This window comes from Anser cygnoides, chromosome 1 (genome assembly GCF_040182565.1).
Source record: "Anser cygnoides isolate HZ-2024a breed goose chromosome 1, Taihu_goose_T2T_genome, whole genome shotgun sequence".
In the NCBI taxonomy this organism is placed as follows: Eukaryota; Metazoa; Chordata; class Aves; order Anseriformes; family Anatidae; genus Anser; species Anser cygnoides.
Window position 1 is genome coordinate 126,784,490 of NC_089873.1, and position 141,416 is coordinate 126,925,905.

Below are 141,416 nucleotides of genomic sequence, written 5' to 3' on the forward strand. Positions count from 1 at the left end.
AGATCAGAAGCAAAGTTTACCATCTTGGCACTTAATTGCTTCTATTCACACACTAGTTCCCATCAGCTCCTGTGCGCACGATCGAACAAACAAGGTATTGCTTAATGTTGCAGAGGGAACAATACAAAATTTCATAAAGCATTCTTTTATTACTGATAACGTATACCTAATGTATAAATTTGATATTAACTACAGCAGTATCAAACCACATTTTAGACCCAAGCTAAGTAATGACCTATGGATATTTGGATGGAATGATGTAGTTACGGCTACTGATCTAGCACTAGGACAATACTAGTACTTGCATTTATTACCTACCTAAATGAAGGAATACATCAAGTGTTTTGGAAAGATTATAGCACTTCTTTTGAATTTCAGGTCAAGACATTAAGGCCTAATCTCCAAAATACATGGATGACTAGAAACGCCTGTGGGTGCTTAACCAATATATCAGAAGCATTTTGGCTTGGCATTTCTTTAGTATTAGACCCACACACTGAGGACATCCAGAAAGAACTCTTTGGAGTAGATTTCAACTTTGTGGCAGAGTTGTTCTGGCACTCTGTGGTGGCTTACTTTCTCTTCTGTGCCCTCATGCAACCAAACTAGGTAAGATTTTAGGTCATCTAAGTCTTCGGAATTCAGAGTTACATAAGTGAGCTTCCAAAGCATTGAAGATGCAGTCTTTGAAATATCCATGTTCATTGTACACTGGTCAAGTACTAGGAGAATCAGGAAGAACTGTATCTGACACTTTTTAAAAGGAGAAGCACTATACAAAAATCAACGCATTTAGTCCCAACACTGTGTGAGGTAGAAGTACTTTACAAATGGAGAAACTGAGTACAGGAATGTAGATGGAATAAGGCAACAGAAAATACAGTGTGAAATCATTAACAGAACCAATCTGCTCCACTGAAGTCCGTTTTGATGAGTGAAACAATATTTACCCTCAGAATGCCCTTGGCCATCCTAAACACAGTAGCTCAAACCAGATTTTGAAAATGAACACAGTACTTTGTGTAAAAATATGGGAAGCAGCATGACTTGCTAAATAGTCTACTATATAAAATACCTACAACTAATTACACTAATACAAATGAAAAGAAGTTAAATCTAAAAGAATGAGTGTTAGCACCCTACAGTAAGTTTATTACATTGTTTTCTTCTAAGGAGTATGTGATCCAGGAAAGCAAAAGTGGTTTTTATACCTCTCATCTCATTGTGATTTTTTCCTTCAAAATCATTCCCTTAACTGCCTTTTCCAGCTATTTTATAGTTCAAGATCACAGCTAATAATTGCTCAATAGCTTAATTTAAAATATGCCAGGTTGCTCACAAGCTCCACAAGGATAAACAGCTATGCTTCAAGTTAATCCCGTTCTTTTTGTAAACCCATTCTAAAGCAAGTTCAAAAAAAAGTACTGCCAATTCAGATCCAGTTTGTGGTTTTCCTTTGGGGGTTTATCCAAAGCTCCTTGTAATACTGAAAGTGACAAATATAAGTCAGTCAACACTGCCATCTTAATTATAAAGTGTACTACAATCACAATCCTAAAGTCAGAACCATACAGACTTCAGAAGAAAGTTTCTGCTGTAAACAGCTGACTAAATAAACCAAGACGTTGTGGAGAAAGGGTACTAGTCTTCCAGGAGAGCATGGTATTTGCTTGTTTAATTCTTGTACTGGTTGAGCAATCACTGCTCTCTTTTGTTATTCAAAACGTTTTAGGAATTAATGAAAATAAGTGATATTATTTTATTTCAATACCAGATTTATGGTTTGTGTGTTACACTGGGGCCAGCTTGACTGATATTAAACAGATATGTCTGAAAGAGCAAACATAAATTAGACATGCCATGAGACATGTACAATTAACTTCTACTAAAACGTGGATAATGAAACCCACTTCTACAACATTTCTTTTACACTTTTAATGGTGATAATGACTAGTATTTTAGTAAGAGGGTAAAATTCAATAAGATGTACAAGGAGAGCCATACAACTCAAAGATAATGTTTGCACAGCTTCCGATTCCATTGTGAAAATACACCCCCTCCAAAGTAGATAGAAATAGGCACTTCATCTTTAAAAATGAAGCACTCTTTTTCGTTCTTCAGTCATCATCGACAGTTGGCTTGATTGTCACTCCTCTTCTGATTTGACCCCAACCAATTAAACTGTAAAAAGAAAAACAGTTTATATTATTTTAATAGCAGTTAGAAAAATCCAGAATAAATCAACGTACTTCTATTATGCTTAAGCCTTCAATTCACACATTTTGAATTTTTTCCCCACTTGCCTTCCTCACAAAACATCCTGCAAGATCTACGGATGAGAGACAAAGAACATCTGCATGACTGTAATCAATTAAGAATGCACCTCGCACAGCGAACTAAAAATCTGAAGGTTTTGTAACATAAGTTGCAATAGCTGACCGTAAATATACTTACAGCTAAATGTCTTTCTACCCATATGAAAGTGCTGCATTACCTCCAGAGAGAAATAAAAATGTAAGGATTCAGACAAGATTGCAGTAAGATTATAAACATTATAAAGATTATAAACAAATCTAACTCTTAATGAAACTATAACCTAAAAAGGTAAATCAATTTTCAGGAAAGTTCAGTACTCTTAAGGCCCATTTTATAGGCCACTGCCACCCCAGAAAAACATACTTAAAAGAATTTATGATTAAGTTCATTTACAGAGTCAGCAGGCAGACCGTATTATTAACACAACTATCTTTAATACATTCTGGATTTTCAGCAAGGAGATGCACAGGAACCACGTGCATTTCAGTTTCATTTGCTAACAGTAGGGGGTCTCTCTGGACATCAGCAAATTACCGAATAAAGTAACCACATTCACTTAACATTGGATTTCCTACTTTTTGGGACCATATTTATAGCTTATAACTAATCCACATTTGGAATCAGTGTTCCCTGGAATCACGAGTGCATCTTGTTTGCTTTGCCATTTGCTGCTTAACTTCTATGCCTTTATGTATTTATTTTCTATTTTTTCTCCTCTTCTTTTCTTGCTTTCTTACCACCTTTTGAGTACTCCATTCCCTCAGGAAACAAGTTCCTTCCCACAATACCAACTGTATAGAGACAAGTGCCCTTTTGGCAAACTTTGCTTATGTTTTATGAGTGGGAAGTACGAAAGACAGATGCCTTTGAACAAAACTTGCATTAAAATTTGCATAAGTTGACAGTCGCTGGCTTTAAAAAAAAAAAAGCACTGTTTCCAATACATTCTCCTCTTCCTTTCTGCTTTTGCTATCTTAATTTAGGTTCTCTATTTCTTTTCCCTTCTTCTTTCTCCTGTTCAAGAACTTATCTTTTTCTTTTCTTCTGCTCACCCTGCGCAGGGTTTCCTGATTCCTCTTTCCGATTTATCAGCTATCTTCAAGACAGCAAGCACCAAATTCTTGTCTATGCTTTCTTGTTGAACCAAAACACCCATCCACGGATATTAAAGCCTCAGTTCTTTTTCATACAGTAAGAAATTCTTGGGTGAATGCTCCTGTTCCCTTATACTTTCCCCTCATACTGCAAGAGCTGTGCAGGGTCAAGGAATATAAATACCCTTATGTTCTTACGGAATAAATACATAACAGTTACAGTACGCATAATCATCTAAAGAGCAGTACAGCACTAAGCTTAAAATTAATCATCAATTGAATCCACTCATCATTTTTTGCCTCCAGATACTTCTGTACATTCAGCCATTTTACACTGTAAATTAAACAGATCAAACCAGCTGATATATATTTTTTCTCTCTGCCCAGAGCACATGAAATACTGGAACCTTAGTATGTCCCTCCTCCACTCCCCTGCTGTTACTTTAAGGTCACACTACAAGTCACATTCAGCTCCACAGGCTGAACACCACTGACTTGTGTGTGCATAATGACAAGCTTTGGCTTAAGGTTACTTGAGTTTTCAAACCACTCCACCAAGATTGCCTGCTGTTAGCTCAATTACAGCATGGTTGTTTTGGCAGTGCCACGAAACCTCACGATGTTTCCTCGTCTGTTAAGGGGAGATATCTACCCATCTACAATGCTTCTTTTAAAAGAGGATTGGAGAATAAAAGGAAGCATCCCACAATTACGGTGTCAGTGTGTTAGGAGAATCCATATCCATTTTTAAAATTCCTATTCTAGAGCAAAATCAGATCCACTCATTTTTTGTGTTTAGATCATAACAGCCAGATATTCTACCAATTTCCTGTCAGCTTACCGCCAGTGCTTCTCAACTCGTCGACTCAGGGCAATTTTTTCTCCCACTTCTGTGCATACTGGGTTGGTTAACACAATCTTCCCCAAATCAGCCTTTACTGCACTGACTCTCCCTCCAGTAGATAAGGATCCTATGTTTACCATTAAAACTTCATTCTTTGATAATTTTTGCACCTGAAACAAGACATACAAAACTCTGAAAAATAAGTTTTAGTATTTAAAATAGCCTGCTCACACTAAGCCAGCATTATTTAGCAACACAATTCCTCAAATGAAGAAAAATACCACAGACAGTATTGAACATTATTACCTAACTGCCACAAAAACGATACAGCTGAGAAACGCAAAAACCATACATATCCCCCACAAAATATGTATGGGATGTGCATATGTATTTTATGCATATGTATATTATTTTATAGTACTTTAAGCTACTCTGACATGAACTCCTATTCCTCTGAAGAGCTTTATTCTGTAAAATTAGAGGTAACACTTTTGCAACAACCGTATACAAACAGGGAAACAAAATTACTACATCAAAAATGTAGGTATTAATAAAACTTAGCACAAGATATTAAAACAGAAATCAGAAAAAAATACATGAAATACCTTTTATTTTTTTTAAAAAAGGGTACAGACCTTTGCAGCTTTCTTGTCCCCTTCAGTGCGCACACCTAATAGTCGTCTCAGCAGGAAATAGGAAATTTCTAGCTCTGTAAATATTTCAGGCAGTGCTCCAACTGCACCAAGAACTTGCCCTACCATTCGGTCAGCCCGACACAAAGTTGGATCGATCTTAGTTCCAACACCTACAACATAACAAGGAAAGTCCCAAGGAGTAATCGAAAGGTAGGTGTCACATTTACGTATTAAAACATTTGAATGAAACCTGAAAACAGTAAACTGAGAATGTACTGTGAATTCCCTGTGAACTTGGACAGCCCTTTCAGAATGCCAGCAAGACTGATCTGTCTAAACACATGAAGAGATATTCTACCGTTATAGCTGATACAATTAACAGTTCAAGTTGATATAAGTTGGCTAGTGACAGTCAGGGAAATTATTTCCTAAATATCTAATTGTCACACACATTGTCTCCTTCTACATCTAAGTATTTGAAATTGCTCATAACCCTTTTGGTTTCACTTAGCAATGAATTTCAGTAACCAAGTGTTTTCAACAAGCATTAAACAGGAAGATCTTTCTGTAAGAGAATATCCTTACCTATAAGACCTCCTGGAGCAGCATACTGTAGATCATTGTGTTCTGCAAAGAGTGACACTATTTTGGAAAAGATTGGCTTACACATGAGTTTCCCTTCACTGTCCTTGGACACAATACCAGGCCTGACCTCAATTTCCTGACCAACCTAATTACAAAAGTGAAAAAGTAGTTAACAGGTTGTTTCACAGGAACATGAAGAAACTACTAGTCGTAGGTAAGACAACTTATTCCAAGGCCTACTGTTAATACAAATCCTTTGTTTTGGGCTACTGTAGAACTTCTAAGACTTCGGCACTGCTTAATGCAAGCCAGAAAATACCTAAAGCTCTGTATCTTACAGCCATTCAAACAATTGCTTTTCCTTCCAATTAAATAACTGCTTTTGCAAAGGATATTTATCAGCTTTAATTCCAACATATAAATTTTAAGTTTTTTTGAATGACATTTCATTTAGAAGTGTTACAGCACCAATAAAAATTGAGTTAATTCGATCTGTGTAACTGATCATTGATAAACAAGACAAAGAAAATACAAGTCAGTCAAATAAATGTTCAAAGACAGTTTGCTCTCCAGCCTAATATAGTAACTTTTAAAGTTCCCACCCACTGACAGTATTCCACAAGAAAAAAATATTTACAGAATACTTAAGTAGGGAAGTGAGACCTGTGGGAACCCACATACACTTCAGAAGTACCTTTAAAGTTTCTCCCCTTCCTCCACAGAATAATTGAGAAAGTAAGAGTAGTGGGACAGAGAAAAAGTAATTAGATCCCTCAACTTTTGTTAAGCAATGAAAACAGTATCATTAGTAATAAAAGTTAATATAGAAATATATTTTAAATATAATTTTTAAAAAATCAGTGTTTCTTGTTACAGTATTTTAAAACAGGAAAGTGGCAATGAGGATAGGTGCCACCTGACTGTATTCTTGTTCAAGAGAAAATCAACTACATAGATTAATTTTGTACTAAAAATGTACAAAAACTACTCATTATCACTAAAAATCTCCAAAAAGAGAGAAAAGGTTACCTTTAAAACACCCTTTAGAATACTGCCACCAGCTACTCCCCCCTTAAGGTCATCCACTTCACAGCCAGGCTTGTTGACATCAAAAGATCTAATTACTGAAAAGGACAATAAACAAGTTTATATTTAAGAGCCAGTTTTCAAAGAATGCGTGTTTTTTCAACAACAATTTTGATTGCTTCCTTATCCTTATGAAGGTATACAACTATTTATGAAAACATAATTCAGAGAGAATAAAACATGAATATTTAGCTGATTCATTCTCAATCCATTTAAGCAGCTCATATGTATAACAGTATTTTAAAAATCTATTTCTGCATAACACACATTAAGTTAAATATCAATACCTGAAAAAGAAAGCAATGATCAGCTATTTAGAAAACTTCAATATTCACAACGTCAACTTCTTTGTAACCTTGTTTTAATGTACTCCATTCATATGCACTATGAACATGTTCTGTGGGTTTGGGGGGGAAGAGGCAAAAGTGTGGTTTTATTGTAGTGGAACTGGATTTCAAAATATGCTGTACAAGAACAGAGGTTTTTTAATACAGAAAATTTAACCAGGCTACCCTAACTATAGGATTTTCATGTAAATTATTCTTCAAATGAAACAGCCTGTCAATACTTTGTTAAATCAAACTTAAATTCACAGCAATTAATGTGTAAGATACTGACAAATTTATCATCTTTATTGCATTTTACTACTGTTGGACACACAGAATATATACAAAAGAACAATTACCTTGGATAGATTTAACTGGATTAATTTAGCTATCAATAAATTATACAGCTCTCATAAAAGAGTTTTAAAGAGCAAACTGAATGCTCCTTTTAAGCCCACCCCTTTTCAGAGCATTCTGCAACATGCTATTCTGAGTGTAGGTAAAGGTAGGAAACATTTAATCACAAAAGCCCAAAGATAAGCATTTACATACCAATAAGCCTTGGTTCGGATGTGAAGTCTCGCAAAGGGACTGGGATTTTCTTCACTATATACTCACAGACTACCTCAATGTTGTATTTCAGCTGTGCTGAGATTGGAATTATTGGAGCTCCTTCTGCAACTGTACCTAGAACAAGTTCCACATCAAGTCTTAATATAGTATTTATACAAGCACGACCAAGTGTTCTGTCGTTGTTAAAAGCACAAATGAAGTTTGAAGCACACTTTACACATATTTCCCAAAGCAGTATCACAACATACACCCTTCCCTTCAACATCTTAGCTCAAGCCAGCCAGACCTACTTTTCAAGGCAGTCTGAAACAACCTTCATGTTGCGACTGGATAACTCCATACAGAGAAGTTTTACAGTTGTTCTATGAAAATTGTGAAAGGTAATCTGCTTCTTGGTGAGCAGAAAAAGTCTTGAGAGAATTTCCTCAGAGAGATCAGATATCTAAACATTTGATACATTGGTATTCATTTTACAGTCAGTTTTTGTGAACCAAAACATGAAGCACAACTCCAGTGGCTTTTTTTTTTTTTTTTAGATTAACAGACCATGTACACCAGTAACGTCTAAGTAAAGGGATTTTCTACATGTTTATAAAAAAACATCTCTATGTCCCAGCACTGAATAACTTCCACCACCGACTGGATTTCTGCTGGTGAAAACTTACCTTGTACAAATGCAAGAATCTGTTCATACTGTTCTTTAGCCTGGCTCTCTTTCACCAAATCAATCTTATTCTGCAGAATCAAAATATGTTTCAGTTTCATGATTTCTATAGCAGCTAGATGTTCTGAGGTCTGGGGTTGAGGGCATGACTCATTGCCAGCTGAAAGAAGAAAAGGGACTGTGATAAAGAAACTAGAGAGACAGACAAAACTCCTGCACTTAAGACATCTTTCTGTTGTGCCTTTATAAAAAAAGTCATCCCCCAGTAAGCTACATGTGAAGTACCCACACTTTCCCAGAACTGCTGGCTTCAGCATCCACACAGTATGACAGATGAGTGGTTGCAAGAACAGTCTGCCGTTCTACTTGCTCCCAACAGAAACAGATTTAAAGTTTCCCAAGGTGCTGACAGCTAACTCACATCTACTTGAATCATGCCATCCTCTAGGTCTCTAGACATCTCAGTACTGACTGTACTGGACCTTTCAAGAAAGGTCTTAAAATTCTTTAATGTTTTCTTATCACTAACAATAAAACCAGCAACATCCCCAAACTGTATGACAGACAGCAAAAATATTAAGTTCGTGAAAAGGGCAGTTATCAGTACAGTTGGCCACCCAAGAAACCAACGTTGACCCAACGCGCCATTATGATGGTTAATCTCACTTAAGTTTGGTCTATCACACTTTCTAGACTTAAACTGTCATTCATCTGTTTATCAGTTATCTCAGACTATTTAAACTTCAGTATCTGAAGTTGCCCTTCTTGTTTGTTGACATGCCCTGTCCAGATAATGTAATTGCTATGTATCCCTGTAGAGCATTACATTGTTTCACAGGCATATAAAAATGAGTTTTACTCACTTCTGATCAGTGGCAAATCAGAGCAATTGTTTTAATCAAGCTATATCTCCTGTATCCTGGATTTTGCCCATATTCACCTGGATTCACTGTTCATACTGATGTCTGTGTACTCTCCTATATGACTAAGACTACGTATTTAAAGCAAACTGAAGCTTCAGAGAAAAGTCAAAAGTAACTGTAGCCAATGCATTTCCATAAAATATAAATGTTACAGTAGTATTCTACTACAGAGATTCATCTTGGCCAACTGATGGCTACCAGGCTATTGAGTATGTATAGCTGTAGTTTAAAAAAAAGACAGCTTGTTGGAGAGTATTTTCACTGTAACATCACTTAAGTTTCTTATACACATCTCAAAAGCATTCTCTTGTTTTATCCACTCGCCCCACCCCGCTGGATTTCAAAACCCATATAAAGCTGCCTTACGGTATTAGAAAAATAGAGCCCTGCTTTCGTGTAACAGTTATTACCTATCAACAGTAAAGCTGCATCCATTACTGCCGCACCGTTCAACATAGTAGCCATCAAAATATCATGGCCAGGACAATCCACAAAAGAGACATGCCTGTTGTAGAAGAAAGGAAGAAAAATCCAAAAGCCAATTATCAACAACTTCTCCAATTTATGTGAATGGTTAAGCAGATACACAAGTTAAAATAAATAAATAAAAACGAAGAGAACAAGTTTAAGTAAATAAAGAAGCAAACAAAATTTCAAGACAGTTGCTGAGAAGTAATATATTAAAAGTATACACAGAAGAACACAAAGACTATGGAAAGGCTACAGAAAAGCTTTCTGAGTTCTAAGGTTCAATACCACATATTCATACTAGTTATTGCTTTAATATTTCAAAAAGTTACATGGAAATTAGACTAGATTTAAATGCACCAGAACAAAAAACCACAGGATATAGCACATTATATGCCATTTCTCTTATCTCTTTTAAGATGTCTCACACTCCAATTTTAGAAAATTATGCATCTTTACATGGTTACAATTCACTTTAAAGATTTATCCAGAGACAGCACTGCAGTTGCTAGCTCCAATCTTATGGATTTGTTGTGCAGCTGATAACAGTCAATGCACTACATTCTTGTGTGAACCTGTTTAATGAAGAAACCTTGCAGCATGCCACCAAAAAGCAAAAGACTAATTTTCCGCTTCGCCAACAACATTAAAAATCTACAATAAGTAAATAAACAGCAAGATAAAGAACCTAAAGCTTTAAAGCAATAGCTTAACAATGGCTGCACAACAATCACACTCCGACAGAAGCTATTGTTAGAACTAGTGCTCTACCGGGAATCTGAGGAAAAGGAGGAAATACATGACTACAGCAGAATGCGTATTTTATACGTAAGCATGAGCCAGGAATCCTGTCATACAACTGCCTTTGTGACTACTCTCATTTGAACAATCATTGTACAGACTCACACAACCACGGCTGTGATTATGATGCTTGCATAATGACCATGCTATGCTTGTGAAGTAAATCAAGGACACCTGTCCTCCAGTACAAAGAATCAGACTTTAACAGATTCATTTTTAGAACCAGGAAAACTTTTCTGGCTCTATGGGAAAAAAAGGGTTTAAAAGGTCACACATCAGAAATGAATTTTAACGATGAGTTTGCAAAGTCTACATTAATTCTTACTCTAGTGGCTTGAAAAATGCACTTATGGTAAGAGTAGAACAAAGCATCATTTCACTTCAGAGTCCTGCAAACACCCAATGACAGAGAACACAGTTGTGCTCTGTGCTGGATGGTGCACCACAACTAATAAAACCAACGCAAGTTAAATGATGCCTTAGATCAGGGGTGCCCAATCTCAGCATCTATGAGCATGCGGTCTGTTATCATTCAGCTCACAGCTCAATCCTGACTATTTTCACTTCTGTAAAGGAAATGCAAATAAAGAAAATACAATTTGTACCGCTCATTTTACAGCAGTTACCTGACTAGTTTGAAATTCCCTTTGGTGCCAGGAATATCTGTAGGGAACTCATCTGGGGTGCTACTTCCACAGGATCGGTAACACTCTGGTCGGGAACAGCTTGGGTCATCCAGCTTGTAAATCTGGAAGTAATTTTTAAAAATTGAGAAGTTTAATTAACCTATAATTATTTATAAGCTTACCTCCACCCTGAAATATATCAGCAACATTTTTCCTCTATCTCTACCAATAACTCACCTTTGCATTAGCATAGCCCAGCTTGATTGTGATATTTCTTTCCAGTTCATTTTTAAATCTGACAGTATGAACTCCAGATATAGCTTTGACTACTGTCGACTTTCCATGGGCTACGTGGCCAATTGTACCTATGGTTTAAAAGCAAATATTTGTCAATAAGCCATTGTTTAATTTGCACAGTATTCAATTACGCTCAACACCTAATTACCCCAAACTCTCTGGAGCCAGTAAGCCCAGTGGTACCACCACAATAACTATGGGTTTCTTAAAGGCTTTTGTTTAAACAAACGACATCCTAGAACTGTCTCTCGATGCACAGATCTTTGCATTGTTGTGATTTGCATTTTCATGAAAGTAATTTCAACATGTAATCTTGAGGTATAATAAACTTTATTTTAGCAACTACACCCCACATCATTCAAAGTGGTGTTCTTGAAGTAAAATCACTGTGCTTTTCAAGTTAAAATGATCTGACAAGTCTCTTCCTGCATCTTGACAAAATTTATAATAAGAATACCTTATCTACATTACTGTGCTTCAGTAAGAATTTCTTAATTTTTTTCAACATGGGTACCATACGCTAACACATGAGCACCACAAAGACTTACATTACTATGCCCCCGGCCCCTCTTTTTTTTTTTTTTTTTAGGAATTTGTTGTTACCTATATTAATTGTGGCTTGTCTGCTGATGACTTCTGGTGACAGAGGCGTCAGCTTGGTAACATCCTGTATGAAGGAGATTTTACAATTTATTCATCTTAGATTTAAATGTTTAGAGTGCTATATGTATTGGCTTAAAATTTATCCAGTAGCTCCATTAAGCAAAATCCAGCCAAGCTCATTAAAACATCTCTAGTTATGCATTTCATTTTTAAAGTATACAAAATAGGACAAAAAGGAAACAAAAGCGTACAGTCAGAAGAGATTGTAAAGTGTTAAAGAAAGAAGGAAGAAAAGTAAACAAAACAAAAAGATTCAAAGGAAGCTCTAAAACCAAAAATACCCTGCACCCATCCCCAAATTGAACTGGGCGCAACATGCAAATGCAAATTAACTTTCCATGGGTTACACAGCCAACTGTACTTATGTTTTTAAAAAATGTCTGTCAATAGACACTTGTTAAATTTTCTTCAAGATTAAGGTTCCATTATAGTAAATACATAATTATGTGTATATTTGCAGCTTTGGAGTAAGTAGGTCCAGAGACGTCATTAACACCACGGTTTTGTTCTGATTTTTTGAATGAGAACTTTTTCCTCAAATACTGTTATTCCCATCAGAAAAAAAAAAAATTGTCGTCCTCAGCAGAATGCTGCTGGAACCTACTGGTAGCACCTGGCCAAATACATTCAGTATAGCGACTGCACTGAATTTATATGGAGGAGCTGCTGGCTTCAAGGGAAGATTCCACAAAGCCAGGAAGCCTTCACTGCAAGCCAGGATGTAAGTATTTGTGAAATCCCGTAGTGTTTACAGGGCTATGCAGGCAGGTTCTCTACATAACAACCAAATAAAGTTAACCGTAACCTTGTAATATCACCCACTATATTCTCGAGTACTACACGAATAAAACGTTCGGGCGCAAAGCAAGTTCTGCCCACCTACCGCGGTCACATTTGTATTTCTCGTTCGCCTGCCTTAGGGCGGCCAGGCTGGCCGAGGCCAGCGGCGGGACGGCGACCTGCAGATGGCACTGCGCCGCAGGACCACGGGCACGCACGGCTCGGTGCGAACCCTGTCACCGCCGAACTCGTTCCGCAAGCAGGCAATGAGGCGCGCACGCGATTTCTTCTTCGAGACCGGCATGACGCTAAGCTCAACTACGAGCTCCGGCCAGCTTGTGGGGCCGCACTGGAGGGCCGAGTGAAAAAAGGGCAGGAAAGGAGTGAAAAAAGGGCCGAAGAGGGCCAGCAGCGACACCCCAGCAGCGAGGGGAGGAGGCTCAGAAGCCTTTTGAAACGATCAACAAACTCCACTGACGGAATTAACGTACTTAAGCATGAGACTAAGACGGCCAAGTTTCACTGGCAGAGACTAACAGGCTTAGTTACGGCACAAAAAGGTTAAATTACGCTGAGGAAGATCCACGTATTTGGGTGTGAGGCTAAAAAGAAGGCCCGCACGGCCACGGGAGGAGACCGGGGAAGAGCCCGAGCCCCGGCCCCGGCCCCGGCCCCGGCCCCGGCCCCGGCCCCCGGCCCCCGGCCCCGGCCCCGGCCCCCGGCCCCCGGCCCCGGCCCCGGCCCCCGGCCCCCGGCCCCGGCCCCCGGCCCCCGGCCCCCGGCCCCCGGCCCCCGGCCCCGGCCCCCGCCCGTCCCGCCCCGTTCCCTCACCAAGGTGCCGAGGTCCTGCCGGGAGAGGTGCGGCTGCCCCAGCGTCACCCCCGCCTCGTCCCCCGCCATCTTGGCCGCCAGAGGAAGCCGGGGCTGCCCGCGCGGCCGCCTGACCCCCGGCTCCGCTCCGCGCCGCCGCCGCCCTCACCGAGCCCCGCGGCGCTCCCCAACCCAGCGGGCAGGGCCCGGCGCGGGGCCGCCCCGCAGTGGGCGCAGTGGGCGCAGCGGGGCGCCCGGCAGCACCGCCGCGGGGAGGGGGCGGCTCAGGCGCGGCGCGGGGCAGCCCCGGGAAGGCCCCCGCCGCCCTGCCGCCGGGTGATGCAACCCGGCCCCGCGTGCGGCAGCGCCGCCGGGGCGCCGAGGGCTTCGCGCATGCGCGGGGCGGGCGGGGCGGGAGCGGCGCGCGTGCGCCGGGCGCCCGCCGCCGGATAACGGTCGCGGGCTGAGGGGAAGGGGAAGGGGGAGGGGCGGCGCGTGGGGCGCTGAGGTAACGGCCGCTCTAACGGCCGCTCTAACGGCCGCCGCGGGGACCGGGCATCGCCGTGGACGGGGGGGGGGTGAAGACGTCAACGTCTGTCACTGCGCGCCTAGCGGCTTGGACATGGAGGTGTGTTGGGGGCGGTGAGGGGCGCGACGTGACGGGCAGGTGGGCTGCCTCCCCCGCGACGGAGCCACGCGTGCGCTGCAAGTGAGCGCACCCGGTTCGGCGGCTGATCAGCTCGCCGGCTTTAACGGCAAGATGTCGCTGTGCATGTGTTGGTAATCTCCGCTGGCCATCAGCCTAATGCGATTTTGAATGTCAGCCTTTCCCTTGTTACTGGCTTCTGGAGGCTGAGTCCTGTAGAGAACTGATATAAGGCCCTGCTCCAAGACATGAGCTTTTTTTACACCAAACAGCCCAAAACCCCCACCAAATGCATGCTGTGTTCAGCAACGTAACGTGTTAAAACGTGTTTACAAAGTAAACGTGTTAAAAATGGAATAAAATCCCTGATCAGTGCTGACATCCATTTTAGAGACTTAACAGAGACTAAACGCCAAATTCACAACCCTCCCCCATGGGGAGTTGAATTGACTTCTTCTCCATGGGAACTTCTTAAAGGCCTAGGGGATATTGCTACTGTAATAGGATTTCTTCAATGACCAGAGCAACTGGTTTCACAATAAGTAACCACTGTCAAATGCATCCACATTCATCAACAGCGGTTTTGCTTACTGGAAAATGTGGAGGTTCCCAGATTTTGCCTGGCTAACTGCTTGGGTGAAAACAATAGGTCTCGGGCACACAGTACACGTGTGATTGAAACGCGATGATGGAAATCTGTACAAAACTGGTATGCCTGGTTTAACAACGCGCGTAACCTCCCACTTTCACAAATACTATTTCCATACTTTCCTGATACAAGATCCAGGAGTGACTTCTGCTCTATATACCAATAGTAAATACATTGCCAGCAGTCTTGTTTTGAAGAAAAGAATACAAGAGTGTGGTAAGAAACCGTACAGTAATGATGTTGCCAGTGACAAAATGTATTATGTCTTGCAACCCAGTAATTCTGCACAAAAATAAAACACATTTTAATTTCTAGTCTTCCATCAGGCCGCATGATGTTTTACATAAGAATTGTAAATATCTTGCTTTTGGGAAAAACAATATATGCTTATGACAGATATACAAATTATAGTGAGAACACGATGTAGTACTTGAATTTGGTTGCCTCGACATCAGGCATGAAAATGAGCTGAAAATACTAGACTCTATAGTTACTTAGCTGTATACTTATGCAGTAATGCAGTGCAATATAAAATTACAGAAACAGCTTTTGTCACGTTTGCAGCAATCTTTAGAAATGATTTAATCCCTGCCAAGAATTCTGCCAGGAATCTGAAAAAATACACAAACGGTTGCTCCTATTTTAAACAATGAAATGCTACATTTTGCATATTCTGATGTTTTATTACTAGGGTTCACTGTATTTGGGAATATGTGTAGTATGAAGAAAAATGAAAGTCTAAAGACTGCAAATGTCAAGTCAAAACAAGGTAAAAATGTTTCTAGGAACTGTCAAGTATATGATACACGCATGCATGAATTTAATGTCTAAATTATAGAAATGAAATAGTAAACTGCACACTAATATAACTCAAAAACTTATGTCCCGAATTTTATTAATTTCAATAGTCTCACTTAAGCCAATGGTGACTACTTAATAACCGAGGTTGTACAGATACCTAAATGAGAGGAGACAACCTAAATCTCTATGTAAATTAGTATTAGTTAAGGTGGTATTGACCCTACTGGTTGCTGACTAGGGCCCAAATTTAACAATCTTACATTTTTAATTAGGAGATTGCAACATTATTAACAAGTTTTGTCTTTTACACTAGAGGCAAATTGTCCGACGTGGAGGAGGAGTGTTTTTTTGTCAATACTCTTTAATACGTTAATACATGTTTTAATAATGATGAGAATAAGAATGTAAAAACTGCTGGCTTGCTTTGTTTTTTTGCCAGGTTTGAGGTCCATTTCTATGGCAGTGTATAGGAGAGACCTGAAGATCATCTTACACCTCAGCTTGCCACAAACTGCAAACAGCAAAATGACAGTCAGGTAAAACCAAAACAGCCCGGCTAGCTTTTTCTGCCTTCCCTGACCTGTGAAGGTCAAAAGTCTGAAGAGGGCAGAGGGATGCGTGATGTTTCAGTTGTATGGTTTCTGCACGTGTGAAACGTGTTCTGTAGTGATTCTCCTTGTCGAAGCATGAGATAGGAGCGGTGTGGTATGTGCTTGATACAGCAGAAGACATATCCTGTGAATAAGGGAGAGCCTGTCTTTTTGGGGCTGAGGAGGCAGGAATGGTAGCTGCTTCGGGATAGCGGGTGCATAAAGGTCAGTTGTTTCACTGTAACTGCGCAAGTAACAGGTTTTGAAATGGTGACCGGGGAAATGGGGCAAATTTACTGCGTGAGTAAGCGCATGAGGTGGAACGGTATGAAGTTGGCTGAGCAGAGAGAGGTCAGGTCACTGGTATGAGGGAGTGAATGGGAGCAGGGTGTTTGTAACGTGGAGTAAGTAGGCCATGAGGGAGCAGCAGGAGGTCAGTTGAACAGAGCGGGAATAGCAGTGGGAAGTCTTTTGTGAAGCTGAGCACGGAGTAACTAGTTGATTGTGCGAAGCTGTGAAAGGTCGGGTAGACGTTCAGATTGGGGGTGGCAGTTCTAGAGGAGTTGTGCTGTTGTTTTATTAATCGAGAGTGGGGTGGGGGTGGTAACGAATGGCTGAAAATTGACAGCGAAGGGGATGGGAACAGCAGTATACACGGGGAGGATGGCAGCGTGCGTGCAGCCTGTTACTTAAAGCAGAGAGGGACGTAGCAGGTAGCACAGGGTTTGAGGGTGGCAGGGCCAGACCAAAGGTCCAACGGTGCCCGTGTGGTGTCGTTAGACAGGTGGGAAGGTCGGGTTTTCTTTTGACCTCGTACAGTAAAGCAAGGAGGTGAAGTCTGGGCTACGGCAAAGCCCCGTGCAGTCAGTCCGCAGGGAGCCGCGTGCAGGTCGTTGCTCGGGGCTGTGCTGTGCAGACGGGGCTGGCGGCCCTGACCCGCTGGGCTTCGGTGACCTGGTTCCCACAGCGGCCGCCGGGGCTGCCCGCGACGGGCGAGGCGGCTCGGATCAGGCTGCAGCTCCCGCAGCCGGCCAGCTGCGAGGGGGAGGAGTTGCGCCAGCTCCGGCGAGGGCTCGCTGCCGCTCGGAGCGCGTTCCGGTACAACATCCCCGCCGCGCCGCTGCCCCCGCGGTGCCCGAGGGGGCCGCTGCAAAGCCGCGGCGAGGCTGGCGGGCCGCGGGGCGAAACCCAGCCCCGGAGCCCCCACAGGTGGATGCTGGCGGGCGAGGAGCCAAGCAGATGACGCTCCTCGGCACGGCTCTCCCGATCCCCAGCGGCCGCCGGCCGCTGCTAGCCCCCGGTAAGAGACCTGCCTCCCAGGGGCCCGCCGGGCTCCGGGCCGGCTCCGGGCGGGGTAGGCGTGCGGGGCCGGGCCGGGCCGGGCCGGGCCGGGCCGCGGGCGGGGGAGCGGCGGCCGCCTCGTGCCGCCCGGGGCGCGGCCCCTCCCGCGGGCTGCCGGCCGCTCGGCGGGCCCGCAGGTGGCGGCGGAAGTGACGGGCGGCGCGGGGCGCCTGCGGCGGGGGGACATGGCGCCTGCGGCCGCGCCGGGCAGCGCAGGAGGTACGCGGGGGGCGGGCGGCGAGGCCCGGCCGGGAGCGCCCCTGGCCGGGCGGAGCGGAGCGTGGCGCGGCGGGGAGCGGCTCCCCGGCTCCCCCCGGGCGCGGACCGCGGGGAGGAGGGAGCTCAGGGTCCCCCCTTCTTCCTCCTCCTCCGCCTCTTCTCCTCCTCCCGGCTTTGCCTCAGCCCTCGCCCCTCTCCCCAGCCCCGCGGCGCGTCCCGCCGCTGCCGCCGCCTCCGGCTGTATGTTACACGGAGGGCACCCTCTCCGCCGGTTCTGCGGGAGGAGCCGCGTCTCCAGCGCCGCTGCCGCCGAGAGGTAGGCGAAGCCGACAGCCTTGCCGCTGCCGTCAGCTCCGCCGAGGGCGGCCCGGGCCCCCTCGCCTCCACCGGTCTCCGGGGCCCTCCTCCTCCGCTCCGCCCGCAGAACCCGGCGGGGGTAGCGAGCTCCGTGCCTACGGCCGCCGGGGAGGGGGCGGCGGGCACGGCTGGGCCGCGGCGGGCTGCCGGGAGAGCTGGGGCCCCCAGCGCGGCCCCGCGGGCCCCGGCGGCCCGTCCGGACCTGCCGGTCCTCCTGCCCCGTTGGTCGGGGCTGCTCAGCCGTGTGGGACGTGTCGGTAGGAGAGCTGAAGTAGGTCAGCCGAGCGCCTGCCGCAGGAAGGGCTACTTTGCGATCGGCAGCGTTAGAAAATATAGTGGTTACTGGTAGCGGGAGTAGCCTACCACTCAGGATTGGTACTGAGGCTTCTACCTGTTTTGGTAAATGCATAAACGTCACTTAAAAACTTAAAGTCTTTTTCATTCCTTTAAATGAAGAATAGGGGAACTATAAAGCTGTTACCCGATAAAAAGGCAGAACTGCTGAGGTGTGGCGTCCTGTTGACTTCTTTGTTGTGTCATATACCTGTTCCTAAGATGTAACCCAGCTCTTTCACTGCCATCACCCCAGTTCACTCTCGGATCCCCTTGGCATACCACCATGTGTCAACATCCTTTCTGTGTTTTTTCCTTCCAACACCTAGCCAATGTGTTTAATTTCTACCACATGTCCTATAAACTTTCCCACCGTCACTCATCTCCTTTCACTTTCCTTAATTATATCCTGTAGCTGGTTTGGATCTACACGTGCTGATTTGCCTTTCAGCAGGCAAAGCAGAACAGATAAGTTGAGCTCACGCTGGAGGTAGTACTGGGTCTTTTTGTTTGGGTAGCTGCCAATTTGGTGCAGATTTGTAGAAGTTTCAGACTTCTGTCCTGACAAATGAAGTTGGCACTTGACAGTGGAGTCAAAAGCTGTGCATCTTGGACAAAGGGCACAATCTCATCATTCTTATTTTCTCAGAGGACTACTAAAAAGGCATGTCTGAGTTAGCAGTAAATTTACTGATGATAACAAAAAAGTCAATGAGTTTTAAGAAGTAGTTAAAATATCCTAAGTTGTATTAAAATAATTTTTACTGAAGTAGTAACATACAGCTCATTACCTTTTATTATGCTAAAATTGTATGTGCTAAAAGCCTAAACACTTTGCTGTAAACATGTAGGATTAGATTTTTTGTTATTGAGTAGGAAATACTTAATTTGATACTCCTCTGTATAAAATACACTGTGATGTTCTTAGTGTCTTAACAATGAGAAAATCACTGGTCATAATAATTCTGACATTTGATAAAATTAATCATTACATACATTACAAACACATAAATAATGTTGACGCTTAAGGTAGGGTGGTCGTTCTTCTTTGAGAGCAGTGGCAAATTCATAGTTTTCATCCCTGCCATCATGTAACTCTTACATATTAGTGTTACAAGTTTTTCTTGTTAGAGACGATTCTCATTCTTATGGCTCTGTTAGAAATATTTTAGACTGCGTGGTCTGACATCAGTAGATGTAGCTGGAACAGCATTGGGCTGCGCTTGTTCTTAGCTCTGGTGCATGTTTTTTATAAAGGCGTAGCTGCAGTGATAGTTTAGCCAAATGGTTTAAAAATCTCTCGGTGTCTGCGAGGTGCAATTACGTCATCCACTTAATGTTAATTCATGGGACAGAAACTGAGTTTAGATTCAGTCAGGTGAGGTTAAACTGGTCAAGCAACTACAGCAGCTTAATATGTCTAGCAGTCTTAAAAGGCTTGTCAAGCATCCACTTTCATCAGACACCTTTTGATTATCGTCCTAAAGCTTGATTTAAGGGCTCATCTGGGGAGCATATTATTATTCTCTGGTTGCTAGCATTGTAAAATGCGGAGTTTCTGACAAAATCTGTTAGTATTCATCTAAATTGACTGTATGTGATACTTAAACTCTTCAGTAGTCTCTTGAAACGAAATGGTTCTATTTTTTGTGTGTGCTTATAACATTTGGATTCTTCAGTGCAGAAAGACTAAATTGGGTTGTAATGCCGTTTTTTAGGAACAGAAAGCAATATGAGTTGAGAACCTCATCCATTATGAATACATATATCTAAGAGCAGCGACACATCTGCTTTGGGTTAGAGGTTTTTCCAAAACAAAACACTCCTAGTACTGTACACTATCGTTGAAGCAGACTTCCAGTGTGACGTGTAAGCATGCAGAGCTGAGACGATCCGTATGTCATTTAAGTATGTTGGTTATAACTAGCTCTGATAACGCTTCTAGCATAACCATGATGACCTCACAGGCAACTGATGTGCTACAAAAATGCTGCTGCTGCTGTTAAGAGCTGCTGTGGATTGCTTGGAGATAGCGACACAGGTAGAGGCTGTCAGTGTCTGATGTATGCCCCTAAAAGAAATGCCTCGTGCAGTGGCTGGTTTTCAAGAGTACCCAAGGTGTTAGCTTCTGCAGTTCTGGCAGCATCGTTTCTTTGGCTCTGTGACTGTTAAGCTCACAACTCTTCGCTTCTGAAGTAACTGGATGCTTTTGGAATTCTCACCTCGGGCTGGGTGAAGTCCTCAACGTGAACTACCAGATAATGCTGAGAGGTTTAAGAAAAGTTGTTTCCAAAATTTAGGATTAAAAAGGATTTTACACATGCAGAAACTTGATATGTTTCTTTGTTTCCTGCATCTCCAATTATTCTAGCAATGGAAAGTTTTGATATCCACTCTTACTGATCCTTTTCATTTCTATATAATTCCTTCCAGTGCTGTTAGTGGGGAGCTGTGAGGAAAAATGGTGGTTCAGACAAAGTTTGGTGGGTTTAGTGTCAAACCATGTAAATAGAGGCCTAATTTGGGGGATAAATTATCTATACCATATAAGCATGCTTATACACTCATTGTCTATCTGCATTCAAAGGCCCGTTTTTCAGTGACCAGTTCGTGCAATTGTGAATGCTTTGCCTGTATGTTGTGTATTTGCACATACATGTATAAAATCTGAGTATGGAGAAATGTTGCGTTCGTGCAGGACAGTGTTAGTTTAAAGTTAGTGTGAAAGAGTGCTCCTCAAAGCAGCTTTTGCTATGTGCTTTGCTATGTAAAGCGTACGTACTGCCTTTAAAATTTACATTTAAATGCATGCATTTGACAGATGAAAGGAATGGCATAGATGGAAGAGATTTGTTTTTTAAGCTCTATTTTAGTACTTTATGTTACCAAAACACGGCTATATATGCCTTGTGAAATATCTTTTTTGTAACCTGGAGATAGCGTTGTATTATGTGAAAAATTGTGGTTCAGCTGTGTTCACATAGATGCTTTCTTAGAATTTCTATGAGGTAGGTGGTAGAATGAACAAGTAGTTCATACGAAGCTTGCTAGTTCTGTCTCAGCATCACAGATGAGTTATTAAGGAACAGCAGGAAAGGAAAGCAGAAATTTGCCTTTCAGATGCTGTGCTTGATCATGTCAGTGCTTTGCTAGGACAATACATTTCTATCCCTAGAAAGTGCACACAAGCTTCCATATTAAATACAGATGCTTCTTTTTAGGGCACTTTTTTCAGGAAATACTGCTTTTGGATAGATTTTGAAATCAAGAGGGGCATGAGCCACAAGTAAGTATTCCATAACTTCCTTCTCAGTAGCCTGTGCATTTAGCCTCCATTTCTTCTACTTGTGACTAAAAGCCTCAGACCCTGAGGAAAGACGGTTCTCCTTGTTTGGCAAGAAAAAGCAGTCTGGAGCAGGCTTTTCAGACATTTATTACAACTGCAGAATAAAGATGAGAAATCAATGTTCCAAGAAAGAGCTTTTACAGTCGCAGCAGAGTAGACTCTGTAATGCATTATGTGCTGAAAGAAGAAGAAATGTCAGGAAAAGCTAACAAGGTTGAGCGTATTTCCCTTTTTTTTTTCAGCAGAGAATCTTACTTCCTGTGCTGCATTACACTGATCAGCTCTAGTATGCGCAGGACAATGCAGAACGGCAGCTTTAGGTTTTTTCCCTTTATTGTTTATACATTGGAATTTTTTGTTCCATTTTTCTTGCGGATCACTGTAGGCTACATGTCTTCTGTCAAATCAAGTGTGCTATTGTGACTTGCATGGGTGGAAAAAAATCTAACTCTGAATTTTGCATTTTTATTGAAAGTAAGAAAAAATTGTTACATTATTGTCTTCTGGGAAATAAGCTGCAGCATTTGAATAGTGCATAGAATTACATCGAAGATTGCAAGTGTCTGCGTGGGAGGAATAGGATAGCTGTGCTTTAGAAAAATGACTTCCATTGAGAGTATTTTGTATTGCTTTTTTAATATTTGAGCTACCATGTTGCTGTTTGCTTTTGACTTGGAATACTAGCTATAGAAATAAAGATTTTTGCTGGTTGGTCATAATATGCATTTAACTTTTACTCTTTCAGTCTCTGTTGAAGACTCTATAGAAAACTATTTTAACCCCTTGTTAAAGTATATGCACTGGCCAATACAATTTTGAGTTTTAACGAAAATTGTAACTTCTGATATTGTGTATGGCTTTATACTAGAAAAAAGAGTATTTACTCCTTTTGTTTAATAGAGGAGTAGTAGTAATTTAAACGAGTAGTCTTCCCCTTGTTACTTGTAAAATTCTGAGGAGTCTTTAGATGGGGTTTTGGTGAAGTCTTATTTGTGTGTCTTCCTAAGAAATCCATTAAATGCAGTGTGATGTTTGGGAGGAAGCATTCTGAGCTTGAAAATTGTAGACTTACTAAAAATAATATAAGCAGAGATGTGAAAAGAAGGATTAAGTGACTTAAAACATCCATTCTCTGAAACATTCTGAAATAATAATTTCAGAGTGTTGACTAGCTTGTTACTGTTGAGCTTTGTGGCTGACTTCTTGTTTTAATACTTTTTTTTTTTTTTAACCAAATAACCACCTCTAGGGAGATATGAAAATTGGAACCTAGTAGGATTCCCTCTGTGCAGTTTTTTTTTAATGCCTTTTGGTGATTCCTACCACCTTACTTTTTCGATAGATTTGAATTTGAATGGTAATAGTGTGTTTTTTTTTTTTTAACTACTGTTTAATCAAATTTAAGAAAAAAAAAAAAAGCAGTTGCTATACAAGCAGCTTGATCACAGAATCATGGGATGGCTGAAGTTGGAAGAGACCTCTGGAGAGGTCGTCTGATCCAAGCCCCCTGCTCAAGCAGGGCCATCCACAGTCAGTTGCCTAGATCACTGTCTGATGCTGGTTTTTGGATATCGTGACTTTATTTATCTAGATCATTAGAAAAACACCCGACTCGCTCCTCTCGAGTTGGTGCATTTACCTTCTGGGATTTGTCTCTGTTTATCTTCACTTGCTGACTTCTCCTTTTTGTTGCTTTGAGGGTGGTGAAGAGTACCCTTTTAAAGCCCTGAGTTCCTCTCATTTGCAGAGTATGCATAATGTAATTAACTTTCTCAAATTAAAGGCAAAGGCCCCCAACATGTCGTACTGGTATTGTTCCTGTGTGGTCTTTATGTATACAGTAACATATGTACTGTTTTGAAGAAATCCCTCCCATGAGATTGTTGCCTTTGTGATGGGAAATCCCATTATTTTCAGTTTATTATATGTTGCTTCAGTCATCTGGGGAATGTTCCTTCTCTTGTGACTTTTTTCTTTTTTTTTTTTTATAATATTTATTCTTCTGTTGTTCTGTTCATGTCTCACATTAGCAGATGTCAACTGTCCTTCTGTCCTGTCATCTCCATTCACCTTGGAGTTGAAGCTGAGGCGTATGCCGTAGTTATCTCCTAAAGAAATGTAGCTAACCCAGCTTTGCTGTCTTAAAATCCTACTAACCTTTGAACCCCTTGGCCAGTTTCAAACCAAATGGAGAGGTAGTTGTATATAGAAGTTGTTCTATATTTTATGAAAATGGGGAGCCCATTTAAAGCCCGTTTAAAGTAACCATTAAGTTTCATAAAGAGAAAAGAATTTAGTGTGAGCTCAGCTACTGTTAGACATCAGGGAACTGGAGGTGGAAGGGGAGGTGTTAGAAGTGCTCTAGTGAAAGAAAAAAAATCTAATATTAGTGCTTGTCTTTTATTTAATATCGCAGTTCCTATTGGAAAGCAAATTCCTGAAGCCAGGCTTTATGTTTCCTCTTCAGTTTGTTGCTTCTTCTTGAGATGGTAAGAGTTAGAAAAGTAATTTTATCCTTTCCTGCTTTTATACAAGAATTATCAACGGCTAAGAGGAAAATATTTGATGATGATTTACCTTTCTGGTAGGGATGTGGTTTATTCAGGAACAAGGGATTCACAATGGGAAGCTCCAGAGCAGTTTGCATTTTCTCTCTTACCTTCAGTTGCATTGAAAGGAGTGTGCTATCATGGATACTGGGTCACTGGAAAGTGTTTGGGTTGTCAGCTTTGTTCCCTTGTTGCTGCTCTTACTTTGAGGAATTTGAATTTTGTTTTGAGGCCTTAATTTGCCTGAATTGCTCCTGGCCTTAACTCTATTCTGTGATTGTCAGCAGGCTTCAACGGTGTGGGAGTGGTGCCAATTCCACAAGGCGCGGCTACAAACACCCACACACCACTGTAGTTTTGTGTAGACAAAGAAAATCTCAGGTTTTGTTTTCCAGAATGGGTGTGGATGAGTTAAGGAGAGGAGGTGATTATCTGTTCATGGAGACTCATAAAATACATTGCCGACAGAATGGCAGCAGTCAGGATGCGGTGCTTGGGGTGCAACATGGTAGCTGCTCTCTGAAGTTGTGAAACCTCGGCCAACCTGGTCACTCTCTGGTTGTTTTTCCCCGTGGCTTATTTTCTGCTAGGCTTAAGAGCTGAATGGGTTTTCCAGAGCAGTCCGATGAGCAGCAGAAATGGCACAAAGTAGGCAGCAGAAGCTTAGACTCCAGGATGAGGACAGAGGGAGAATGAGGTGCACCGTTGCCCTGCGAATAGTGATAAATAGTTAGGTTGGTTCAAGCTGTTTAATGGAACTGCACCCTAGCTAGCCCCCAGGAAGGTGAGCAAGATTTTGACAAATTCTTGGATTTTGAGTACTTTTTTTATACTGCTTTTTACCGATTATTGATCTTCCTTAACTTTTACAGGGCAAGATGGTGCTGGTCTTTATTTTCTTTTTAACTTAATTGTGGTTGACCCTAGCTTGCACAGAAGTAGCGTTTAAAAAGCAGTTAAGCTTCACTAAACCCAGTAGATAAAATATAGTAGATAGAATATTATTTATTGTGACCTAATCCTGTCAGTGCTTCCTGTGGCCTTTAGTATTTTGTAGTTTATAAATCTCATTATGTAAATAATTCTGAGAATAAGAAACAAGAGGAAAAGTTGAACTATATCTTTATGGGAGAAATGAGACGCAAAAAACTTAAATAGTATCTTCGAATTGCAAAATGTTTCATTTCCTAGAAATAACTTTTGAGTAAATTGATGTACGTTTTTTAAGGAGGGTGTTTTTTATTGTTACACCTCGTACAGTTCTTCTACAGCTTGGTTCTGAAGTTAAGGAAGTTCCACTTCCTTTCTGAAACCTTTGATATTCAAGAGTGGGTGTTTTATTGCTCTCTTGAGATACCTCCTTTAGAAAGATTGGGGGGGAGGGGAAGGAGGGAGAACAATGGTGAGCTTTTTGGCATTGTATATTCATTATCTGACCACTAGGTAGTGTGGAGTGAGGAATTACTTTGGTATTACTGCATAGTTATTCTTGTTCGTCAACCGATCTTTAAAAGGAGAATATTTGAGGGTGAAAAGTATTTGAATTCCGAGTCTTAAGTTGTTTCTTCAGTTAATTTTTCAGCTGAAGATAAAACCAAAAGGATGGGGAAGACTTTTAAGTCTCAGTGAAAGCAACTTCAGTTAGGATTTATCTGGTCAGGAAGAGTTTGTGATATGTTCGTTACTAGAAATAAAAATTTATTTTTATTTTTATGTTTATTTTTTTCCCCCAGGTGATTCATGGCAGGGGACGTGGAAGGGTTTAGCTCCTCCATCCATGACACCAGTGTCTCTGCTGGATTCAGAGCACTGTATGAGGAGGGATTGCTTCTTGATGTCACACTTGTCATTGAAGACCACCAATTTCAGGCCCATAAAGCACTGCTTGCCACCCAGAGTGATTACTTCAGGATTATGTTCACAGCTGACATGCGGGAACGAGATCAGGACAAAATCCATTTGAAAGGTCTGACAGCTACAGGCTTCAGTCATGTCCTCCAGTTCATGTACTATGGAACTATTGAACTGAGTATGAACACTGTTCATGAAATCCTTCAGGCTGCCATGTATGTCCAGCTTATAGAGGTGGTAAAATTTTGCTGCTCTTTTCTCTTAGCTAAGATCTGCTTAGAAAACTGTGCAGAAATTATGAGACTTCTGGATGATTTTGGTGTAAACATCGAAGGAGTCAGGGAAAAATTGGACTCCTTTCTGCTAGAGAATTTTGTGCCGCTCATGTCCAGACCTGACTTCCTTTCATATCTGAGCTTTGAGAAGCTCATGTCTTACTTGGATAATGACCATCTGAGCAGGTTTCCAGAGATAGAGCTGTATGAAGCTGTTCAGGCCTGGCTGCGCCATGATAGAAGACGCTGGAGGCATACGGACACCATCATTCAGAACATCAGGTTTTGTTTGATGACACCATCCAGTGTTTTTGAGAAGGTTGGTGCATTTGAAAAGCAATAGACAGGATTCATCATTTAGCTAGGGCAGCATGCCATTAAATAGGTAAGATTCCCAGTCCTGTTAGGAGGAACAAAAAGATACCATCTATTTTTCTAGTATACCTGTAGAAGATAAACATCTTAAAGTATTGTCATCTGATTATTAGACAGTAGTATGTACAGTGGCTGGAGAACAGGTAGGTTTACAGTACATGTGTTCTAAGTGATTTCATATGGAAAGGATGTTTTTAAAATAAGGTCACCTGTATCAAGTTTTACTTTAATCATTCTTGTTTTCTACAAGTTGCTTCTTGCTTTCCAGAGATTTTGGGACTGCATGTGTTATGTAGGGCATATGTCATGACAAATGTTACCAATATAATCAAAACATACTGACTGTGGAGTTTGTGTGTTTTAAGTACTTTTTTTTAAAAATTATAATTGTTTACAAATGAAAACTGTCATCTGCTGTTAAATCTGCAGGCCGTTTTTGTTATTGTATCTTCAGTACTTGTGCTGTTACACAGCGGTTGGAAGTAGGTCCTGATCCCTCAAAGATACACGTACATTTGATTTTACACAAGGCAAACAATGCAATCAAAAGTGATTGACAGTGTGAAACATAATGACTTCGAATATCAGAGGAATCTTTGTAATAGGTTATCTAAAATTTATCTGATGATTATGTATGTTGAGAGGTTAAAAGAAAACTTGCTTTTTCCACTGTTCTGTTGAAGAATAAACAAAAAATGTTGTTCGTTAGCTCCTGAGAATCTCAGGAATATTTGTCAACAGAGAGCTAGAAAGCTCATAAGCAGCTCTCTCACAGGCTAGTAGCAGTGAAGGTATTCAAGTTAGGAGTTACTTAATTTGTGCTATTTTGTTTTAACAATGTTATTAATTTTGTGTGATCAGACAAACTTTAACTTGTACGTTTTTCACCACCTAATGAATTAATAGGATTTAAGGCCCTGTGTTGGGCCTTAAATGGGTTGGTTTTTTATGTGTGAATTGAGTAGACAACTTAATGCATAAAATATATTGGTGATCCTGTATTAGCCTGTGGACATAAAATAAATCTAATTACCTAGAATTGTTTCAGAACACCAATGGAATGTTTATATTGGGTTAAAACATTTCCAGCTAGTAAGAGCTGGATTCCGCAAGATACCGTGTAGTGCCTTGTTTTTTATAAAGCTTTTACCTTTTTATGTAATTTAAGCCTTTTAGTAGGAAAACTTGTAGGATTCACTAGGTATTCTTAAAATTGATTTAATAGGCTAAGGTTCATGTGAAAGAGGCATCAGCTCTTTGAGTTTTTGGGATAGAAGCTCAAGTATCAAGCTGTCTCCCGTCAAATTTCTGTAAGCGCAAGTGAAAAGTGCGTGTTGATTTTTAGGATTATACTTAGGTGTAACTTCTGAAGTTGGTTTTGATATCACTGATATCTGTCCTGCATACACTCCTTTTCATGGTTTCTCTTGGCAGCTGCCAAACAGATAGAACTTAAGGAGAGATGTTGTTTTCAGTGTCCTGGGTTATATACCCACATGTAAAAGACTTATATGTGAATGCCCTACCCATAACTGTAAGTGGCAACGGAGAGACTCCAGTGCACTTTCTAAAAGGGGGACAGTGCTATGTTCAGTACAGGGAAGCACAGCTAAATATGCATGTCGTTCGTCACAGCAGCTAGAAATGTATTTGTCTTTTGACCTGCTAGAGAGCACTGAGTAATCCAACGTGACAAGTGACAAAGGACATCTGCAGTTGAAGCCAATGTGAAAAAAAAATACAAACCACTTTTTTTTCCTAATAAAAGAACATGTCTGTTAACTGTTCTGTCAGTAACTTGAGGAAAACCTGCTACTGCGTGTCGAAGGGGGAAGATATTGATTACTCTGCTTTCCTGGAGATCAAAAATCAGACAAGAATTCCTCCTTCTGAAGCCAGCGCATGGTAAACTCCTGCATAAATGTACCAAATACAGTCTGAGGCTGACTCTTACGGTTCAGCAAGCTCAGTATTCGCAATACACTCACTGACATGTCATATGTACTCTTATGTAACCTTTCTAACAGGCATTTCTGAGATGCCTGTCATTATAGTACATAAATAACTTACATAACGTAATTTTGCAAGTCGCAGTAAGGATACTTTTTGCCTCTTAGGCCATTTTGTTTCTTACAGCGTTTTAAAAAGAGATCTACAGTCTGAGTGGTATGGCTTGTCTTTTTAAAAAGGAATTGATGAGTGACTGAGTTAATACCTCAAGACTGACATGCATTTGGGATGCACAAGAGAAGGTGTAGCCTGTTTGCTTGTTCTAAATGGTCCTGGAAAAGCTGCCCCTGAAGTAGGAATAGGTGCTTCTGTTGTTGTTTGGCTCTTAAAATAGATATATGAGGAAAATGGAAGGATAGATATAAGGATTCGGGGAAATTGTTTGAAAATAAAGGAAAGGTTCATGACTGAGAAGCACAAGTTCCACTAGACATTACATTTACCTTTATTTTAAACCTTCCTGTAACTCTTTTAAGTCTTGAGGAAAGTTGAGTTTTTCTCTGTTATTGTATGCAACCATGTTATGCTTTCCCTTCATATTTTGATTTTGATCTGTGTACTGCTCAGATGTAAATGTTTCAAAAATCTGTCCTTAAAACTTGGAAATTTTTTCAAATAACCATACTTTAGGGTGTGTTATGACTAGTCCGTGCTGATTTATAAATTCTGAGTCTAAATCAGAAGCTTACTAATCACTAGGTACATCAATTTGTACTTTAGAGCTATGATGAAAAGCACATTAATTAGTCCATCTTTGAGTATGTGCTTTTCTGTATCTAGCAAATCATTGCTTTTGAGAAGATGGCATTATAATTTTGTCATTGTGATTTTGTCCTTGATAAATGTATCTAATTTTTCTTCTCACCTCCATATCTAGTAAATTACGTATCAATATTTTCTACATATTTCATATGCTGAGGTTTAGAATAAGCGTCTAGTGGATCAGGTTAGTGGTCCCCACTTCTCTTACATAGGTGCTGCACGTGATATTTTTCTGTCTGAAGGTTATCACTGACTTGGATAGACTTGCTAGCAGTATTTATTATGTGCTGAGCACCTCAATTCTGGCATATAGGTTTCTGGTTCTATCCTAATAGGAGAGTTCTTTGCAATTAGATTCCAGCTTCCCTGTGATTTCTCTTGCTGTTCCCCCTCCCCCCCCCCTTTTTTTTTTTAACTGGGGTGACACTCTGAGGGCATTGTTCTTGCTGTAGTCTTTTTCTCTTTTTATAGCTAGGCTGAAAAACACTACGTGATTTGTAGCACTTGCAGAATAGCCCTTCAAAGTCCTATGCAGGTACTGACCAGTTTTCACACTGGTCGTGGGCTGTAACTAAGTAATCACCCATGCTAGAGAAAGGAAAAGTGAAGTACAGCAGTTTACCTAGTGTCATGTATACTGATACTTGGTTGCAAAGCAATTTTGGTTGCTGCCCTTTCAGAGACATACATGTAACTTTTCAAATTTGACTGAATTTTGACTTGGAGTAAGCGTGTCAGAAATTTAATCATGTTTGTTGACAGGCTTGTAATCGTGTTTAGAATATGGCCAGAGATAAGTAGATGTGAAAATAATATGGATTGTAGCAGGGTTGATGGATCTTTTGTTTTGAGTCAGCTTAATCTCTAGTCAAATCTCAATTATTTATTATTTATTATTATTATTTTGCAGGCAAGGTAGAGTTAGCTCTAGAAATCTGATATATACATCTTCTTTGAAAAGACATAGCATAGCTTCTGTGTTCCTGGTAGTTGAGTTTGAGCTGCTTCACTTAGACATTCAGAATTAGCAGTTTTAGAAAACTCATGTACAATTTTATGACCTTTGAAATAGTTTTCTGCTTATGTGGCTAGAAATAGTACAGTTGTATTATGAGCCATCCAAATCTTTCTGTGTTTTTACCAGTTCTACATAAGGAGCTATGCTAATATCTACCTCAGATAATAACGTGTTAAGAATTAGTTACTGAGTTTACAAATAATAGATGTTTATTTTGGCCACTTCAAAAGTAGCCTTTCTATATTTTTTGTTAGCTTTTTACTAAAAGACCGAGTAACAAAAATACAAATAGAGCGAGAGTGGTAAATGGCTGCTGGAAAAAAAAAAAAAAGCTATGCTCTGAAGACAATCTTTTGTTAAAGAAAATTTACCCTGCACTTCATTATCTTTCCTTCTGCTTATTAATTTCCTTAATTGTTAAAGGGGAAAAATAAGACTGACATAGCATGGGGTATTTTTGATCCTTTATAGGGCTCGCTTTTCAGACTAGATACTCTGATGTAAAGGCTTATATTTTGGGTTTATTCTTAGAATATAGTTGGAAAAATTCTTTAACTTGCATGCATTGCAGTTCTGCAGGAAAATAGTCATGAATAGTTGCTTTATTTTGGAGAATGAGAAGTCTTTACTGAGTGTCTCATGGATTCAAACTGAAGAAGAGAAAATGCGTTCCAGCTCCAATTTACTATGCCTGGAAGGATGATGGTAATTTTGGTAAAGTTTTGGTATTGGCTACCTGTAGGATGGCTGTGGAGGTGAATGGCTTTTAATTATTTTCTTCACCTTTTTTATGGAATGACACACGTCATTTTGTTCATGCTGTTTTCTGACTGTGTGCCTAGAAGGCTGACTGTGAACCACTGTAACTAGTAGATGGTGCAATGAGATATTTCTCCTGTGGTTCTTTAGGTAGCTATGTCCCTACGTTAATCCTGTGTCCTAGCAGACCCTCTAGGAAGGTTTTGTCCAGAAAACTGAAGAGTAATACTGGAAAGAACGCAAAAAAATGACAGGAGGGAGGATTTATCACTTGGATTAAATTTAATTTTTACAATAAGACTGGTGTTGGTAAGGAAGTCTGAATCAAAGTTTCTGTGAGGCCCTTCGGCAAGAGAACAGAAGGTCTCTCTAAACTCTGGGATTACTGTGAAGCACTTCACATTTTTATTATCACTACAGAGTTGATGTACTTTTTACCATGCACGTTTGTTTTACTTCAGATTCATCACAGTTGGCGTACATTTCCATCTATCAGATGTTCTACACAAGCTTGTGAACATTCTCTTTAATTTTATATTATATGTTGGTAATTAGGTGCATGTTCTTTCTAGATCTTCTCCATTTGAACTTAACAGAAAAATATGGTCTGTTATTAAGCACTTAGATAATTTTTGGACAACTACTTTTTCTACTTACAGGTAATGGCAGAAGCCTACTCCTGAACACTGAGGGATTTCCTTCAGCATATTTTGGGTATCAGACAGCAGTTCTCACAAAAGGCTTGTTGTGAGCCATGCTTTTAATTTACCGAAACTAAAGCATATACAACTTTCTGTTGTATTTTAACCACTAAACACATAAATTTTAATGCTTGCTTCCCTTTTTTGATTATACACTCAAGTAACTAAAAGTATTATAAAATTATTCAAAAGTGTAGGTGTATAGGAAGTTTTCTTTACTGTGATCTGGATAGGACTTTCAAGTAATTCTAGAATATCTCACACAGGTGAGATGAACACAGGTGAATGTGAAAGTGGGCAAACTGTTCTACAGTTGCCTTGCCTTTGTTCATATCAAGCAAGTGTAAACAGTCTCTGCTTGTTCCTGTAGACACATACCAGCATTCATCTCAGACCATCATTTGAGCCTCAGGAGAAGTATTGCTCCTATATGGCAGAGGTGGTGCTGGTGGAAGGCTAGCAACACTGTTTTTCCTCAACAGCAAAGTCTAGGAAGCCTCCAAGTACCTTTTCTTATTGGAGTATAGATAAACAGCGTATCACCCTGTTTTTTGTTTCTGAATATTGTAAGAATTCCCAGTGCCTACATATTTTCATCTGTTTAAGATTGTGTGTGTAGCTAATCAGACGTAGGTCAGTCTGAGAGGGTTGTTTATAATTGGTGGTTGCATTTGCTTCTTGATGTCTTTCTTACTGGTTTAAGGTGAGAGATTGAAGCTTTGCTTTGATGTTAATGCCCTTGTCAAGAAAAGTAGTGGTAAACTACTAATAGATGAGCTCCTTGGCCTTGAGAGGCTGTCTCTGAAATAAGATAGATCCCTCGTTTCTTTTCGTGTACTCTCACGGTGTGAGGTTTAGGCTGTCTAAATAAAGGAGTAGAGTGATGAGGATATATGAAGCTTATGCCAGTTTCCAGCTGGCATTTCCATTTCTAGGTCTAAAGACAGCGTTGTAAAGACAGACTGATGAGGAAAGAAACAACACCTCCTGTCTCAGCCAGCCTTTGATGGCATCCTTGTTTTATGCATGTTAATCTTCCATAATCTTCTAAGAAAACTTCAGAGGCATATAGGTAGAACAAAAATTGTCTGTCTTTTTGTTTAATTCCAGAAATGATAGCTTCAGTTTGGGTGCAAACAGTGTGAAATTGTAGTGCTGTATTAGAATTTGAAAGTAACTTTTGAGGATACCCACCTTAATTGTCATTTTTGTTTTACTTATTTTTATTTAACTTACTGTTTATTTTATTTTGTTTGAATCTTTAAGTCTTTCTATGTTTTACCTGTGGTGGGATGTGGCTTGAAAGGATCTTTTTAAATGTTTATCTGATAGCAGAACATCATGGTTACTATACAAGGAAGAGAAGCGATTAACAGAAAGCTAACATAATTTGCATAGTCCTTGTTTATGGAGCTATTTTATTCACAAGGTATAAACAATATTTGTTTCAAAACTGCTTTTCATATATGTGAAAACTCATTCACACCATAACCACTTACTTAAGTGGTGGTCTGGGCTTTTGTCCCCTGGGAAAGGGAATAGGAGGAAGTGGGGGAACAGATGTTGAAATACGGTAGTTTCTGATATTATTGTGTGGCTGCCTTGAAATTTTGGAGTTACCTGACACTATTTCAGAGCATTGCTCCTCTTTTTGGAGCTGGTAGGAACTAAAGGTGTTGAGAATGTTTGAAAGCAATCCATTTTATTTGCGGAAGATATTGAGAGATAGGATTAAATCTGATAGAGGATTTGTGGATTAGGCAACATTTGGGAGTGGTGGTTTTTTTTGTTTGTTTTTTAATTTGTTTTAGAGGTGTAATTCAGAATGTTGCACAGAAAGAGTGAAGCCTCTTTGAAGAGAGTCACATGGTAACTGAGCGCTTCTTGGAGTTACATAAATGAAAATGTTCAAATCAGATATGTTTTGGAATCATCTCCAGACCAGTTTCAGGAACTTGAATTAGCTTAGATACGAGGTAGAGTCCTGGGAAGGTAAATTACAATCATTCTTTCAAAAAAACTGAGCAGAGATAGCTCTTTTCAAATTGAGAGATGGCAGCGGGAAGGAGCACTTCATGACTAGGCATTGACAGAAAAGTTGTAACGCTCACCGGGGAAGTGGAAGTTCAAACCTACATCTGCAATTTACCAATAAAATGCGCAAGCAAAGGAATATTTGTTGATATGTTTTCCTCTTGTGTTGAAGGTGTGTGTTAACCTGTGGAGATGCACAGAGGGGGAACCATAAGGTAACCATGATGAAAAGTGGTTAGTGTGATCACATGCTCTGAAGGAAGGGGTTTGTGTTCCTTCCCTTTCTACCACGATTAAATGGCCCTCTGAGCAGAGCCTAGTGTTTGGGAATACCTGCTTGGGCTCTGTTGTGAGAATTCATCAGAAGTTAGTCTAGAGTAGGCACAGAATGGGTGTGTAGAATATTTTTCAAAATCAGGGCAATAGTGCGCTTTTAATTTTGGCACTTCATTGATTAAGCAGAAGATGAACGAGCTTTTAGGGAGAAGGGATAATGATTTTTAAACTAGGGGACTTGAGTTGTGCATAATCCCTGCTTAAATTTTGCATGCGAGTATTCCACTGAAAATGTTAGCCACTGCTGTTAATTTCTAAACTGCCTTCTGGATTTTGGATAACAGTGCATTAGCTTAACCTTCCGTACACAAATGCAATTGCTGTCAAGAATACCCGAATGAAACTAAGTAAAATAATCTTTTAATGACACCTAGTCATTTAGATTTTCTGGATTGTTTCTCTCGGTCAGAATTTTAATATCTTTTAAATGTATTCATAGGTAAAAACATCAGAGTTTTATCGATACTCCCGGCAGCTGCGACATGAGGTTGACCAAGCCATGAATTACTTTCATAGCGTTCACCAACAGCCTTTGATGGAAATGAAATCGAACAAAATTCGTTCTGCCAAACCCCAGACTGCTGTATTTAGAGGAATGATAGGACACAGTATGGTAAACAGTAAAATTCTTCTCTTGCACAAACCAAGGGTCTGGTGGGAACTCGAGGGTCCTCAAGTACCTTTGCGACCAGACTGCCTTGCCATTGTGAATAACTTTGTGTTCCTATTAGGTGGGGAAGAACTGGGGCCAGACGGTGAGTTTCATGCTTCATCCAAAGTGTTTAGATATGACCCAAGACAGAACACTTGGTTACGAATGGCAGACATGTCTGTCCCACGGTCTGAGTTTGCTGTTGGAGTTATTGGGAGGTATGTGTACGCAGTGGCTGGGAGAACCAGGGACGAAACGTTTTACTCAACCGAACGGTATGATATTACTGAAGATAAATGGGAGTTTGTGGATCCCTATCCAGTCAATAAGTACGGACATGAAGGGACTGTGCTTGGTAACAAGCTGTATATCACTGGTGGAATTACATCATCTTCAACCTCTAAGCAAGTGTGTGTATTTGATCCCAGTAAAGAAGGGACAGTAGAGCAGCGAACAAGGAGAACTCAAGTGGTCACTAATTGTTGGGAGAACAAGTGCAAAATGAATTACGCGAGATGCTTTCACAAAATGATTTCTTATAATGGTAAGCTGTATGTCTTTGGTGGTGTCTGCGTGATTCTAAGGGCCTCCTTTGAATCTCAAGGATGTCCGTCTACAGAGGTTTACGACCCAGATACTGATCAGTGGACTATACTGGCTTCTATGCCGATTGGTAGGAGTGGTCATGGTGTAGCTGTTCTGGACAAACAGATAATGGTTCTTGGAGGCCTTTGTTACAATGGTCATTACAGTGATTCGATTCTCACCTTTGATCCAGAGGAAAACAAATGGAAAGAAGATGAATACCCGAGGATGCCATGTAAGCTGGATGGCTTACAAGTCTGCAGCTTGCACTTTCCTGAATATGTTTTGGAGCATGTTAGACGTTGCAGCTAAAAACGAATGAACAACCCAGTGAAATTTGAAAAGCTGAACTCCTTTGTCAGAAAACAAACCAGTTGAATTCCTTCAGAGACATTAGCTTGTCTGTATGAAGAACTGCTAAATGCTTCAGAGAAACGGGATGTACAGGGAGAGTACTTACCAAGTTTATTAGGAAAGTGAATAGTTGGTCTGATATTGTAAAAGCTTTGTTTTTTTTTTAACAAACATAATTGTAAGTAGGAGAAAGAAAAATATATTTTTGGGTGTGTTTACTTTTTTTGATAGCATTTCATGTCCATAATACATTATTTTTTTCTTCTATGGCCATGATACCACACTGCATCTGAAATCAATTGAATTTAACAAAATATTTGTGGACAGAAGAGAAAAAAGACTTTATTCTCATTTTTTATTGAGCATCAAAGTAAAACTCATTAGCTATACTAGGCTACAACCAGGTTTAAAAGAAGAAAACTAAACCATTTTTGTGTTTTATGTTGTCTTTGGATGCTTTTCCCATTAATTGCAAAGTATTCTCAAATCTGCTAGGTGTTTCTGTTTTCCCTTAAATACTTTCAAGAATAATCCTGACCCCTTTGCATGGCTTTTTTCCTGGTTTTGTATAGTAGTACCAGTGAGTCTGCCAAAACGCAATTTACACATTTTCTACAAAATTGAAAATGGAACTTTTTTTATTCAAAACACTACTTCTGTGCTGCTTTCTATTGTCTGCATTGTGTTTGTTGGTGAGTAAGGTATTTACACACACATGCATACACTGTAAAAAAAAAAAAATCTTTTCACGTGCAGCTATAATATATTTTAACTAGTGCACAGAGTCAGCCATATCTGTTGAATTTAACGTGTAGTATTTTCAATTCGTGAACTACATAATTCAGAGTTCTTAAGTAACTGGAGGCCTCATCTGTTCTCTTCAAATTCTCATTAGCATATACTATTGAGTCAGTAACTTCAAAATCTTTACATTGATTCTACGTAATGAACTGTTAATAATTTGTTATTTTATAAATTATTTTTTAAAAGTAAACATATCTTACCTGAGTTTCTTTTATGTTTGAATGTGCTGCCCAGTCATCATTTTTATGAAAATGGAAAATGTAAGTAAGCAAATGCTCATCAGCACGGCTTTGACCCACAGTTATTTTTGGAACTGGATGTACTATAGTTTATTCTCAGCAGTGACTTCACTTGTACTCATATTGGAGTGGTATAATCTTTTATTATTAATAATTTTTTAATTATCAGCTGCTGTGAACTACTGTGTTTTAAAAATGTGGAGCCTTGGTGGTTGGATGGTTGGTACCATTTATGTTTCTTTTACAAAAAACAACAAAACAACCTTCAGACCTATAGCTACTGACCTCAGAGTGCCTGAACTGAGTGAGATGTGTGGTCTAAGCGGGCTTTTAAAAACTCCATTGTGTTAACTTGCAGATATTCTAACACTGCATTGGTAAGAATTATCTGCCAAGGCATAAATAATAATGAGTAATTTAATCCTCATTTTCTTTAATTATATGAAAGTAGTCACTTCTAGAATCCGAATGAGAAATGTGTGGAAGTCAGAGGCTTAGTTCAGACATGTAGGGGCAAAATGCTGAAACGTGCACCTGCATATTTTGTAAAATCTTATGCTACTGTGTTTTTCTTTAAGCAAGAGACTCTACTTCATATGCAGCAATGCAAGTCCACTTTATTCAGCATCTTCCAGTCAGAGATCACTGTAGAAAAGGAATGTACCGTACTCAGGGAGTTCAAAAGAATGCACTTACAGAGGGACCAAAATCGCACAAAATGTCCTGTGTTAAAAATAACACCTACTTGCCTAAACTAAATTTGAAATCATCAACAGAAGTTAAAACAATGTGTAAAACTCCTCATCCGTATATTTAGCTATACCATTGTAGCAATTATGTTGGTTTCAGGTGTGAGGATCTGGAGCTACGTGACAAGTCAGCAGGATCTTTTCCGTAACAATGATTTATTGATAGAGTATTTCCTTTCCATAAATTTTAACAGAAAGAGAGAATGTATGCCATCGTAGCTGTGGTGATAAGTTGTCTATGCCAGCAGTGACTGGACCAAATATTGATATTCAGCCTTCTGATGCAGACTGAGGTTTGCAGTTATATTTAATTCTTTACTGAGTAAGAAATATAATTTAATTAATAGTTTAACTTAAAGCCAACTTGGTTTACACTAAAACCTCAGTTTCACTGAGAGACGTCTGTGTACATCGCCCTGAGTGGGTGCAGAGATACCTGATTCCAGGAGGTGCTGGCTGTGTGCAAGTTCTGCTGTACCTATCTCATAGGATATTAGGGCACAAGAAAAAAATACTTGTTTCTTTTTTTTTACTGTTCATCTTCTTTTTGCTACCAGCTCGTTTCTTAAGTGTATGGGGCAGCAAAAACCTAATCCTGCTCAAGTAAGCTTTAATGGGCATAATGGGCACGGAGTACTTTACCTGTCAGTCTGGGGAATGGATGTGGTTCTGGAAACCTGGTCTTCCATGTTTCAGGTGTAGTAAATGCACATGGCTAAGACTCGATTAAAAATAAGGATGGAGGTGTCCCAAATAAAGTTTTCAGCTCTACATTTAAGTACCTTCTTAGTTTTGTGGGCTAAGCAACTGCCAGTGAAGTCATTGGTGAGTATCGACACTGACATGAACAACCAGATCATTTTTAGGCGCTCTGCTTTGAAGCAGATACAGTCTTCAGATGCCCAGTTCTGGAAGACCATGTTCAGGACTGTAACAGTAATTATTCCATGAAGTTTCAACTTGCACTGTTGGTTTCAGCTTCCCTGAAGTTGTGTCTTTGTTGAGAAGCTGGCTGTAATCTTTGAGCATTAGGAATGACTGGAATTTGCTTGGGTTTAGAACGTGTGGGGGTATGTGAGAATGTTATGTTAATTTTGTTAACATTTCTGCCATGCTTTTATTGTTTCAAACACAAAATATAAAATTAGCTTACATTCTCTTTTTCCACTGCAGTGGGAACTTTTGAGCCAGTTGTTTTTGTTACGTCCTGTCTCAGAGAGATACTTTATTGAAAGTTTCTGTTTGTATTTTCTTTTAGTATTTAGCTCCAGATCATTTAGTGTTTAAATAAAAACGAAATTAGTTTGGCTAAAAAGAATTGCTTATTACTATCAAATTTTAAGTGTTATGAGTAGGTTAAGATAAGGAGGGTTTTAAGACCATCTAAATGCCTCCCTTTCATCAAGGGAAAGGTAAGTTACTATGTTTGATTTGTAAGTTTGGGAGGTTCTTCTATTTCCACCCCACCCTTAAAAGAATACCAGCAAATCTGATCTTACCTACATACTTAAAACTTAATGTATCACCTGCTTTTAAATAGCAAGTGTACTTGCCTTTAATTGAAAAGGTGGACATAGTGAGTTACAGTCTAGTTGATTCACATTTATACCAAAATGTATCAGCTTCTTGTCTCAATGTAGCACCTAGCTCCAGAAAGGAGGTTTGTTTCCAAATGAGCCAGAATGGACAAAACGTGTAGTGCTTCTGTAAGTTGGTTAAACACTGCCAGTTGCCATTCAGCATCCTGCTGTATCTGTTTTTATGGGACAGATAACTCTTTTCAAAGTACCACATGAGGAGGAAATAGCTCATTTTTTCCCCACAGAGTGTTGGCAGTAGTTTCATAGTGGGAGGTATGAGGTGGGGAAAAAATCCTTTAGAAATTCTTTCCTCATTGATTCAACCGGAGGAAGGCAGTACTTGATTTTACAAAGGGTCAATGCTATTTCAGAAAGCAGCGCTAGCACGAAGGGCCAGCAGCAGCGTATCAGGTACCTGACAACCTGCTTTTGTGTTTCCTTCTTTTGAAACATGTGGATGCCCTACTTTCTGCAGTATGACGGCAGTCCTGCTGTACCTAGTTCTAAGGGGTTGCGACTTTAATATTGTGCTGCTCTCTGAGGCTTGCAGCCATTTTTTCTTACGGACCTCCTGCCTTACAAACACAAGTGCTGCCTTTTTTCCTGCTGATAATACAATATTTGCATCAGGGATGAAGCACTGACACTCAGGAAGCAAAGGATAAAATTAAGCAGGCACAAATTATAGGAAGCTTAAAAAGAAAAACATTGCTTAACTCATTATGTCCATTCTTTTGCAAAATGAAGGCAAGCATTATGAGGAGATGCTAATGGCTCTTTAAACTTCAAGCTTAAGTCAGTTTTGTAAGTGGCAGTCTTTTTAGAAATAATCACATTTGTAGGGGTGCTTAGCCTTTTTAATGAATTTTTTCCATACGAAACTAAAGTAGTGAATTGGGCCCCTCATTCTTTCAACACTTCAAATGTGTTCTTCGCATATGTGAACAGTCCAATGTAAAGAAAACAGAACTGTAAGGTACTTAAAACATAAAGACACAAATGTTATAAGCTGTGCTTAAGTATTTACAAGGTTGGGTCATCAAAGAAAACATCCGTGTTGTTCTTCATTTAATAGAAAAAACAACTGGTGAGGTTAACTTGAGTAAGCGTGGTCCATCACATGCGGCAGGGCTCACTGAAGGAACGTGGGAAAGACATAACTGAGAAGTACGTGTAACTCATTTAAAACAAAGCTTGCCAGTGTCCTGTAGCTAACTTGTTGAGGTTTTAATGTTTGTAAAACAATCTGAAGCTGCTTAAAATAAATACTAATGACTACTTTTGCATCTGTATTCTATTTTTGGAAGTTGATAAGCAACTTAGAATTTCCCTTTGTATGGATGAACTTCATAAAAGCATAGTCAGTGTGGCAGGTGGCAGAAAAACTGATGGTTTTTTTGTGTACAGCTTTCCTGGATTTCTCTCTGCTATTTTTTTTCCCACTTCCCAGATTTCAATTAATGTTTATATAGTCTTTTAAAATAACTCTCAACGATCAAATATCTTTGGATTAATGTTAAGTTGGTAGCTAGGGGAAAACCACTTCTATTTGCAGACAGTAGTTTTTATTTATGGCTCTGGTAGAAAGCATTGGTGTAAGTCCAGGAAATACAGTGTTACGTAGGACTGTAAGGCTATACTTAGGGGGCTTTTATTACCTCAGTGGAACCCACCTAACCTTCGTGTCAGTTATGGGAACAGGTGGAGGGAAGAGTGAGCTATGTTTTTTATTTTAAATATTTTTCCCTATATATTGTTATTTTTTTAGATCTTTTAAAAATATATTATTATATGCTGAAGAATGCAATTCTGCTATAGTATCCCACTTGTTTCCAGTGTACAATATCAGATTGTTTGTATCGAAAGGAATGTATTTGATAAGTTAATAGGAAAAGTTATTTTCAGAGTCTGCCGCGTTTATGTCTAGCAATTGGAAATACTTTTCCTACATAAAATTAAAATTATATATATATATGACCTCATGTACATTTGGATTAACTGTCTAATGACTACCCCAGGGCTGCTATAAACTCTGAATAATTTAAGAATTGCCTCTTTTAAACTGTTTAAAAAAAAAAGAAAAAAAAAAACTTTTTTCTTGTATCTTTTTGGCAGAAGGTAATTTTCCCTAGCTATGGATACAGTATGCTCAGACTTGCATATGCGCTGTGTTTGGTTTTTAAACTGAAAAAAAAAATGTATAAAATGTGTATAAAGAAAAGTGTAAATAAAATATTTTTAAGCTTTAAACGCTCTTGTGTATACTTTGTAATACTTAGTGTAGTGTACCTGGATTGCAGGACTTTACTAAATTTATATTTAAACAACAAAAATGGGAACCGAGGCCAGCCTTTGGTGTTCCTCAGAGGCTGGGAGAAGAGAAGGTCCAACCAAATCTGTCAAATACATGGAATCGGGGGCTCTGAGACAACGTGCATTTATTACACGCTTGGAGCCTGAAAGCTAAGTCATACCACTTTGAGTTTCCCATAATGAGGTATTAATTTCAGGATTGGTGTGTCAGATTAGGACAACATTTGATACCAAGAAGGGAGGTAATACAGGAAGGAGGTTGCTTTCTCAAGCAGGCTGATGTAAGCCTTCCTTGTCAGTCCCTTGACGCGTCTTTCCTTTTCTCTGCAAGCGTTCTTCAGCAACTCTCTTGCTGTCAAACTCCCTGGTTTAAAAGGCTATTACGAAAAATGTTTGAAAATAACCGTGATGGTCTCGTCACAGTCCAAAAATAGTACTCTAATGTTATTTTGGTACACAGGATGACTTAAGACTTTTTGCACGAAGTGGCTTCTTTTCCTCCCTCTTCGGTGAACTGACTTCGTGGCACACTAAGCAGCACAATTTAACGGAGAACAGCGCAGATCCGCTGGCCCCAGGGAGCGGGCCACAAGAAAAGGGGCCTCTTTGAACTGCGGTGTGTCCCCCATTTTTGGTTCAGACCAAACGTAGTAGACAGATACAGCGGAACAGAAGATGACAGCAATCTTTGCATGTCACAAATTTGTTATTTACAATTATTTTTGTTCATCTTTTAGCTTCCTTTCTTTGTGAGCGAGGTCACATTTCTGGCAGTACCTTTCTACCACGATGCGACACTTGGCTGCCTTTAGTACCTGCTTAGTTGATTAGGAACCTCAAATAATGCTTCCATTGTTTCACTATGGAGACTCGGATTAACTGGCTCATAGTTGTTCCTATCAAATTCTTTACTTTTTGGAGTATGCGGCTTTATTTTTCAGTGGTAGTTCACTCATCTGTGTTCACTTGCTTTGTGTGATATTAAATTAACATTAGTTTGGCAAAGGTAGTTTTGTTAATTCCTTCTAGATTTTTGGTATGTTATCCACCCCCGTTGACTTGAAATTCTTAATTTTAACAGATGTTCCCTGTTAGTTATAGACTTTTTTTTTCTTATTCCATCAGCTTCATAATATTAAAACAAAAACTGTTGATTTGAGTGTTCCACAGATGCTGTATTTCTTTGGTACCTTTTGAGTTCATAATGTACTTGTTGATGTATCCCCTCCCTGCCCCCAGGGTATCAAGCCTTCGGCGTAGTAAGTCTTGTTGATGTTTCAGTGTCATCTTTTGATCATAGCACCACCTTGGCCAATGCAACTTTCTTGGCATGTGCAAAATTTTTGCTCGTTCAAGTGAGACGGTAAGGGAGTATATGTAAAGATGGTCCTAATTTCTTTTCATTAACATTTTTTACGTCTACGTTTGCTGCTTTGGTTGAAAAGTTAGCTTTTGGCAATGCTTACAGGTAAAAATAAATCTCGTGGTGATCTCTGTTTAAATAACCAGTCTTCTGTGGATGACATTCATTCCAGCGATTAAGTGCCTCACGCTGAGCACCCAGCCTTCTAGATTAGTGCTATGTATTACTTGAGAGAATAAGAAAAAACTCTGCCACGTATCTGGTATCCGTCAAATGTGTCTCACGGTGATGTCGCCCTTGGTAACAGTTCTGTAACGGATAAAAGTTCAATAAATTGTGCTGAATAAAATACTTGTTTTCTAAGGAGATAGATGGCTTTAGTGGTTAACCCTTTTGTTGCAGTATTTAGTTTTACCAGACAGATACGTCTTTGACCTAAACTGGCACCTTTCTTTCCCCCACCCATTTTCAGTATGTCCTCAGGCACAGCGCAGGCGTTGTTTCTTTTACTCTTTGTTGCCGTGTTGCTCATCTCACAAGCTTGAGTTAAACCGACCATAGAATTCTTTATTCTCTGTGACAATCTACTCTCTCCTGTGGTCAATCGTGTATGTTATGGGTGTGTTTACATGTTTTTGAGAACTACTGATGAGAATTTCACTTCACCATCCCTTCTTTGTCAAAAGAATTGCCTGATGCTAACTGAAAACAAGTATTTCACCCACGTGCTGCTTTTTTAACTTCCATAATCTCAAGGGAGGAGTTCCAAGGTGGTCAGTATATTCCTCTCGTGTTTACCTTCCCAGATTCCTGAAGTCATACAAAATCCACAGGATGGTATTTGTGGTGGTGACACTGCTAGCAATATAAGGGACGACCAAAGCGCTCTCCCCTATTGGGGGGAAATTCAGTTCAATCCTAGAAAGCAAGAAATTGCTCTGCTACCTTCTTGTGCCTCTTGGAAAGCTTTCTTGGCTAATTTGTGCTTGGGGTGGAGTCCTAATCACTTGAGCCTTCCTCACCAGCTGTGGATGTTCTGTGGGATGTGCCTTGTGTAACAGCTCTTCTGGCTTCCTTTGCTGGCTCTTGCAGGTCATTCTCCTCACATTTCTTATCTAACACGGGTGGCAACTTAATACCAGGAATATATTTTAGCTTCCAGCAGTAATTTTTAATATGATAATAAAACCCCAAACGTGAAAAAATTTAAGTTTCAGAAGGCATTTTACAGTGCAAAACCTCCCCATCCCTGATCCTCAGTTCATTTATTGCAACCTGGAAGTGTTACTGTCATGTGATATTTTTCCTTCACTGTTTCTCCTGACAAATTATCCAAAACACTTGGATAATAAAAATATCCAAATTATTCTATGAAAAGAATCTTGTAGTCAAGAAAAAATAGGTAATGGTAATTAACCAAACTAAAGATTTTATTTTAATGAAACTTCATGTCCTTAAAGATAGGAGCTGATCCAATTATTACCAAACGTATTAGAAATTTTTAGCTGAAAGAGCTGGATTTTGGCTCAGTACTGTTCTGTGAAACCAAGGTGAGTAAGTGAAATAACCTAAATAATGTAGCCAGAGGAATCTCCATACAAGCTTATTAACACTCAATCAACCAACTGCTCTTCATAGAAGTTCTGAATCTAAGCAAGTATAATAATTGTTTGAGTTATATCCTAGGTTTGCAGTACAGAGTTGTTTTTTATTTCATATTTTAAAAATAATTACAATGAGTATATCAGTTCTTCTAAACTTAATACGTGTAGGAAGCCATGTTTTCATATTTGCAGTCTGTTCACAAAGCGGGAGAGAATGTGTTAAAGCGACTACATGGGTTAGCAATTTTCTAGTGCTTTAACTGCTGAAGACTTGTGCTGAGGATCAGCTGAGGATGCAAAGCATTGAGTGTCCTCAAGAGATAATGCCTGTGACCAGGCATACAATTTAGCTGCTTCGTATTCCTGTTCTGCTGCAACAGTAGACTGATCCTCAGGCTTTTCGGTTTGTGAAATTGCCTTTTCTTGATGTTCAGCAAAGTCATTCCTATTCGTAACGTTCAGTTTCGGTACCTGTGTAGTACCAAACATTGTTACAAAAATATAGGAATAAGAATCTGTTAAATCGCACTTGAGAAACATGACATTTTCCTCATCTATAAAACTGCTAAAGCATTGTTTTCTTAGCTGCACTGGGACCTTGTTGTACTACGCAAGACTGATGCAGCTGACAAGTTGAAGAGGTGGTTCCAAATGCTGTACTAGAGAAAAACAGTTAAAAGTGAAGCCTGTCCGTCTGTATACCACTACTCTATGCCTCTTTAGGTCCTACAAAAGAAACTATGATCTTAGCCTTGCTCCATAGGGTGTAGGGGCAAAAATGTAACTTGCTTCCCATCAGAAGTACTAGGTGATAACACGGTAAAGATATAAGGTTGCCAATGATTGCTCTGAAAGAAAAAGCTGCAGCAAACTATGCGGATGAAGGTTTCCTTTAATGCTTTTGAAAGACCCCTGAAACATGTCTTAGAGCTTCCTAAATGCGCTTCAGGATTAAATATGTGTGAAGCTGATTATTGCTCTTCCTTGGAAAATGTTACGCTTTTGTGGAAAAGAGAAACAGAATGCTCCCAGAACGGAAACAGTAGTTGAAGGTAGCAGATGTGATCTTTTTTGATGAATGTAAGGCAAAGAAAGCAAAGGAAATGCGAAGGTACAAAACAAGCCTGAACAACCATGATTTGCCACAGTACTAAAGAGCAAGAAACTGTAGTGGGACTTCCTGGCTAATGACTTCTCTACAAAAATGCTGGATTATATCCTGAAAAATGTATCGTGCTTCCAGTTTTGCCTCATACCATTCATTCTTTTTCAAACACACCCTCTTATTTTTTGCTATTTTCTGTCAAGCTTGAGAACAACAACATTTGACTGCGTGGACACCATAGTGGGCCAATAAGAGTGAAGTGAAGAGGTGACTAATGAATTATATGGAAATGAAGATCTAGAAAAGAAAACCTTTTAATAACCAAATACATTTTTTGTCCTCCCAAAAAGGGTGTTACTCCAGACTGAACAAATAAAACCAAGAAACTAAATTTTACCTTCTAGCAACAGAATAATACAGGGTTTTTGTTATGTTATTTTTCCTGTTACATCAAATAATGGTGGCAGCATCAGGGGAAAAGAAATACATGCTGTTCTTAATATGCTACTCAGCTCTGTCTCACCCCTCATTTACGCTGTACAACAAACCTCTAGAGAATGATCCTCTTCTCTTATGATCCCTAGGATCCTCCAAGGTTTCAAGCCCTACCCTAGGGGCTTAATAGGAAAGCAAATCAAAGTTTAAACCAAGAGTTAACTAACAGCGTAAGTATAGGCTTTACTATTTAATATATACAAACCTATTTCTCAAGGAACAGCTAACTTGTATCATGCAAGATGTAGCACAGCATATAGTAGTTTACCTTGCATTCTCCAGGAGCTGTTTTTGTGTATGAGTTGGTAAGTCCCATGGACTTCATGTAACTCCTCCTGCCCTAGAAGTGTGAGTGGATACCGTTAGAATATATCTAGATACCAATAACAATGTATTTATAGGCAAATAAAGTAAAGATATCCCATTTTCTTGTTAAGAAATGAAGCATTACTGTGAGAATAACATACTGATGAAGTTAAAAGATGTGATGTAGTAAATAACCTAGAGACTGGCAACAGTTGCAACATCTGTTACATTTTAGCCTCAGTTAATGTGCAAAATGTATCCAGATCTACTGAAATATGAGATGTAGTTAAATTTTGAAAAGAAGTTGGCCTTTGTTGTGATGGGTGCCAAAAAATACCAAAAAAAAAAAAAGTTTGTTAATTTATATGTTCTCACTGCTGTTAGTAGTGTTACATCTGTGTACTTGAAGATGATTGTTACACCACACTCTTAGCTGACATCTCTGTTGGTAACATCAAGAACTTGTTAACAGAACAATTATTCATCACTGCTGGAAGGGTGTAATACAAAAACGTGGAACTAGAGCTACTGATTGCTGCAGTAAGAAGACAAGGATCTGAATTACAGAAGGAACATCGGGGTGTTTAACCATAGCAATATCAAAAGTGAAATTATATTCAGTTGTATTACTTTTTTTTTAGGATACATTTATTTCTTTTGCCTGGCATCTCTAAGGATTTAGAAACCACTGAGTATATTTTGGATGCTGTCAGTATGTGACAAAGTTGATGACACAGCACATACTAAAATGCAGTAGTGCCTTTCATGCAGTTAAAGGTAGGTCAGTAGGAAAGCAAGAAGAAATCTGCAATGGTATCTCTATCCTTCAATTTACTTATGCAGTGTATTATTTCAGACCTTTTAGCTTCCAAAAGAGCAACTCTGACAAGCATTAAGTTCAAAATACTTTAAGAACTACTCATGTTTAAGAATGAAAAGCAAAAGCACAAGGTAAGTTTCACTTCAGATAAAACAGTACAATTATTAATAATAATAATTAATAATAATAAACGTATTTAACACGTGTTTTTTGCTGTTGTTGTTTTTTCAAAATAAGGAACAAATAAAACAGAATTAAATAGGATGCTTGTGAATACACAAATTACCCTTCCTTCAGAAAGGAACTTGGAAAAGGTCCATCATCAGACACCCCTATAAAAGGCAGTTCAATTAGCTGTTTAACAAATATGTGCTAAAAGTGACAGGAACATGAGAAAAGTGTTGTGTGCTTTGGAGGCCTACCTAGTAAAGCTGTATACCTGATGTGTCACATCCGACTGCGCTTTGTGCAGAATATCTAGAAAGCCCACCAAAATATACAATCACTTTCAGTTCAGTTTATTGGAGCCCTTGTGGTTATATATTTTCTATTAACTACATAGTTTCACAGTAACTTGAAAGGAAAAGAGACCTGCCAAACAGCATTCCTTTAACTTAAAGCACACAAAAAAAAAGCAGTGAGAGGCAGAAAAGCAGCTTATTTTATAAAGATTTTAAAAATAAGCTTTAAACAGGCTGGCAGAACAGTAGTGGCAAGTCCTGGCATTAGTGAAAAATGAGTGAAGAATATAATTTCATTTTAGTGAAGAAAAAGTGCATGAAAAAAAATATTAAATACATACAAGATTTATCATGAAGGAGGACTGCAAAATAAGCCAGCGTTTTCATATATATAATGTTTTCCAATGATCAGTGTCAGTAGGTAATGACACTGATATTTAATGGAAAGATGTTACGACCTCATATTTTAACAGGAATGTGCAGCAAATCCATTTTTTTCTACCGTAACTATAAATGTGTGGCAAATAGCTGTCATGTTGCTAGAGAAAGGATTGTTCTTATTTTACTGACAAAAAAAATTGAACTGTAAATAATTAATCTAATACAACATTATGAAAAATCAGACCCTAATAGCTAAGGCAAAGGGTTAGCATCTTAAATTTTATTTCTGCCTGGACTGAAATAATTTTTGAATTGTGACAACGTTTTCAAAATTCTTTGAGCTGCAGCTTTCTAAAGGAAATATTTATTTCACAAGTATTTAGAAAAGCTAATTACCAATGAAAGGGAAGAATACTCCTTGCAAATTAAAACTCAAGCTTGGTATAGGTTCTTACCTAACATTAGAAGCAGTCAGGAGTTGATCATTCCAAAGGTCTTTATTCTGCGGCCTCAGCAGCAGAAACTTCAGCTCCTTTTTAAGTTTGTCTTACAGTGTTTTGGAACGTGCACAATCCATTATGTCATATATTATCACTGTCCTAGAGAAATTTTGCAGAGACAACCTTTTTCAGCAGTTATTTGGGCCACCATAGTATGCGGGGATCTCATCCAGATTACTGTAAAAGAATAATACACCTACATGAAAACTAATACATTTCCATTGGTCTTTATAAAGTTTTTCCCATTTTTAATCAATCATATTAATCACTTAAAAGATGAACTTTCACAAAACAAAAAAAATGAACTCAAGATAAAATTGGAGCCAATAAAATTGTCTGCATTAGAAAATTTTATAAAACAATTATCTATTCTTCAAATATTTATATCTGCATTATCAATAATTGCTGTGTAGTTACTGCATATAAACAGGTCGCAAAAATGTGTATTTGTAACACACACACCACTGATGAATAAAACACATCAAGAAATGTGCTTGCTTTGCAACCTACCCTGTCACTCTCCACACTCACAAAGCTGCCATAAAACACTGGAGAAACATTTTTCCACAAATGTTTGCTACACCCTGACTGCTTATTTTCTACAGATTTAACTGACGGCACAAAGTACAATTCAGTGGTGAAAGAGGCCCATTCTTTAACCAAAGGTCACTTGTATACATACATTTTAGATACAACTCTTCATTGCTAAAGAGAGAATGTTTGTAATCAAACCTGTAATAAAATATCTGAAAACATTTCCTTCATGAATGTAATCTTTCACTGTAGCAATATGTGTTTCATCTGTTATCATATGTTTTGGTACCAAATCTCATCTTGTACCGTTTGTTCGAAATATTTCCGATATCCCATTAACTTGCAAGCATCAGCTGCCACCTGTAAAATATAGCAGAAAAAATACAATAAAGCTTTAAAAAGAAAAGGCAGGCACAAACTGCAGTCTTCTTACTTTACTTCAGATTGCTTCCGACAATAGTTCAATCTATCAATCTAACAAATAAGAAGGACCGTCTGCTATTTTTGTAAACATCTCATTGAGAAGCATTGCCCCGTTCTATAATATGATGGCTAAACTTCCCCATTAGTCTGGAAAATATTTATTTCTGCTACACCTGGTTTCAACAAGTCTGCGAAGAGACTACAATAAACAAATGGAGGAATTTTCTTTAAGATGGAACTATGAAAATTGTCATCACAAAGAAAATCTAAGATTACAACAGAGTACTTCATCTATCTTTCCACAATGAATTTCCTGATGAAATTCATTTGATTTGATTTGATTCATTTGATTTTGATTTGACTTCCTGATGAAATTCATTTCCTTGCTGCCATGTTCTTTGTGTGCTTTAACTTTTTTAGGTAAAAAATCTTTTTGATGTATTTTTTCCAGAACTAATAGGACACTAGTTTTTGTATTCTAAAAGCAATATTAACTATTTTAAATTACTGTAATTTTTGGACTTGACAAAACTCGTGAAGAGAGGATCAACGTTATTTTCTTGGTGTTCTTATCTGAGCGTCTAAATTAGGAGCGCAGGCTTCTCTTCCAGTCCCAGGAGAAAGGCCCAGAGGAGAGAGCAGGTTTCAAAGCAGAAAAGCGGTGCTCTTAACACCCTCTGCTGGAGTCTGCCTTGAACCCACACCCGGGCAGCAAAGGTTCCTGTTGGGTTGCAGGAGTCAGGCGCTCTGAATCGCCCCTTGAAGGCAAGTTGTGACAGAACGGCATCACGGCAGAACTGCGACGGCCGCTGTACGGGGAGCCTGCCTCTTCCAGGCGTAACAGTTACCCTGAGCGAAGAGTGCAGAGAAATGATTTAAAATGTCTTTCCGTGTTAACCTTAAAAAGAGTTTTTCATCGCCACTGAAAATTAAGATTATTCAGTAAAAGCAAGTCACTCGTTTGCATTCGAAATGTTTTACTGCTGTATGAGCAAAATAAAACCAGAGGGTAAATATCTAACCAGTTGTTAAAAATAACGAGCACCAAGATGCTGGTAACTGATCAGAAAATGATGACACACGAAAAAGAGCTAAATAACCTCATTTGTTTGTCCATTTTCCACTAGTGCATTTGCTGCCTTGGTCTTGAGTGGTGCAAAAAAAAAAAATCAGTGAAAGGTGGAAACTCACGATCAGCAAATCTGAAGAACCAACGTGTTTTATTACCTGATGATAGATTTCCCATTACTCAGATCAGAACGTGGGATTGTTTTGGCTTGTCTTAACTGAAGGGAGTTTATTGCTCGTTAGTTCTGATACTCTCCTGCGGCTGAGTAAGAAGCCAGACGGAGTATCACAGAGAGGAGACCCTCCCTCGTAGCAGACGTGAGCTTCCTCCACATTAGCGTGCCCAGATGGCCGGCGATCCCCCGCCCCGGGCTGGAGGAGCCAAGGCACGCTCAGGGGCAGCGGGGGGGCAGCTTTATCCCACTGCCCCATTTCCCGGCCCGCAGCGCCGAGGCCCGGACCCCCAACATGGCGCCGGGGGCGCGCACGCGTCTCCGGGACACCCGGGCGGGGCCACGCGCGGCGCGTGACGTCACGGCGGGGCTCCCCCCCCCTCCCCCGCCCCCGTTCCGCCGCTCGGCGGCTCCCGTAGCGGCGCGCGGGCTGGTGACGTCACAGCGCGGCGACGCCATGCTCAAGGTGAGGCGGCCGGTAGCGGCCGGTAACGGTCGCGGGGGACCGTTGGTGGCCGTTGGCGGCCCGGTGGGGGGAGGGGGCTGAGGCCGGCAGGGGGCGCCTCGGGAGGGAGCCCGCTTCAGGCTGGGTCGGCCCCGCGACAAGCGGGATACGGGGTCCTGGTGTACGCTGGGCTGCTCCGCCCTGACAGGCTGCGGTAACCGTGCCGAGGGAGCGGGGAAGCCGCGGGGACAGGGGAAGGCAGGGCAGGAGTTCTGTCTAATCCGACAGCCCCTGCCCCCATGCTTGCTCCCAGGGCTGGCGCGGGGTCTGTTTATCCCCCCCGTGGGCCGCGTGCGGTTAGGGACTGGAGAGAGGCTGTAAGGGACGCCGGTGGCGGGTGGAACATTCAGGTTTCAGGGATGGTTTCCTTAGGAGTCGTCCCCTGCCTACACGTAGAGGTGAATTCTTCAGTTTGAAAAAAAAAAAAACACGCACAACACCACTCTGTTTCTTTTTAACTAATGTAAATCCAGAGCACTGCCTAGGCAGAATCCTTCTGGTTTTGTTTTTTATCTGCGGAGCAGCTGTAAGGCAAACAGAAGGCACAGCGCCACCAAAATGTTTTACTGAGCCACTTGGCTTAGTAACATGTGGTTAATATCGAATTAAGAGATGAGATCCTAAAGGTTTTATTGTGTGCGTGTGTATATACACCGCTTCAGTGCTGGTCCTATCTGTCCCATAAACTTAGCTGATCTAGAGGACCACTGCAGGATAGCTTGAACACTGCGTTTAAGGAGACATTAATCTTGCACTTCTACAGGTTAATTTCTTTTTTTTTTTTGTTTAAAATGTAAACGTGAAACCTTTGGTAACTACCTGCACTTCCATATTTTGATTAATGTGAACAGTGGAAGTTTCTTTTTGAGTAGTCGCTTTGGGAAACCAAGGTGGTTGCGTTCTTCTGCCCTGCTGTTTGCATACATATTAATATAAAAAGCACAATTACTTAAAAGCATTTGAACTTGCTACTTCTGGTGACATTTAGATAAATTTCAAATAATGTAAATGTTGCTAAGTAACAGAAAACCCCACACCTGCTGTTTAACACAGTAGACTGGATTTGTTTTTCCTAAACAGAGGCTTTCAACAATGAATTATACTTTTAATTAAAGTTTTATTTTGGGATGTTGCTGTGTGTTGTTGTTTTTAATACAGGAAACACTCATCGTAGCATTACCCTCAAGAAGATGTAAAAACTGTTCCTGTGTATTCACATAACAAGCTTCTGCCATATTCAGGAATTATATTTTATATACTTAGATTTTTGAGTGGCTCTCTTTGAAGTTGTATTTTTCAAGGCTCATTCCAAAAGGCTCCCCCACTGCTAAACTCTTTGGAGTGTAGTATATGCCATTGATGGAATAGCAGTTCTGACAAAGCTATTTGGAGTTTATTAGATTTACTTGAAATTTAGGCTCACACAAAATATTTCCACTGAATATGGCTGTTCAGGCAACTGTTAGGTGCAGTTTAAATAAATCTGAAACTGCTTTGAGGAAAGTCGATGGAGTGGAGAATATCCTGATGTCTTTTCTGGCCATCTGTTTTGTTTGTAAGCATTTGAAAAATCATAGAAAGTAATATTTTACTAAAAGTATATTTTTCAGAATGAAAATGCATTACAGATTCTTGCCTTTTCAGTGGCAGAACAGTTTTGCAGTGAGAAAAGGAAAGGATGAGGAAATATATTCTACAATTCTTAATGGTTAGTGGCATTCATGTAGCTTGGCTAATGGAAGTACGTGAAGAGTCTTGAAGCAAGCACTTTTGCAGATGGTTCACGTCTTTCTTTGGCTGTGAAACAGAGCTGACCCGGTGGTCTTTGTGGTGTTCATTATTGTGCTGTAATAATGTGTCCATAACCACAAATAAGGTAAAACTTCCACTTTAAGGAAGTTTTTCCATACCTTCTGATCCATCAGATCCTGTATGTTTTTCTGAAAAGCAGTCCTGTGACCTAGTTCTTGTGTGCTGGTTCTCTGCCTGTGGATGAACATTTTCAGAAAGTTCAACAATTATATATTCTGCTTTTGAATTTGAAGGAATCTCTTGGTTACTTTACATGGTTAATATATATATATTCAATTTGCAAAGCAGTGGAAGAAATACTGATCTGCGTGCAGTAAACATATAGCCTGAATAACGTTAAAGCTGTTTTCTAGCAGTTCTGCAATGGGCAGAAACAAAGCTTCAGAAGTCATCCAGCTGCTAGGTCAGTTGTCGTGAAGGATGAATCGATGTAATCACTGCTTCAGTTTCACAAGTAGCTAGGTCAATGCGACGTACCCTTGCAATTACTGACGAGGAAGAGGTCTTGCTGCCTTCTCCTCCTTCATCCCCTCTTTCCTGGTCACACAGCCCTCTAGTGCTTGTCAGCATGAATAGGTTCACAAACAGATTCAACTCTCTCACCCGCACAAAGCTCTCTGCTTCTTTTGCAGGGCAGATCTTTTGCCAAACAGGCGAGGTAAATCGCCTTGTGGTGGAAACGTCCGGCCACCAAAGCTATGGCCAGGTGGGCAGCAGGACTTTTCGGAATGGATGCCGTGGGCAGAGCCAGACCTTTCCAGTCTGGTGGGCACAGGCAATTAGGTTCGCTCACGTTGTGACCTGATCCAACCAAACAGGAGCTGCTGTAATGCTGCACATCTAACGCACGGGTTTATCTGAGCAGTAATGAGAGTGTGAGGCACTGAAAGGCTTCCCGGCTGAACTGTGTTTCTTGAGTAAAGCAATGCTGTTAATAAGGATAGGCATTTGCTGGAAAAGGTTTTTCTGTGCATTCTTTATTCACTACACAGCTAAGATTTTTATCTTCCATTTTTTGTTAAAGCATTCTCTTCTGCAAAGAAATACAGTTTAGTGTAGGTCATGAGTCCAGGAAGAATTATATTCACTTTCCACATCGTGGTTGAGAGCCTGGATTGAACCTGAAATATTCAAAAACTCTCAAGTGTCTGACATGATGTACTGTAATTCACATTCTCACATAAAAGTAGATGTTCCTAAAATTCTTAGAAATTGGTGATTATGTTCTGATACTTTCAACTGTAGGTCTCATTTTTTTCTTTTCTGAAATCTGGATGTAGGCAATAACTAGAAATAAGATGCTGAACTCTTTGGTACTAACTGCAGAAAAACAGGAGAGTTATGGACATTCATAAAGTTGTTAAAATATGAATATCATGTTGTTAGTGTCTATACTGGCAAAGTTGACAAATCATATTTCACATGAGAGAAAACAAGATCTTTTTGTGAGATGAAAACTGATGAGGTCAGCATTTGTATCTACTTCTCCTTTAGCATTAGGCTTTTCTGAATAATTTGGGTGTTATCATATGAGTGCCTGACAGCATTAGGTTTTGTACCACTGACCCTCCTTTCTCCCAACTTCCAAGCATCTTAACTCGTCACTTACTACCATACACTGCGGCATAAACATTGTCTGCATGGGGTGGGTTCAAATATGTTGCCATTTTGTTTGGACTTAATTTGCTTGTCCTCCCGTAATGTTTCTAGATAATTCGACTGGGGGCCACCCCTGTAAGCCTGAGCTTGCTCTCTATCCAAGTTTATGCTTCCTCTTCAGAGAAAGAAACTGCCAAAAAAGAGTTGCTGAAAATTGATGAGGTAAGTATGGTTAGAGCCCCAGTGCAGAAATATCTGCAGAATTCTGAAAGACGACACACTTTGATGCATGAAACCAGTTAGGTGCTTCCCTTTACTCTTTAGGTTCTTACCTTTAAGCTTGCTTCTCAGGTTTTCTGTATTAGAGATGCTGATATGGCTGTGCTTTTTTTTTTTTTTTTTAACCTGAGGGCAGCATCTGATGCCCTCTGCTTAATAGTGTAGACTTTTTTGTCTGCAAGCTTTTTCCTGCATTGAAGCCTTCTGTTCTTCATTCAGAAATTTCCTTTCCACATTTCTGGATTTACCGGTGATCATGTTTAAAATCCACGGGACTATCTGCTTTTTGTCCAAGTAACACCATATATTTTAAATTACAAATACTGTTGGCAAGTTCTAATAAAATGCCATTCATTTTTTCCAATAAAACAGCAAAGTCAAAAGTTTTTTTCCTAAAAATACAATAATTCTATTTTTTTCAGGCAAAATTTCTTGCCCTAATGCTTTGAATCCTGTGTCGTAGCCTACAGGCTATGCTGTATCTGCCCAGAATTATATAACTTTTCCTTGCTTTTCAGGATTCAGACCTAACTAACAACAAATACGATAAGCAATGGTATGGATTTTTCTTCTCTAAAGTGTTACAGATGTTTTGGTTACCTCACAACCAGAGCTCTAAGACACCCTGTTAACTGTAGTGTAGTGACTCACCAACATTGTTGCATAAGCTTTTAACAATCTCCAGCATTAAAAGACTTGTTTTTTTGTAATTCGTAACTAAATATGGCTTTATATACATGAGAGTTTATTTTAAAATTTTAAGTACTTCAGCTTAAGTGTTAGACAAGCAGTGAAACTAAGTGAAACCGATTTTAGTGTAGATGTAGGTCTTTCGGATGTGCCTACGTCAGCAGTTCACATACGCAATTTGAGAGGATCAATAGTCGGAGCAACCTCCTGGCTTCGCCTCAGTGAAGGAGCCTTAGCTGGGGCCTCTCCGTGCCCTGTGCCGCCACTGGCATGAGTCAGTGATGAGGCAGCAGGGTGAAGTTGTGTGTGCGCTGCATAATTGGCTTCCTGATCAGCTTCAGCAGAGCAGAATGGGCAGCAGTGGATTTCTGGTGGCCGTTCTTAGCGTTCAGTGTGTGTTAATTGGGACCTGCCAGCTGTCCGGTTTCATAAAATGTATGGGAATTCCATTATCTCTCAGCCTTCTGTTCTAGTGTCAGACATGTCTGTTAGGGTGTCTAACAGGATCAGAGTTAAACTGGTTGTGAGAACAATTGCCAGAGGTGACAGACTTCCTAGGGAAATGAGACTTCAGGTGCTTGTCTTTTAAAATATTGTGGGAAATCCAGCTGGACAGATTGTTATATTCTTTGACAAATTCTGTGTCATTATGTATCTTGTTACGGTTAGCAGCATTTTTTATTATGGTAGAGACACCACTGTTTTCCAACTTATCTTGAAAAGAGGTCTAGCTGTGCTTTGAAGCAGTAATATGTGTCAGCATTAATTGAGAATAAACTCCCAAAAACAATAGTTTAAAATAAACTCCCAAAGTAAATGTGGTATAAAATAGAAACTTTTCATTCTAAACATCAGTGCAGGATATAAACTGCTTGGAACAGTTTTCATTTTGCTCTGAACTTTGCTGTTCCACATTATGGACTTAAGTCTTTTTTTAAATGGAATACAGTAATCTTAAATGTGTTCAGGTAATAAATACATTGTGATGCTAAACCCTGAACACTGTGGTTTTGTATTTACTACATAAAGATGCCCATTGCTCTTCAGGTGGGTGTTACAGTTCCTATTTGCTCAGCCATATGGTGCTGTTAGTGGTGGCGGTTGCTAGTGTGGTTAATGACTGCAACATTGGGATGCAGTACCATTTTCCTGCTCGGTAACAGCCAAATTTATGTTGGATGTTACCTTTGTTAGAAACAACTTAGCCTCTTTAATGATGGCTTGTACAAATACAGAAGACGATCGATTGTGATTTCAGAGTTCTAGTACATGTAGTATGTTAACTGGGAACCAGAAGTGATGATTAAGACCAGAAACATTTTGCACAATTATGTTTTGTCTTCTTATTAAACTGGTTTAATATTAATTTATAACCTGTGACTTGGATCATATAGCAGCTATGGATGAATTGTGTAGCAATTAAAGTCATCTTCATCATAATGTATAATTAAATTTTGCTCATAATGGTTGTCTCACAGCTGTACCTGAATTTATATTATGCATTGTTTATACAGTAAGCACCATGTTAGGTGTTCTCTGGTTAGGCTGTTCATACCCTGAAGACTTACTTACACAATTACACCTCTGTTTTTAACCTCTTGTTTGCTAATATTCACAGCTGTCACTCTACTCCTCTCCAGCTCGTGAGACTAAATATGTGGAGAATCCACAAACCCAACTGGAAGAGGGGGTTTCACATTTACGGCATGCTATGGAGCCATACACAGCCTGGTGTCAGGTATAATGGTTTTGTGTTGCGTCTGGTAGTGATTTGGTGGTAAGGGTCGAGCTGGGTTTTGGTTTTAGGTGGATAATTAATAGACAGCAGCAAAAAAAAATTTAGAAAAAATTAATAGCTATACAAACGGTTTTCCAAAATGCTGCATGACTTAAAATTTTCCACAATTCAGCTCATATTTACCCCCTTTTCACATGTAAACTATTATTTTTCTGTTAATTTGCTGAATTAAACCTCTGCTTTTTCACATTTTCTGTCCCTCCAAAAAAATAACAAACTAAAGCTTAGAATTGCTTTCTGTAACATTTTTTAAGTGGTTAACTTTTAAGGTAGTTACATGGAAGTAGTTATCAGGGAACAAAGTTACTTGAGAGGTTGATAATTAACTTCATAAACTAAGAATCAGCTGCTGTTGCGGAAAGAGCTGATGTCTCCACAAACAAATCTTCCCCGTGGCTTTATTTTCATTTTTCACAACAGGAAAAGCTTATTGTTTTGGAGTCTCATTTCAGGTTAGCTTTCTGATGATGTTTGTAAGATAGTTTTTAAGGTAATGTTACCTTTAAAGTAAATTTCCTGTGCAGGGAGCATTACAAAGCTTTTTGAAGTGCCTTCAATGATAACTAGATGTTAGAAACTTTTTGACAAAAAACGTTTAAGTACCTAAAATATTAAGCACACAAACATTAATCACGCAGAGTCAAAGTAACCCTTGTGTAGCAGGCCTTAAGGCTGGCTAGTAAAAGCACTTATTTAAGAACTTGTGCCCAGGCCCATAACTGGTACTACTGGGATTTGGGCTGATATGAAGTCAGAGTATCAGCTTCAAAACCAGCACCTGAACGTTTTGTTTTGTATAGTTCACTAGCTGCCTACAATTCCATTTCTGTGTGCAAATTTCATAGTTGCCAGTTTGTTAGGGTTGTGCTCTTTGGTATGTTACTCGCATCTAAATCCAAGTGTCCTGACGTTGTATGTCCTTCACCCCTATACCTTAGCTTTTCTTGCTGTGCTGAACACATTCTGTGTAGAATTTATTTCTTAAAAAAAACACAAACAAAAACAAACCACAACCAGCAGTAACTTCAATCAGGGGAAAAAAAAGTCTAAAAGAGGCAGTGGTAGCATCCACTCCTATATCTTGAAAGTTGATAGTGTCACAAGAAGTGGGAAACCTGGATTTGGTACAGTCCTGTGACTGTACAGGAAGACAGGAGAGTGGTTAAACTTGCATTTTGCATGCTCACAGAGAGTACCGTAAAATTTCAAGCAGTGTGTTTTGAGGGCAACGATACTGAGTTGTCCTCACTTCAACTGTGATACATCATGATTTTGGAGAAAAAAAAATAAATCCATCAGTATTTGCTGAACTGGAATGTTGAGAGAAGGAACATGACTCTCCAGAAGAGGGAAAACTCTAGCTGCTATTCAGTGGCAAACCTGACCTCTAGGTCTTAACCCAAAAACTTCTTCTATATTTTTATTAGGTATCATGTTGATAATAAACAGTCGTTAAATACAAAAGTAGTCTTTGGAGCACAGGATCTTTGTAATCAAGGTCTAGAGTTAGAGCAGTGAGTTGTATCGTGGCTTTCTTGCTCTCTCCTGACCCGGTGAATGTTGGAGCTTACTTCTGAAGCAAGGGCATCCTTGTCATCTGGTTGCCTCTTGACAGCTTTAGGTGATGCTCCACTTTGCACAGTGGCTGTCCTGAATCCTCTTAAGCTGCAAATTGTTCTTCCTGCTCTGTACAGACATTCAGGATGTTCAGATCAGGGTGTCCTTTGCTTAGGAGTTCTGTGTTTCGGTACTAACAGTTCCGAAACTTTTTTGTGGAAATATTCAGGGTTATTCAGTCTGGTTACATGTTTCTAAAGTGCCACAATCAGCAGAAGCACTGACTTCAGTTTTGAAGGGGAAGGGGAATTTTCCACAGTTTAGTTAGACCTCCTAAATGCATGGGTTCTGTTTGGTTGCCTGTGGTAACTGTAACTGGGAAGGAGATTTGAGACAAGTTTAGTTTCCCCATTGGACTGATTGCAGGTAAGCCCTGAGCACTGCGTATGTCTCGCTGGCCTGTTGTCCTCCTATTTGACTTATTTATTTTTGTCTCATAAGATGTTCTCTTCTGCTTACACACAACAAACCATTTCCTGGCAGTGGTTTACTGACTCATTTTATGAAGAGAACATGCAACCTGTATAGGCTTGGGGTCATCATGCTTGCCTAACTATAGTCAGAGATCATTTTGGTTTTTACCCTCCCCCTACCTATGCTAAAAAAAATCACGTTTTAGTTGTCTCTGAGTTGACTTTTTTTTCCCCTATTTTTTTTTTAATTTTTTTTAATAAGACCAACACCTGTTTAAGGTTCTGTTGTGTGTCACATGCTAATGCTTCTTTTTTTTTTTTTTCCATCACATTTTTGTTAGGTCACTATTGGCAATGAGGAAACGAAAGTTCTTCTAAAGATGATATCCACGTGCAGTATCTTAGACAACTGCTTTTATTTCTTCACAGATGCAGCTCAAGTGATATTGCAAGACCATTCTCTTTAGTTTTGGGCATACACGTTGACGAATTTGTTCTCTAATCAATGGACAGTCTTACACTGTCTAACCTCTAAAGGATTATTATCAAAATAACAATTAGCAAGATTGCTTTTACTCTTTTTTTTTTCTGATTTGATAAAAAGTGAGGTAAATTCTGCATGTGTATGTTATATCTGCATATCTGTTATATCCTGCATATTTCAGCCCAAGAAAAATCTTGTGGAGTTGAAGCAGTGCCATCTGATTTATTTTGGGTAGTGTAGGGGCATCTCTTTTTCCAAGTCACTTCAGAAATACGTTTTTGTTAGATACAGTTCCTTGGAAAGGGTAGTGTAGCACCTTGCCAAATGAGTCATGTACCCCCTGTGAAGAGCTAGGAACGAGTTTGTTGCAGTGTCGTACTTGCCTCCTTTGCATTAACTCAAGTATTTTTTTGCAATAATTAAATAAACTGAAAAATCTGAGGAAATCCCAAAATTCAGTTACTTGTTCAGGAACTCAATAAAATACTGAAGCAGACTTCCGTGTTTTGAGGTATTATACTTGATCTCTGTCCAAACACTACTTTGAGAAAAACATATGTTACAGAAAATGTAATGTTGAGCAAACGTAGTCCTGTAAGTGTATGGGGGAAGTGGGAATAAACAGAGTTAGCTTTGTTGAGATGGGTAAAATTGGAACTGCAAAGTTGTTCTGTTTTTCCTCAGTTTCTTCATTGTTTTTGTGTATTAGTATAAAACAACTCACAGTTTTATTTCTTCTTTTGACAGAAATAACTGCAGCTAGGTTTTACAGGCCCAAACCTACAAATGCATTATGGTTAGCTTAACCTGGAGGCTATCTTAGGGACCCCAAATTTTTTTATTCCTCTTTTTTTTAGGTCAGGTCAGTGAAAATCTGCAGTTAATTTACTTAATTGGTATCCATTTACCCTTGTTTTCTTTTCTTTTTTTTAGGATCTTTATGCCAAAGCTAAGCCCCAGTTAGAAAAAGCTGTTGAGCGTGGTAGAGGTAAATCAGTTTAGTTTTCTTAACTAGCTATTTAAAATGCAGGACTGTACTCTATCTTCTCTTAAAAGGGAATTTCGTTATGCATCATTCTGTATGTTTTCTTGTTCCATTTGAGACTATTTTTCTGCGCACTGTATATCAAATTAAATTTCCTTTCTAGATCATTCCTCTTCTAAACAATTAAAATGTGAGGCCTGCATCTATCGCAGCCAATGCCATTTAAAATGACAGACAAGAAGAAGAAGGAAAAAGGTTCTGACAAATTATTCCCAGCCAAAACCAAGCATAATTTATTAGTGTTTGTGTGACTCAGCCCAGTAACTAAATTGTACTTCATGTTGGTTTACTTTGGATCTCCTAAGAATTTTGAATTAATTCAAAATAACTTTTGTTGATTTCTGTTTTGGGAGCATCCTTTCATAGTTAAGTTCACCAGGACTGAACATGGATGCTATTTAGACCTTATTTCAGGTACTGCACCTCTATATCCCTGAATTTAATACTTTCAGTCTTTTGAACTCCCTTAATGGAAGGTTTTCCATAGTTTACCATTCCCCCATCAGATTCCCATCTTGAAGTGAGCTTTGTTTTTGCTGTGTCTTTCCTTTGTTCTGTGGTTTGTTTTTCGTACAGTGTTTCACTGAAACTAATTCTTGTTAACACGTAAATGCAAGAATCCGTTTTGCAAGGGTTTTTATCACTAATTTGAAAAAGATAAAATTGAGATTCAAAAGAGCAAAGCAAAACAAATGGCCCAGGAGCAAAGGCAAAATCTTCTGTGAAAATTGGTAAATACAATACGATGTTCAGTTTCATTCATTTGTCACTAGAGAAGATCTCAAAGGCTTTGAATTTTCTGCCAGCAGATCTGAAGTGTGCATGATAGTTAAATGTGTTTTGATAACTCTTTTATGTTTAGTAACAGTCGCCAGCATGTATTGATGATTTCTTATCATAAAAACACTTTCACATTACATTAATGCACTGTGTTCTGACTTCTTTTCAGAGGGTTGTGAATTTCTGCAAAATCCCCCTGATGGATTTTATCCAAGGCTTGGTGTGATAGGTTTTGCTGGAATTCTTGGATTGTTTCTTGCTAGAGGTAAGTGGGAACCTTTTGAACTGCTTATGGTTTAATTTGGGATAAATCACTTATTTGTGGTTTTTTTGTTGTTGTTGTTACTAATTTTTAAATGTGACACATGAGATCTGACTTAACTGTATGAGCATGTTTCTACAGTGTTCCTCCAATTATACAGAAGGTATAATGTAAAAGGTGTGCAATAACCATTAATTATTGTTTATGAATACTGTATTTGTTACTGGAATCTAGTCTTTGATCTTTCTCAGTTCTAGCTTATTATAACAAAAGTGGGAAATGATTTTTTTTAGCCTAAAAATCTTTTTAATTTATGAAGTTATTGATCACATATGTACTGTAGAAAACTACAGAGGAATAAATTATGGTGAAACACAGAGGTTTCTGAATGACGATGCATGTACAATTAGTTGTATGTTCAAGTTCCTTCAAAGTATTGTGTGTGCAGGCAGAGAGTTCCTGCATATGGTGATATCTAGGAAAATACTTGTGAACTGTGGGTGTACTATAGACGTATCCACGTTTTGTGACATAGAAATGTGATACAGCTAATTTCATAACACTGGCTGAAGAAACTAATATGTTTATCTTTCACAGAAATAAAAGTTATTTTAAGAAATGTTAATTATGAAGAATATTTTGTATTTGTAGTGATATATTCGTAATACAGTGAAATGAAGTAACAAGAAGAATGCTTGTAGATAAAGGAACTGTGGATTTGCAGAACTTAAATACTAGGGAAGACATGCTTTGGTTAAAAATACATCTTAGTGGGCTCCATATGTGTTGAAGAAAGCTTGGTATTCAGAAATGGAAAACATTGTGTGAATATATGCAATCCTGAAAATATGCAAACAAAGCACGTTTTTCCTAGCATATGATTTTGAATGAAGATCAAGGTCTCTTAACATCTCTAACTTCTAACACTTGACATTCTTTCTCTTCAGACTCCCATTTCTTGAGTTATGTGGTTATGGCTGAAATCAGTTTCCAGCTTTTATGACTGCAGCAAAATTATGGGGAAAAAATAGCCATCTTAGGGCTGAATCTGAAAGATTAGAGAGTCCTAAATTTAACAACAACAAAAAAAAAAACCTTTATTGAACAAGTATCTGAGCTGTGAATCTTTTAGGACTGAAGCCCTAATCTGTTAATTTTTGTCTGGCTATAGTTCAAAAATACTGTTATCTCAAGAAGTTATTCAAGCTGTAAAAGAAAATGCCTCTTATTTTTGATGCTACAGAAAGTTAGAACCAAACTTTTTTTTTTCTTTTTTTCTCCCCCTTCCTCCCCTTCACCCTTACTTGCTCTCACTCTAAAAATTGTCCTCTTGGAAGATGCAGATCAAATCTTCCAGGTCTAACCACAACACTTGAAGATACTGCTGCCTGCTAGGGAGAAAGTACTGTATTTGGAGTAGAGTCATTGTGCTTGGTTTAAAATGCTTCATTTAAAATGCTGTTGAATGTAGTTAGCTCTAATCTTGGTGAGTAGCACTGGACAGATATGGGAGTATTCCTGAACTTTCTTCTAATGGATGTCTCCAGCAGGTAGCAGGCTGATGGAAAACACTGTTTTCAACTATTACATTTATTCCTAAAGTAATACTGTAGGCACATTCTGAAGCACTATCACTAAGGAAGATTTTCTTGTTCTCAGGTATTACAGCAAAAGCATAATTTTTCTGGCAGTAAAGACACAATTAAACTTGCCTTTTCTGTGCTTTCTTATAGCTAACTGGTACCAAGTTTCCTCTTCATGAGACAGAAACACCACTTTCTGAAAGTCCCTCTTCTTTACCATTCAGTTCCTCATCTCATTATGAGCATGTGTTGTAGAAACACTTTGGATATACATTTCTGCTTCAAAGTCCATTCTCTCCCTATTAGCATATATGGCTTTGCATATAGAACAGGCTGTTCTTTGAGGAACAGAAATACTGCATCCTGACCCCTGTATGTCTGCTCTGTGACCCCATTTCCCTTTTTTCTGCTTTACTGCTTATTTTGCTCCTATACCGGCTCCCATCTATATCTCTTTTTTGCCTTGATAAACTGCAGGGTGCCCTGTAACTGATTCCGTAATACAGTGTCACTGGCCAACCAGGATATGTAACCTGTGGCCAAGCATAATAAAGGATGAACTTTTTAGGCAGTTAGATCATTTTAGACTTGTATATAATTGAATAGCGAGTTCAAAATGATTAAAATATTCAAAATTTACCTGGGGATTGAGTAGCAGGAATACAGCATAATTGTAAGTAGTAGTCGTGGAAGTATCAATACTTGTGAGTCAAAGTAATTTACAAACTTTGTAGCAGAACTTTTCTTGTTCTGCTTAATGTATTGAAAGAATGCTGACCTAACCTTTCTTTGCCTCAGTTTTTCATTTTGGTTTAGAAAAGTGTATCAGTTGGTATAATTCTCTTAAACATTTCTGAACTGTGACTTTTACTTCATTATTTAGTACCAAAATAAATTATGTATTATTATAGAAAATATAGTTGTAAAGTAAATTGTCACTGTGGGAAGATGTTGATGATTTTGTAAAAAGGTTACTTTTATCAGCATAGTAATGTTTATCATGAAACCAGCTAAACTGTATCTAAAAAAAATATGCTAAGCTCTATATTAAAAAAAAATAAATCGTGCTGCTTATAAGTAAAAGTTGAGTAGGGCCACTCAGTTGTCTTAGTTAACATATATTCTAACAACATATTTTTTGTTGTGAAACAGGCTCAAAAATAAAGAAGTTGGTGTATCCTGCAGGCTTCATGGGTATTGGTGCTTCCATGTATTATCCTCAGCAAGCGGTTGCAGTTGCAAAGGTCAGTGACTATACCTTTTTGTTTTGGAAAAGTGTCTTTTATTTTGATTGTTGCTTCAAATTAACTGGTAATCCATTTTCTTAAAAGTCCCGTCTGCGTGCTTGACACTTAACAAGATAATAGTTTTTTCACAAAAGAACACGTAGTCCAGACTGAGTGAAAGTTGGGTATTCCATTTCTTTTAGTAATTTGTTTTTTAAAATCTGTGTAGAATTTTCAGTATGAGGTACATAATCTCCTTTCTGAATCTTGAACCTCAAGTAATAATAAATTAAATAATGCTTAGTATGTGCAATTTGCATGTTCAGTTACAATACTAAGGACAACTGAAATGTCTTGAGAGCAAAAGGAGTAAAAGGGCTTAAAGAAAAAAATTAAAAGGAGGTTCTACAGAGAAATCATAGGAACAACATTTTGAGATAAGCATCATTAATTAGTTTTTCTGTGTTTTATTGGATAGTTTTAAGAAAGGTTATATGCACATTCTGGAATGGGGTGAGAATTCTGCTGCTTACTGGATGCCTTTTCTGTTGTTGCATTTGCTGTTTCATGCACGTACATGTCGTGCTATCTTCCGGTTACAGCACCTTTCCTGTGAAAGAAAGAACTGAAGTGACCAGACACTTACTTAAAGTCCCTGTTGATGTCATTTCATGTGACTTGCCGTCCACGCATTCTTAACTGTGCTGACTGAGATTCTTCAGTTCTACACCATAATCGTTTTCGAATCCAGCTTTTAACAACTCAAAGTGCACATACTTTAGTGTATCAAAAATGCTTTTTATTTGGGGCTTTGATAAATTGGCTTACAGATGGCCTGTGTATGATGCGGAGATGTCAGGAAGAAAACATGATGTTCTCAAGAACATGTGGTGTTCTTTGAAACCTGAAAGGTTTGAAAGGCTTAGGGAGAGTTAAAAATGCTGTGTTTGAACTTTTACAGCACAGTGATACCCTCATCTTGGAAGGAATTTGTTACTGATGCTCCCAGAATTCAGATGCTCTAAATACAGAGTGGCTTGTCCTCAGGGAGTGAAAATTATACAACTGGCAGGGGAAAAAGAAAACATTAAAATTTAAGAAGCTTAGACATTTCTGTTGGGAAATTTGAAATTCTGTTTGTCTTCTGAACAGTGAATTGGGAAATGATTAAACGGTGATCAAACTGATGTTATTGTTTTTAGAGAAGCTTAATTCAGTCTTAACTACAGATCTGTTACTAACAGCTTCACAATGCCATGTTTATTTTACCATAACTTTGAAGTGTATGATTGCACTTTGATCAATTCACGGTTCTTAGTTCAACCATAACAAAAAATCCAGTGAGAGACCCTGAGCCTGGAACTTGATTGGAGTGCATTTAGCTTTGTTGACTTGGTCAGGGCAATAGATGCAAGAGCTTGGAAACTTCTGTGGAAAGAGTGATATCTTAGATACTGTTTTGGTTCCTCTAACCTCACACATGCTTTTCTTTTCTTCAACAAGCAACATTTAAGCATACCACGTCTTACCATCTACTATTTTTATGCCTTAATCTGGAATCAGAAATACTTTATTCTCTAGTAATTATTTTGAAATGCTTAGTAGCATTTGAAAAAAAGACCTGTAAGCGTAAGAAAGAGGTCTGCAGTACAAAGTTTATGTGCCAAGTTAATAGAACACTATAGGAAGTATTCTGCAACATATGTTTTAAGTTTTTTTATTTGCTTTTTATATTTTTTTCTTCTACGTTTGATTACTTCACTGATTTTCATTTGCAATGGAATTGTTCCCTTCATTTGGTAAACTTTTGGATTTGGCCATACTTTTTTCCTTCCCACCTTTATTAATCATTTTCCATTGGAAATAAACACAGTACACTTGCAGTTGAGGTACAACATGTGATATATCTGTCTGGAAGAAGTCTTTTTTTCTTTGGCTAAAATGTCTAAGTTGTTAATGAAGTCATAGCAACAGAGCTCAGTGTTGGCCATATGTAGTTTTCAGACATTGTTTCTCTAACTGGAAATGAAAGAAATGCACGGACTAGGTGTTTTTTATTTTGATTTTTGATTTTTTCCATCCTTTCATAATCATTCTAGCAAATCATAAATTTGTAAGGGGTTTATTTCATCACTGCTAGCATTACTTTCATTTGTATAACTTTGAACAAGCGGTCAGACTGTTTCTGTGGTAAGGGGACTGAATTTAATACTAATGTTTATTTTGTTGTAGTGGAACTTTAACTAGTGTTTTGGAACCACATTGCGTTCCAGCTAATCATAATAAATTTCAAAATGTTTTGTATTAACTGTGGTTTATTTTCCATCTGGAAAACTTTCCCATTATGAAGTTACTTAAATCAGTCTTTTTATCATTAGAATTATTATTTTTTCTTTGGTAGGAGTTCCATAAAGCAGCATGTGTTTTATGCTTGCTTCTTGAAAAATAAAAACCTCCTAATACAGAAGTTTGTTTCTTTGACAACAAAATCAATTATATTTGTATTTCTTTTGAACGTACATCTCTTCCCTCGTCCAGTTTAGTCTCTAAGGCATAAACAGCTGTAGTGACACAACTGAGAGCATGACACAATTACAGGAACTAAGGATTGAAAAGAAAGAGTTGGGGTCACGGAGTCCATGTTCGCTGCAGAATGAAAGGCATTTAAAATTGTACTATTGACAACTTTGTTAGCAATAGAAATGTGGAAAAGACAGCAGATTCTTAATTTAGTTTCTCAGCATACAGTTTTGGTAAGGAATTGCTGACTGTAATTCTGCTTGATAATCTTGATGTACAGCATACCGAATATTCGATATTATATACTTACTACCTTGTGTGGAGTAGAAGATGGAAGCTTGTTCGCAGGTACATTTGGCCTTAAGAACTGCTGATGCCACCACAGCAGTATCTAATATGGGTATTCGTGGCCTAAGGTCATTTTCAAACTATTTCAGAGTCCATGCTGAGAACCGCTTAATTTGACTTTTGAACTTGTTTGTTCACATTTTAGCATACAAACTTTCTTACAGTGTTGCACTAAGCAGAGGTGGTATTTTAGCATGTGCTAATTTAACATAAGCAAGCTAGAAATTATCTTCCAGAAACTCAGAATTCCAGATGACTGTATGGAAAAGCATGTCCCTCTTTTGAAAGGAACTCTTTGTATTAGTGTTCAAATGAATACTTGGAACAGTTGAATGAACGGTTTGGATTGTTCCTGTGCCTTTACTTTTCCTGGTCGGTACTGTCACTCACAAGAACTGTAGCGGCAACTGCAGTACCTGACTATTTCCTCTTAAACTGCTCCATGGGGAAGAGAGGTGTGTGACATACAAAAGGTATAAGATACAATACACAACCTCCAGTGTCTTGTTTGTGAGAGTATGCATCAGGTGGTTATCAAAAATGTCTTGGATATGTTCCTGCTGACCCTGTAACTTGCAGCTTACAATCTCTCTAGAACTGTATTTCTCAACCCTATGTGAACTGTGAACCTGTGCGTGGGTCCAGCCTCCTGGGGGGCGTGTACAGTGTTGGAGCAGTGGTTGACCAGAGCAGAATAAACTTTGTGAGTTTCCCTACCTTATGATGTAGCTACTTTGCTCCAGCAATGTGAAGGGCCAGTTTCTCATTTAGGATAATTCATACTTGACTTGATCATGTGAGTCCTATAATTAGAATATATTTAAATTGTACTGTTAAGATTGAGAGTGTTTTAAAGCAGGAACATGAGATGGCTTATGGATACCTGTTGTTTCTCATTTTATGTTGATAGCCTCAATGACATTGCAGACCAAAACAAAAATCAAAAACAAACAAAACAAAACAACCCGCTGGCCTTCATTTGTTTTTTGTTTGTTTATAGTAGTCACTTTCCAGTCCTGGTAGCTTTGCACTGCTTGCACCACTGATCGCACTGTCCTTCCAGCTAAGCCATAGGTTTTCAGAAGTAGTTAGTTAAAGTACTTGAGAGTGAACGCTCCTGAATACTGAACAAGAAAATAAATATTTATAACTGTAAAGCCTCCATTGAGGGATTTTGGAGGTTTAACACGTTCATTTCCAGAGCAGTTGGTGTGCCTTTTTTTCTGATGACCTTTATCACCTTCAAATATAGGGAAAACTCAGTGCATCGTACAAACTTTAAAATCAAAAGATAATTGTATTTGTCAAAGGTGGTTACAAATAGGCTTGCTCTTGGTATTTAAAACATCCTACATCTTGGATTTAGTTGTGACTCAGAAATGTAGTTGCTGATTTGCGTTTGGGTTTCTGTTTTTTTTTGTTTGTTTCGATTCTAACTACGTTCATTATTAAATAGCATCTTTAGTAAAGTGTGTGCAGATGTGGCTGACTGTTGAGATCATCTGAATTTCTCTATGAAATGATACAAATTAAGGAACGAGGGGTTTGTTGCTGAGATGTTGATGTCTGTTGCCTGATGGTTGGTGAATGTGTGATTTTAGTGTAACAGTAGAAGGTCACACTGATGCTGCATAAAGCCAAAGCCGCTGATGCTGCATAAAGCCAAAGCCGTTGGGCTTTGAATGCAACAATCTTGTGCGTTTGTGGACGTAAGCTGGTCTGATATGTACCTAAAATCCTTTCTTACTGATCTGAGTGGAGTTTTAACTGCTATCTAAAAAGCACTCTACGATCTTTAATCTACTGCAAACTAGTTGTCCTTGTTTGCAGTTTGTAAATGGGCAGGATTGTATTTGCACTCTACCTAAAATCTAACGCAGCACTAAAAATCATGATACAAGGCTAGAGGTCTCAGTATGGTTTGAAAATGTGTTGTGTGAGCTGCAGTATACAAAGGTGGTAACGTGGCTTGCGCAGAAGTACATCTGTTGTGGTGATGGTGCACAACTGGTGTAGTTAATTTTTGTTCAGACAAAGGGAAGTGGTGCTTTGCATGATATGTGCCAAGTGGTAGAATTCCTCAGCACATGATGTTTTGGATCCAAAAAAGTTGTTTTGGATCTAAAAAAGTTACGTGGTGCTTATTAGGAGACAGGGTGAGTTCATAGGAGAGAAATTCACTGGGCATGATTATACATATAGAAATCGCCTCTGGCTAAGGAAATCTATGAGCAGCAAATTGTTAGAGACTGGAAGAAACATAAGAAAAATCACTTACGCTTGCCCTGTTCTTGTAGTTTTCCAGCTTTGTCCCCTCTTGGAGATTGGGTGATACCTTCTCATTTCTTGATACCATGTTTGTTTTTTAGTTTAATGTCTGTCTAGTTGGGCAAATTGTCCATTTTTACTTCCGATTTTTTTGGGGTAAGGAAACAGATATTAATCTGAAAATTAATCCTTCAGACTGATGTGAGTCTGGAGCTGTAAAACCCTACTGCTCTTAGGTGTTAGAATGCTATGGATCTACAAATGCTATGAATATTGTGGTTGCATATGATGCAAAGGGGCAGGAGATGTTCTTTTATTAGACTTAGGGATTTTTCCTGTCATAAAATTATCTGTTGGTGTAATATAGCAAACACTGTCTTTCTTATGTCTTCAGTTTTGAACTTTGACAGCTACTTATTTATTATAGCCATCTATCTGCAAATCAGGTCTTTCTTCTAAATTGCAAATAAAAAGAAACAAAGGAGTACTCCTATTGTTCTGTCAAAACAGTGAAAACTGTAAAACTGCAAAAGAGTGACAAACTAAGTAGGGATATTTTTTCTTTAAAGCAGGTTTGGTCAAATTAAGAAACAATTTGCATATATTAAATCTATTGAACATAGAATGCTAAGATTGTAAAATCCAGAATTGTTTCCATGCAGCATAATCCCAATCTTTTATACAGATATATTTCATGTAGTCTTCAAACAGTTTTTTAGCAGGTTGGCTTTTCTTATTCCTTATGTGTCATTTTTTTTCCAATATGTTAATTAACGCTGTACACATTGAGCTTAAGTGGGAAGATGTTAAGGATCTTGGATTCTGAGATTTCTTCCACATGAACAATCTTTCTCAGATTATTAAGTTCATGCTTTGTAATTATTTTGTTTCAAAGGTTGCTGGTACACAGCTGTATGACTGGAGTCTTCAGGGATATATTGCTGTAGAATCTCTTTGGAAGGATAATCCTAAGAAGAAGAAATCTGGGAAAAAAAATGATAAGGTAAGAAGTCGGAGGAACTTGATTTCTGGATTAGGAGAAAATCCGGAAGAATGCCAATAAAAATCAAGTTTCCTTTGAATCAATCTGTGTCCTGATGCAGTACTGAGTACAGTCATTGTTGAAAGTTTCTGCTTGCTAGATATCAATTTGTTAAACATTGTTCTAATGGTCAGGTTAACATTCACATAGTCAATTTATTAGTTAGAACAGAAAATAAAGATGAATGTTATTGTACAAGTTGCTTTTTTTTAGTCTGATATTACTATTTTGTGTTATGATAAAAAGTAATGTGTCAGACTGCTGCCTTGCTTTAGAGGTTCCTGCATCTGATGACAGAGCAAATGCTAATGTAATAGCTTTGTAGTCAAGAATTTGGCAAGCACTGAAGTTTCTCTAAAACAGCATTTTTGAATTAACATTGGTAATACAGCTAAGTGAATGTCTTGCATGGTTATTTTTAGTTTTAGAATGGAGCAGCTCTCCTTATTCCCTCTACAGAGCAGCTTTCCCTAGTCCTCCTGCAAAGCGTCAGTGATATGATAAGATTTCTTGCCTTTTTGAATGCTAAATTGATACTTTGCCTGTAGAGGTGGTCAAACATCATATACAACAGCAGTGAATTAAACAAACCTAAAATCCTTCATCTATGATTGTTTACTTCTATAAAATGCTACGTGTTGTGACTCGATACTAATGTCTAGTAGAGCAGAATGCAGTGCCATAATTATGCTAGAGCAACTATTCATAAATACTGTGGGGAAAAAAATAAATAAGATTCTATTTTGCTGCTTCTAATGAATTATGAATTTCACATTCTACAAAATACTAGCAAGTTTCAATATTAATGCAATATGATTGGTTAATGATACTTGCTGAAGATTAGCATTGACTTGTGAAGACATGTTTTAATGAACGTTAAAAATGAACTTGCTTTAATGAACATTATACTATATAATGTCTAGGTCATAATTTATAACTTGTCTGAAGCTTCTGCAGTTAATTATCTTAATGATGTTTTGGTTTTTTATCTGCTAGACATTTCCATTATCCCACAGGAACAAGCTGTCTCAGTAGTTGTACCTCTCTGATACAGATAAGCAAACTGACTTCTAAGAAATATATGTAGATGGCTCAGTGAATTGGAGTGTACGAGGCTGAAGAATTGTGTGTGTTGATAAAATATATTTGAGGGAGAGCCGATAAGGTTTTCAGGGATTTTTTTAAGTGAAGAAGTAAAAATTCAGAAATATAACATAAAGCTTCAGTGGTTTTAAATCCACTGCGAGACTTGCTACGTATTTAATTCCTGATTTCTAAGCAAAAAGCTTGTTCTAAGCTTCTTCTGTTGATACAAATTGCTGCCTTAGCAGCAGACTGCTTCCCATCTCTTATTTTAGTTGTTTAAGGCAGCAAAGCAGAAGTAAAAGGTGGTTTGAAAACAACTTTGAACCAGCAGAAAACCTTGGTGTTTCATTGTGGACCTCATGATTGAGCCCTAGCTCAGAACTTTTAACAGCTCATCCTAGGTTGACAATGGTGTATGGCTTTAATGGTGGTGTTCTGGGTTGCTGGAAACCAGAAGTCCTGTCTGACCAGAACAAGGTGTTTGCAACCCACAGAGGTGTAAGAAACAAGAAGGGTAGCCACCGAGGGGGAGACGCTTTGGGGAGGCAATTGCACTTGAGGTTGCAGGGATGGAACCGAGTTCCCTGGGTGGGTCTAAGTGTGGGAATAGTTCCAAACAAACAGGATGGGGGAAATGTTCACATGTCCTATCAGTTGCTGAATCTTATGAGAATGGTCACCAGTTGAATACTGGTGGAGACTTTCATCAGGGGATACTCGCCCTGTATTGTCCTCTAGGCATTTGAGTAAATGTACTTGTGTAATTTTGTGAATAAACAAAGGTTATTTAATCATCCTGTACCTTTCGTAAAACCTAGGCTGTCAAAAAATGTCTCCAAAAAATAAGCAACATTAAAATATTAAAATATTTCAGAAAGATAAACAGACAGCATCAATAAGGTTTAGCTGAGCTTTTTATTTTATTGTGTCCTAGGCTTTCAAAAGGAAACACATGATTGTTATTGGAAGGCGAAAACTTTTGAAGCTTTTATCTTACTATAAGGTTTATTCAAGCACTTGCTACTTCAGCAGAAAAACAAAGGGCATGTGAAATTGGAGAGACCACTAAGTAAACACAGCTCTTTCTCTTCCTCCTTGCAGAATCTTTAAATCACACCCTTTAGATGCCAAAATGTTATTTGGACAAAAAATTGAAATGCCATTGAACAGTTTCCTTCTAAAGTTCATCTAACCAATCAGATGTTACTGTTAACTATTGACAGTTAACTTGGTGAATTAGGCAAGATTAAAAAAAAAAAAAAAAGTGACTGAAGTGAAGAAGCAATATGAATTGGGTGAAATTTCCTGCATTTCAGGAGTTCAGTGATCGCTTACCACTGAAGTATGCAGCCTCTTTTTTTTTTTTTTTTTTTTTTAGTCCTCTGAAGTTGTTAAAGAGAGGCTTTTGTCTCTGTGACTTCTAGAGAAGCCAAACAGCAGTTCGGAAGTCTCTGGAGTGAAAAGTATTTCTGATGGGAGAAGTCTGCTGTGAAATTTCCTTTGGTCTGAGTTTATGAAACAGTATAAAGTATGTGGCTGAGAAGGTGTTTTGGTTTTGTGGGGGAAGGGAGAGGGAGATTTTGCTTGTTTGTTTGTTTTATTAAAGACCGTGCAGTGCTGTTCTACCAGGATGTGGTCAGTCACACTTAATAATGAAAGCCTCTCCTTTTTTTTGTATGTACAAGCCCCAGCGTGCCACTACAGTGAGAGAGGAAGTCTACCCAAGAAAAACATTTTCAGTCTATCTCTAATGCTGTGTTACACTAGTGCAAAAAAGTACTTCCTGTTCATATAGCTGATAAGATTCAGCTCATCAGCATCAACTATTCCAGCAAGAGGATTTTTGTTATTGCGTTTTTATTGAAGCTTTTACTGGCATAGAAATGCCAAGGAAGAAAAATATATACTTCTAACTCTCATGTACTAAAGTTGGCAAAGCTTTCTGGGATAGGTTGTAGGACTTCTGCCCTAATTTGACAGCCTGGTGAAAGAATCATGTTGGTTTGGTATATTTGTTCCTTATTGCCATAGTAGGCACCTAGATTTCTTAACTAGAAAGGCAAATACAAACGTTACTCTTGAGTTGTTATGGCAGTTGTAACCCAGCTCGTGAAACCACGCCAGAGCAAAAGATGTTATTTTTTGGTTTTGTGTCATCTGCTCTAGCATTTTCCTGTTGCTACACAAAGGATCCCTGCAAATAGTCAAACAATATATGGGTGGCTCTTCTTGGCTTGTGATAATTTGTTACGCTGCTCATAATTTGTTTGATAGTCATAGGTACCACAGCTGCAAATAACTTCATGTTTGTGCAGCAGTAGGTCATTAAAATAGATGCAGTACGTTAATTTTCTGAAGGTTTTATGAGGCAAAAAGCTATGCCAAACTGAGGTCATCATCAACTCAAATCTAAGTTCTGCCAAGAAAGATGAATTCCAGGATCTTCTGCTGCAACATTTTGAAACACTGGCTGGAGCCCCTCCATACGGCAAGTCAGTCTGTAAAGTTGTGAATACACTATTTACAGTATAGATGTCTAGTATTCTGAAGGCAGCTCGTTGTAGGAAGTAGTTGTCAGGATGAAAGTTCTCTGGTAAAACTATGCAGGTATCATAAGTGACAATCTGTGTCCACATTTTTTATTTACAGAAGGATGAGATCTTTTCCTAATAAGGGATGGCAGGAGTAGTTATTTAGCTTCTGTATACATTACCTTGATGTAAAGTGGACAACTTTACTACTTCTTCCTCCCAAAAGAGAAGATGGTATAAGAAATGTAACCAGCTTGTTGATAGGCCAGGTGTATTTTAAGGGTTTTATCTTCTGAAAATTTTTTGCTTACCTGAGTCATATTTACACACAAGAAATAATTCCACAAAAATCAGTGGAATTACTGTTAAAATTTATATTGCCAGGTTGTGAGTCTTCAGGAAAAGTGATAGTGAAGTGGAAGATACGTCCTTTGAACCTTGTTTATCCTAGTTTGCAAAATTTGTAAAGCATCATATCTATGCCTTTGAACAGTTTTTAAGCATGATGTCTAGTGTTTGAAACCCTTTTGAGTAGTCTTAGGCAGCATCAAACTTTCATTACAGGGGTTTTGCAATTATGAAGGCTCATACCCTGCAGTGGCTTCAGCTAGTTTGTGTGAATAACTGTTCCCTCTGCCCAATAACGTCATGCAAGATCTTTCTCTACTCTTCTTTTCTTCTACCTTTGCCTTATAGTGCTAGCTGAACTGTTAAGCCAGAGAATTGCAGCTTCTTTTTTTCCCCCCGCACGATCTCTTTTTAATTCTTGCTGCGTTTCTCAGCTTTAATACCTGCTGTTAGGTCAGAGGGCTGGACTGACCATAGCAGCTGGAAGATTTTTGTGCAGCAGCATAACTTTAAGGACTGTAGTTTTATGTATAACAGATTATAATTTGTTTACAGAAAAGTGCTTCGGCATCAGTATTTCAGAGCAGCGGTTTAATACAGATGACTTGTTTGTTTGTCAGTCAGCTCATTTGATGATTACTGTTGTGAAATGCAGCCTTCCTGCCCTTCCTCTTCTGCCTCTGGTCTCTATACTTCTGTCATTTGTACTGTACTGTAGGGTTGTCAGCTCTTGTACTACAGTGGTTTCATCTTCAAGTGACAAAGGCTTGTGTTCTGATACCAACTCGCTTAGACCCAGGTTTTGCTCCAGCCAGTGAGCTAAAACATACTGAAACACATCGAAAAAGCATTCTCTTCGGTCAGCTCTGTCTTTTCTTTACACTAATCAGTGTTTTGCTGTATTTTCAGCTATTTTGGATTCTTCCTCTTGCCGTGACACTGAATCAGGCACCCATTGTTTTTACCAAAGTGGCAGAACAGCGCTAGAGCTCTAAAAACATCCCCTTTTTTCAGTCCCTGTTCATTTCTTTGCGTGCTCTTCCCCACTTTCTTCCAATGAGTAATAAGATCTTGCAGAAGACTGCTTCTTACTGTATTTCTTCCTTTGTTGCCTGTCACGTGGTTGTTTAAACAACTTCAGAAAAAAAAAGAAACTCTTACAGCTTATTGTTTGGTTTTCATTCCTGATCTGTTGGTAGAAACCATCTGTGATTTACCAATACTCTCTGCGTATACATAACGTAAGTACTTATGTAGGTATGTATGTACACACGCTTAGTTAAGCACAGCTGTTTGGGTATTTTATTAAGTGTCTGCTGGTGACAGAGTGCTTCCAAGTGCAAAGACTGCTCGGCCTCGGTGGGCTTGTTTCCTGTACTTGCCTTAAGGAAATGATGAAAGTGGAAGTTGTGGTGTCGGCGTCTTGACTGGGTAGCTTTACTGTGAACAGCATAAACTGTGATCATAGCAGACCTAAATTGTCTTTTTAGTATCTTTTAAAATACAACACGAGTGGCTGATATATATAGATAGATAGATAAACAGCAAAAGTTTGGTCATCTGATCTAAATGATAAACATCTACTGTGGACAGAAAATGGTGTCACGCACATTCGCTTTTGGTACTAAGAACAACAACAGAGTAAAACTTGTAAAAGTTATTACCTGTTAGTTTGGGCGGTGATGAATTTAAGTGTTAAAGAGGTGGGAAAGGAAGAATCCACCCTACATAAAGTTGTGCTTTTCAGAGCAACTTAAAACACGGTAATATTTTTAAAGTGTTCCATATTTCTAAGAGAGTAAATTTCAGCCTCAACTAAAATTACAAAACTGAGAACATGTTGTCTTTGATTGACTAGGAGAGGATGAATAAGGTTAAACAGTGATGTTATCTTTATTCTAAGCAGTACATTGCAAACAAAAGAGACAGAAGAAAGGGTAAATTATTAATCTGTGAGCCTGAATGCTTTGTTTTTTCTTTTGTAACTGTTGTTCTTTTCTGGTGGCCAGACTCTACCTTTAAAGAGTTTTCCATAAACATAAGAGACACGTATGCCTCTCCTTAGGGTTATAATTTCTGTGGTTAGGTGCCGCTGTAAAGGGGCCCAGCCATCTGCTTGCTCCCGTTCAGAGGGAGCAACAGAAACTGACTTTTGCATCAGAGTAGGCTGTAATGTAAGGAGAAAGTCTAATTAAAAAAACAACCAAAAATGCTGGCTAAGTTCCTTTTGGACTGTTTTTTTCATATGTAAGTAAAATTGGATAGAAATAATTTTTTTTTTGAAGTTTGTTTAAAGTTTAGGTCTCGATCCGTGTCTGTTAGACACAGTGAGCTAAGCTGACATTTTTTTTTAATCACTTACGTATTAAAGCTTTATAAAGAGCGTTGTGTACAGTCCCCTTAATTCCAGTATTATCTTGGATTTCAAATAATGATTTTTTCTTAATCCTGTGGAATCCCAGCGCCTTGAAGACTTTATGAATGTGTTACGGAGATTTGTTACCAGTCACCGTTGAGCTGAAGCTCGCAGTTGCGTAAGAATGCAAAACGTTTCCACTCCTGCTGCGGGGTACGGCTCTGACGCGTGAACTCTGTCCACCCAGATGCGTTACCAAGTGGCTGTGTTCCGGCAGAAAGTAGAAGGACTGTGTCTTGAATACGTGCCTGCTTCTGACGATGAGAATGCCACGGGGGAGGCGGTCTTTCGGGTCGTTGATCTAGGCACGTTTTTTGCTTCTGATTTGTTTTGGGTGTGACTTGAGGACTTTGACACTTTGTTAAATTAGGTGTGTTCGCTTCCCTTGCCACCTCAAAGGACTTCTTTTTCTGGCTACCCATATTACTGCTTTATCAGTCTCGCTCACTCTGTGTTGATGTAGTGGGCACGTACAGCAGATGGAGTTAAAAGACCTTCTTAATTGCTAATTGAGCAGATGAGTTTGTGTGTGAGCAGCGGGCTGATTTGAGCCCAGAACTCAGGCTGATGGATCAGCAAAGACAAGCCCTGTGATGAGACCTACCAGTCTCACAAATACTAAGGAACTGAGCAAAACCCCTGTTTTCCCACAGGTTTTATTGCTAGTTGTCTTGGTCTGTTTTTTTTTTATTTGTTTGTTTGTTTGTTTTTAGGATGAAATACTTTACCTGGGTGGTGGTAATTTTTTTTTTTCCACAAGTCAAGACAAGCAAGTGGAAGAACACAGAGCCCCTCTGTGAACAGCATATTTTTAGTTCTTTTGTTCAGAATTGAGTAATCCCTGAGATGAGGCATCATGAGTCAGATTGTTCATTGTGAGTTGTAAAATGTCGTAATTTGTAAGTTCCTGTACTGGGAGGATTATGGAGTAGGTCATTACTTTGAAATGGGTGTGCTTCATGGATATGATTTCATTTGCTATGAAATATCCAGGATAGTGATCAAAAGAATTATTTTTTTAAGAAGGGGTTAGCTATTTAAGATCTTGCTAGACATATTTTGAATAAGAACTTCAAGAATTATCTCCATAATTGAATCTTGGTGTATTGGATCCATATATACAGCACAGCATATACTGGTCTCGTGTGTGTGTGTGTGTGTGTGTGTATATATATATATATACATATACATATATACATATATATATACATATACATATATATGTGTATATATATATATATATACACACACACACACCATATGACCATAAATATATATAGTCTCATAGACTCAGTGCCTTTACCATAGTGCTTAATGTGTACTGGAGTGTAATTTCAAACCATCCTGTAATTTTTTTTTTGTTTTCCAATCTCTTCTGGATTCTTTTGGTATATTTTCCATCACATTTATTTAAGGCATATTGGTAAAAATCTGTTTTTTAGAATAAAAAGAAAGCACAAAGTTCATGTTTCGAACGTAAGAATAATTGAGGTTGGGTGCAACCTTCAGTCATTTCATCCATCCCCATGTTCAAAGCAGAGCCAGCTTTGAAGACAGATGTGGTGGCTCAGGTCGTGTCCGATCAAATCTCCAAGGGTGGAGATTCACCAGCCTCTCTGGGTGACCTGCTCCTGTGTGTAATCAGTGCAGTGATATTTTTTTTTCCTTATATCTAGCAGAAATTTGCCATACTACAACTGTGTTCTGCTGTGAACCTCTGAGAAGAGCCTGGCTCTTCCAAATATGCAAATACTCATTAAGTAAGGGTGGGTAGCAATTAGATTCCCCCTTTGTCTGGTCTTCTCCAGTCTGAACAGACCCAGGTCTCTGTCCTGTATGTCATGTGCTTCAGTCCCCTAGCCGTGTGTGTGGCCCTTTAAGTATTTTCTTTATTGATATCTATTTAAAACCATAACGAAGAGAGTGTTCGTTATAGCATACTTGGCAAATAGATAGACCAGATGCTCTAACAAGCCTCTCTTCATTCTTTGATTTCTATAATTTATTTCAGAGAAAGTGTAAGGACAGTCTTTCAAAGGATATGTGCTGAAAGCGGCCTATTGTATAAATCCACACAGAATTCAAAGAATGCAAAATAGCAACCACTCTGTGGGAATTCATCCTCTCTTATTAATGCAGGCAAAAAATGAGTCAATTAAAGCGTTTCTGTTGAACTACTTGTTCTTTCAAATCCTTTAATTGCTGAGCTAACTACAGGAAGACTAAAATCCTAGAAACAGTTTGAGAGATCATTTTTGGGGTATATCATAATGAATTAGCCTCATCAACCACTTGATTTTGCAAGAAGTTTTTGTTTCATCTTTTTAAAAGGTCTGCTGTTGTAGCAAAAATACTAATCACGGATTGTTTTTGCCGCCTCAAGGGTGATGCAGAGGGTGACAAGCCCCAGGACATCCATGCTGCTTCAAATGAAGAGCGAGCCCCGAAGTAGAACACCAAATCACTTGCCATCAAACAGGTAAAGGCTAAAGACTGGTAATAGTATATAGCTGCAGCAGCAAAATAACCTGGAAAAGCTGAACATTAGGTTTGACTTGTAGTTATCTTCTTCATATTGATGAAATGGGGAAGAGAGGTAACAATTTCTATTTTGTTTTTATTAAACTTCACATTTGTCCAGAATATGCATTCTTCTTAACAGTGCTTAAGTTAAATTATCTAAATTCTTCTTCTTTAGAGTATAGAAAGTAAATGTAAATGTGTCCTCGATGGGTTATGAATTCTTTTAACAAGGCCTTTTTAATACATGTTAGTTTGTTTTTTTTTTCTTCTCTTCCCATTTCTGCCTCCTGTACCAAAACCAAAAATCTCTTCGCCTTCTTCGTCACGGCTGTGCAGGTGTGAAGGAGGGGAGAGGAACCTCTTCCCTGCTCTTACATTTTCACTAAAGTTTTGTCAATGTCAGGGTACAGCCACATTTTACAGCTTGTAACAGTCCATGATGTGCCTGACCTTTTGTGTTGATGCGCCTCACTAATGAGACATGCTTCATCAGTTGGGAACTAGTGATGGAGGAAAAGGGGTAGCATTTCCCAGTTCTCTGAGCTACAAACTAGAGCTGAGACTCCAGTTCTGGTCTGACTTTGCTACTGAGTTGCTTTCTAAACTCATGCAAGTCCTGTGATAGCTAAGGAAAATAAGAAAACAAAACAAAACTCTTCTAGCTTCTAAAAGTAGTTCTAATTCGTAGGACAAAAATAGCTGTGTGTCTGAGGCTTGTCACAAACAGTAATGTAATTGGACAACATTTAGGACAAAACATCAGATTGTTATCTTCTCAGAGAACAAACGTTAAGGATATCTTTTCTGAACATGTTTTGTAGTTGCTTGTTTTTGTCCTGTATTACTTTCATGTTATGCTAAGAATTATTTTTCATCAGAAAATGATTCTAGCATTGTAGAGACTTCATTATTTTTTGTTCAGTGTTCCATTTACCAGTAAAATTACTTTTTCCCTAACTGACAACTGTGTAAATAGAGTCCAAATTTAGAAAACTGCACCAATTTTTTCTTCCATGCGTCACCACCAGTCACAAATGTTATGCAGATGTGATGAAGTGCAGACATCTGCTGAGCAGCAGCGTTCTACCATTACACAGCCAGCTTTAACAATAAAACTAGTTTCTAATGTTGTTTCCATTCATGTATTTTCAATTGCTATAGCTAGTTCTCATAAGGGCAAAGGTATTTGAGTGGCTGATTTACTGAGTACCTTAGTTTTTCCTTCAGATGTAGGAATTAGTTTTCCTTCAGAATGTGAAGTCTCTAAATACGTTTTGCTAGTATTTTATACAATAGCCACATAAAATAAAAATACATGAAAATAGGAAGAACAGTCTTGTTTTGAGTAAAGATATTCAGGAAAACCAAGTGGGAGGAAAGCTGCTCTGAAGCTTACTAAAATATTGTGCTGATGGTGAGTTAGGGTAGAGCTACTAAATAATTAAAAAGCCAGGAAAATTAAACTTTTCTTTATTTATGTGGGACACTGTACAAATACCGAGGTTCAGTACAAACAGAAACCCATAAATAGCTTTTATTTTCTTTCAGCATTTCTTACCGCAGGAACATAAATTTTGAGGAATGCTTTTTAGTGGCTGCTGTCTCAGATGCTCTATTGTCTTTCTTTTTAAAGAGTTAAGATTACTCAGATGTTTAAAGTATCTGGATGCTGCTGATTTTGAAATCTACTTGCTTTGCCTCATGTTGTTTCTGGAGGAGATACATAAACAAAACCACTAGATTTTTGACCTAGAGCAACCAGATGGTGAAAGTTCAATTCAGTATCAATTTCCATCTGTTCTGTGGGGGTGGCAATTTGTTCCTTCTGCTTGAAATCAAACCTAGTTATTTAACTCCATACGCAAGTCCAGATGTTTTGCTGGATTTGAGTGATCCCAAAGGTTGGGCCACTGCTGTGATCTTTGAAAAGACGTGTTTGTTTATTCTGCATGAGATCAGTCATGAAAGTCTCACTGTATTTTAAACCGTTGTCAATGCTCCTAGTTGAATCTGGTTACTAAAATAAACACAATCGCACTTTCCTCATAAGGATTTGCCCCAGCGTGGTTCCTTGAATTGTGAATTGTCAGCCAAGCACAAAATCGGCTTTTCTTGGAAGCAGTAACGTATTTCTCCGTTCCAAAAAACAGGAGCATTGCACCTCCTTTAGTGCATGTTTGTAGTTAATAATTATATGCAAACTACAGCTCAAGCTACATCCCTTCATAGGAGAAGCAAGGTTTAATTTTACCCAGCTGTTGTACTGAAGAGTTTCATGAAAGTGACACAAGCTTGTGTTTTTCCATGGCATATGTCACTTTCACCCTGTTCAGGTTTTTTTATCTAATTCCATTTGTTCCCATTGAATTACCCTAGATTTATACCAGAGAAAGTGAGATTAAAAAAATGCACTTGGTGGGAATTAAAAAGAATTCCATCTGAGAAAGTTGATTTATTACAAAAGACTCCAGTTGGGGTTTTGTTGCTGTGAAGTGTTCTTTCTCTTTTCTATTTCTATACAGCTCAACTACAGGAATCAAGTTCTCTAGAGCAGACAGTGATGTACTGTCAATAATATGAATATTGAAATCTCTGTACTAGAATTAAATCTGTACTGAGTGTTCCTGAAATAGGTTTTGATCAACCTACAATATCAAAGCAAAAAGTTGTAGTTGCACTTATGGAAAGAAAAGGCCTATGATACCATAATTCTGCTTTCTCTCTCCCTTTCCCCCTTACCTGTCCCTTTTTTTTTATTATTTAGGTGAACAAAAATACAGATGTAAGCAACAATTTCCCAAGAAAAAGAGGAAAACCATCTGAATCCATTTTGATTTTGAATGTGACTAATCTGCCTTCCCTCTCAGGAAAGATTGAGAGTGTGCTGCTTGGGCTTCTGGAATGGAACCTGTGAAAGGACATTACATTTGGGTCAGTCTCGATACCCAAATCCTCAGTTCTGCGGTGGGACTCAAGTTTGCCATGCTTGTCCCATTGCAGGAACAGCACTGCAAGTAGCAAGTCTCAAAATTCTTCGGTCTTGTTATTATTTATATGTAAAATAAAAATCCAGTTGCATAAACCGGTCATGATTTCTTTTCCTCTTCCCATCTTCTTTAAAGTCATGTGTGTGACCTTTATACAGTGTATGAAAGGTTCTTGAGATGTTGTTGACAATGCCTGTATTTTTAACAGTGAGGAAAAGCTTAAAATAGCATGATGTTTTGGTTAATGTTAGCTAATAGAATTACGAATGAGAACAATTACAATGAATCTTGTGTTTTGTCTGAGTCTCCCCCTCCTTTCTATACAAATCTTCTGCCTCATCAGTGCCAGTGGAGGTATATAATGAAGCATCTGTGAGCTCCTGTCTAGCAGATGGATGGGAATGGAGCTGTTAACGTTTGTCCTTGTTTTTGCTTGAATGCACAGCTCGATGGGAATCAGAACGTGGCAGTGGTGGGAACCAGCTATAGAATAACTTGGCTGTTTCCTCATTCCTGGCTAGGGGAGGGGAGAAAAAGCGAGGCGAAGGGAAATATAAAAGGATTTCCAGCATTTTGAAATCTTTGCACAATAAAGCCCTTTCATCATTTGTTGCTATTTCCACTAATCTGTCTTGGTGATGCTTCAGAAGATACTGTAATCCAGGTTAATTGTGCTGCTTCACAAGTTACTGTAATCCAAGTAGCTCAGAGCTCCTGGAGCTCTGTTGGTGAGCCTTAAATGTTCCTAAATCAATCATTAGTGAACACGAGGAAAGTGGGAAGGTTGGAACTTAGACGAGTGCCTGTACGATACATAGGTTATCTAAAAGGAACAGGCAAGAAAATACAAAGTAAATAGGATTTAAAACATTTGCAAACATCTTTGTTGTTACTTGGTTGGGTATTCTGGCTGGGCATATTCCACAAACTTGTAGAGAAAAACAAACAAATCTTGGCAATGCAAATACGTGGGCATTATGAAACAGGCAGGTTCTTTAATACCAACATAAGGCATGTAGTCGCCTCAAGCAGAAAAGTAGCATCTCGCAGCATGTTCGGTGCTTGTTATTGTGAATCCTTCAGGCTGGGAAAGACGGGATGTTGATTTAGCAGAGGGAGCTGAAGTCTTGCTTGAATTTGCTGGTGTAGTTTCAAAGAGGCTTGGGAGGATCAAAGTAGTGTTTTTGTCAGTAGTGGAAATGAACCTGGGCAAACATCAGTTGAGCTATAACTGCTGTTACACCACTCTCGCAATACAAGCGTAGATTTCTTTCTTCCCTTAAAGACAGTCCTTCCCTTATGCATTCTCATACCCTAAAGAAAATGATTACCATTGGGTTAGGAATACAAATTTAGATACCTGTGTTTTGTTCAGTAATATTCAGCATATGCCACATTGGCATTTAAGAAGATAATTATGTGGTAATTCGGGTGTTTTGACCCCCCTAGACTCCACTAACATGTGCTTTCTCCTCATTCTCCTTCTGATGCAGTTATTGTCTGTTTTGGTTCTCTGCTGCCTGTGAGAGCAAAATGAAAGTCGTTGTGTCATCTGCTGCATTAACTAATGCTCACTCAAACAGAACAGCTTTTAATCTGTATATACGAGTGTGTGGGTGTGCTTAAAAAATCCTGGGTTAACTCAGAATCACTTGAATCAAATGCTTTTCATTTGATCATATCTTTCTTCGTCTTGGCTATTTATGCTGCTGCTTAAAAATGTCCCAGAACAATAGACTGCAAAGTGGAATGCTTTTATCTAGCAGGAAGTGACTGGCTTCAACCACCTGCAAACGCAGATGACAGGCGGGTGGTTCCAAAATGTGGTCGAGATAGCCTTAACTGAAATCATTCCTTTATGTCTTCTAGCTACAGTTTTTTGTGCAAGTACGGAAAAATAATGTTTCGTGCTGCTGAGAGTGCAAGAGATTGTAAACATCCAACTCACTTGGCACAAGCCTTCCTAACGAGGAGCAGTTGGCCGCTGTTCATACAAATGTATGTATATATGTATGCATACACAGATGCTGGGGACTGTTTTTATGTTTTATATGTGTGTTATCTTTTGCCAGGCTTTGCCTGTGGGTATTACAACATAAGCTGAAAACAGTATATTCCCCACCCAAGTTTCACATCAGCAGTTTGGTCAACCTTTTACCCTAAGCCTGTCAACTTGGTAACCGAGTCTGTGCAAATGTGGAAACTCCTCTCTATACCCTTGGTGGCAGTGTCAGCAGATATGCTGAGGACAGGTTGCAATGCTGTCTCAGAAACACAGTCTTTAACCTCTGGATTATGTAAAAATCTTAGAACTGGAGATCATCGGGTTAGCTGATGCAGCCCTTGTGCTGAGACAGAGTTTCCTATAGAAAGTTTCATATTTGAGTAAAAGAGGACAAAGTAGCCTCTCCTTTTGCCAGAAATAGCATCACCAACATCAAATAATCATGCTAGGCCAGGGAAATGTGGACAATCTTGCAACCTTGAATAAGAACACAGTACTTTGGCACAAGTGTTCATTGTAAAAATCAGACAATGTTCTAACTTCAGGAAGCTCTGGACAGACCTAGTAGCGAAGGTGTTAGCTGAAGTACTTTGGAGCCTTCCTCACTGCACCTGTCACCATTGCAAAGAACTATAATTCTGCAGTGCAAGAAAGAGCAAGACTGGCACAGAGGGAGTTATTTCAGAGCTGGAGAAAAGAACACCTTGGGAGTTGAAGATGCTTGCTACAGCTCTGCTCATTAGTCCTGGCAGAAAAATCCATGTGAGCACATTTACCTCAGAACAGATATAAGCCCCTTCTGTGTTCATTTTTTTTTTTACTGTTCTTTCCATACCTTCCCACAAACTCTACACTCCTTGTGAAGCCAGTTTTGTCATAATAAACTGCTACTGACAGATTGCATTTCAGCTCTTCAGGCTTGCCAGAGAAGCCTACATAACCTCCCACAGGCCTTCCCGGGTGCAGCATCTCAAAGCAGGAAAGAGGTTAGCTCTTGCATCTGGATAGCCTGGCTACTGGCTAGGTCAGCACCACGGTGCAATGTTTCTGACAGGTCCAAAAGCTTCTTGTTTACAAGGAAAACCTTGGATAGTAACATCATAAGTACAAAGCAGAAAAGGTTTTAGCAGAAAAGAGATGCCCCTGTAACAACATCCTGTCCTTCTGAGTCCGGGCCGCCAGCTGATTCTGGTATTTCTTGTCGGTGTATTGTTTTTAAGGTGACTGGAGCTGACAGCTTTCTCAGGGTCTCTCTGGAAGCAGTGTTGGTGTATCAGTGCAATTGTATTGTTCTCTGCCATTCATTCCTTTCCAGCAAAGTTCATTATTGGCAATCTCTGGATAAAGACCAGAGTCTGATCTGGACTTTTATCCCAAGGTTTATGGATTCCACCAGAGTGCTGCTCTTACTACCACATTTTCACCTGGTGTTACTGGTAGCTGCTACATTGGGGTTGAAAGCTGGAGAAATCAAAGGTGGGCTCAGGATATCTCACAGCTGGTTAGCAGTGTGCTTCCTCTGAAAATGGCTTTCCCGGGTGGGAGACAGAGCTACAGGGTCTGCACCAGACTAAGCTGTCAGGCTCTCTTGACTTCTGCTGGCCTTGTTCACGTACATTTAAAGGTTTACATCTACCCACAACCAAAGCCAGTTGGTCTTGTGAACCATATCCAGCTGTGGCAGGAAAGTGGGATGTGATGTTCCATCACCAGGCCCGGTTACTGAGGCATGATCTTCATAACTGGTACAGTGTCCTGTGAGGCCTGGGCTATTAAAGGTTTGCTGGTTTTGTTTTGTTTTGTTTTTTTTGTTTTCTATGGTCCTGGAGAGAGGGAGACAGATCCTGAGCGGCTTGCTACTGTGTTCCCAGGAACAGCCATGCAGCAGCCTGAGCTGTGCACAGACTCACGATCCCAAAGTTCAAGTCTCTGCGCCCAGCGTGAAGACAGCAGTGGGGGTTGATGGAGGAGCTTGGTCAGGGGACTTCTCTTTGTGCTTATACTGTGAATAAAGGACCTGCTCAAGACTCAGGAATTTAATTTGACAGGGACTAACGCTAAAGGATGTGCTTTACACGTAACACGAGTGCTAAGCTGAAGTTTGTGAGACAGCCGCATGAAGTAGTAAGATGGGTCATCTGCTACGTGCTTTATGTGTCAGAGGGCAGATGCTGCACTCAGAAGTCTCTTACTGCTGTCCTGTAGCCACTTGGCTTCATCAGTGGCATCGTCCTGCCCAGGGAAGGTAGCTTGCAGATGAACACCAAGGGTCTGCGTGTGAACAGGTCCAGGTCTTGGTCTAGGGGCTTGCTCAGCATTCATTTTAACCTAACAGCAACCATATGCCTGAGTAAAAGCATAAACTTAAAAGGAGAACCTCATTCTTCCTTATCTGGATATAACTGTGTGCTGGCTACACAAACACACCACGTTCCGTACTGAAATTTTTCACAGTCCTGTGTTCTCTGTCCCACTGTAACAACAAAACAAACCTCTCCTGAAGTACCTTCACGCAACTCCGGCACCCCTGCCACTACAGAAGTCACCTGCTGCTTCGAGCTGACCACGGTCACCACCTGGCACCCAGCCTGAGCCTGCGAGGCAGAGGGGGAGCAAGCAAAGCCCAGCGCAGAGATGTGCGGCAGTGCTCCCTTTGTGCCAGGTCACAGCTTCCCCCGAGGGGTGTAAAAAAGCTCTTTCATCTTCCTGGTGGTACGGAAAACGACAGAGCATTATGCCAGATGAGCCTAAGCAGCTGCACGTACACATCAGCCAAGGGTCATAAGCAGGAAGCCATGGAGTCAGCCCTCACGACCACATTTCTGGCCCCTTTCCTTTCTTTTTTTTTTTGTTAAAATGTGTGTACAGAAATGCGGAGTTCTGTATCCAGCCATAGCAAAAGGGATTCTTCCCTTCCCCCACCCCCTGTCCTAGATAAAGTTCACTCGCGTTGTCTCTGTAAATTTAGCAAGCCTCAGACTCACTTCCTTTTGTAGCAAGACCTGAAAGAGCCATTTCCTGACTCGTACGGCGCTCTTGTATGCGCCCAGAGACCGCTCATTCATACAGTGAATCATAAAGGTAACCTCCGTTCACAGCGCTGCGCTGATACTTTGGCTTCGTACAAAAAAGGGGGGGGGGGTTGTTATTCAACACAGCCTGCTGACATCATCCCTGCGTGTACCCACGAGCTGTGCTGGTTGTTGTTTTTGTTGTTATTGTTGTTGTTTTTTTCTGATCTTCTATCTTAAAAGCTTCATTTACAAACTGCCCGAACGAAAGCTGGCTGCTGAAAGCACGGAGGCTGGCCGGGCGCAGTATGTTTGCTGTCGTGCACCAGCCTTGACAGCTTCCACATGCTGCCAGGGTCTGGGAACGGTGTCTGGAGCTGGGGCCGAGCCAGCCCTGGTGCCGTGCTTGCGGTGCAGCCTCACCGGCGAGCCCGGGCGGGCTGGGGGCTTGGCGCAGCCCTTTGCCCCCTAACGCTGGCGAAAACCCCACTTCAGCCTGCGTGGCTGGCATTTAAGGCCTTGTTTTCAGGACTCGGGGAGGAAAAGTGCGCCTGCTCGCCTCCCGCTGGTCCTGCCAGCAGAGAGCCCCGTCCTGCACGATGCTCGGGTCCGTGCCACTGACTTCTGCGTTATCCGGGCTGCCTGCCTCTGTCCCGAGTGCAGGAGCAGGTGCAGGAGCACCCTCAGCCAGCCCATGACTCACTCCCGAACCGCAGGAGGAAACAAACCCCAGCGTCTGCGAGCCTCCAGCAGGCACGCGAGGGTGCAGCGGAGGCACAAGGCACCTGGGGCCTGCCGTGGGTCGCCAGCCTCCAGAGCACGATGCTTTGAGGCCTGGGCAGGCAGTGGGGCGAGCCGCCACGGACAGGCCCGACACTGCCCGTTGGTGTTTCTTGCAAGCCTCTGGGGCGGCTCAGCGGCCAGCAGCCAGCCCCGAGGGGCTCCTGGGCTGGGGGGACGAAGGTGGCCACTCCCCGGGGGGAGCTGGGCCATCCCTGCTGGCACCCGACCCTGGGGTTCCTCTGCCAAACACCCCACAAAGTTTCCACATTGGGTCTTTAGTTCTCAGCACTGGCTTGTTTTCCCTCGCCTGCCCCCCCCCCCCCCGCCTTGCCCTGCAGACCCCTGTCTCTGGCGCCATCTCAGTGCCCCCCGGCCCTGGGCCCTGCCCAGCCTCTCCCAGAGTGACTCCAGGATGGCTCCTGCTTCCCCTGCTGCCCAGGTTCCTCCTGCCCAGATCCCTCTCGCTCCTCGAGTGCGGGTACTGCTGGCAACTTTTATCACTGATTTTGAGGCAGCGTTTCCTTGAAGTCTGGTCAATTATTATCTCGAGAGCTGGAGAACAATAAGCTCACTCTTAAGCAGGCCCCACAGCCTCTGGGCGGGCTGTGCCAGCGCTCCCTCACCCACACAGCAAAGCGGTGCTTCCTGGTGTGTTTCTTTTTGTGCCCTTTGCCTCTCGGCCTGGCGCTGGGCACCACTGAAAAGAGCACAAAATCCCACACTGCAGAAACGCCTTCCTCCGTCACAGTCACAAGGCACTGCGGGCCGGCACCCGCGCTTCCTGCAGCACCAGGTTCCTTCTAACAAGCCTTAGAAATACCGGCCAGGAAGCCGAAACCTGTCAGTTTCTTTTTAGGCAGAGGCTTTTTTCCTTTCTCTTTCCTGCCCTGAGACAACCCCTCGCTGCACTGACCCACCTTAAGGTAAGCGGCCTCTGGGCAGCTCAGCACTCGGCAGGAAATCCCTGCCTTTGGGGCGGCTGCCACAGAGCCATGAGATGCAGCTGCAACCTTCAAGTGTGCACCATAAAACACAGCTGGTGCCCTTTTCAGCAGGGCATTCAACAACATTTATTCATCCAAAAGCACCATTGGGCCGAAATTATCATACAATAAATTATTTCAGAGTGTTGGCTCTTGGTTTCGGTAAGGTAACTGATGGCTCCAGCTTGTTAGTCTATAAAATCAACTAGAGTACTGTAATGGCACAGGCATACTTGGAGAGGCCTGGTTAGTTCCTTCTTTTTTATAAGCACAATGTTGCTTGTCTCTTCCTCTTTTTTTTTCTTCTTTTTTCTTTTTTCCCTTCCTTTTTTCCTTAGGACAAGTTAAATAGACTTGGTGAATAAGCCTATGGCTAAATCTCCATCCCAGGAGAAGCAAGCTGCTTGCTCTTCTGTACACCTTACTACACGTCAGGTTCTCTAAGAATGTTTTTAACATCTCACATTAATTTCCTTTTCCTGAAGTCAAACTGTTTAAATGCCAAAATGTTTAAAGAATATGTTACCTGAAACAATCAAAAGAAATCTCAGCACGAAATATGCGTTTAAGCATTGCCTTTGAACAGTTAAAATTCGATCTAATTCCCACACTTGGTACCAACACACTGTCAAAGAATGCTACTTCCAGCAAATAGTAGGTCCCACCTAAGGAGGGGGAAAAGCCCTGTTAGGAGATCTACCAGCTGGCAGGGTTTCTCCAAGCAAGCAGCCAGCCCCCGCCGTGCCCTAGCCCAAAGCGAGCAGCCTGAAGCCCTTTTGGCACTGCAAGGGCACATGAGGAGGAAGCCAAGGCTTGCTCAGAGGCTGCTGTGGCACCTGGCGCACCCCCAGCCCCGTGCCCCCCGCAGAAGCCCCATGTTTTGTTTTCCTCTTACCTGGCTGGAAGTTGCCCATGAAAATGCCACCGGAGCTTTAGCCTGGGGAGGAGCGTGGCCCCCTTGGAGATCTTCAGGAGATCTTCAGCATGGCCCCGGACAGCCTGCTCTGGGTGTCCCTGCTCGGGGACATCACCGCTCAGGCACTGTGCTTGCTGGGAAATAGCTAAGGGTCCACTATATTTATCTGGGAAATGTCTTGTAACTATGCCTTTAACAGAGCAAAAGAAGAGGAGCTCACACCCACCTTCTAACTCATCCATTACGTGAGTCACAAATAGCCACGAGGCTCTACGCTTGTAATAAATTAGTCTGAAGAAGGGCTGTAATTAGTGGAGGCACCTCTACCGGATGTCCATGAGAGGTCACTTGTGGGTGCCAGCAGCCAGGGCAGACCAAGGTCAGCCCCGAATATCCTCCTGACAGTGTGCTGGTGCCTGTTGGGGCGTCTCGCCCTCGGCATGAGCTGGTGTCATCCCTGAGTGGCTGTGGGGCTCCCCATGGCCACCAGCACTGAGCCCTGGCACAACCCCTTGGTATCAGCCAGCGTGGGGGCTGGCCTGCCTGCTGACCCCTAAACTTCGTAAGGTTAGAGGGCACCTCTGGGGGCATGCATGCTGTATGTCTTGGCTCATGAACCTTGCTGCCTGTTTCACCAAGGTGTCAGGCATCAGCCTGCAACAAATGCACTGATGCGGGTGATGCTGAAGTCTGATTTTTGGCACCTTTCTGGACAGACCTGCGCTGCCCCGGGACGTGAAGCAGGAGGTCAGCCCTGCAGTGGCAGGGAGGGGTCCTGGGGGTCTGGTGGGTGCCCAGCTCCTTCCCTTCCCTTCCCTTCCCTTCCCTTCCCTTCCCTTCCCTTCCCTTCCCTTCCCTTCCCTTCCCTTCCCTTCCCTTCCCTTCCCTTCCCTTCCCTTCCCTTCCCTTCCCTTCCCTTCCCTTCCCTTCCCTTCCCTTCCCTTCCCTTCCCTTCCCTTCCCTTCCCTTCCCTTCCCTTCCCTTCCCTTCCCTTCCCTCCCTCCCCTCCCCTCCCCTCCCCTCCCCTCCCCTCCCCTCCCCTCCCCTCCCCTCCCCTCCCCTCCCCTCCCCTCCCCTCCCCTCCCCTCCCCTTCCCTCCCCTCCCCTCCCTTCCCTTCCCTTCCCTTCCCTTCCCTTCCCTTCCCTTCCCTTCCCACCAGGTGAATGAGGTGCCCCGATACCTCCAGAGGGACGAACTCCCTGCTCTTTGGAGCTGCATGAAGCAAGACTACCGTGGCTGAATTTATATGCACAGAAAAGATGGTGAAGCAGCCCGAGGCCCTCACAGCACAACTCACTGCATGCAAGCGTGTCTTGAGCTTTTCTTTCAAACTCCACGTGGCTTAAGGCAGGTCTGCATTTGCTTTGCATTCTTTACTTCTGCAAACAGCAGCACTGGATGGTTTATATTTTAAGTGAGAGAAGCATCACTTCTTGGATCCTGAAGGCCCAACACCTTCTCTAAGAATGGGAAGTAGTGTCACATATTCCACCCCACACAAACCCTTCTCACTTTCAGAGGTGAGTTAAGAGGACCTTTGACTTCTGCAGCCCCGTGCTTACTCCGTAAGTTAACCCTAGTTCAGACACCAGAGCTAAGTGTGTAAGCAAAGCTCCGGCTGCCTGAGCTGTGCTGGGGGGCACGTGGAGGCAGACCTGGTTCTGCCTGGGAGCGGAGCAGGGACGCCTGAGGACGTTGAACCGCAGGGGTGAGAAGTGCTTTGGCTTTCAACAGCACAAAGTGACAGCTTGCTGACACCAAGCCCAAATGGCAAGAAAAGGAGCTCTGGGGTCCTGGCCGTTACACAACTTGCTCGCACATGCGAGGCTTCCCCTGGGCGTAACTCCCCGCAGGACTTCTGCAGTCAAATTTCTGACAAAGCTCGGTGATGGCAAGCTCGGCGTGGAAAGGCAGGATCATTTTGTCACTTCCCTGGGCTGAGAAGGTAGCTGTCTGATGCCTAAAATCCTGCGTATCTGCTCATGGAAAGGTTTTCTCCTCGGGGATTGTTTAGCCTTGGCCTCACTTCGCTGTCATTAGGACCAGCTGCACCTCGTCACGCGGCGGGCTTCGTCCTGTCAGCCTTACTACAGCTCTCAGAGATGTGTCCTTACATAAGGTGGGTGTGTTTCCTCGCGAGGCTGAGGAACAGCGAGCGCTGGCAGCCATCGCCCCTTGACTCTTCAGCTAGTTTTGTTTAAAGCCGGGTTAAGACAGCTTCATTTCTTTGATGCTAGCCCTTGTGGCTGCCTCTCTGCGCCGGCTCTGCCCCGTGCTCCTCACCTCTGTGCACCCTCCTCCTGCCTGATCTTTCCTGCACGTTTTCTGCCCCAACAGCAAAGCCACAGCTCTGCACAGAGGCTGGTACCCCTAGGAGCGGCGAGCACAAGGTTTGGCCCCTCTGACCCCCCTGCACTGGCAGCCTCCACCTCCTCGGGGTTAGTGGGCTTGTCCCAGCACCGCTCTTGGCCGTCCCCATGTTGGGTCCCCAGGTCTTTATTAGCTGTATTTGAAATGTTTCCTCCCTTTCTTTGCAGCTCGGCCTGTGCTGCTTAAGATCAATCCAGTAAGCAATAAAGAAGTAGTGATAATTAAAAACAACAACAACAAGCAGTAGAAACACAAAACATTTTGGAAATTCTTGGTTTGGCTGGACCCTCCTTCACTACAGACATCCCATGTACCGCAAGGCCCCTGGAGCATCACCTCCTGCTCCTGTAACATCCCAGGCAAGGAAGGAGCTGCTCCTCGGCACAAATCTTGTTTTTTTGAAGCAAAAAGGAGTAAGACGCACGTGCCTGCAACTGCAGCAAAAATGAATTCAAGCTGTGTGGTGGGAAGTGTTCCTACAAATCTGTGTTAGCTCATAGTAGGAAGTTGGCTTGGGGAAAAAAAGCACAATTCTGCTGTCCAAACTGATTGCACAAGGCACGAGACCGTAGACCAAAACTGTGATGTTTTTCTGTTTCCTCCCGTCCACCTGTTTGTTGTTGTTGCTGCGCCAGCCACTGAAACAGGGCAAATGTGAAGGTTCAGGGCGATCCTGGAGTTTGACCATCGCAAGCGCAGTTAGAGGAGGACAGTTCAAAGGTACCTTCGCAGTGGTAGAAAAGTTAATTACAGCAACCAGCTTCGAAAACCTCCCTCTGTATTCCCACTGATGTATTTTGTAAACACCTAAGCACCTCTGCAATAGTCAGGCACCTTGGGAACGCCGCTGGGCTTCCAAGCAGAGCGCCGCCGCTGCCTCCCGCTTCTCCCCCAGGTGGAGGATGGCTTCGGGACCAAGCTGCAGGTGGCTGTCACCTCGCCTCCCTCTGCCCCCTGTGGGATGGTGGCCAGGGGACATGGGGACACCACCCCGTGCTGTTAAGGGGGAACAGGTGCCAGGTTTTGCCTCACCACAGCCGGTTCTTCTGAACCTGTTTCAGAGAAGGAAAAGAGAGCCTTGGGAAATGGAGACGTCTTTTTTTTTTTTTTTTTTTGAGTAAACACAATGGGTTTACACCTGCTTGGTGAATGGTAGAAACACGCAAACTGCAAATAAACAAAACCATTTAACTCGGAGCAGGTTCTGCAGCTGGTGTTTGTTTTCTGCCCTCGTGAGCTAGCTATCCCCTGGGGCTTTTTCTTTTGGTTTGGCCTCCTGTAAATCTGTGAAATGAAAGTGAAACCGGTTTGAAGATTGATTTTTTTTCCCCACCCTATTTTTGGTCAGAGGGTGTACCTGTGCTTTATTCTGCTATCAGATGTGGCTATCGTTTCAGGCTGCAAAGGCTTCTGATCAGCCAGGTCCTGGGGGAAAGGAGAGCACAGGGAGGGAGCCATGCCCGGACGGTGAAGCTGCAGCCTGAGACTGAACGTCAGCAGCCAAAACACTAGCTGTGTTTGGTTTTGCTTCAGAGAGCACCTGATGCCTTTATTTAAATTGCAGCCACTTCTCTGAAACCAAAGTTCCCAAAACCCACTGAAGCAGCCTTGCCCACGGAAGCAAAGCAATTGTGTGAGCTCTGTGGGGTCCCCTGGAGAAGTGGCTGCAGAACGACCCGGGTGGGCCAGGGGGCTGCCGTGCCAGGGCGCAGGGGCACGGGGGATGCTTCCTGGGCAAAGGGCAGCTGGTTCCCCTTCGGCTGAAGTTACACGCCTGGTTTTGCAGCGTTTCAGGCTGCCCCAAGAAGTTTGCAAGCTTTCCTCCTTCGGGGCATTCTCGTCTTCTGCGTTTCCTCCCTGTCGCCTCAAAAGGGAGCGAGGTGAGAACCCAGCCCCTGGTAGCGCCGCGGGGAAGGACGTTTTGCAATCACTTCCTGTGTTTCTGCTCCGTACGTAGCTGGTGTTTTTCCCCCTGACACCGGCATCGTGTCAGCGAGACCTCCGCGGTCAGCTGGCGGGGCTCCAGGCCGCAGAGCTCCCAGGCCGGGGCTGGCGCAAGCACCGCCGGGCTGCTCTCGGGACAGCTCCGCAGCCACCCCTGTGAGCTGAAGGAGGGGAGGGGGAAGTGGTGTTCTTCTCGCACATTTTTATGTTTTAACTGCAATGGTGTAGACAAAAAGCCTCCCTCTATGCTGTCACTATGGCTACGGTTGCGAGGGAGCCCGCGAGCAGGAAAACCACAAGCAGCGAGACGGTGGCGAGCGTCCCTGTCCCTGTCCCCTCAGCCCGAGGCCACATTTTCAGACCCACCAGATGGGAAAGGCTTTAATTGCGGCGACTTTGCTGGCTCGCCCGGCATAAAGAGACTGTCTCCAGCCTGAGAGCAAGGTTGATCGTTGCCCTTCCCCACAGACGTCACCGTCTCTGTCGTAACACCTGCTTTCTAACTCTTCCCCAGAGGCAGGAGAAACGTCATGAGGAAATAAGATAAATAGGACTGCGATGCCTGCAGCCCCCACACAAGTCCTGAGTTGGTTCAGCATTTCCTGCGCTGGAAGGAATTGCTCCCACAATAACTTGAGAAGAAGTTATTGAAGGACTTCTTAGCATCGGTGTTTCCTCGAGCCGTGGCATCGCCACATCACTCCAGTAGAAGCTCTGCTATCATAGCCGCAAGAGGATTGCTGCCGATTTTAAAACCCTACTGCCGAATGCAAGTCACATCCAGAAAGTTTAGTCAGTGCCTGTCCTTGCAGGTGTGAAGGAAGGTTTGGCACGATTACGGGTGGCTGGGGAAGGTCTTCTCATTTGCCATTACCTACCTTGTTTTCTGTGGTTCCTTGAGAACCTGTTTCAGCAGAATTCGTTTAGAAAAAGCAATGGTAAACTGCATTGGCAGAAGATGAGCAAGATATAAACACTTTTAAGTTGCTTGAAAATTTGCCTAAGCTGTTTACTTTCCTAATTACAATGCCTAATTAGTTAGCTCGTTGCATTCAGTCATGCAGCTTTGATAGCTTGATTATGCTCCAGAACTCTGGGGCTTGAGTGTCAAGCAGTTCCGTCCCAGATACCTAATGAGCTGTTAATTTGAGAATAAAAGCATTCTTAAACTACTCCACTAGTAACCTAAGCCCGCTGGACCGACACACGGAGCAAAAAGAACCAGCTTAAAGTAACTTAAACCGGATTCCACTTGGGTTTAGGTGCATGAGCAGGTTACTGCAGCCCACCGAACCACCAGTGAATCGGTGTAATTTACGTGACGGCCTCTGGGCTCAGCCTGCCTGTTTGTCCAGGCAGCCACTCGGACACGCTCTACCTCCAGCTGCCTTCCTAGAGCTCCCCTACTTCTTGCCGGTCTTCTTGCTCCTGAGGCGAACAGCTGGCAGCAGCGCCTCACGCCTGGGCAGAGACTGCACGTGACTGCCCACGCCTTAGTCAGAACAGAAAACAAGAAAAGCAGCTAAATACCCTGCACAGTGCAGCCTGCTGCAGGAGCTAGACAGAGGGATATCTCGTTCTCCCATTTAGGTTAGGGTTGGCTACCCATGGCTGATGCAGTCACTGCCCACTAAGACATCTTCCAGATGACGCGTGATTTATGCAATAGCCAAAAATCAGTTCAAAACCTTGTTTCATTTAACCCACAGAGTGTTACGAGGCACTTCCCCCCTTTGAAGTGAAAGCAGTGCCAGCCAAAAGCAGCCTCTCATTTGGTGGTTCTTACAGGGCGAGAGAAGAGCAACGTAAAACCAGCATGCATCCACTTTCACCATCAACTTCGGAGAAAGGCAGAGGCAGCATTGCAAAGCCCAGTTGATACATTTGCTTTCAAAAGGATTAAAAGGTTGGTGAGAGGCACTGATTTCACTCACCACCACACAACAGTTGGAACGCAGGGTGTGAGCTTTCCCCTGTTCAGCACTAAGCTACCCAGAAGCGCCTCACCCCTGCTGCCAGCTACACACACCACAAGTGCCAGCACTCTTATCTGGAATCATGTGCAGGTAGGACTTCCAGAAGCACTTAAAGTTACACATTAGGGACGGAATTTTTTCTTGTTTGTATACTTTCTCTCCACACCAGTTGACCCCGTGTCTGTGATTCAGGCTGCACTAACAGCCAGGTGCAGCTTTCCCCCAAGGCCAACCATCCCAGCTCAGTGACAGCCCCAGGGAAGCAGCACCACCCCCTCTGCCCCCAGTGGGACCGCTCACCAACATGCTGGCACCAGCAGCCATTTAAGGACTCCCACCAAACCCAAACCAAGTGCAACTCACTGGCACAGCCAGCACTCCTCTGCACACAGCATGCCCTGCACTAAAGAGGCTGGGATTGACCTCAAAACCCTCTGAGATGCTCAGATTCACCTCACCACCAGTCCTGCAGGGAAACAAGGTCACCATCTCTCAGGAACCATGATAAATAGCACTCCGCTTGTGAAGGTATGTTTGGGTGACTGAAGTTACATAGGCTGTGTGTGAGAATTAAAGCCAGAACTACCGCCATGAAGTGAAAACTATTTATTTTTATAAAAGGAAATAATTAAAACAAACCCTACCAGTGTGTACATTGTACACATTTGAATGACTTACAAGAATGAAGTTTTACATACATTTCAAAGATTACAAGCCCACACTGGTAAAGGATGCATACGAGCACACTCAACTTCACGGATGCCTCAACTCCAGCTCATGGTACCACTTACTCTATGACCACGCTTGCATAGCATTTGCATTAGCAACCACACTACTTTATTCCACTACTAACACAAAGCAAGAAGTTTATTCAGAGCACATATAGGCAGAATTTAGTCGCTGGAATCATCTCACTCTTCTGTTGCCATCTTCAAGAGATACTCCTTGTCGATCTTGAAGAGCCTCCACCCCTCCTCCGTGGACAGATCGGAGGCCCCCCTCCTCTTGTAGAACCGGATGGACGGTTCGTTCCACTCTGCGACGAGGAAGTGCATGCTGCTGCAGCGGCACTTGACAGCAACCTGCGAGTGCAACATCACCTTTCAACAACAGCCCCAGGTAAGCCTAATCGGAGCCAACTGCTATCACTGCGAGTCATCAAGTTCATTCCACCTCTCAGCTCAGCACTTGTCACTGTTTAACAGCCTAAACAATGTGTATGTAAAGCTGCCTGCTGCCCTGTCACCTTCCTTGAGCTCAGACATGTTAATGAGTAGCACTCGAGGAGAAGCCTGCATGCAGTTAACAGAAGCACACCACCACTGCGGTCATGTGTTTAGCCTTATCACTTAGACATACCTGACTCAAGTTCTTCAGAATTTCTGACCCAATGCCAAGTCCTAAAAGAACAAAAACAGCAATAAGAAAGTTTGAATTTTAAAGAAGCCCTGGGGGAAGCAACTTGTCTGATTCCAGAGCACATACCTCTGTACTCAGCCATCACATAAAAATCTTCAAGATACAGCAGTTTCCCAATCCACGGATCATAGGTGAAGTAGTACATGGCAAAGCCCACAATGCTGTGTTCTGAAACAAGATGTGCAGCTTTAGCCAGTCTGAATTAAAAAGGCAAAATACTATTTTCAAGTCTTACATGCGTGTTTAAATATACAGATGCTGTGACATGCAGCCATTTGCTATTAGGTTAGAGTAAGAATTAAGCACACAACTGAAAATACAAACTTTTATCAGCCTAACAGAATGAAGACTGCCCTCTTCGCACCCTGAAATGCTCAAGAGCAATGTTATATTAAGCACCAAACAAGCCTTTTTTCTACAGATACATATCCTACTGATTTATCAGTATTTCCATTCTGGAATACAAGTAAAAACATTACAGAGCAGTTCAGAACCTAGAAAACTGCTCCAACTCTGCTTTCTTGGCAAACAAAACAGTCCACTGAACTCTAAAGAAAACTTCAACGTGTATTCCTCAGTGAATACTGATAGAAGGCATGCTCACAAACAACTGTTACAGCAGCATTTCTAGCACCTCAACTCGCACTGATGCTATCACACTTATCTTCAGCACCAACAAGTCAAGCTAAGTAAAGCTACAGCTTCACATAAAATTCCATGGCTCAAGAGGGAAGAGAAATCAACTCTTCCAACTGTAGCACACTCAAACCTAAACCCTGAGAACTGTAACTACATCTGCTGTAACGCTCTGCACAGACTGTAAGAGAAGCGTGCAAACAAGTTTCTGATCTACTGTGTCTTTGGTAAAGGTTTGGGAATAGCACTTGTCCCTGTAGACCTTACCTCATGTTATGATCATCTACTTTATTGTGTAACGGATCTTTTAGTTACCTCCCCGCCCATCCATGTACACAGAAGGGCCATGTACATGGCGAAGCTAGAGACTGTAACCTGAAGATTGGGGACAAATTAAAGAAAAAATGTGATTCAACAGGATTACATAAAGTTAAGTTAGGGTCAAACAAGAAAAGCCATTTAATTAACTGGAATTAAGTACATTGTTTACACCTGATCTTCCCACATCTCCAGGATTAGCAACTACTTCAGGTGAGTATCACTATATGTTACTGCATTTAACAGTTAGCCTGTTCCTCCTACCCCAACTCGTTGCTGAAACCTTACATATCATGCATAGCATTAAGTATAAGACATCTCTGGTGTACTTAGCATCTAAAAACAAGCGGCAGGAAGTCTCACCTTCGGATGACCACTGCTCTTTCGGCAATTCAGCAACCAGACAGTGGTAGAAAGGGTGCTCGCCGAAGCCATCCTCAAGCAGCTCTGGAAAAAGCAGAGCAGAGCGGCCCCTAAGCCTCGAGCCACGGCCACCGGCCCCCCCCCCGCCCAGGCGAGGCGAAGCCGCACGCCTACCTTTCTCAGTTAGCACCACTTGATCCTCCATGTCCTCGTACTTGGCCAGTTCCTGGAAGGGAGCGACATGTCAGCGGCCCTTCCCCGCGGCCCTCACCCGCCGCCCACTGGCCGCCCGCCGCCCCCCCGCCGCCCGGCCTTGCGCAACGCCTTGTTTGCGACCAGGCGGCGGCCGAAAACACCTCACCCCCCCCCCAACACCCCCAAAAACCCCCACAACGCCCCCTTTCCGGCCCGGCCGCCCCCCTCCTGAGGCCCCAGCGGCCTCACCTTGATCAGTCGCAGCAGGTCGGGGCAGTCCTCGGGCCGCGCGGCGCGGATACTGAACGAAGCCATTTTCGACGGCGTTTCCCCCTGCGGCCCCCTCGGCTGACGAGTCCCCGGTGCGTGAACAGGAGGAGCAGCTGCTTCTTCATTCGTGTCCCGGGCGCGGCGGCCACCTGCGGTCAGTCAGGCTGCGAGCATGTCCCGGCGGCGCTCGGCGAACAGGCGTCCCTCCTCCTCCTCCTGCTGCTCCGGCGGCGCTCCGACCCCGACTGGGCGGTCGTTCGCTCCGCCGGCCCTATTTATAGACGCCCGCGCCCCGCCTCCCCCGCGCACAAGCCAATGGGAGCTCCCGCTCTGCTCGCCCTCAGCCAATGGCGGCGCCGCTCCGCGGAATCCTGCCTGGCCCTGCCAGCAACAGCTGGTGCGGGTGTCTCGTGACAACTGCCCCCTCCCTCCCCCCCGCCCGTTATGGCGCCCCCCGGCGGGGCGCTGAGGGAGAAGGGACGGGGCCGGGGGGGCCGGGGGGGACCGGGCCGGTGGGGTCGGGGACGGGGCCGGTGGGGCCGGGGAGCTGAGTGACAACCAGAGCTAGGTGGCCACTATGTGACCAAGCAGCATCACATGAACTGTACCCCACGAATTTCCCCCGGCACAACCCTCCGGTCACCACAGGCACGCAAAGCCGCCCAGGTTGTCTGCGCTCCCTGGCAGAAGGGCCAAACACAGACCCCATAAATAAGAATAAATAAATCATAATACAAAGGCACCCGCCTGGAGGAGAGGTGGAACTATGTAGGCTGTAAGGGGGCTGGCACAATACTGAGTCAAGCTGTTCACAGTCGGGGCTAGAATTCTTCTATTTGTTGCAGCCCCACATCTTTAAAATTTTCTTGCTATGTTTGAATGAAACCTAGTAATTTACATGAAGTATTACTTGTGTTTGTTTCCTAGGACAGAGTAGGATTTGCAAATAGCTGTTTATATAGGGAAAAAAAGAGTTCAAAACAACCAAAAGTTTTGCCTTGGGCACAGGGTGTATTCCTGCCTGACAGGAAAAAAAAAACATTTACAAGAACCGTAAGCGACCAGGCTGACTAACCTTACCGGGGAGGGAGGAGCAGCACACAGACAAACACAGAGGGCAGCAGCATTTTTGCAACAGGAGGAAATCTACCAGGAGTCTGCTCTAAGGAAGGCTGAGACTCTGTCCAGGACGTATTAATGTCCTTGAGGACAAAAGTGTGTTGAAGAAATTCATCCTGAATAAGAAGAGCTCCCCAAGGCAGCTTTGGACTATGAAAGGAAGGAGAAATTATCCCCAGCCCTGGTCTTCTTCCCCTGAACACAACGTAGAGATAACAGAAATGCATACTGCAGAGTGAGAACTGGATCCTGACCTCGATGATGTGCGTGTTTATAGGCCCACTAGCAAGGCTGCCTGGATGAGAAGTATAGAAGTAATTATTCGGAATACCCATGGTTTTCTTTACACCCTCTTCTATAACCTTTGCAACTATCATGTCCATGCTTTGTTTTATATTTAGCTTGATCTGTCTTGTTTTAAGAGTGACTTCGGGTATGGGAAGACATTAAGTCAGGCAGAGTAACAGTCCTTAAAACCTGGATTCCCAAACTTACTCACAACACTCACACCCTATTTTTCAGTATGTATACATTGACGCAGGAGGTTCACCTTTCATTTAGACATAGGGGCCGGTATGCAACATGATACTGCAAAAGATTTGCATGGAGAAATGTGTATTCTGGTGGCCACTGTGAGTCAAGAAAATCCTGTGGCATGCAGTGGGACAAGCTTAGAGTCCTGGAAGAGTAATTTTGAATTTATGCAAATGCCCTAAACTCAGTTTACCCTCTACTGGAGCAAAAATTGAAATGCCGAAAGAACAACAGCATTTCCAAAACAAGACATTACAGCCAATGGCTAGTAGAAGAGAAGATTTGTACAGTAAGGGATCTGGAAATCCTTTGGGACTGGTCTTCTGGTAGGGAGACTGAATCAAAACAAACTACCAAAACATAGACCTAGCCTAACTACGAGGGATTTCATGAGCATACGTCTTTCCAAGTCCTAGAAATAATCACTCCGGGACCAGAAATGGGGAATACTATCTTTGTCAGACAATGCTTGTGTTGTCTTAACTCTTTTCCATTTTAAATGAGGAAGGATACTATCAAAAAACTTACTGTTGTGTAAGAGCAGAAAGCACCTGGTTTCTTTCACTTTCAAGTCAGAAAAGTCATGTGATTTTAGAAACTGAAGTTTCAGCAAAAAAAAAAAACTTTCCAGATTGACTGTTTTTGAGAGTCCTGCTTTAACTAGCTTAGAAATACACTGATGTTGTTACCCCAATTCACTGGAATTAGCTCTCAAAATCATAAGGCAGAAGAAAAAAATATTTAAAAAACTCCTAAAGTGTCAAAATAGTTTTGTGAACCAGTAGGAAATACAGAAAAAAAAATAAGAAAAAAAAGACACAAAAAAAGAAAGATGATAAAACACATGACTAAAATACCTAGATTTCAGAGTCTATGCTGCATTTTTTTAGATATATATTACCATAGTATTTTTTTTTTCAGTGTAATGGCAAGCATATTTTACAAAGAGCTTCTGAAATAATTCAGTTTTGTGAATAAATCAGACTGCTGGGCCTTGTACTTTAGAGGCAGCTTCTAGGATTTGCCTCAGGTTTGTTCACCTTTGAGAATGTTTCATAACATCTTGATGTTGCTGAAGTAAATACTGAAATTCCTATGACTTCCACAGGGCTCATATTCTGTCTTTGAGTGGTCAGCCTATTTATCTGCACTTCGGACAGGAATAAGTAGCGTAAGATTCCTGAAAAGGATCAAGCTTTTTCAAATGATGCAAATATGTGTGCTGTAAAGTGGTTAGCAAATGCCATTAACATAAAACAATGTTGAAATAACCTGTTACAATGAAATATGCACTGAAGTCTGGATTAGTTCTTTCTTCTGGTAGCAACCAGCAGCTTCTTGCACACAGAGCCTGCTGGCTATCTATCGGTGGTTTCACCAAAAGAGATGATACTTTGGTGCTTGAGGGGTAAAATGGTTACAATTATCTGAAAAGATCCTACACATTTTATCTCATTCTCATTTTATCTTCTCTTTTAATCTTACTTGTAAGTGAGGAGACAGCAAATGTAATTTTCTGTACATTTTCTTTACAGTGATTTTGTAAATTTGCACCAGGGGAGGTTTAGGTTGGATATTAGGAAAAACTTCTTTACTGAAAGGGTTGTTAGGCATTGGAATGGGCTGCCCAGGGAGGTGGTTGAGTCACCATCCCTGGAGGTCTTTAAAAGACGTTTAGATGTAGAGCTTAGTGATACGGTTTAGTGGAGGACTTGTTAGTGTTAGGGCAGAGGTTGGACTAGGTGATCTTGGAGGTCTCTTCCAGCCTAGACGATTCTGTAATTCTGTAATGCAAAACAGAAGCAAGCAAGCAGTAATTTCTTTTCAAGCATGCAGCAGGAACTAGTATTAATAAAAGCATTCAGAATGCTATATATGTTACTGAGGCATGTTTTCCCCACATCCTCAGCAGATGGAAGTGCTGTCTAGTCTCAGGCTACATGAAACAGCCATGCTAGTAGTTCCCCAGGACCCTGTCATGGTGACGTGACTTGACAATTTATCAGAGTTGGGGAACCTCTGCTGGACACTCATACTGTTAACATATTTTTTACTTGCATCTAAATATCTGAATTTCCTCTTGTCTTGGAGACCGGAGGGAAAGGCTCATAGTGGGCAACAGTTTGCTTTCTTCAGTGTTCCAGTAATCAAACTCTTCTTTACTTCTGGTATTTTAATTTTTGATTTCCTCCTTTGCTGGAAAGATTCCTCAAATTCCTATATGAATGCCTCTCTCATGCCTCTAAGGTTCACTGTTTATAACAAATAAAAGAGAGAAGGATAAGATCTGCTCATTCCACACTAAAATGCAGTGAGTGAATCGTTTTTCGATTACAGTATTAATTGTTCTCAAGTATTTCAATCCAAGTTGTATCTCTTTGTCAAATTTCTGGAGCAAAGTACAGAGAATGCATGTTCCCTTAGTATTCACTGTTGACCTGTTATTTTCCTGACTAGTCTCTGGACAACATTCGGGATTCTCTTTGCATTTTCAGCTATTTTTTTCCCCTAATATTCAGAATTTGAAATGATGAGTTCAGTTGCTTCCAGTTCACAGTTGCTTATTTTTCAAGCAACTTACAGTAAGAGTTTATCTACACTAGGCCATACATAGGAAAAATACTCTTTCCTGTCAGAAAAGTAAAGAAATATTGCAGTAGCACTGCTCTGAATTTGGGGCAAATGCAAACTTGTAATAAACATGTAGTAACAGGACGAGGGGGAATGGGCCAAAGTTGCGCCAGGGGAGGTTTAGGTTGGATATTAGGAAGAACTTCTTTACCGAAAGGGTTGTTAGGCATTGGAATGGGCTGCCCAGGGAGGTGGCTGGGTCGCCATCCCTGGAGGTCTTTAGGAGACGTTTAGATGTAGCCCTTAGTGATATGGTTTAGTGGAGGACTTGTTAGTGTTAGGGCAGAGGTTGGACTGGGTGATCTTGGAGGTCTCTTCCAGCCTCGATGATTCTGTGATTCTGTGATTAAAATGACATGGATGTCCATGTACTGGAGATGAAAGGATGACCACTTTGGACTGCTGCTATGAGGACGTGTTTTAGGTCATTAGGTCATTTAGGTTTTAGGTCATTTATTCCTGTAAGCTGGTACATTGGGATGGTCATTGTAATAGTGCGAGGTGATGAATTTGGGATTTAGACAACTCCCGCTGCATCCACAGATCTCCTGCAGCACCCACACACGCGATAGGGGGTATAACATTATGGAAAGAAATGCTGGGGGTAAGAAATAGCGATAGGGGGTATAAAATTAGGGAAAGAAACGCTGTAATAAGCCACGGCAGGCGTTGATTCAGTCTGTTTTCATTCTGGGAACAGCGGCAGCCCCGCGGGGCGGTGCCGGGGCCTTCCAGCGGCTCGGGGCCTCCCCGAGCCCGGCGCCTGTCGGGCGGGGCCGGGCGGGCGGCGACTCTGTGGTGGCGGAGGAGCGGCCGCACGGTGAGGCCGAGGGCTTCCCCGGGGTCTCGGTGCGGTTTTTTCCCCCCGCACCGCCCCGGCAGCAGGCGGAGGGGCTCCTGCGAGCAGGGCGTGTGCGTGTGGGCAGCCGGGGAGCGCCCGCTGGCACCCCGGGACGGGGGCTGAGGGTCGGGCACACGCCGCGCTCCTCGGGGCGGTGCCCGGAGCCGTGGCCGGGGGTTGCTCTCCGCCAGCCCTCGGGGTGAGGCTCCCTCGCGGCCCTGGGGCTGCCCGGGGGAGGCGGCTGGCGGCTGGGCTGCTGCGACGCGCGGTGAGCTGGGGGGCTCGGGGCCGTCCCTTCTGGCTGGGTTGTGGTGCAGCCGGCAGGGCCGGGGGGTGGTCGTCCCCCTGTGCTCTGCCCTGGTGAGGCCACGCTGTGCTGCGTTCTGCCTTGGGACCCTCACTGCAAGGAGGACATCGAGGCGCTGGAGCGTGTCCAGAGAAGGGCTGCGGAGCTGGTGAGGGGCCTGGAGCACAAGTCCCGTGAGGAGCGGCTGAGGGAGCTGGGGGTGTTTAGTCTGGGGAAGAGGAGGCTCAGGGGAGACCTTATTGCTCTCTACAGCTACCTGAAAGGAAGGTGTGGGGAGCTGGGGGTCGGCCTCTCCTCACACATAACTAGTGACAGGACTAGAGGGAGTGGCCTCAAGTTGCTCCAGGGCAGGTTCAGGTTGGAAATGAGGAGACATTTCTTCTCAGGAAGAGCGGTCAGGCACTGGGATGGGTTGCCCAGGGAGGTGGTGGAGTCACCGTCCCTGGGGGTGTTCAAGGAGAGGTTGGACGTGGTGCTTAGGGACATGGTTCAGTGGGTGACGTTGGTAGTAGGGAGGTGGTTGGACCGGATGATCCTGAAGGCTTTTTCCAACCCTAATGATTCTGTGATCCTGCACGTTAGGCTTATTTGGAGTTGCACCCATGCTGACCCATGGGGTGAATGCCAGGGCTAGCTGAATGGCACTGTGTTGGAGGCCTTTTGATCCCCATCTGAGGGGGTGCCAGCCAGGTGCAAAAGAAGTGAATGTTTTGGGGTCACGGGTAACTTTTTAGATGTGCACAGCCGCCATCTGTGTTAGGATGTCTGTGGTGTAAAAGCTGGTATTCAGTCTGAGCTGGTTGTCCCAGGGCCTCTGAATAGTCAGTGAAAAGAACAGATGCCTCCAGTGAATCATTCTTCCTTCCTGTGTGCAGGTAATGGCAGATGCTGGTTTGAATTTCGTCTGGCTTGAATCGCTGTGTGGATTGGATCTAGTTTGAAAAATCAGGCTGATAATAAGGAGTGGGGTTTCTGAAGTAATCGGTGGCATTCAAAAACAAATTTTAATGAAATCTTTATGAAAATAACTTATTTTCATGGCGTTAAAACTAAAGACACCAAATTCTTCCACTCTGTCTATAGGTTGTGCACCATGTGGAAGCTTCCTTCTTTTCTGGCTCGGACGCTCACTTCTGGGACCAGTGGCTTGCCATTGCTTCCAGATATGGCTGAAGGTAAAGTAATTGGCTGTGCTTTGGAAGAAGATTTAGAAATGTTTCTGAGGAGGTTATTCTTTCAGGTGGTGGCCCTTGATTAGTTGATATGGTTTGCACACATTGCATCTGGGCATGTCCTTGACTGTTTATACCATATATACGTTTGTACCATTTATACCATAGCTCATGGTATAAATGTTTAGGAAGTATCAGAACATACGTGTTTGGAGATCAAATATGTATAGGTCACTGAATTTACAGGCTTAGTGGCTAGTCTGCTTCTTTAGACTTGGAAGAGTATGTGATTCTTTTTCAGAGGGACAGCTGCTTCTTGAGGAGGCTCTAGATGGAAAGTCAATGCAATACAGAGAGGTGCTGAGGAGCCTGGCTAGAATGGCTGAGAAATAGAGGAACCGAGTGGAAATAATGAGTCATACAGAACTGTTAGGGTGTCACTACTGCTAATTTCATACAGCGAGAGAAACCTTTTAATCAGATTAGTTTCATGAAAATGCACTCTCTCAGTAGAGCTTTGTGTGGAAAGATTGTTTTAATGCTGTAATAATAATAAACCAGTGTTCCTGTTTCAGAAACTTTAAGAATGTTTTCTTGCATTCTTATCCGATGTACTGAGTAAAGGAGAGCAGAAAAAGAGCTAAAACCAGATACAAATAATTCCTTCATGGAGTTCTGCTTGTTTCTGATGCTTTCTTTTCCCCTTTGTTTCTGAAATAGAACCTCAGGGTTATCCAGTAAAAGAGAAGAAGAAGGTTATTGGTTGTTAGATAGACATTTATCTAGACTATTGAAAAAAAAAAGCTATAGGTTAAAGATAGTTATTTGGGAGGTCAAAGGAGAGAAGCAAGGATACAGGACGTTGCATAATTGCAAATGTTACCCTGCTCTTTTATTTGGATGTTTTGTGTTGATGCTATCTGGAAGGCCAGTAAAAGTAGTGGAACCATCCTGGCCTTGCCTCTGGTTCTGTTCTAAGGAATGCTAATATTTCTTGGACTATAATAACTGTAGATATTTGAGATTCTGTTCTAAAATTGCAGCATTTAAATAACATTTTGCAAACTCGTGTTGATAAGTAAACTAATTCCCTTTAATTTAGTATACATGCTTTCACAAAACACCAGATACTTATTCTTACTAGCTTTTCACATGCTTCGTCCCAACGGTGGGTCCCAGTTGTGAACGCCCTCAGTTCTTCCATGGTACTCCTAGAGGCACACCGAGTGGATCTTCTGAAGCTTCCTCTGAGTTAACTCATCCTGCTTCATGAAAAATGCTGCAGATAGTCTTTACAAAACTGATAGTGTTTGTCAACAATAAATGGTAGCACCCAGTTTGAAAAAACGTTTGGACTTGGACTGCAAGCAGGTACTATGCAGAGCCAGTAGACAAAGGAACTGGAAAGCCGTGTTTGAAGGAGATGGCTGGCTCAGTTGAAATCACAAAGATACTGGCCATAAACCTTGGCAGTGAGCAAGGACAGGTTGCTTAGAGTTGGTTAAAATTTAGGGACATGTACTTAAATAGAATTTAAGCAGGTGAAATAATCAGGTAACCCCTTAATGGACGTCATTTGCATCATTTCTTGTAATTGTTATCTAACCTGTGTTTTCCACTCCACAGGACACTTACCCATTCATGTGAATAATGGTGTGTTGTGGTAATCTGAACATATTTTAATATTTGCTATAACGCTAAACTTACTTAGCTACTGTTTTGCCTTACTTTATTGCTCATGAAAAATGAAAACTTCTTCTTCTCTGTAGACTTGCTTAAAGCCCCTTTGCCTTCTTTAATGTTGTGAGTCATGACAAGTGAATGTCTCTGGTCATCTTTGTGGAAATATTGTACTGGATCTTGGATAGCACAGTGTGTTTCTGATAGCATGCTGGATAATGCATTTTTAACAGCCTTGTGGGATACAAAATCTCTTACGCAGCATCTCCGGCAGTACATAGCTTCATTTTAGACATTTGAATAAAAAAAAAAAAAGGTTGTGGTCCAGACACAGTGGATTTCTGCGTCTTTCACTGAAGGCCAGACGAAGCTCTATGCCAGACTGGTGGTAAAACACACCCGCGTGGTCTGCCTGAACCTGGGGAGGCACCAGCACCAGGGGCTGTGGATGGCAGAGATGGATGCAGTGAGCTCCTCCAGCTGCCCTCGTGCCCTTCGTTACTGTACTGCACAGCTCAGATAAACTCAGGCCCTGCTGCTCTGGTTTTAGACCGCAACGTAATGACCTCAGCTGAGAAGTTAGCGTGAAATATGCAGTGTGTCAATGATGGATAAAACCCATTTGCTGGAATTGCTCTGTGTGTCTAAGACATTTGCCAATAAGAAAAAAAGAGAATGCATGAATTATTATGCTTAATTACTTAAGTTTCTGTTATAAAATAATTAAAATCTAGAAAAGCAGTATAATTTTCCCAGGGGAAAGAAAGAGAAGATATACAGGCCTTGAACCTGTAAAATGGACTAGATTTAGATTGGCAAAATCTTAGAAACACTTTTATACTTTGTCCTTTTATTGTTCAAATGAAAGTTATGTGGTCTCAGCCTGGCAAATGTTTACTTGTATGCCTAAAATCAGAAATATTAAATGGGACTAATGGTATATACATGTTTGCAGGTTTGGACTCGAGGTTTTTCAGAGCTTTTTACGTCTCTAAAGCTGAAATGGAAGATGAACATAGTTTAAACCAAGACAGAGAAAGTGCTGTTTATTCCCCCTCCGTCCCAGCACAGTCTGCACGCTATTGGAAAATCGAGGTTTTGTGTTCTAGAAGCTCTGACAGTGTTTCTGCTAACACTGTGTTAATCAATGCATGCTATGGCATCTTCACAGGTGGAGTGTGAGTAACAGGAAAGTAGTAATTCGTATTATGTAAACAAGCCTGTTGCTTCTTAAGAAAAAAAAAAAAAGAAAAGAGAATCAGATCCCTCTGGCCCTTCCAAAAAAAACGAGCTCTAAAATTTTCAATCAGTTCTTTCTCACTGAATAGTTTTTGTTATTGGAATTAGTAATGGAACTCATCTTATTTCAAAACGTATTTTCAGCTTAATTTCCTAAAGAACCCAGGCCTAAGTAGTTTGTTTTTGTCTTTGTCTGTCTTCTTTTCCCTCTCTTCTTCCAGACTCCTTTGTTGCTTGCTGCTAGCCGAGATAGATAAGCACAAATCCCAAACTGTGTTCCCCCAAGGTTTGTGAAAACCAGCTTCTGAGTCAGAGGTTCGTTAGGGTGCCCGAGTTAGCGCTGCACGTGGGTCAGCCTGTGTTTGATGGCAGTTGGCAAGTACCTGGGGTCTTTGTAGTGGCCACTGTCAGCTTGGCAGAGCCCTGGGCTAACCACAGCTCCTGCCAGTGCTTGGCTGGAGGCCTGGCAAAGCAGAGGTAGGTTTAGAGGGTTGGGAGGGGAGCTGAGGGTTTTGCAGTAGGGGATGAGCAAGGAGGGCTAGAGGGAGGGATATGTGATTTCAGTCCATAGGGAATCAGGCTCTGTTAGCTCCAGGGGTCACAGAACAGCTAGCTGAGTGCTGTGAGTACTCTGACCTGGCATTTAGTTTGTGATGTGCAACGTGTGATGATGTCCCGTAACTTAAAAGTAAAAAGAATCAGCTCATGAGTCACCAGCAGCCCTCTTTCTGTTTGTGTGACACTTTATTTTTGTAACCCTTCCCTGATGTGTCACTATTTTATCCTATTGTTTGGGCCCTCTTTATTAAAAATCTTTGTGAATAAGCAATGAATTCCTGCTATCCAATTCTCAGCTCTATTCTGTTATGAAGTTGGGAATTGTTGCTGCTTGTTTTCGAGTGTTTCCGAGTAGCACATATTCACCTGCCTAACAAAGACAGAATATCTTGGTAGATTTGGTGAGACCCTAGCACATTTAATAGCCCCATCAGGAAAGAGTAGAATAACTGCCTGTGCAGAGCTAGTATTAACTCTGATAGTGCAAACAGTGTGAAAAGCAATTTTACAGGTCTCACTTCAGTGTCTTGATGTTGTGTTCTTTGAGGCTTCTAGAAATTCAGGCTATAAAACCCTCCTGGCAGCAGTCTGTCTGCTGGTGTTACCCGCCCTTCATGTGTAGGTCTAATCAAAACATATTTTTTTTCACTCCCCGTCTCCCAGCTGTACTGTCCTTTTAATGTTCCTTTTACGACTTTCTGATCTGTGTTATCTCCACTGTTTGTTTGTGGTTAGGCTGAAATATTTTCACATCAGAATTCCTCAATCCGGTCTTGATCTGCTGTCTCTTTCAGTTGTTAATGCAATCAAACGCCTGCGGTGCTAATTAACAAACTCTCTAAATGCATTCTTTATTGGCTGTACAAAATAAGCTACACAATCATGTTACTCAGTCCAATATTGTGATATGCCTACTAACAGCATCAGCGAATTTGGCCAAACTTTTGTTTTTCAGGCTTTTATTTGCATGAATTTGCTTAATTTTTGTTTCTTCTGGGATGAGGATTGTGCCTTTTTGCACCAGGCAACCAACCTCACATTCTTCCCTTGCCGAACTAAGCTTTGTTTGCTTTGATTTTTTTGTTTGTTTCAGTGCGAAGCAGATTGAGGGATATAGTGGGAGCATCTACCAACTGGAGGTACAGTGTACATTAAATGTATTTTACTTCATCTATCAAACATGGAGAGAACTCAGAGCTGTAGCAGAAACGTGAATTCAAACTGAAAAGTAATGCAAAGTCTTGGGTTGTTACTTTGTGGATCACAAACTTCTGAGATATTTCTAGCAGATCTTTAGCACCGAGGGAACAAAATACAAGGTCCTGATGCTTACAAGATTCTCTTGTTACCTTGGAACCTGATGGAAGTTTAGGAGCTCTAGGGCCTTACTGGAAACATTGTGTTGCAGTTATCTCTTGATTTATCTGTTGGTGGATTAATCGTGGTCAGATGTATCTCAGGCATTTCTTTTCTCTGCTGGAACTTAATTGTAGATTAATTTACATCTGATTTAAATCATCTAAATTTTGGTTTATCCAGTTTGCCTACCTCCCCCTCTGTTATCATGGATGAGGCAGAGTTGCCTATAATCCTGCAGTTGTTAACGCTTCTGAGTAAGTCCGTGTAGTGGTCAGGGAGACTTGTGTTGCTGATTGGTCGGCCCCGCATTTATTTTCTTGATGGGTGATTATCTTATGACTGTATTTGATGAGCTCTTGTTACACATTTTGAGGACTGATAAGGAAAGGAAAAGGGGCTTGCCTGGATGGAGTGTCTGATATGTCTTGGCCTTCTGAATAGGTTTATCTAAAAGGCATTATAGGCCCGCTAAAGCAAATGCCTGAATCGGGGAAGTTGAGCTTTGTTTAGGAAGACTGGTAACTAAGCATCATGGGGCTTGACATTTTTGTGAGGTCAGCTGGTAAGGAGTCTAGAAGATGACTTTTAAAAAAGCCTTTCCTGCAGCCCATAGCGGCTGGGGAGGAACCATGCCATGTGGAAATACCACCTGAGGAGTGAGGCTTTAGAGGGCCCTGGTCAAACCTGATCTTCCATCCATTTTTTTGCCCGTGTGGTACCGAGTTTAGGTACATTTCTTGTGCTGTAAAAAATGCAACAGAAATGGTTTGCAAGGTTCTGTATGCTTTAGCTACCATGAAGAAGTAAAGTCAGGGAGCCCATTGTTGGGAGTGCTTGAGAATGACAGGCTTAATATGGGGGGAGGTTTGGAGAATATGGGTTGTGTAGACTTTGAGAACCCACTTTTATGTTGGACTGACACAGAGTTGATAAATGTGGAGTGTGAACAGCCAGTGCTTTCATCGAGTTAGACCATGGAATGACTAAAGAGGACCGACCCAAGAAAACAGCCTGATAGGGTTGTGAAATGGGAGCTAGGGAAGGACTGTGAGGGCCTGATGCATATGAGAGGGGAGAGATGCGTGTTGGAAGAACACTTTGGGCTATTAATTTTGCTGAAAGGAAACTTTGGTTCATGATTTCTCTTGTAAATGGCAGTGGTGTTTTGTATTAAAAAGTAACACCTTGCTTATAAATGTCTTCTGCTTTTGTACCCATGTGACTAAAACAATGAATTTGCTCATTGCTGATACAGTGCAGTGATTCTTATTATAGGTCTCACATAGGTATTAGATCTAGATTATGGAAGATTTAGACCTTACTGAAGTCAGTAGGAATAACTAATCCACTGAATTAGAAGGCCTGTAAAATTTGTCTGGGGTACAATCTGATGACAGATTTGTGGGATGACTTGCATTACAGTTTAGGCAGAGTTGTAGCCATTTCTGAAACAAATAATGCCATTTCCCAGAATGTTTTGGGCAGTTATTAGTTAATACTTTGAAATATTGTTACTGTATGACTGATAACTGCAGGATGTAAAAGTACTTGGCCATTGAAAAACGTTATTGCCTTGAACCCAATATTTCTGCATGTTGAAGAGTACATTCTGAAGCCAAAGTGAAGGGTGCTGCTGCTGACCTCAGAGGAGCCAGGATAGGACTGGTGAAAACAGAGTATAGTTGCATTTTTATCGCTTGTTTTCTTTCTGTGTGTTTGTAGACCAATTTTTTATTTACTCTGTGACTGATTTCCCTTAAACCTTGCACTGAAAGCCCTTGAAAGCAAACCTTAAAAAAAAGGCAAATAAAAATACCAAACCACCACCATGAAGGAGCATCACCTTGGACATTGCACCTTTCCTTAGTCATCTAGTATATTCTATTTCTATGCAGTGGCCCAACTTCAAACGTAAACACACTGGAATAGGTTGTTCTCTTTTCATTTTTTCTGAACTCTGCAGTTGTCATGTTGCCGAGATGAGGTAAGCTGTATTTCGTATGTTTATAAACAGTAAAATTTAAAAGAAAGACATTTTCTGCTAAACCTTTACTGTCTTTGATTATGGATTCACACTTCCCCCAGAATTATTTAAGAGCAAAGAGGGAGTATAAATAGTTTAAATGTGACTTTTCTACCCCTCCTCTCCCAAACATAAAAACCAAAGCCAAAAAAGTCATCATCTTAAAGTATGGCTAATACCCAGAATTCATCCAAAGTCAAGACTTAAAGACAAATTTTTGATGATCTTGGTGAAAAGGTTCTTTCTGTTGTTTGTGTTAAGATTTTTTTTCCTCATTAAACAGAGTGGCACTCAAATCACAATGCAGCATGCACGACTGAATGAATGGCACACATTCACTACAAGTTTAAAATTATGTTTGGTTACTTAGTGCATGAGAAGACATAAAACACCACAAAATTGATTAATAGTTGTGCACACTCTTTTACTTTTTGCCTGAACCGTTGCATGCTTAACTTTCATTTATTTAGTGCTTTGTTATTGATTCTAGGGATGTTATGAAATACTTGCTTTATTAGTTAGGTTGCACTTCTAAAGGGAGGGTGCTTTGGAGGAACAGGTAAGAGAGTATGTTGGGCAAGGTTGCTGTTATATATCACAGGTATCTGTGCAAGGAACCACCTTGGAAAGAATTGGAAAGAAGTGACAGTACGTTGGCACTGTCTCCCTTGTGAGATTTGTAACCCCTCTGGACTCATGGTGCTGAAAAAGCAGCTCTGAATTATTGTTCCCTTTTCTCTATTATTTATTTTCACAACTTTCCTGTGTAGCTTTGAGACTACTGGGTAGAAAGGGAAATATGTAGATTAACTTTCCCTTTTTTTGTGTGCCTCTTTTGTGTATGCTGCATGAACTGTAACTGTTGCTGTAAAGGAAGAAGTCATCTGTAGGTGATAGCAATTCTTACCAGATTAGCTCTCTTTGTTGTCAGTGCTAACCAGTACTGTACATCTGCTTTACTTCCTGAGAGAGATTGTAAATTGACAGTCGTGTAAAATTGACTTTGTAGGAAGAGTTGTAATACAGTAGCTATGAAAGGTGTGAATACACACAAAACGTTATAGGTTAAATTAGGCGTGATCTGAGTGTTCTTTCTTTTTTTTTTCTTTTTTTTTTCTGTTAAAACTAAGTTGTTTTCAAGGGGAATCATTTTTGTAGCATTCTGAATTGGATAAATTTCATTTGTCTCTTTAGTACAAAGTATGTGCTTGCAACTGGTACACAAAACTATTCAAAACTTTTTGGCAGTAGTGTTCCTTTATCTGATTATGTGCATTTCTCCTTCTTTTCAAGACACACTTACTTTGTCGTATGATCTTTAATTCATTTTTTGTTTTGGTAATTTTCAGTGTGACATCTTTTAGCTAGAGAGAGTTTCAGCTGTCTAATATACTCTTCTCATACTCCAGATGAAGCGTTTCTTTTCTTACTAGGGATCATGTGCAAGCAATGCAGGAAAGAAAAGCTCTTCATACTTTACTGGCAAAACGTCAGGAAGATCTCCCCCCTAGAAGAATGAAAGATAGCTATTTGGAAGTTATTCTGCCTCTAGGAAGTCAACCTCAAATAAGAGAGAAGTATCTGAATGTATACAACAGTGTAAGGTAACAAAGTAAATATATTACACGTACAGGAAAGTGTTAACTTTAACGTATTTTGGAAGCAGTTATTTAATTGTCAAAAAATGTATCTTACAGGTTTGGAAGGATACTTGAAGATCTTGACAGTTTAGGAGGTAGGTACCTGTGCCCTTGAAAAGAAAACACAAATAGTGCAGAGTGAGTGAGTACTGTTTGAGTACTGATACAGTGTGACCTCAGCAAGGATTGCATCAATGTGCTGTCTCTGAGGGGAATTAAAAAAGATACTGATGCTGAAAGAGGATGAAGTATGAACAGGAACAGCCAGAAGCAAAATGCTAAGCTTCAGCTTCTGCCAGTTTGTAAAGGACCAGCTGTAAGAATAATTATACTCAGTTCCTTCACGAGTTAGCTTTCTTATTTTTTTCTCCTTGTCATTTGTTCATGGTCTTTAAAATATCAAGATCTTTGATTCCTGTTTTGCAGCTAAAATAATTGCCGGGTTGTTAATATGACTTGATGTTTTTCTCTTAAAAGTCCTTGAAAGTGCCCAGAGAAGGGCAACAAAGCGTGGGAATGGCACAAAGCTGTGCCGGGGAGGTTCAGACTGGACATTAGGAAACGTTTCTTTGCCGTCACACACTGAAACAGGCTTATTAGGGAGGTGGTTGCTGTCCGTGCCTGTCAGTGCCCAGGGGCGTTTGGACAATGCCCTCAGTAATAAGCTTAAATTTTTGGTTAACCCTGAAGTGATCAGGTGGTTGGACTCCACAATCTTTGTAGGTCCCTTCCAGCTATTCTGTTCTGTCTTAAAATGTCACCACATGACATCTTTCTTCAGTAAAGTTCTTTAGCTGGTCAGTAGCAGTTTGATGGAGGTTTCTCGCAAAAAAATGAGTGCTTGTTAAGGGAAAGGTCTGAGGGAGAAGTACGTATGTAATGGTTCCTTCAGCAGGACAGAAAGACCTTCTGTGGGTCCAGATGGCCAAGAGTGAGGCAGGCAGAGAAACAAGTGAATGCAAGTCACCTGTCTGTGAGGATAGGCAAAAGAGCTAGATGATTTGTATTTTGTACTGGGATATGGAAGATAGGACCTGTCCTAAATTAAAAAAGGAGACTTAAACCTAGTGTCTCATTTCAGTTGATAAATAAGATGAGCCTTTTTTTCATTCTGTGCCTTGCTTAGTTTCTCTGTAGACCTGTGAAGATCTTGGATTTTTCCTGGTAACAGCAGACAATGTCTTTGCCTTGTTTGTAGTCATACTTATCTTCAGTCAGTTCTACTGGGGTTATATTATTTTGGGGAAATCAAGATTACACAGTGTTCAGAATGGTGGTAAGCGGTTTTCACAGGAACAAGTACCATTCCACCCTGTTCCCAGCATATCCAATGATCTTGGCATGTGAACGATTGATCAACTTCTAAGTTTTTGTCTTTGGCATTGAGGTTCTGATAAATCCCATTCAGACTATTATTAATTGTATTGATGCCATAACTGCTAGGCATAACAGCTTTTAGAATTATGACTTCAGTCATTTTTACTTACATTTCCTGGAAAGACAGAGTTTTCCCTTCTCTGGAAAGTATCTGCACCTAATGAGATGCTTTTGAAACCTTTACTGAGTAAAAATTACTTGAGTACTAGGAAGAAAAATCTTTGCAACATTACTCTTTATTATTGCTCTAAGGAGTCTGTTATTACTCTGAGGAGTCTGTTTACTTGCATATGCCCTCATGAGCAGAGCTAATTAATTTAAGTAATCACTTGGCTAGTAGTGATTACAGTGTGGTAAATACCTCCAACTATGCTTTCATACCTGTAAGGCACAGTTTATCTAATCTGCACCTCTTTAAAGCAATCAGTATCTGAAAACAAGTCTGCAGATAGTACGTATCCTTGAACAACCTGCATGAAATCAAAGTAGGAGGTAGGAAGGGAATGAAGAATCTGAGAGAGTGGGCTACAGGGGTAAGGGAACATTATGTGGGATTGGAAGGAGTGGAGCGATGGGTTGATTTAAAGCACTCAGTTAAATTTCTCTTTGCAGTAAGTAAATATACATATAGCTGAGACAGCTGCTGAATCACTGTTTTCTTTATAGCAATCCTCTGAATTAAGTACATGAAAATGTGGAAGTCGTGCACTCCTACGCTGTGATATTTCGGTTTGTGTTTTGCAGGTACCTCTCATGCTTCACAAAGATGGTTTTGATCTGCTCTGCTAAAATTCTTGTTAAAATACAAGAGAACTAAATGCTGACTCCGTTTTTGGTCTCTCCACAGTTCTTATTTGCTACACTCACACCAAGCAGGAAACGCAGCCAAGGTCTCCCTTATCGATAGTTACAGCCCTGGTGGATAAAATTAGTAAGTGGCAATTTGATCAGCAGGAATAGTTTCATCTGTTTATCTTACTCATTCGGCAGCTACTGCATTCCTGTCGTTGTTACTGGGGATACCTTCTTCCCTCCCCTGTTGAGTTGCCTTCATGTTGTTTTGGCTTTGACCTCTTAAATACTCTGGCTTTTCTTGAAGGGGGGAGGGGAAGAGGGTTTCGTGGATGCTTTTCAGCATTTCAGATTTCCCTTCCTTTAAAAACACAACTTTTGTGCAGCCTGCACTTCTGTGTTTGGTTTTGTATTAGCATGTGAGTTTCTTAGCTTCATTTTTAAACAGTGTTCTGGTGAAGCTGGACCTTGCTTGTGTCGCATGTTCTGCTGACCACCTCTGTGGGTCTGCCATCCGCCTGCCACACGTGTGCCTGTTCCTTCCTCTTCTGGTTTTAGTGAAAGCAGATAAGGCAGGAACTGCAGGCTAGCAGTGTGGTCCCATACAACAGCTGTCTCTTCTGGGTTGTTTGTGTGCTTTGCTGCTTACACAACACAAAAAGATCTTAGAAGAACCAGTCTTTCTAGTATTAGACGTGAGTGATCCGTCTCCCAGTAACCTCTAACATTTATTCCTGTAGATTTGCACAAGAAGGTTGTACACCCTGATTGTGACATCAAATTCACGGGCAATGTTTCTTGGGTTGGAAAGACCTCAATGGAAGTAAAGATGCACATGCTGCAGGTTAGTTCTGGTGACTTCTGTCTCTCCTACAGCAGTTGCAAGGTGTTTCAGAGTGAATTCTGGATGATAACAATAACAGCCTAAGTTACATTTCTAGAATAACTGAGATGACTTCCAGTAGTTTAGGTATAGCGAGATACGCTGTTGCTAATCCTTCTGTCAAGACGTGCATTTTTCTTAACCACAATTTTGTAGTTAACTTTGAGATCAGTAATACTCAGAGACAAAATAGGTATCTGTGCTCTGTATCTTTAGAAGCTTCTCTCTGCTTTTGAAAAGTGTTATTTTCCTTGTACCTGTGCATTTTATAGATTTATAAATTTTAATGCTGATATTCAGACTCAGTATTAAATTGTATTTTCTGTGCATATTGTCTACTGCATAGCGTAATTTTTGTAATAAGTTACTAAAGGCTAAATAATAATCGAAAATAAATGGAAGGTGTAACTACTCTACACTGTACAGGAAGCAAAATGAATATTAATTTAATTAAAAATCCCTAATATTTCTAGTGAATACTTACAGTCTGTTGATCAGTTAGCTGAAACATTCAGTAATTTAATTATTTAGAGAAGCAAGGATAGTCTACTTATGTGATAGGAGTGGCTATGAGTCAGGTAAACAGGTAAATGTTTTTTGATTCAGTTTGTGTCCTTAAGTGAAGTCTCTGATGTAGAAGATAGCGTTACAGCTTTGTTGTCTGAACTGCCTCCCAGTGCTGACAGTGGTGCCAATTTGGTATTAGTTATAAAATTGTTTAGGCATTTCTCAGAATAAAGAGTAAGTGGGCATTTTACAATTTTATTTTATATTTTTCCCTAGCTGAAAATAGTAGTTAACTAGCGTTCCTCTGCTTCATGGTTTTGTTGCAGAATTCCTGAAAATGGAGTTTTAAGCTGTGTTCTTTCCTTCTGTTCAGCCTACTGTGGGAGATCTTAGAAGGGATGATAAAATGAAAGTAAACATTGCGATAATTATATGATTGTGTAGGGGATACCAACTGAATAGCTCGCTAAGCGCTTTTTATGATTTTTGAGTTTAAAGGTACAATTGTTTCCTGTCTCTCTCAGTTGCACGACGGTGATTACTGCCCTGTGTTAGATGCAACCTTTGTCATGGTGGCCCGGGACCCAGAAAACAAACGGTAATTTGTAGGACAAGGAAGTAGTCTTCAGGCTCCTGTTGTGGTGAAAGTGGCAAACGTGGCAGCTATGTATGTGTGAAGCTGTATGGTGTGGGTTATAAATGAATCGTATAGTTGACGTTTTCTGTTGGCAAATGTTACTTCCCTGGGGCAAGCATCAGAGCTTTGAGTTCAGGAGTCAAATGATACCAGGCATTGCTGTTAGTCTTCGGATCTGTCCCTTTTCCGTAACAGATTTCCCCGCGTTTGGATGACTGGCCTGATGAACAAAGAAGTAAAACAGTGGACTACAAACCCATGTGCGTTGTACAGTAGCTGTTAAAATTGATTGCTTTCTTGCCCTAAAAAAAACCAGAAAGATTGAGTCTCAATGGTTCAGAATCACAGAATAGCTTAGGTTGGCAGGGACCTCTGGAGGTCATGGTCATCTAGTCCAACCCCCCTGCTCAAGCAGGGACACCCAGAGCAGGTTCCCCATGAGCACATCGAGGGGGTTTTTGAACACACTCTGTGCCAGTGCTGTGTCACCCGCACAGAGCAAAAGTGCTCCCTGATGTTCAGGTGAACCTCTTGTGTACCAGTTTGTGCCCATGGGCTTTTGTCCTAGCATTGGCACCACTGAAAATAGCATGGATCCATCCTCTACTCACCCTCCTTTCAGGTAGGTTAAATAGCCTTTGAGTGTAATAGTATCGTTAATTCTGTAATTCGTTATGGTAGGTGTTGTCAGAATACTTCAACCTAAATTATATAAAAATTTATGTAAAAAAAACATGGACCTGCTGAGTATTCTCACAAAACAAAACAACAACAAAAAAGAGAAAAGTATATAAAAACAAAACAAACAAACAAAACAAAACAAAACAAAAACCCTTCTGGTTTCACCCTTTCTGTAATATTCAGTCATTAAATAGACTGCTCAGTTTTAGTTTTGGTTTATGTGACTCCCATACTGGAAAAATCAACTATATTTCTTAGATCTTGTATTTCTTACACCTTGTGTAGCCCGCAGAAGTAATAAACCATTTTCTGTTTCTGACTAGTTTAAATAATCGCTTTTATTTAATGAAGAAGGATATTTATTGGAAGGATTTTGCTTGACATAATTATTTAATCCTGATAACATTATAAGTAGTTATTAGTATGGTTTTCTGTATCAGATTTGTGTTATTTTTAGATTCTATTAGTGTATTTATACATTAAAAAAAATATATATATACACTTAATTTTACGGTTCCCCCTCTTTTTTTCCCCCCTAAAATTTCAAAAATGGCATTATACACTAGTAGACTGACTAATGTAGCAAAACAAACAAACAATAATACTCCAAGCAACTATCCAAAGCAGTATTTTTATTCTGCTTTACAAACGGGCTAGGGACAGCTGAGGAGATATGCTGTCTGCATAAGTCCATGTAGATAAGACTTCACACAGACTTTAGTGTCTGTTCTTCGAGCCAGCTAACCACAAACCCGGTGTGTTCTGGAAGTATTCTGTGTGAGGTAGAAACCTTTCAGAGAGGTACAGGGTATATAAGATTGGGTATAGTGCCCCTAAATCTGGTTGCATGGCTTTTGGACCATAAAAAACTTGCATCTCAGGGGCTTGGACAGGATAGCTAATGGAGATGCATCCTGAGCTGAAGAGAGGGAGAATGAGCTGTGCAATAGTGTAGGAGCTGGTGTGTCTTGAAAATCCAGAGTTCTAGCAAACAAGGGAAAAGAGCAGGCTGTTCCGAGTGAAAGGTCTCTTTGTATGCTTCTTGTTACCAGCCCAAATAAAGCCTGAGGACAGAGGTGAATTGCTTAGCAGATTTACATATTTGTGTGTGTATGAATGTGTATATATGTGTGTGTTTATTTGCATATATATCTTGTTTTGACTATTTGTATAAGTGTTTAAAATATAAAAATAATCTGTGGAAATCATGAGGAACAATGGGTCTTGAAAATAAGCATTTGCCCTGGCTTGTGAGAAGAAATAACTAAGTTTTATGCAGTTTTGTTAGAGTAAATTTATTTGTGCAGTCAAGTAAATGTATGAATTGGGACTCAAGGCAGCCTCGTATCATCTTCTTTGATAAGTGGCGTATGTGGTAAACAGCTTTTGGCTGTTGATAAGGCTGTCATGGGAACATGTAGATTGTAAGAACGCTCGCTAGCTACAGCACTGTGCTCTTTCTATTCCAGAAGGAATGCTGCTGTTCAAGTTTTGTGTATCTATTTTAGACTATCCTAGATCGCCAGTTCCTCATTTGCCGAGTTTCTAAATAGCTTTCTGCTTTAATGATCTCCATGTAATCTATGGGTACAGATTTAGCTCTTTATGAAGCACAGATGTGTCAATTATTTTTTCTTAATTGTACTAGATTGTGGTTGGATAGCTTCAGTTCTGAAGAGGCAGTTAATTAAGCAAGTATGATATTCTGTTGGCAGCTGTCAATTATGAAATAATGTATTTATTTCTACGATGTAATCTGAAGGATGTCTTTTAATCTTGTGTAGTGTGTATGTAAGCAAAAATGAAACACAGTGTATTTACAGGACAAATTCTTGTAAAGTTTGTAATTTACAAATCTCTGTCCATAGGCCGGCATTTGTTAATCCACTCATTCCTGAGAGCCCTGAGGAAGAAGAAATCTTCAAGCAAGGGGAAAGTATGTCACATGTAGATGTAGTGCTTAGTGACATGGTTTAATGGTGGACTTGGCAGTGCTAGGTTAAAGGTTGGACCAAAAGGCCTTAGAGGTCTCTTCCAACCTAAATGATTCTGTATTTTCTGGTAGCATGCAAGTCTGCCTTAGTTTCAAGTTAGTAGCTGGAAGGAAGTAGACTTCAGAAGTTCTCCTACTTAGAAATGGTCCTCATTTGTTCAAAAGAAGATTTTTGTCATGTCTTGTATGTCAATATTGCTAAGAGTTTAAAAGCCTGCTCTCACATTCTTGGAAACTCTTTGGCTAAACCGACAGGCACTCCACGTCAGTACTGAGTACTGAAAATGGAGGGGAGAGCAGAAGAAATATCATAGCTTTGTTTCCTTTTGTTTCAAGCTGGAATTTCGAAGTGGAGAATTAATAAGAAACATTAAAGTTTGAATAAACTGAACAAAAGATGTTTTAAGTTAAAATTTCAATCATTATGGCCTATGGCAGTGAATTTATAAATTTGCATTCTTGTACCACTGACAAAACCTGAAGAAGGTTGCTATTTAGTGATTCTTGCTTGATATGTTTTTTCTGTACTTCAAGGGGAATACGTAAGTTTCCTGTAAGGGGACTGGGTGTCAGCATAATTGGGTCTTTATCTTTTTTCTTAGATGCAGTCAGTTCTAAAAGCCAAATTTGTTTGAGTTAGGACTGTCAAGCTCTAGCTTTTAACTTAACAGAGGAAAAAAAAAGGAGTCAGTTGATTCCAGATTCAAATCGTCAGAGCCAAATCAAATGTTTTTTTTTCCTTTGAACTCTAACATACTTTTTTTTTCTACTTAGTGAACAAGTTAAAGAGGATTGATTTCAGCACTGCTTCCTTACTGAAAATGGCTCCCACTGCAGAAGAAAGAAACATTGTTCATGACATATTCCTGAATACATTGGACACAAGGCAAGAAAGGGAGGGATGGAGGAGAAATGGAGTCTTGAGGAAGAAAATTAATGTGCGTTTTGAGTGGGCTCTTAGAGGGCATACTGGCATAAAGGCACATGTTTTGTTTTCCCATTTTTCAATTTAAACTCTGGGTCATTTTACTTGAAATACAGGTACAAACTTTGACGTGTCATCTGTGCCTCTTAAGAGTCTTTCATCATTCAGGAGTGTTAGCTCTGCCAAGATGATGAAAGTGTTAGCACAAAGAGCTTCTGAGTAAGATGTTAGGAATAATCCCGGGGAAAAAGGTTAATGATGTTTAACCAAATAAGGGAATGCAATGGTTTTGCAGCTGTGTGATTTACACAATATAAGAGTTTTCTGCCAGGTAGGTAGAAAAAAGCCTGTGAGGGCTGGAATTGGCCATATTTTGATCAGGTAACTTAGTGTGTTTTCGGAATAATTCTGAGCAACATTAGTTGGGGGAGACTAGTGTTGTCACACTTCTCTTATAGTTCAGATTTCTGTGAAATCATCCAGTGCCGAGGGTTGTCACACAATGTTTAATAACATTAGCATGCTGTTGTGTTTGTGGATGATTTCTTGGACTCACTAACCTTACACAGTTGTTATTTTCAAAGCTGTTCACCAAAGTGAGACATACCTTCCATTAAAAATAACAGAGGTGTTTTGTACACAGTCTGCCTGGGTTTGAAAACCTTAGACTGTCTGCATGTTTAATGTTGAATTATTCTGTTAGCTCATATGTGTTGAATTATTCTGTTAGCTCATTATGATAAGTATATCAGTTTATACTCTGATTTAATAAATAGTGTAAGGCTTTTCTGGGAAAGTGTGTGTTTTGTGGATGTGGCTTATCTTTTCTTTCATGTACCTTTCTCAAGTTGAGATTGTTCCTTCAAAGGAGTTTGGACATTAGCAGAAGTTTCTGAAAGAAGAGAAATGTAGACTTTGTAGATTTATTATTGCAGTCATAAGTATCTCTTTAGATACAGCTTCAGGCTCAGTTGCAGCAGCTTTCAGTGACATCATTCCTGGATGGTGGCTTGTTTGGTTTCGATTTTTCTATTTTTTTGTGTTTGTCTGCATTTACTTCTTTTGCATTTCTGACCTGTTGAAATCTGCTCATGTAAAGTTTTTTTGTTTCCTTCATAGGACAGTAAGTTTTCGGAGTCGTGTATTACCGCCCAATTCAGTCTGGATGGAAGATGCAAAGCTAAAAGGCCTACAGATTTGCCATCCTCAGGTATTTTGAAAAATATGAATAAACTACAGAAACGGCTACTGGATTATGAATTGTCTTTTAAGACTAGTTAATACATTATTTTGGTTAGGTCCTGCAGTCCTTGCAATGTATTTAGATCTTAGTTTCTTTTGCCATTTTTCTGTTCATGGAATAGAAAATCTGTATCTATTTGGATTGCCACTGTGAAATAGGAAAGAAAGTAATGAGAAGTCTCCTATGACTGCTTAGTTTGTTTAAAGAAATTAGTTTGTAAATTATTTAATTTGGGCTTCCAGTTTATGACGCAGTCTAGAGTTTTATCAAATGAGTCAGTTGAGTGCCTGTTAAGTAAAGGTTCCTCAGCCATTTGGACTTTTGCATGCCTTTATACATCAGATGCTCGGAGTTCTGTTAAATGCTGTGAACTGAAGCGCAGACTTTAACACAATGCTTTGAGAAGAACATATGTGATGCAGTGGTCTGATTTTTCTGTTTCTACATACAGGAGCGGAACATCTTCAATAGGATCTTTGGGGGCTTTCTAATGAGAAAGGCATTTGAACTGGGATGGGCGACTGCTTGCAGCTGTGGGTGAGTTGCAGACTTTTTATGTGTATAAAATCTAGAACATTGAGCATGTATGGATAGGTCAGGAAACCATGCTAGCCAACCTAATGACAATACAAATAGAAAAGACCTACATGTTCAAGAGGAGGATGCTGCACTGTTATTTCACAGCACTATTTTACTTAGACCACCTGTCATATTTGCAGAGATTTGCATCATGCTCCTTGGAGCTTGTTTTTTAAACACTAAACATAGGGATAGAAACGGAATATTTTGTCTGTTTTGTTCTATCTTGCTAAGCTACTGAGACTGACTTTGAAGATACGTTTTTTTTCCTAAATGTATAAAATAAATGTTCTCCTAAATAAATACTACATCTATACAATTCAACAACTTCTAATAACTACTTGTGTTTAGAAAGTGTGACTGTTCATCACCCAGCAAAGATCTACGCCTGAGTGTAATGGAGCATGTGTAGCCTAATAGAAAGGTGCCTTATGTCAGTGCTTGGAAAACCAAGGCCTAAGCAATGGTGGCATGAAGTTTGCCTAGCCAGTGTAAGTCATAAGATACAATGATGATGCAGTAGTGTAACCTTAAAGAATGTCTGTTTTTATGTGTGCAAGAGGTTTCCTCCTCTTATTTTTGTCTTGGGTGATGGCATAATTCTTTAGCACTTCCTGTGACCTGCATTTAAGTAAGAGATTTATTTTCTAGTAACACATCATTGAAATGCTGGAAAGGAAATAGTTTAAATTTCTCCAAATACACTGGTTGTTCTTAATAAGAAATTCCTTTTTCTTTCTCAGGGGTTCCAGACCTTTTATTGTATCTGTTGATGATATCATGTTTCAGAGGCCAGTTGAGGTTGGATCCTTATTATTGCTTTCTGGACAGGTGGGAGTTTATTTCTCTTTGAAGAGCAGAAAAACGTACCCTTCCTGTTATCACTGTTAATCACTGATAACGAACTGTGCATTATGAATGTGTATGACTTTTCTTGTTAAACACTAAAATTGTCTGTTAGAGTTTTTCAGTGCCAGTGATGAAGTATGAACTGTAACTCCTTTCCTAACTGTGCAGGTCTGTTACACGGAGAAAAACTACATCCAGGTTCGAGTGCACAGTGAGGTATATGATGCAGATACTAGAGAGCACCACACAACCAACATCTTCCATTTTACATTTATATCAGAAAACGAGGTCCCACGTGTTGTCCCCAAAACATACGGAGGCAAGTACCCAGTTAATGCATTGCCATTGAAACTGTGGGAAGGAACACTTCCTTTCTGTTGAAACGTTTGTCATTTTAATAGATGAACTATTGGCATTTGAATATTTTAACAGGATTTTGCGGCAAAGCATATTTATTTTATGCTGTGATGACAATGTGGATTGCTTCTTCATCTTACCATTCTGTGTAGTTAGTTGCCCAATACTGATACTAAGTTGTAAATGTGTTTTTTCTCTTTTCTTCACCTAATTTCAGAGTCCATGTTGTATTTAGATGGGAAGCGACACTTTGCTGCAACCATGAAAGAAATCTGAGAAGCACTGAGTGCTGCACCAGCAGTGTATCAGCATGCTGTCTTAGAATGAATGAGTCATCACCAAGGATGGCTAACAAACAAGTGCTCTCAATACTAAACCAAAATAAAAAAAACCAACCCCCCCCTTTTTAGTACTATTTATGTATTTGCATATAAGTGGATTTTTTATTCTCCGCTACTAGGATTTCTTGAAATTTCCTTTGCCACACCAATTCTGTTAGGAAATGAGGCTGAAAAAATACAATCATACTTTGCTTTGAGAGATCTTGTTACATCCCCCCCCCTTGCTGTCTTGTCACCATCTGCCTGTTTTCCCTTGGTAGCTTCCCTTTGTGCTTCTCTGACAACGGATAGAAGTTCTATCAGAAAAATGTGTGCAATAAGTAGATACAGATGAAGCCATTGAACCTGTATTCTCATGTAAATTAGGTTTAGGGTCTTGTTTTTCAAGAAGGACACGGGCATCTGGGTTGCAACAGAAACTCAGAAGTTATTAGTGTGCACAGTGTACAAGCAGGTATTTTCCATCATTTTGGATTTTACGAGGTTGTTGCAGCTTCTTTTTTATATGGTTTCACGTTCACTTGGTAGACTTTTTTTGCAATGATGTGAGGTTGCTAGATGGTCTGTTCTGACATTGTAGGCACACAGCCAGCCCTGACAGCCTCTTCTAATTTTTTTGTTTGCTGCTGCAACTGCACGCTAGCTCCTGAATGAGTAATTTCTTGTAGCGTATGGAATAGTGATCTGAGTGGTGAAATTTTGTAAGACTGGGAAATGGTATTGTAGAGCAGAACTGGGAGCAGAGAAGGAAAATGCTGCTAAAATGGTAATGGTTATGTTTGGTTTGTGCAGGAATTAAGGGCCCAGAGGATCTGTGCTGAGCAGCTCCCGAGTCAGGTGCTGAGAGGTTTTTTTTTTTTATTGGACTGAGCGGTGGAGATGACATCCTCCACAGCTGGGTTATTTGTGTGGTTACTCACACTTCACTACAGTCTACTGAGGACTGCACAGCTTTTAAAGTTGTTGAGTTTACCTATGAAGGATGGAGCAACTGAGCACCACAGAATGGACACCAAAGTGGACATAACTATGGTATATAAGTAGCAGGAAGAAAGTAGTTGATACTGAAGTGCTGCTGATGTAGTGGAGAAAGCTTTCATCTGCAATATCTGGCAGATAGAGCCCAACATACTGAAATTAGGAGGATGAGTGGATGGAAATCATCAGCTTTTAGCAGTGGGGATGATGGGTCACAAGCACAAAACGTGGCCTTGGATACCTTCAAATCAAGACCGATGTTCTGTGTGAGCAAGGAGGACACCTAAACTGGAGTAGTTGGGCTCCATGGCAGGTTAAATGGATGAACTGTGGTGTTTTATGATCCAGGAGAATAGACTTATCTGTCCCTTCTAAGTTTAAAGTTTGTGAAATCAGGAAGCACTGGGTAAAAGTGGTGTGACAGCACAGATGCACGAAATGAGTTGATAAAACAGGGTGTTGAGATTTTTATTTCAGAGTAAAAAAGTTTAAAAAATTAATGTTTAGAAGCAACTTTATTTTTGCTGGAAGGATAGTGTGAGGTTCATGGCTCCTGAAAGCTGACTGTTACTCCTGTAAAGAGACTGAATGTTACAACCACTAGCATGTAACACATTGGCCTTTCTAAGAATTTGCTGCCTGTATTTGTAGGTTAGGCAGCTTTCCAGTGCAGGAACAGGGTTGTTACCTGATCCAGATGGGATTAATGCATTGCAGAGAGATCAAGCTTCCAGATCCCGACATAGTTTCTCCCTTCGGTTACACTCTGTTGCTGATTCAGCTGTTTTTAGTCATTTTCTGTAATGGTTAATGCCGCTCTGGGTATGTATTATATTTTCTGTTTTCTTTACTTTTAAAACTCTTTTGAAGCTGAATATACTTGACTGACCAAACAAATAAAGAACTGAAAATCTATCCCAGCTTTTTATATGTATCAATATTTAAATATGAATTTGTCATAATTTCTAAATTCAGCCTTCGGAAGGGGGTGGGAGAAAAAGGTTATAGGGTAGGGAGCAAGGCTTGACATCAAAACCTCTGGATGCAGTGAAGAAAACAAATCCCACAAATGAAGTTGCTTAAAAGAACTATCTCATGAATGAAGATGCTTGAGAGAATTGCTGTGTTTTTGTACTTCATGATAATGTAATCACGTACCACAATTGCAGTAGTTATAGAAATGTATCTACAGTCATGCAGAACCTCTGTGTTTATATATACAAATATATATATATGTATATTACATCTTTTACATATAGTAATAAATACACAAAGAATTTGTGTCGCCTATTTTTTGTCTGGGACAAGAACTCCAAGCTGTCACCATCTTTGATAATAGGTAAATGAATCTTTGTCCAAGGAATATTATTTATACTTGTCTCTATGTACGTTTGTGAGAGATAAAAACTACTTATTCTTAGGTCTCACATTGAGAATAGAAATATTTTACTGTAGTAATTAATGCTGAGTTTGTATTGTAACTTAATGACCAACGCCTCACTGCTGTGATGAATCATTACCACTCAAGCCTAGAGTTATTAATAGAAAATCTTTTTATTTATAGTGAACATATCTGTGTAACTGGCTGTAGCTCTGTAATGGAAATGTTTCTCTGCCATCATGTCATGGAGTACAGCAAGGAGGAGATCTGTAGTAGCTGGATTGCCTCCCCTGGCCCTCTCAGTTGTTGCTGATGTAAAAGAGCTCTGGGATTGACTGAGCTCAGTGCCTGAAAAAGAACTTTGTTTTAAATGTCTCTATTTTCCCATTTTTCCCATGTTTTAAAAAAAAAAAGCCTGAAGTTATTTACTCAAACTCACCCTAACAGCTTCTGGTAGTCCCTCTTCAAATATTCACGATACTTTTGCAACTAAATCATGGAAGAAACTTGCTGGCACAGCATAGCCAGGGAGTGAGGGTTTTAGTTCAGAAACATTCTCTAAAATTACTGTGTATTTAATTGGTTTTACTGTATGTTCACTCTTTGTCTGCTGACAGGCTTGTTTGACTGTCAGTGCTCTGCTGAATGAATTTTAAACTAGGTATGTACGTGAGATATGGCTTCATGGGCTTGGGCTCGAGGATAGCTTTTGGTAAGGCTGGAAGAAATTGGAGCCCTGGAAATTTTGTCTTTTTTCCTTTTCAAAAGACAAGTTCAAAATGGCAGTCTGCATCTGCACCTCATGGACTCCAAGAGAGGCCGGTGAATACTGGGAAGTATTGGCCCTGGGAAGGGCTCGGGAGGCAGAGTTGCGTGAGGTGCAATTTGCCACCATTTCAGATCTCAGGTGAAAGCGTGGGAAGAGCAGACCACTGTGTCTTCTGCAAGAGACCAGTGCAGATGGCACTGCCCAGGTTATATGAATTAATTTGAGGTTGTTTTGATGCTGATCAGCATTTTCAAAGCAGTGGCTGGAAATCAGATTCTTAGATCCAACTCTGCACTGAAATTGGAAAGGGGCATGTTTCAAGCAGTGGTGAGGATGTTCAGTGCAACCTCAGTGAGTTTTGCTGGTGGTTTTTCCTTTCAGAAGATAACATTGCTTTTATTTGTTGCCTAAAAAAATATTTAGGATTTTAATTTTGGTCCCACTTGCGCTTATTTGAAGATCTTGATCCTACAGCTGGGCATGAACCACTTCCAGGTATGCTAACAAGACCTCAGAAACCCTTAAACCAAGCAGTAGGCAAGAGTTAGTTGTGCACGTAGAAGAGGGGTGGGTACCTACTGCCTCGGCATTTCATTACCATGAATGAGTCAGAATTTACTTCAGGAGTTTAATTGGAACTGCCTGTATTTTGTCTTTGTCAGCTGCAGCCCATGTGTGACGCTAACGTACTCAAATGCTGCTTAGTCTCCCACTAAGTCTCCTTCAGCTCAGGCGTGTTTTAGATGGGCTAAATATAAGGGGCAGAACTTGAGCCCCAAAGTAGGAGGATGACTGCAGCACGCTGTTTGTTGATCACGACATGGAAGGGCAAAGCAAACATTTAAACTCCTTTGCCTGCTGGATAATCCTGTCCAAGGTAATGCTGCTACTAGACTGATTTAAATTTTTTTTCGTCTTAGTGGTTTTGCTGGAAGATCTCAAACCCTCCGCATGCAGACTACACTATATAAAACATTCAACAACCACTTAAGTCTCTGAAATGGCAGCTATCACAGCATCATCCTGAAAGTTACCTCATCAATTCATTGCTATTTTACCATGTTTGTCAGATATATATATATATATATATATATTAAAAAAAACACGTGTGAAGGTCAAAGACCATGATCCTTCCCGCAAAGGTCAGTTCAGAGCAGAGGCTCTGATACACTCTGAAGAGGTGTACCTGGGCCGTTCACGTCCTTTTAGTTTCTACTCCTGCTTTCTGTCACTGCTTCCTGGAGCTGGGGGAACTGCTACCCAAGGAAGCTCTGGACCGCTCAGAGCTGCTCCTCAGGCTGTTGTACGATGATGGAGGACAGCACGAAATTCAGCTGATGCCATTAAATGGCACACGGGGGCTCAGGCTGCTTGGAAACCAAGGTCTCAATAGTAGAGCAAGAGAAGGGCTTTAGTAGGTGACGAGAGCAAGGTCTTCAGGGCTTCACAAGGTCTTGCCTCGTGTTACACCTCTGCGAATCCGAACAATGGTCCCAGAATGACAGACTTCAATGTTTCTTCCCCCTCAAGTTTCCAATATTCTTTCATTCATGGATCTCACCCTTAGTTGTCCCTCTTGTCCCTGGAGGCAGTGTGTAGCTGAGCTACTGCCTTTGTTTCTACCAAGCCCCAGCTCTCACCTCTCCCGTCTCAAACACCACCATGTCTGTATATTTTTTTTATTCAGTCTCTTTCTTCTTAAACTTCCCTGCCAGCATACCCAAATCTCCCATCTATTTCCATGGAAATAATCTTTCATTTCAAATATGTAAGATAACATGGGGAGTCAGGTCTTTGCTCAAGGACTATTATTTCCTTAAGGCTTGTTGTTCCTATTGTTTTTTTTAATGATTCCTTAGCCCATTCCTTACACGTGTTTAGAGGACTGAGGCCTTTAAACTTGGCACAGCTACATTGCTGTGGACCTAAATGTGCTATTTTCAAAGAAGTGTGCAGATTAGGATCAGGGTTTTTTCTCAGTAAACGTCTTGGCGCTGTTCTCTTTTCCTGGCTCAGGGTTTGTACAGCTTTCCATGTCTGCTTTTGTTTGACGCTGTTGCTGCTGTTATCTGCTGTCGTGACACAACCCGTGGTTTTGTTCTTCTAAGCTGCTACTCACCTGGCTCAGCAAGGGGCTGCAGGCTGGAAAATGTTTAAAACACAGGTGATAACTTATCTCCGTTTTTGTGTCTCATTTGCTGGCTTGGTGTAACAAAGGTTCCTTCTGCTAGTACTTGGTGTGAACGAGTGGCCTGGCCGGAGAGGCAGGGAAAGTTTTACTGGTGTTGCTGGAGAGGAGGGCACAACTGCTACACTGCAGGCACGTATGTCGGGCTTGTTCTGTGCCTTGGGCTGCTTACGAATAGTCATGAGGCCGGGCCTGCATTAGTCGTGCTGCTGTTGCTTGGAGTTATTCGAGCACGTTGACGTCTTTGGTGTTTCAGGGTTGCTAAAGGCTGTAAGGTCCCTCTGCCCAAGGTGTGTGCTTAGGCAAGTACTCCTGTCGGAGCTGAAGCAGCCGCCTCTGCCGCTCTCTGTGCAGTGACTAATCCGGGCAGCTGGTCAATGCTCACCGACCTTTACAAAGCCAGGTAACTTTACTTCTGGTATCAGGCGCTGTTTTTCCAGTTGCACAAACCCTAGAATTCTATTTTAAAAGGAGAGGTGGGAAGGAGCACGAAAAGACATTCTTATGAAAGGGATCTCCAGTGCACGCAAGAATTATGCGTGTCTTACAAGGTGATTGTATTGTTTGCCCCTTGAAAGAATAAATCTGTGTACGTTAGCCACAAGAGCTTCTGATGGCCATGGGGCACGTCAACACTTACCTCGAGGAAGACGACAATTACTCCCTTAACACTAGGAGCCATAGCTAATGAGGGGGACAGTGCAGGACACTAACCAGTGCGTACACTTGTACCAGGACACGACCTGGGAAAGTTCAGACCATGTGAAGTGGAATTGTCCTTATCAGCATACCTGCTACAAATACAAGCGTAGAAAAAGGATTCAGCTCTTGAATAAGGTGATCTAGAAGAGCAGTACTGTATTACGTGCAGTTGTACCGAGTTATGTGGCCTTGGCTATATGCTTAGGAGCTTAATGAAAAATATTTTCCAGCTTTGGACAAACTGGAAATTTAATCCAGCAACTGTATTTCTGGCTTTAGGGTCAGCTGCTACTTCCACTGGACTATGATCTCACGTACCATAACCACGTGACTCTTTTCTAGCTTTAGCTTCTAGGGTGTGACCAAGCTGACAAGATTTTTACCGAAATTAAGCAGTCTATCCAGAGCAGTCTGGGCTTAGATTCATAAGTTTTGCTAAGAAAAATATCTTTTGGGAAAACCAAGTACCTAACCGAAACTTTCAGGGAAAACATGTATTTCACAGGAATAACTAATGAAGTATCGGTGCTTCAAACAGGTTAGACTTGCACTTAAGCAACTAGAGTTATATATTAATCAAACTCATGAAAGTTAACAAAATTAAGGAAATTTTATTGGCAAAAATCAAGTTGAACGTGACCTATGTAATTCAAGAGAAGTGAGCTTCAGTTTTGTTTATCAAAATACTTCAGTTTTCCAGCTGGATCTGGAATTATCTGTGCAAGAAACAAAAAGGGAAATGTTAGTCTGAAAACAAACCCATGCAAACGCAACAAACTGTGAAACCAGAACAGCACAGTATTTCAAAAGATGATGCCAAGGCCAACCCACAAGCAACACATGGAAGAGTAATTTATCATCTGACCTGATATTAGATTACTGTTCATCTTTAAAGACATCTAACAGCAGTAGCAGCAATATTTAATTAACTGGGGGAAGAGAGAGTGCAGCCTACCAAAGGAAGAGTTTTGGCAGATGAGAGCAAATACCTCTATGTCACTTGCCCCCAGAACAAGCTATTGTAATGAACTAGCATCTGTAATCAAGTGCCTTAGAATTTACTTACAGTTCTTCCCTTGGCCACCACACTCTCATGGCTTCCTCTGGTTTGATCTAATTAAATCAAACACATTTACAAGGCATGGCTACATCTTTGAGAAAGTGTTTCTGAACTACCCTGCTATTTAAGTTATCTGCACCTTTTGCAAAGAGGAGAAAGAGAACTGCCTATGTATTATTAGGTAACCTGTGGTTATGCAGGGCAGAACTTTTCAGTGCCAGAAAGCGTCTTTCTATGAGGTCGGCAAGCCCTCTTTCACCTTATGCTCTTATTATACAGCTTTGTCCACTAAGACAATCTTCCGCTGGCTTTAAAGAGGTGACTCCAATCGTCCTGGAAAATTTTCACATCCAGTAAAGAAATATTCTTGTTTTTATTATCAATTAAGATGCTCACTGCTCTCCTTAGTTAGAGGCTGCTGGGACCTGCTTTTTGTTGAGACAGCTCTGAAACAACAATGCTCAGTCATCACCAGACGATTCAGAAGAAAGCCGCATTCTCAAATTAACGACCATGATCTCATCTGAACTAGGCAGCTCAGACCTCTAGTAAAAGCTTCGTTATTCTGCTGAGGCTTGACCCAAGCGCAGAGAAGACAAACAAGTTCAATGGGTGTTTATCTGAACCCCAGCTCTTCTGCTTGCGTTCACTCATAGGCGAGTACTGAGAAAGGCAGAAGAGCTCCTGCACAGCAAAGCAGTGCTCTCTGCTGGAGCTGCGACAGTAGCACACTGTCTCTGTCAGAGCTGAAAGCAGCCTGTGAGCTTGCATCATTTTTCCTGGGGAGTGCCTAGGATCCATACGCAGACTCCACAGAACCAAGAATTTGTATGGTCAAGTAACTGGAAGCAGGAGCTTCCAACTTCCACTCAAGCTTTAGCTATAATGTTGTGAGTTGACTTACATCACCTTATTGGAAGTTGCAAAGTGTTTGGATTTGATTTTAGTGGAAATGATAATTGTGTGTTTTCCAAGAATACATGCATTTAAATATCAAAAGTGACTTACTGTTTCACTGCCAGGTTTCCAACCAGCAGGGCAAACTGGAGGAAAAAAAAAAGATAAGTTTGTAAAAATAACACACTTAAATTTTGTACTCAGTAAAGTTATACACACTTCCCTTTCTGAATTCTCTTCTGAACTTGAAGTAAAACAGCACTAAGTGTCAGATTTAAGTATCTGCCACTAATAGATACACAGTTTTTGTTACACAAGGGATGGTGTCAGTACCAGTTCATGACTGATACCACCTAGCACTTCTGTTAACTGAAAGCTGCCCATTTCTGGGTGGATGTCTATACCTTGGTTTAATTCTCATGCTGTTTTAGACAAAGTACTGGCAAAATAGCACCTAAAAACGAACACCCATTCTGTCTGGACATGAAAGTTTCATGATAAAGTTCAGGTGGCTACACAGAGACCTATCTACCTCTCTCAGTTCAGAGTTCCCAGAAGAGACTGAGTGATTTTATTTGAAGCCCTGTTAAGGAGAAAAGGGACTACAGCATGCAGTTCACATGCAGTGCAACTAAATGCTGTGACTGTCGGTACAGTTGCGCATCTATTCAGAACTCTCCTTGTGAGGCTTTAGCCCAATGAGATATGTTGTGTTACAACGGTTTAAGGTGTGCTATCAGATAAATTACATACAACAAATACAGTTCAGGAACTGTGAAGAACTTTTTCTCCTGTTCTGTGCAAAGAATCCAGTAAAACCTCTAGGGAGGCTCTCAGCATTCATGAGGAAGCTACAAAGTTTTCATGTACAGGTGGAAAAAGTGATATCCTGGAAACACACTGCACAGATCAAGATTCTCTAAGACAGCTTTCTATCTAAATAAGAGACTCAATTTCCTTACTCAAGTACACAAATCCTAAGTATCAGCATTTAGCTTTTAGAATTCCATACAGCAAAGCATAATACTGATTTGTACCTTCAGCTAAAGGTACTTCTAAATACCAAGTGAAACTGAGTTGAAATGGAGGCTAAGCTGCTGAATATGTGTATTAACAATTGAACAAACGTTCTAATTGATGTATTTGTTTAAACGTATTATTTAAAAAAAAGTGTGAGAAGTTTATCCTATGCCTGAACTGTAGTGGGGGAATATAGCCAGCCATACTTGAGACAGAGTAATGACAAGTCAGTGAAAGCTTCTTTGTCTGGGGAAAGTGATCACATAGTGCTCGTAAAGAACACAGGAATGGCAGCCTAACACAGTAACACCGTGTTTCTTGACGTGAAGCGCACTGTTATTTGTCACAGATCATCAACAAATGATAAAGGACAAGGACTGCCTGCATCTCAATTCTTTCAGGATGTCAGAACATACCGAAATATTTGGCCTGGTTCTTCAGGGCATGGTGTTTTTAGAGCTTTCTGCTTTTGACATGTAGCACGCAATGCCTCTGTTCAGGCTGGGGAACGCTCTATGCTGAGTTCACATAGATGTGAAGCAAAATGAAAATTAGTACACTAGAAACAGCCTATGGGGGAACAAGGACCACAGAATCTTGTCGCGGGACAGCCAAACCACTTCATTCCGTTGGTAAGGCTAGTCTCTAATGCTACTGAGTAACCTTCTTCCAAAAGCTACAAAGACAACTTTCAGGGTAAGTAAGACTATCTTCAACTTGAAAGAATTTAAAAGAGCACCTTCTCCATGTTTGTCTGTGTACTGGAATGCTTGTACCAAACGGAGAGTTTCATCCACTGATCTCCCAACGGGAAGGTCGTTCATGGTGATCTGTCGAAGAATTCTCTTATCGTCAATTATGAAAAGGCCTCTGTGGAAAAAAAAAATATATATATTTTGTAGGAAACAGAACTAATTACATTGTTGTGTTCAAACACACTTTTATGTCTGCTGGATGGGAGGAATTTGATCCCTGCAAGTCCTATACAATACCCCCACCTCCTTAGAATACTACTGACCCACTGTTCTCTACCCAGGCTATCAGACGAGCCGAGGGCAAATTAGAAATGAACAAAAAGATACTTTCATGCAGAATGCAAAACTAAACTTTGGTACGCCCTACCAGGGGATGTTGCAGATGCTATGGCATTAGGCGGTTCCCAAAAGGAATTGATCAAGTTTACGAAATATACAACTTTTAAAGCTGTTAGTTACCAGCAGTCTTGACTCCAGTCTTGACCTGGGAGGTCCCTGAGTAACAGCAATTCTGGGGAATTCTCGCTGAGTGCTTGCCTTGCCCTTGCATCTGCTGATGCCTGTTGTTACATTGGGTTATCAAATATGCCCCCTGTTCTGACTCATTATGGCTATTTTTTTTGGTGTGTTCTTGAGTACTTATTTTGTCCCTGGGCATGAATTCGCAAGTCAAAACTGCTCTTGCTTTGCAACAGTACCACATTCTGGTGCTGCATAGCTCGTCAACAAAGAAATATGCCTGCATCTGTGGGGGGTTACTATGACCCCAATCAGGCTGCTGAGTCCTCATATTTTTCAAGAATTAAAGGAAGACTTCATATGAAAGTTCCTTAACACAAATTACTTTCTTTGTACAAGGATATAGATAACCGGCATGATGTGTTATTGTAACATTTAAACTGTGTAAACGAGAAGGTAAGCTCTTTTGTATGTATATGCTGCAAGTGAGCGGCAGGCTTGCTAATATACCATAAACGGGAGCTTGAAGTACTCACAGTGTAAGATCATGGGATGTGCTATTGCACACACACACAAAAACCACTTTGGTATTAATATATATCGCTCAATGGAGGGCATAAAAGAGAAATTCCAAATGCATCTTTAGATATGAAATAGTAAGTACTACTCCAAGACAACACGAACTGTAACCAAGTGAAATACCTAAGGGTATGCCCTTGATCTTCCAGATATACACCATAATCCTTTGAAATTTGGTGCGTCAAATCGGAAAGAAGGGGAATCTTCATAGGTCCAAGTCCTCCTTGTTTTCGCGGAGTATTAATCCTTTGAAAGAAACGAGATACACATGTATTCTTCATAAAGATTTATGTTCTCTTCACCAACTTAAGTCAAAAACCAGAACAGTACGGACAGAAGGATTTTGTGCAAGTAACAGTTCTCTTTTTTGCTCTGCACAGAAGGAAGATGAATGCTATCTATGGTTCAGTAGATCTTTTGCAGTATTTGGCCATATCTACTAATAAAGACCTCTTTCTTCACAGTCGTATTTGCTTTATACCAGTGTAGTCCAACATACTAACGAACTGGGAGAGTGCAACTCACTTTTACAGAGACTGGCGTCCTTATCTCTTTTTTTTGTATTTGACGTATTTTGGACTGGAACATGACATATTTCAAGCAATGCATATTAAACAAGCTTCAAAGATAGAGGTACTTTTCACACACTAGAGTTAACATTTTTTACCAATGAAAAATATTTTTAACATTTGTATCAATAGCATCATGCTTTTACACATTATATTTATACACGCTATAAATCTGGGGACACAGTTCCTCAGCTCAGATGGACCCATGAATAATTTCTAGTAAAAGACAAGCGTAAGATACATACCATGCTAAGTGAGTGAACTTTGAGTCCACAGAACATGCTACTACTTCGGTATTTATTGCTCTGAATTCTTCAATTCTGTCACTGAAGGCGATTATCTCAGTAGGACATACAAACGTACTAGATAATTTAAAAGAAAATATAGTCAAAATTTCATGAACATCCAGTAAGTTCTCAGTTTAACTAATAAGTTGCTTTTTCAAAGCAGTTAAATTTTTTAAGTAAAAAAAAAAAGAGCGGTGTACTTATCAGAAATATTTCAGCTTTTACTTATTTTTTTTACTGCTTCTTCAATTATTTACCAAAATGTTGCCTGACAAGTTTTCCAGTCTGATTCTAGCTTTGATACAGTGTATTACTGAATATTAGAAACCTACGGTCAGTCAGTTTGCAGTCTGGATAATAAGTGTTCTTACAGTTACTTTCATTTAGACTTTATGAATATTAAGGGACTGAATTTAAGCACAACATGCCAAGTTTTTCAGAGGAATATATTGGTAACTTGTTACGGTGTACATCTGCAGATATTGACTATTTTGACTTGAAATTTTTCCACTACAGAAGAAATAAAGTGGTAAAAAATCACAATTTCTAGGGCTTTGAAGCTAAGGGCCAAGAGGCAAGTTATTCCTCTATATAAAAGTAAGCTAGTTATGCATCTTTGTCACTATACTGCTTCCTTTTTTCCTCATTTTTGTGGCAAAGAACAGGATTGTTTCGTAGAAATGTTTTCACTCAGCCAGTGGACTTACTGCACTGCAAATAAAGGAGAGTAATGTTAAATGTTCTTAGGATGTTATGGGATGAACTTAAAGGGAAAACGCCATCTCCTAACATCCTACATATAGTCTGGAAAATATAGATGGGATGCTCTCCTTTGTTAGCAGCAGCAACTTACAGCATAATATGAAACGTAGAGGTTGCCTACTGGGTACTACAGACCGAAGTTTATTTTTACGTGGAGACACAAAACAGCGGACACACCAGTATGACAAATATTGTGTTGCAATTTTAACGATGCAAGATGAAAATACAAAAGCAAATAATGCATTTTCTCTTCTATCACTCCGTTTTTCTTCCCCAAACCCTTTCCAAACAGAAAAGACCCCCCAAAAAAAGAGAAAAATGAATGAATTAGTGGTCTAGTGTAGGTGCACTCGATTTGTCTACTAAGGTCATACTTACAAGTCAAGAGGATAGAAGAAGAACACAAGATATTTTCCTTCATAATCGGTTAATTTCAGCTCTTTAAACTCTCCATTAATGACTGCTGTTCCTTCCCAGTATGGTGCTGGCTTGGAGACTGGAATAGGAAGAACATTCAAATTACAGTCAGAGTACAAAGCACATGTTCAAACAAAGCTGCTTATTAGCCAGCTCATGCACAAGGACAACTGTTCTTTTCCTTTGCTTGAAAAACAACCTACCACACACAATTACAGAAACAAACTTACTACTTTAGAAAGTTCAAAGCTGGCAGAGGTTACAGAATGATGAAGACCTGTACATTTAAGTATGCATGGAAAGTAATTAATTTGACTTACTTGTGCTGTATATGAGCCTTTTGAATCACTCACACAATCACATAATCAAGGCCACACAAACATTATCTCTGCATATTTAACAAACCACATGTTCACTAGCAGCTCATGACAGAACATCTGTCAGACTGAAGGAGAAACTTGTTTAGATTTCAGGAAACTACACTATTTTGGTCTGAATAACTGCTGTGAACCAGAAGCATAAGATGGTTCAAATTCATATTGTTACTCTTCAGCCACGAAAATCTACTTGCAGTTCAAGTCTACATGAAAATACATGCTACAACATGTTTAGAAGCAAATGCCTAAAAATGCAGTATATGTTAAATTGCAACTCCTAAGCAAATTGTGTCTTGAAGATGGCTGTATTAAAAGAAATCAAATTAAAACCGATGAAAGGTATTTACTATTCCTATTGAAAGGGATTAACCTTGAATTTTAAAATATTAGAAATTATTCTGATAGGTACTATTTTCAATGTGAATTCTGAGACAAATGTAGGGTATGCTGGAGATACAAGGTCCAACCCAACTGATCTGAGTATACTTGTGATGTCAAGGACATTGACATGCAGCTCCAGGAAGCTACTTTGCTGTTGAGAAAAATATATGGAATCTTAATTATTATCTAGATGATGACTACATTGTTAGTTGTCTTTTCTCAGGCAACCCACAGCTGCAAAATATAGTTAGAGGGTATATACAACAAAGATCGCAAAAAAAATACCCCAAAACATCAGACACAGCCATGCCTGTAAGTGGTAACGGTCTCTGTTGGTTTCACTTTGTATAACCCACAAGGGATACAGTAATGCAAGTACAGAAAATCAGTAGCCATGACTGATAATTTCAGTTTACTTTGATTTTTTTTTTTTAAGAAATGCTCTTCCTCTTGGCTCTTCTGTAGAATTCTTTCTGATCATATACCAAGCTCAGGACTTCTCTCCAATGCCTTTTTGTTGAGTCTTTGTAGGTAAGGGACTGTTTTTCAAGTGAATGCTGGTACTGATGTCTGAGTTATTTAGAGCTTTTCAGAAGTGTTTCAAATATGTTGTTCTTTAAAAAAAAACAGCCACCCCAATCATATCATGTTGTAGGATATGACTGAAGGTCAGCTAACCTTCAGATAAGGAGGAAGGCAGCAGAGAAATTAAATGTGCTGTATTTGGAGATTTTTTTTAAATTAAAGACTTTTTTTCTTTAAAAATACTTGTCTGAGATACTGTAATAATTTGCATTACAAAGGGAGGAAAAAACAAACAATATTGGTTACGTGTATCTTGACTGCTTTTTCTCATTGCATCTGTTAACAAACATTCAAAATGGAAGTTATGTCCCGGCTTGGTGCAGGGAAAGGACTTAAAACTACTCGAAAGATGTCCAGTAGTTTAAAAAAAACCACCGTCTTTCCACTCTCTGCTCCACAAAACTGGAGTTTCCAAGGGCAGAGGTGCCCCTGAACATTATTACACTGCAACTCCAATAAAGCTGTTTGCACCTGCATCTGCCACAGTGCAATTAACTCATGCAGGCACAAAAGTGATGAACCAAACCCAGTGATGAGTGCGAGCAGTACTGCTGTCTAATTAAAAGCTCTTTTGCTGTTGTAGGGATGTATAATCCGTCTGCCCTCTGCGTGTTTGCCCTCACGGTGCTGCAATGTGCGAGGCGGTGCAGGAGACCCATGACACGGCACGACCGTTTCC

The 141,416-nt window shown here is 40.8% G+C and overlaps 6 protein-coding genes and 1 long non-coding RNA gene across 40 annotated transcripts in view; 3 read left to right on the forward strand and 4 right to left on the reverse strand.

Annotated features, from left to right (window-relative positions):
• Positions 1 to 1,739: 1,739 nt before the first annotated feature.
• Positions 1,740 to 13,690, reverse strand: EIF2S3 (eukaryotic translation initiation factor 2 subunit gamma). Its single transcript, XM_066980719.1, has 12 exons — positions 13,513 to 13,690; positions 11,842 to 11,905; positions 11,179 to 11,306; positions 10,942 to 11,063; positions 9,457 to 9,551; positions 8,125 to 8,283; positions 7,439 to 7,573; positions 6,504 to 6,598; positions 5,475 to 5,619; positions 4,890 to 5,059; positions 4,252 to 4,424; positions 1,740 to 2,181 (listed from the first exon to the last, which is right to left on the reverse strand). Exons 1-12 carry the CDS (start codon positions 13,579 to 13,581, stop codon positions 2,118 to 2,120), a joined length of 1,419 nt encoding a protein of 472 aa, XP_066836820.1. The 5' UTR covers positions 13,582 to 13,690; the 3' UTR covers positions 1,740 to 2,117.
• Positions 13,691 to 13,955: 265 nt separating this feature from the next.
• Positions 13,956 to 41,656, forward strand: KLHL15 (kelch like family member 15). 14 transcript variants are annotated; one of them, XM_066980694.1, is made up of 6 exons: positions 14,126 to 15,002; positions 15,478 to 15,555; positions 16,027 to 16,123; positions 24,190 to 24,262; positions 26,056 to 26,767; positions 34,883 to 41,656. In XM_066980694.1, exons 5-6 carry the CDS (start codon positions 26,063 to 26,065, stop codon positions 35,990 to 35,992), a joined length of 1,815 nt encoding a protein of 604 aa, XP_066836795.1. In that variant the 5' UTR covers positions 14,126 to 15,002; positions 15,478 to 15,555; positions 16,027 to 16,123; positions 24,190 to 24,262; positions 26,056 to 26,062; the 3' UTR covers positions 35,993 to 41,656. The 14 variants fall into 14 exon arrangements, with proteins under 14 accessions (XP_047901920.1, XP_047901915.1, XP_066836790.1 ...); XM_048045963.2 differs by lacking the exons at positions 14,126 to 15,002; positions 15,478 to 15,555 and adding an exon at positions 13,956 to 14,119; XM_066980689.1 differs by lacking the exons at positions 14,126 to 15,002; positions 24,190 to 24,262 and adding an exon at positions 13,967 to 14,119.
• On the reverse strand, positions 41,096 to 51,076 carry LOC106037815 (uncharacterized). 7 transcript variants are annotated; one of them, XR_010826073.1, is made up of 6 exons: positions 50,903 to 51,029; positions 50,220 to 50,560; positions 49,487 to 49,648; positions 48,710 to 48,931; positions 46,555 to 46,626; positions 41,096 to 43,391 (listed from the first exon to the last, which is right to left on the reverse strand). It is a non-coding gene; the product is annotated as an uncharacterized lncRNA (long non-coding RNA). The 7 variants fall into 7 exon arrangements; XR_010826072.1 differs by lacking the exon at positions 41,096 to 43,391 and adding an exon at positions 44,250 to 45,157 and having other exon boundaries at positions 49,437 to 49,648; XR_007157540.2 differs by lacking the exon at positions 41,096 to 43,391 and adding an exon at positions 44,278 to 45,157.
• A 171-nt stretch (positions 51,077 to 51,247) lies between these two features.
• Positions 51,248 to 83,214, forward strand: APOO (apolipoprotein O). Of its 3 annotated transcripts, none has more exons than XM_048045973.2 (9): positions 51,248 to 51,418; positions 54,980 to 55,090; positions 57,456 to 57,575; positions 61,083 to 61,137; positions 62,144 to 62,239; positions 64,972 to 65,063; positions 71,077 to 71,184; positions 79,988 to 80,083; positions 82,892 to 83,214. In XM_048045973.2, exons 1-8 carry the CDS (start codon positions 51,248 to 51,250, stop codon positions 80,054 to 80,056), a joined length of 822 nt encoding a protein of 273 aa, XP_047901930.1. In that variant the 3' UTR covers positions 80,057 to 80,083; positions 82,892 to 83,214. The 3 variants fall into 3 exon arrangements, with proteins under 3 accessions (XP_047901930.1, XP_013039409.1, XP_013039412.1); XM_013183955.3 differs by lacking the exon at positions 51,248 to 51,418 and adding an exon at positions 51,658 to 51,855; XM_013183958.2 differs by lacking the exon at positions 51,248 to 51,418 and adding an exon at positions 53,121 to 53,165.
• A 14,480-nt stretch (positions 83,215 to 97,694) lies between these two features.
• On the reverse strand, positions 97,695 to 100,559 carry SAT1 (spermidine/spermine N1-acetyltransferase 1). The gene is made up of 6 exons (XM_048046010.2): positions 100,284 to 100,559; positions 100,014 to 100,065; positions 99,840 to 99,923; positions 98,589 to 98,690; positions 98,463 to 98,503; positions 97,695 to 98,185 (listed from the first exon to the last, which is right to left on the reverse strand). Exons 1-6 carry the CDS (start codon positions 100,347 to 100,349, stop codon positions 98,015 to 98,017), a joined length of 516 nt encoding a protein of 171 aa, XP_047901967.1. The 5' UTR covers positions 100,350 to 100,559; the 3' UTR covers positions 97,695 to 98,014.
• A 4,707-nt stretch (positions 100,560 to 105,266) lies between these two features.
• On the forward strand, positions 105,267 to 128,828 carry ACOT9 (acyl-CoA thioesterase 9). 12 transcript variants are annotated; one of them, XM_048045981.2, is made up of 16 exons: positions 105,267 to 105,408; positions 106,820 to 106,911; positions 108,535 to 108,561; positions 111,479 to 111,524; positions 115,201 to 115,371; positions 115,465 to 115,502; positions 117,632 to 117,715; positions 118,317 to 118,420; positions 119,491 to 119,564; positions 122,153 to 122,220; positions 123,052 to 123,163; positions 124,322 to 124,412; positions 124,897 to 124,982; positions 125,768 to 125,855; positions 126,042 to 126,192; positions 126,448 to 128,828. In XM_048045981.2, the coding sequence occupies exons 2-16, from the start codon at positions 106,830 to 106,832 to the stop codon at positions 126,504 to 126,506; spliced, it is 1,281 nt and encodes a 426-aa protein (XP_047901938.1). In that variant the 5' UTR covers positions 105,267 to 105,408; positions 106,820 to 106,829; the 3' UTR covers positions 126,507 to 128,828. The 12 variants fall into 12 exon arrangements, with proteins under 12 accessions (XP_047901938.1, XP_047901940.1, XP_047901943.1 ...); XM_048045982.2 differs by lacking the exon at positions 105,267 to 105,408 and adding an exon at positions 105,641 to 105,697; XM_048045990.2 differs by lacking the exon at positions 105,267 to 105,408 and adding an exon at positions 105,752 to 105,884.
• A 4,352-nt stretch (positions 128,829 to 133,180) lies between these two features.
• Positions 133,181 to 141,416, reverse strand: part of PRDX4 (peroxiredoxin 4) — an 8,892-nt gene continuing 656 nt past the window's right edge. Inside the window, exons 2-8 of one of the 2 annotated variants that reach the window (XM_048046008.2) lie at positions 139,356 to 139,473; positions 138,174 to 138,290; positions 137,483 to 137,605; positions 136,306 to 136,436; positions 134,658 to 134,692; positions 133,656 to 133,702; positions 133,181 to 133,305 (exon numbers count right to left, since the gene is read on the reverse strand). In XM_048046008.2, coding sequence (XP_047901965.1) covers positions 133,302 to 133,305; positions 133,656 to 133,702; positions 134,658 to 134,692; positions 136,306 to 136,436; positions 137,483 to 137,605; positions 138,174 to 138,290; positions 139,356 to 139,473 — 575 coding nt within the window. In that variant the 3' untranslated portion in view covers positions 133,181 to 133,301. The remainder of the gene's footprint in view (positions 133,306 to 133,655; positions 133,703 to 134,657; positions 134,693 to 136,305; positions 136,437 to 137,482; positions 137,606 to 138,173; positions 138,291 to 139,355; positions 139,474 to 141,416) is intronic. The other variant, XM_048046007.2, reaches the window with a different exon arrangement.

Excerpts from the sequence above, each read along its gene's own strand:
- EIF2S3 (XM_066980719.1), bottom strand. The coding sequence starts at position 13,581 with ATGGCGGGGGACGAGGCGGGGGTGACGCTGGGGCAGCCGCACCTCTCC. Across the intron at positions 11,906-13,512 it reads GGCAGGACCTCGGCACCTTG|GATGTTACCAAGCTGACGCC; the intron begins GTGAGGGAACGG and ends TCCTTCATACAG. Across the intron at positions 7,574-8,124 it reads GATTCTTGCATTTGTACAAG|GTACAGTTGCAGAAGGAGCT; the intron begins GTAAGTTTTCAC and ends AACTTGTTCTAG.
- KLHL15 (XM_048045963.2), top strand. The coding sequence starts at position 26,063 with ATGGCAGGGGACGTGGAAGGGTTTAGCTCCTCCATCCATGACACCAGT. Across the intron at positions 26,768-34,882 it reads CATCCAGTGTTTTTGAGAAG|GTAAAAACATCAGAGTTTTA; the intron begins GTTGGTGCATTT and ends ATGTATTCATAG.
- APOO (XM_048045973.2), top strand. The coding sequence starts at position 51,248 with ATGGCGCCGGGGGCGCGCACGCGTCTCCGGGACACCCGGGCGGGGCCA. Across the intron at positions 62,240-64,971 it reads TGGATTGTTTCTTGCTAGAG|GCTCAAAAATAAAGAAGTTG; the intron begins GTAAGTGGGAAC and ends GTTGTGAAACAG. Across the intron at positions 65,064-71,076 it reads AAGCGGTTGCAGTTGCAAAG|GTTGCTGGTACACAGCTGTA; the intron begins GTCAGTGACTAT and ends TTTGTTTCAAAG.
- SAT1 (XM_048046010.2), bottom strand. The coding sequence starts at position 100,349 with ATGGCTTCGTTCAGTATCCGCGCCGCGCGGCCCGAGGACTGCCCCGAC. Across the intron at positions 99,924-100,013 it reads AGTGGTGCTAACTGAGAAAG|AGCTGCTTGAGGATGGCTTC; the intron begins GTAGGCGTGCGG and ends TGCTTTTTCCAG. Across the intron at positions 98,691-99,839 it reads AGAGCAGTGGTCATCCGAAG|AACACAGCATTGTGGGCTTT; the intron begins GTGAGACTTCCT and ends ATCTTGTTTCAG.
- ACOT9 (XM_048045981.2), top strand. The coding sequence starts at position 106,830 with ATGTGGAAGCTTCCTTCTTTTCTGGCTCGGACGCTCACTTCTGGGACC. Across the intron at positions 111,525-115,200 it reads GGAGCATCTACCAACTGGAG|GGATCATGTGCAAGCAATGC; the intron begins GTACAGTGTACA and ends TTTTCTTACTAG. Across the intron at positions 115,503-117,631 it reads AGATCTTGACAGTTTAGGAG|TTCTTATTTGCTACACTCAC; the intron begins GTAGGTACCTGT and ends GTCTCTCCACAG.